At 39.1% G+C, this 144,179-nt stretch overlaps 3 protein-coding genes across 8 annotated transcripts; 1 reads left to right on the top strand and 2 right to left on the bottom strand.

The window, feature by feature from the left end:
* Positions 1 to 43,699: 43,699 nt before the first annotated feature.
* Positions 43,700 to 89,563, top strand: LOC149289320 (lymphoid enhancer-binding factor 1-like). 6 transcript variants are annotated; one of them, XM_089490660.1, is made up of 11 exons: positions 43,700 to 43,923; positions 49,378 to 49,427; positions 50,406 to 50,542; positions 68,671 to 68,800; positions 72,240 to 72,388; positions 72,539 to 72,558; positions 73,998 to 74,117; positions 74,480 to 74,642; positions 76,444 to 76,551; positions 78,328 to 78,376; positions 79,979 to 80,016. In XM_089490660.1, the coding sequence occupies exons 5-11, from the start codon at positions 72,365 to 72,367 to the stop codon at positions 80,014 to 80,016; spliced, it is 522 nt and encodes a 173-aa protein (XP_089346786.1). In that variant the 5' UTR covers positions 43,700 to 43,923; positions 49,378 to 49,427; positions 50,406 to 50,542; positions 68,671 to 68,800; positions 72,240 to 72,364. The 6 variants fall into 6 exon arrangements, with proteins under 6 accessions (XP_089346786.1, XP_089346788.1, XP_089346787.1 ...); XM_089490662.1 differs by lacking the exon at positions 72,539 to 72,558 and adding an exon at positions 47,028 to 47,039 and having other exon boundaries at positions 49,381 to 49,427; positions 72,240 to 72,330; XM_089490661.1 differs by lacking the exons at positions 72,539 to 72,558; positions 79,979 to 80,016 and adding an exon at positions 89,484 to 89,563 and having other exon boundaries at positions 72,240 to 72,330.
* Positions 89,564 to 95,206: 5,643 nt separating this feature from the next.
* On the bottom strand, positions 95,207 to 106,165 carry LOC149289319 (hydroxyacyl-coenzyme A dehydrogenase, mitochondrial-like). Its single transcript, XM_089490786.1, has 8 exons — positions 106,037 to 106,165; positions 99,871 to 99,999; positions 99,091 to 99,248; positions 98,208 to 98,334; positions 97,947 to 98,036; positions 97,126 to 97,198; positions 96,234 to 96,350; positions 95,207 to 95,325 (listed from the first exon to the last, which is right to left on the bottom strand). The coding sequence occupies exons 1-8, from the start codon at positions 106,163 to 106,165 to the stop codon at positions 95,207 to 95,209; spliced, it is 942 nt and encodes a 313-aa protein (XP_089346912.1).
* Positions 106,166 to 112,487: 6,322 nt separating this feature from the next.
* On the bottom strand, positions 112,488 to 124,374 carry LOC149289318 (cytochrome P450 2U1-like). The gene is made up of 5 exons (XM_089490781.1): positions 123,948 to 124,374; positions 116,043 to 116,678; positions 114,451 to 114,612; positions 113,340 to 113,507; positions 112,488 to 112,666 (listed from the first exon to the last, which is right to left on the bottom strand). Exons 1-5 carry the CDS (start codon positions 124,324 to 124,326, stop codon positions 112,488 to 112,490), a joined length of 1,524 nt encoding a protein of 507 aa, XP_089346907.1. The 5' UTR covers positions 124,327 to 124,374.
* Positions 124,375 to 144,179: the final 19,805 nt, after the last annotated feature.

The following is a 144,179-nucleotide window of genomic DNA, read 5'->3' as shown; positions in this document are numbered from 1 at the left end:
CATACATTTCGTTGTTTTTTAATTCTCACTCCTCTTACTCACGCGCTCTCACACTCTCATTCATGTTGTCTCACACTCCAATTGAGTGAAAGGGTGGGCCTGGAGGCTCTGACATTTTGCAGAAGTTCACAAGGAGACCCGAATAATGAGGACATATTCGCTGAGAAAGCGAAGTGTTTCTGCACCTTTTGACCTTACAGAAAAAAGAGGTAAGGGGGCACAGCTCCACCGAGTTTACAATCTAGAAGAGTTCACATGATATCTGGAATGTCTCCTTAAGCAATGATTTCATCCAGACAACGCTTGTGTGCATCAATGAGCTTTGGCCGCCCTGGACCCTGTCTCCGGTTCACCGGGCCCACTTTTGATACTGACCACTGCAGACCGGGAACACCCCACAAGAGCTGCAGTTTTGACGAGGCTCTTACCCAGTCATCTAGCCATCACAATTTGGCCCTTGTCAAAGTCGCTCAGATCCTAACGCTCAGGGACTGGGCCGGGGGGCAGGGGGGCAATTGCCCCCCAGGCCGCCCGAAATCTAATCTAAACGGCCGCTGGGTGCTGATGCCGCCGGCCGGTGCTACTTTAATACTTTTTTTTCAAATTTCATATGGCAAGCCGGATTGGCTATTAAATGAAAAAAAAAAAGGATTAAAGCAGCGCCGGCCGGCGGCATCAGCACCCAGCGGCCGTGTGCGATGGCCGCCTAGTGATGGGAGCAGTGTGAGGGGTGAAAGCTCCGCCCCCTCACACTCACCTTTCACCCCTCACGCTGCTCCCATCACTATGCGGCCATCAGATTGTTGGAAATCGAATCTAAACGGCCGCTGCGTGCTGATGCTGCTGGCCGGCTCTACTTTAATACTTTATTCATTTTTAATATGGCAAGCCGATCCGGCATATTAAATAAATTAAAAAAGGATTAAAGTAGCTCCGGCCGGTGGCATCAGCACCCAGCGGCCGTTTAGATCAGTTTTCCAGCAGTCTGATGGCCGCATAGTGATGGGAGCAGCGTGAGGGGTGAAAGCTCCGCCCCCTCGCACTCAGACTGCTGGAGCACCGGATGTCGTGTCACTGACATCCTGTATACATAGAAAACAGTCTGTTGCTACCAGGGGGTGCAGGTCTAGACGAAACCCCCCAAAAGTGGAAGTAGAAGGTTAGTAAACCAATTTATTTTTGTACAAGCTATATAATATTTTTTTTTGTATTGGTTAAAAACAAAAACATAGGTATGTGTGTGTGCGTGTGTGTGAATGTAAGTGTGTCCCCAGTGTCACTTCTGTCCCCAATCAGCCCCGTGTCATTGCTGTCCCCATTCAGCTCTTCAGTGTCAGCTCTGTCCCCAATCAGCCCACTTTATGGTATGATCCTGGTAGGGTACTCATATTAGCCTTTACAATTTCCCTGCTGCTGTGTACTATACTTCCCATAATCCTCAGCCAGTATCATGGGGGGCATTTAACTGGCTGAGCATCAGGGGGACATTAGGTTTTGCTTTTTTTTACCATTCTTTGTTGCTATTAAATTTACTTATGTTGAATCATATTTGTATTTTTATAATGAATATGCGTTCAGGAAAAGATGGGCATGTATGGTGGGCTGATTCGTGGCACAACGGGCCACTTCACTTGCCCCCCAGGCCTTAGGCTGCCAGCCCTCCCCTGCTAACGCTTGCCCATTTTTCCTGCTTCTAGCATACCAACTTTGAGGATGAAATGTTCACTTGCTGCCCAATACAGCCGGCCGACCGACAGATGCCATGATAACAAGATTATCAGTGTTATTCTCTTCACCTGTCAGTGGTTATAATCTGTGTAAATTTAAATCAGCTGAGGCATGGTGGAAGTGTGATCTGTGAATCACTGATCTCCCCAACTGGCCCGTCAATGCTATGGAGGACTGTGATGAGACCCAACAGCCTCCATAATTTATTTCTGACCAGCACCACATATCTTTAAAGGGCAAAACACGGGGATATGACATCATTTTCCAGCACTCAAGCAGGGATTTCAACCATAACATACTGGAAGAATGATGGTATAGAGCAGAAGATGGCTGATGGCTCAGACCTAGGACAATGCTGACGATTAATACAACACTGTATACAATTACCATATAATTGTATACATTGTATACATTGCATACCAAATACTGTATACATTGACAGGGCCAGCACAGATCTCATGCTCCCTCTGCACTGATCTCAGAGGGTGTCACACAGTGCTCCTTTCCTCAGAGCCTCTGAACATCTGAATAGTTCACATTTGATTTTATAATATATACAAAATTAAGTTTGGAGAGCGGAGTATTGTTTGAGAACCATAAAACAAACACCAGGTTAAATGCTCATACCAGTAATCTATTGTCCATTCCTTGAGGTCTATGTTAAGAACCTAACTGTTCATTATCTATACAAACCACACACCAAGCTGTCTATTAATATAAGTTTCACATGGGTGGCGCAGAAGGGGATCAAGGGGATGTATCTTGAAATTAAGCAGCGTCTCTCCAATCCTTCCTCAAAGGACTCTTATTAAGCATGTCAGGGTTTATGGTACTTTCGGGATGTCTGAGGGCAGCACTTTTCATTGTCTAAACTTTACAGCATTCTCCACAGGAGTGTAACACTTATACCCAGAGAACAATTGTGGGAGGCAGGTGTGTAACATGTTTACATAGCTTGTTTCTCATAACTGTCATAAAGACTTTTATATATGTTTGCCCAGGCCTCTGTCACTCTTTCATGATGCGTATCACAATAATGTTATTTATAATTATCAAGAATGGCACTTCAAAGGGTTTAAAGTTTGTTTCTGTAACAAGCTGGTTACTTAATTGCTTTATCTTGAGCATTTAGTAAACCGTTCATGCTGCTGACATGAAGATGTATTCATGGTATGTTGTCTGTGTCTAAATGTTGATGTAAAACATCAGAATAATTCAGTTTAATGATGTTTAAGGGCATTATAACTAAGAAATCATTTGTGGTTTATTGAGCACTCAGCACTAATGGGGAACTCTACTTAATTTAAAAAATACAGTTTTCTATTTGAAAACACTAAAAAATAAAATTTTCACACAATTTGGCTTAAAGAATTGAATGATGGGATCTTAATCCCAGAGGGACCATTGGACCTTTTCAGTTCCCTCTTGAAATCCTATATTTGCAGGCAGAGGTGAGCGAGCGAGTAGCTCACTTCCAATTTATTGTTTAGAGAATCAAACCCTGTGCCCTACCATCTCCCTACCTTTTCTATGCATTTTCTCTCAAAAGAGTGAGATAACCCAATGTAATTCACATAAGTATCCAGCTGTCAGTCTTAATTAAACCTGTATTAAATAATAATAAAAATAATAATAATAATAATAAAAATAAAGCACGCACAAAAATGTATTTAAACATTTTTTTTTAAATGGCCTGTTTTTGTATAGCTCTGATGACCCTCAGCCAGAATGATGGTGAGATTGATGGGAGTTTGAGCTCTTGTAGCCAGATCTACAAGTGGAAAAAAAGGGTGTTATAGTTGTGTACATTTTGTTTCTTTAGCCTATGGAATTTAATCTCCATCATATTCTCTTATTCTGTAATATGTTGTTTACTGTCATCTATATAGATTCAGTGTGGAATATCTTATGTATGAACAACCCCATATATATTGGATTCTATTTACTAAGGCGGTGGGGTCTTTTCAGAAAACTTTTTTGTTTCTGTAGCTTAACATTTGTTATGGTATATATATATATATATATATATATATATATGGGAAAACAATGGAAAATTGTTTTTTTTGTGTAATTGTACCATTTTTTCTTCTTTCTTCAGTTTGCCTTATACTAGATATCTATAAACAGCTTAAGATATCTTGAAAAAAAATGTATGTTTATAAGTATTTATAATCATAAAAAGTACAAAATGTAGCTTAAAGAAACCAGTTTGAGAGACTCTGGGGATAGACAACTTAATTACATCGACAGAATGTAGCCTGTCATTTCACTATTCTCTTTTTGCTGGGCACATCTGTAATCTACTGATATTAATTAAAGAAGCCAAGAAAATAAAGTTGCTTTTCTACCAAGGCCCACCAGAGTTATTATTTCATAAGATAACTTACTGTCTATCATACATTGTACCGTGTAGTTATTTAACATGGGCGGATATAGAAATGTAACTATGTGCACACAGTCTAGTTGCATACAATGTTACCATAAGACTGATAATCAAATACATTAATTTAATGACTCAACTGATAATAGAGTACATATGAGCTGTTCAAACAAGCAAATATAGGCTAACTATAGCTTAAAGGGTAACTGTCACATTAAAGGGGAATTTCCACCACCCTGCCTAATATTTTTTTTAAATGAAGCATTATGTAAGTAATACGTACTTAATGTTTTGTTTTTTTTAAAAATAACTACAAGAAGGCTTTAGAGAAATACTCATCTCCACATGATACTTTAACACTCTTCAGCATCTTACTCCAAAAATCTGGAAGCCAACTGGAACTTGGAATGCTGCAGTAATGACAACAAATTGCAGCCTTACATGAATATATAGGCAAACACCAGAGTGGCAGGAAAGAAGACCCAATGTTTTCACCCAATAAGTCTTTATCAAGGATGATATGGTGATCTGATAAAGACCTGTTTGGTCAAAACATTGGGGATATCTCATACAGTCTCTGCTTTCCTCTCTCGTGTTTGCCTATATATCCATGTAACAAATTGAAGCCTTATTTTTACACAAGAAGCATCTGATGTCATTGGAGGTCCATGGTCCAGCTGGAAGCAAAGACACCCATGGAAGAATTTACAAACGTCTTACAACATACTGCTTCACCACATACTAGCTGGCTAAGTACACAACACTAAGTACTCTACTGACTATACCACCAAAAACGGTCCACACTTTTTATAGTCAATGGAGGGTTAAAAAATCGATGTGTTGGCCAACATCCAAAGCAGTTTTTACTGGAGTGCAAGTGGCTATTAATTTGACTTACCATGAATTACAACTTTTCATGAGGAGGTTGCTAAAGGATTTTACGGTTATATAGAAAGTTTTCCTAATTCATTTAGTTTGGCTTCAGCATGGAATGTTCTAGAACACAGTGCATCAGACGGCAGTGATATGATTTGATACGACTTCCAAAACTGATTAGATTTATGCAGTGGGATTTGAGATACATCAAAGTTTTTTCGTTTTCTGGGGTAAAGGTGGTCTGCTTAGAGATGGTTTCTCATTTTGTGAGATGCAAACCGAGAATTATTATAGCATTGACCAAGTCGAGAGGCAAGATTAACTAGATTTTGCCAAGGCCTGGGGTTGGGGATATTGTCAGACAAATTAAGAAAATTGTGTTGAAATAATAGTATTCACTGGATTGAAAATCCTTAACATGGTGTGTCGGATAGCACTGTTATTTTTGCTATATGTAGAGGGCAATAAAAATGTAAGGTTCTGGAGGCTTGGTTGGTAGTCTAGATAATATAATTAATACCAGGAGCTATTGTTAAGATATTATGTTGACTGTATACTCAGCACAATAGGAGGGTATGGCAGGGGAATCAGGATAGGCCAGTTTGGGATTTTCTGCACATGATATGGGCTGTATTTGCATTTGGGATGCAAGAGATCATATAGTCGACAATTATTTTACTCAGTAACTTTAAGCTGTGGCTTTTTTATCCCTTCAGTTCTGTGCATTGTGTCTTTATCTGTTATCATAGCTTGGATCCTCAGTTTGTTCATATCATGCAGGAGTGTCTCAGCTGTCTCAGTCACTTTATAATGATAGCATATCTTGGTGCCATAGTCCCACAGCAGACATCAAAAACTGAATGTACAGCAACATGCCTTAACTAATCCACGATACACAAAGAATCTCCCACTCTCATGTTGTTTAAATTAGATATAGAAATGTATGGACTGTATGGACGGTGTTCATCGAAACATGGAAAAACCACATTACAATTGTAGTGGGTACGTTTTATGCCTCCCTCAATCTAACTTTCCCTTTAACCAATCAAAATTTTAGAAAAACAGCCCTATCACCCTTTTACCAATGATTTTTTACCCTTCTACTCTCCTTGAGTATGTTCTACTATGGTGACTATAGGGCTTGCCCAATGAGAAAGTATTTGCGCTTAGAAAATAATTGACGGTAATGTATCTTTAATTTCTTCATTGTATGTGTTATCTCTCTTTGGGTTTTATATGTTGTCTGACAGTATTTGAGCAGCTGTCATCTCATACACACGGCACCTGGACACTTTAATTGTTTTAACTCTAGTGGGTACCACTGGATTAAATTGAGCCATTTATATATTAAGCCAGTGGACTCAAAAGAAGACTTCTAATGCTTTTGCTTAATGCTTGGTATGTGGCCTACTGGAGCAGGCAGCAGTGATACGCTTATAGACATGGAGTCCTCCTCAGGTTTTATTCTATCTATCCTACTGGTGTACGCAATGAGTGCTTTATACATTAGCCTGACACCTTTTATTTCTCATGAACCCTTCATTTCCTTGCCATCTTTGCTGGCACATGGCGTATATCCTGTTCTTACTACATTTCTAGTTCCAAAAATTCTGATAGACAACTCCAACGGTGTATCTGATGTATCTCTAAAGAACAGATATATTAACCCCACTGCAGCTCTGAGTATGTCAAGTTTTTTTTGTTGTTGTTTTGTTTTTTTTTATCAGTAATAACACAATCATATCTCATTCATGGCAAACACCACTACAAAAGGAGGCATCTGTTCATATAAAAAGAAAACACTGTTGTGTTTCATACCAGGGAACTGTTATCTGGTGTAAAGTTTGCTTATCTGCAATACACAATAGTACTGAGTTTACAGACAGAGACAGCAAGACCCACCACTCCATTCTAAGCCCCTGGGATTATCGGAGCTCAGCGAAAAAATATATGTTCTTTTTCAGAAGCCATGTGAAATAGCCTGTACAAATCATCTTTACCCTGAGGACAGAGCCATAAAATACATGGTTATGTCGAATTGATACACAGGCTTCAGTGAATGCATTTTACATAATACACTGTCAGGTAGCACTTGTCAAAGGCAGCCCTTCCACACATAGTATATGCATGTATCTTTTTATATGACCAGTCTGTGTGGTTGTGTTGTGTTGCGTCGTTAAATTGTAATAAATTGTAAGCTGACGGAGCAAGACCCCAAGATTTTTTATGGTGACCCTGCCTCGGGGATGGCAAACAGGCTAGGAATTCTAAGTATCTTGGTTGGAAAACAAGCAGTTTAATGATTTTTTTATTGTCGTACCCATGCTAAATATCTAAAAAATGAGGCCTACTTGCAGTCTTTGAGGACTGGATTGTGCTACTTGCTCGACCTTGCGTGCACATTTAGCATGCCGAACTCTGAATTTTACACACAGCCCAAAAAAATACAGTATATATAATGTATACATTTTTGTATTTAGTAATTTAAATATGTGTATACTTTATATACATTTGTATACAAGTGTATACAATAGTTCAAACCTAATGTGCATATAAAAATAATCATCATCATAAATTATTATAAACTGCATAAAAGCCCACTAAATACATAAAAAGGGGGGCATTAAGACAAAATAAATAAATAAATACGGACATTAAAAGTAGTGTTGCTTAGTACTGGAAATGCAAATTGGAAAGTTGAACCCAAAACCGGTTTGGATTCATATGTAGTAGTTTAAATTAGTTGTGACATGTTTTACTGTGAGGGTTACTGTTAAATATCACTTATAGTTTTGTCTTAATTAATCTCTATGATGTCAGAGACATTTGCCAGCAAATATAGGCTATCTCCAATTGTGAATATTCACTCGTTAGGGCTTCATGACAGAAAGGGGGATGCAGCATGCGTCTGCAAGACTTCGTAGAAATCATTCAAAAACAAAAACAAAAAAACCCAGAATAAATAAAATGTTCAAGAATAAACCTTGCAATGCTGTCACCCCAGCATTACATATATTAAACTAATATGTAAGACATTGCAATGCTTTTGTATATTAAAATTAATTTTATTGGACCTTCCATTGCTATTTGGCAACAGAATGATTAATTTCTATCTATTTCAGTGTTACTGTGTGGCATGTGCTGATTTTAGATATGGCATTTGGGGACTCTCTTGTAGCATTTATAGCTTGGGGCAACTGGTAAATTAATACATTATTTTTACCTTGCACTACTAGTAGTGGGTGAGCCACAATTAAATAGAATGATGTAAGTCAAGTTACAAGTTGAAATTAAATAGAGTGCTCTTTAAAAGAAATCATATTATTAACCCACATATTTGGGGGGGTTCGCATCTCAATCAGGCTTATTGACGGAGCCATGTGTAATGCCCCACAATTCTCTTATTGGCCTCAGTCTAAATACATCCCTGGTTAACCAATTACCCAACATGAAGGGCTGTGACATGTTCAGTTAAATGACAAAAATCACATGAATATTTGATGTGAAAGATTAATATATACCAAACTTTTCTTATTATTAATGTATATTATTTTTGATGTAGAAATACTTCTCATTTAATTTTAATGCAAACAGCGATGCAGCTGAAAAATTGGTCTTTGGCTGTTAACATCACTTTCTGACAAAATTCCTTTTCGTCAGCGTGATCCTAAAATTGAATATGTTGGACTGATCTTTATAAATGCAGAACAGTTTGGAGGTCAATGTTATGCCTAAGCAAGTAGATTTTAGCAGTGTCTTTCTGGAAATGGCAGGACACAGCTAAAGCTCAGAAGGTGTGCTTCCTACAGGACAGCTGGATCCCTTGCTTCTTGTTCCCTTTACAAAAACATTCAAAATATTCTTGCAATGAAAGTTACCATGTTTTTGTTTATTCATCTTTTGTTTACTTCCATTTCCATTGTTTCCCTTTGATTTTTATACCCGTAGATGTAGTCCCATACTATAGGCTTTTTGCCGAATGGTTTCTTTATTCCTCCGGCCAGTATCCTTCTGCTCCCCAATTCCTTCCATGGCTCTTTTGCCCTTTATCATAAACTCAATTACACTAACAAAATTCTTGAGGTAGTATGTGTCTGGTAGCTAACACATCGATCAGGGATATAACACATCCAGGACAGTGTTTCTCATGGCATAGATGTCCCCAAAACTTTTTGATGCACATTTTGACCACTTGAAGATAGGACAAAGGACAAATTCTAATGACTAGTTAAACGCTATTGTTACTATGCACCCTCAGGGTGTTTGTTATCATATCTTTGGCTTATTCTTGGGCGAATTAGCAATTTGCATTGATTTTCCTTCATAACATATAAAAAAGTACTAAATGTAACTAAATCAAGATACATACATAGAGAGGAGAAAACTTCTAAGGTTTTTTGTTGTTTCACTGTTGTAAGAATGGTTATGCCCAAAAATATTCAACGTTATCCTTTATAACAAGTAAAAGGTTTTTTTTAGAATCTGAGGAACATTTAAAGCACATAACTGTTACAGAGCCATGGATCCCTCTGTTTTCCAACTATGCAGCACAAGCTATATATTATTTTGTTTTGCTAGTTCCAATGAGTTGTCATATGAAAAGTCTAGAATTAGGGATTAGTTTCTACCTTCTTTCTGGAATGTTTGCGCTTTGGGGGAATTTCCACAAAAGAAGCATTATGCATTTGTCCAGAGTTGTTAACAAGGGTTTTCACATTCTTATTAGTGGATTTGAAGACATGGGTGAAAGCACTTCCAAAATGATCTGCTTATTCACCAATAAGTAGGGCAGTGGGTGATTTAAGATATAAACACAGTAAACAAGATCTGCGTTCAAGGTAGAAGTTAGGTAGCATTTAATGAAGCTGTTAAAGTGAATCCTTACCACTGGTTGTGATTAGGTTAACAAATGTACAGCTTTCTATGTTGGAAAGCCTCCTCAGTCCATGATGATTATGTGGTATCATTAAATATGCTGTATAAAGGGCCATTCTTACAATCTCTGGTCCGGAAGAACAATGAAAGCAATACAATTATGCACAAAGAGAGTATTCTCATTGTTTACTGGGTACATAAATATCAACATTACTGTTCATGTGTCTAACAGATAAGGGACTAAGATGTCCTAGTGCCACCAATATTCATTAAATGGTACACACAGAGAAAACGTCTTGTGCTGCACAATAGGGACTGTGTGTAAAGTGGACGTATTAAGAAATGGGTCATGCATGTCTTTGTGTGTACCATTCAATAAACATGGGTAGCATTAGTGCCCCTTGAGAGTTACGGAGTGCATGATAGCTTCTTTTTTATTTGCCTAGCTCTCAAGTCGTTTTATCGGACTCCAATAAGTTGCTCACATCTGGGATAATTGCAGCATCAAGCTGAAAAGACCTTTCCTTAGACTGCAATCTGAGGATTCAAGAGACTCAGGCAAGTTTCTCTTCCAAGAAACTATGGGCTGGCCCTTTTTAGTGCATAGCTTATGGAGAAAGAGGATATGTTTCATCTCATCTCAAATTGCACATTAGTACATATAGCCGTGGTTCTTAATGTATGGCATACCCAATACATGAGAAAAGATCATTTTTTTTAGGAAAATCAAGATATAATCAGAGTCCTGCAAGGAAATTAAATATCTATCTGCCTGTAGGTGCATATATTTTTTTTTCTACTGACCAGACAAGCAGTGACAGATATTTAGGCATTTGTATTCCATGCTGCAATTTGTTTCAAAACTAGTAAATACATAAGAAAGTAGTTTTCTTGTAAAGCAATACTAATTGTGCCGAAGAAATGCAATGAATAGCTTGAGGCATGTGTTTAATCCCCAGTGTCTACCCTGCATGCTGGTAATTAAAAGCCTGTACTGTGTTCCCCTTTGTTCATATCTCAGAAGATTATCTGTTAGCGATGCCCAGAGATTCTGTTTTAGATAACTCTCCTAACAGGTACAGATTACATACTCATAGAAGGGATATCATTGTTACCCTCCAGCATTTCCACCAAGGAAAGACATTTGAAATCACATCGTGTTTCACATACATTTCTGCATGAAAAATAAATCACTTGGGCAGAATGTAATGTAATTTTTACTTTTTAAAAAAAAATGTATCCTAAGGGTGTCCTCTTGAACTTCAAACATATGCTTTGCAATTATTATACCTAGCAAAAGAAACATGGTACTTCACCTCTATCCAACCTTTCGCCCATCTATGTAATTTTTTAAGTGGTAATTAATAGGTCCTTTGAATTTTAATCTTAGAATAAATAAAGAATTAGAGGAATAATCATATTTTGTGATTGGGTGCTTTGTTGCTCCTACAGCACTGTTGGCCCAATATTTCACAAATTCCTGGGTAGAAATGCCGTCCTAAATATATACAGCAAAAATAAATATATATATAACAAAAGAGTAGTGCACAACCTAAAAAGCATAAAAGGTATACATATTCAGATTCCTGCTAGAATAATAACGGCCAATAAATACATAATACAAAGCAAGAATTCAGCGTATACATAGAGAAGACCATTCAAAAAACACAGCTCTAGGGCAGAAATATATGGCTATATATTGCTTATCCCGCCACTACGTCAAAGTACCCCAAGTTTGTCAACTTGTTATTAGGCTATATTGCTTAACATGGTGGTGAACCAGTAGAATTGCACTGCATTTTAACCCAAATGAGACTCTCAAGCAATTTAAAGCCTTCTCTGGACACCATTAATGAGACATCTGTGTGGCAGAAGGGGGCTGCTCAACCCTAAGGTTTGGTCAGAACCTGAAAATATGCACAGCATAAAAAACATACAAAAAGTGCATTCACATCCAGATTCCCGGGTTTCTTCTAGCGTAATAATGACTAATGAATACAGTAAACAAAACAAAGTATATTCTATCGCAGTTGTAGATGAACAGATTGTTACAATCTTATTTATGGTTAGACAATATCACAAAGACAGAGGAGCTATATTTGCCATTGAACTCTATCAGACTACTAATTTGCGGTTAGCTTCCAATGTACCTATGAAAGCTTCCAGTTGCTTATCCTTCGAAATCATTCAAAAGACGACATCAAAGAGTATATTTGCATTTTCTGTCACAGATAACCACACTGACATTCTGCATTCTGACTCATACAAACTAGGAAACTGATCATACTTCATCTGCAACAAACCAAAATAGAAGCAGTAAAAAAATACATAACAATTTGCAATATAATTATTATCCAAATATACTAATATATATATATATATATATTCTTTTCAACAAATAATTATATTAATAACATAATGGGAGTTTTTTCTTAAGATACATAAGCTTTTAACAGAAAAAGTTAGCATAATTACTAATTAGTGAGGCCAAGTTTTTCGAGTAATTCGACTCACCAATATGGAAAGCAATTTTTCTATTCAGAAAAGGCCAAGTTCATCATTCAAGTTGGCCATCAAGTCAATGATGTGAGTCTGCGAGCTATGTTTTTTAAAACTCTGTTGAGTGTTAAATGAGTTCTGGTGTAACACTGGAGTCCTGAGTCATTAAGGCTGTCCAGCTGGCATTCAAGACAATTTTAATTGTGGTCAGTTTAAGAGTCTGGTCCACTTTAACAAACGGATGAGCTGCTTAATATCATCCAACTTTGTCAGGTTTGGATGAGGATCTTGTCTACAATGTACACCTCACACAACTCAGACGTGTTAAATAGATCCAACTGTGTATGTTTAATTAGCACACCTGGTGAATGGCGTTTTCCAAGGCAAAACCTACTTTTTACTAAAAGCAAAATGGATGAGGACATGTTCTCTTTCCAATCTACCTGGATCCAATCCTAAAACAGATACTGTATTTGAATTGCTATATTTGCTAAATCAAAAGAAAAGCAACTTCAGAGCAATGTCACCGACCCATGTATGTTCAGTACAAATGAATAGGATATTATCAGTTTATTTGCTCCATATTTAACACAGAGTGCTATAATTGCTCCAGTATCACAAGATGATTGTCCTTCATGGTATCCTAAATATCACATTGAATCAGATAACTCTCTACAATACCATTAATATTAATGGTGACATTAGGAAGTATCCTAGGGCTAGGAGGAAGTAGAACAAATAGTAATCTCAATTCACACCTGGTTTCTGGTTCTTATTCTCACTGAAGAAAATCATATGGATCTGAGCAAAATCAATTTCCTGTTTCGACTGTGATATACAATGCAGCTAATTATTAAGATATACAATACAAACCTGTCCTATAACTGTATATTTATTTTCCCTTATAGTTATTATTAGCTTAATTATTAAGACTGTAAAATGTTCCATATTACTGGTAACAAGACGCCAGATTAAATAAAAAAATCCAGACTAATACTAAAATAAAAGCACAAATGCTGAAATGATACTTGCTCGTAAGCAGAGCACATAGTCAAGCAACAAGCGCTAACTGCTCAATGACGCTTACATGCTTAGCACATGCAATTCTGAAACCCTTCGCAATACACAATTTTTCATTTAAGATCACCACATATCTAACCAATCAACGCGATCCCCTGGGCAGCCAATTAAGATCAAAGCAATTGAACAATTAAGCTAATCTAGCAATAAAAAATGTCCAGATCCCCTTGATACAAACTAAAACTGATACAAGACAAATGTATTTTTTTTACATAATTAAAAATATACAGCATTGTCATATTTATGTTACAACTGTTTCCATACATATAGGAGTAATAATTAAACATGTATAATGAAACTAACTGCAAAAAGTGGTGGTGCCTGGTGTTTGAAATGCAGATAGGAAAGCCAATATTCAGAAATAGTAATATATTATAATATAGCATAAGATATTGTCAGTGGTGCACAAGTAATGATCATACTGCCCCCTGACTCAGAACGCCAATGGCACTCTGGTTGGCCTCACACCGGAGGGTTGTGTGATCAGTGTTCACGCTGCCTCGCGCACCTGGCATCCCAACCTCAGGCTGACAACCAGTGGCGTCGCTACAGGGGGCAAGGGGGGACAATTGCCCCCCCCTACGTTATTCCTTGCCCACCCTGTTGCCCCCCCCGCCAAATTTGTAACCACCTAGGACAGTCCTTGACTGCTAACGACGGCATGGTGCCGTCGCTAGCAGTCCCAGTCAGGTGCTAACGACGGCACCATGCCGTCACTAGCACTATCTTACCTTGATAGAGGTCTGTGGACCTCCATCACCACCTACCCCGGCAATCTGCCCCTCACACTGAAGGGCATCACCGGGGCCACCCGATCTGCCCGGTGACGTCTCGCGCAACTTTATTAACAACTGACAATTGTCAGTTAAAGAGGTATGGGGTCATGCTGCTTAGATGCCTGTACAGCTACATGCCCCCAACATATACCATTGGAAAGGTAATCGCCTAACCTTTCCAACGGTATATAGATTGTAAAAAAAGACTAAAAAATATTAAGTTAAAAAAAATAAAAATGTAAAAAAAATTATTTGGGGGTCTCTAAAGGTAGATAAAAAAAAGATCAAAATTGCCTAGAGACCCCCAAATAAAATTATTTAAACATAAAGTAGTTTAAATTAAAAAAAAAAAAATAAAGTTTAAGTATTCTAGCTAAATGATCACTGTGGTAGCCAATGTTACCACAGTGATCATATAGCTATAAAAAGTCACATTCCCTTTTTAAAAATGGCCGATACTAATTTTTAATCCTATGATCCCTTTGATCATGGGGTTAAATTTAGCCAACGGTAGAGGGAGGAAATTTTTGAAATCCTGATGAACTGCAAATATTATTAAAATCAGCCATTTAGCCTGTGCGGTACGTGAGTAACCATCTCATTCCTGCAGCGCCTTGCATTTTTACTGCAAAACTTATTTTTGCTGTAAAAGTGATTTTTTCTTCTCCCTTTACCACCATTTCTTTGGGATTGTAAGGGGAAAGAATGGTGTGTGCTACTGTGAGTAAATGTATGGAAAGAATGGCGTGTGCTTCTGCGAGTGAATGGAGATATGAAAGGCGTGTGAATGATCAGTAATTAGGGTTGAAGCCTTGACGTGGCATTACTGCTCACGTATGAAGTTAAATTATGGCACAAAAAGTACACATTTGCAAAAACGACATCCCTTGGCGCATCAAATGAGGGGCTGCATGTGTTTCTAGTACAAACCTGGAGTGCGCAAGACACAAATGAACATGTCGTTATGGTTAGAAAAAACATATTTTCAAGCCAAAGCGACATATTCCATCATTATTTGTGCACTCAACTTTTGTCCTAGAAATACATGTAGCACCTCATTTGAAGCTCCAAGGGGTGTAGTTTTTTAAAATGGATGAATTGTCTGAATGATGGAGAGCATGAGTTAATATGTGGATGAGTTGTCTGAATGAGGGAGAGCATGAGTTAATGTGATTGTGTGTATCATAGATGTATAATTGTGGAAGGGCAAAGATGGCACTAGCAGGATGTTTGAGCCTTGGGGAACAGGATGGCTCAGGCAGGGTATATATGGGACAAAGATGGCACATCTTATGTGTGTTATCTGGGTGCTGGCCAGGTTCTATGTGGGCAGCGTGGTTGGGGTGTGCAACCTGTGATCTATCCCTGTAATTTAGGGGGTTTTAAATATACCTTTAATGCCGTGTTTTTATGTGAATTCCAATTGATCTGTACCTGCAAAGCTTGGTTTGTGTGTTCTTCTGTAGATCCATATCTGCTATGCTATGTTTCCATACATTATTTATGTATACTTGCAAATACAGGGTTTGTATGTCTTGTTCAGTTGATTAATACCTGCAATGCTGTTTCCATGTATTGATTTGATCTATACCTGCAATGCTACATTTCATATATTATTATTGTATACCTGCAAATACAGGATTTGTATGTCTGATTCTGTTTATTTGATATATACCTTCAGTGCTGAGATCACAAGTGAATTTCAATTGATCTATACATGCAAAGCTGGGTTTGTGTGTTAATGTGTTGATCTATACCTGCTATCGGCAGCAGGGTCTAATATTTATATATATATTTATATATATATCGGCAGCAGGGACTAATATTAGGCCCTGAAATCATTTAGTGGAAAAGTTAAGGTATTGTGTTTAAAGGATTTCAAGGATTAGTCGTACTAAATTGTGGCTTCAGGTTTCCCATGTTGAATGATCAAGTATTGTATTGTCCAATAACAAAAGTATCATTCCATAGCACATTACTTTTGGCAATATATATATATGTATATGTGTTTGTGTGTGTGTTTTCAGTGGTATGATTTAATGGTGGAAATTATTAATGCCCCCCCAGTTTGACTGTGGTATCTTGTGTGCCCCCCCTATAAATTGTTTCTAGAGTCGCCACTGCTGACAACACCTCGTACACCCTCGTAACAGCTGCTGCCTGGTGGCCAGGTAACATCCACATGGAGGCATCTTCGTATGTGTCCAAACCATGGTGTGCACACTTCGTAAAGGTGGACACCTCCCCATAATCAGCAGGCCACTTTGCTGATCTCTCCTATATAATCTGGCCTGTCTCTTCCTCTTTGCTCAGTTGTTTCAATCAGCATTCCAAAAGCTTTGATTCTGACTGATAGGTTGGAACTTTACCTAGCCTGTTTAACCATTTGTGAGCCTTGCCGCCAGCCCTAAACCTTTGTCTGACTATGACTCCAAGCCCATTTACACAATATATACGTGACTGGTGATGGTGATGGTGAAACAGCCCTGGCATTTTAAGGACACGGTGGAATGATGACGTCAGTGCAGCTGACAGCTGGATATGCAAGGCCACATGCTACATTTTTAAGCTCACATAGCCAGGCATATCCATTGACAGAATATCTACATAATTACTCCATATTTTTTTTAGTCTTGGTAAATCGGTCTTGAATTTCCTGGTAGGAGGCAGCAAGACCTCTCAACACCAAGTTAAGATTAAATCAAATCACCTTAAAACAGCTGGCAGAACCTTTGAGATTCAGAAGGCGAATTCTCTGAGCACACAAAAAGTTAATTCACCCTCAAATCATAGTTTTCCTAAACTCTAAGATTCTTATAATGCTTGGTATAGCATAAAAAGTTATTACATGCTTGTCTTCAATAGAAGGCATTATGCCACATAACACACCACTGTGCCTTTTGATGCAGCAAATATAATAGTGAACTAGAAAAGCTGTAGATTTTATATCTAACTAAGGCTAGTGTTCCATAGAAAATGAAACGTTAATAAAATTCTGGTTCATTCAGTGAGTGCTACTGCTTTCGTAAGGATTAGCTTTGGCCTGCAGCTCCTTCAATGTAATAGATAGGACTGCTTTAATAAAAAATCAATTTTTAATTGAATATCAGTAGTAGGATTCAAAGTAGTATAAAAATTTATCTCACCTTTAGGTGTTATTTAAAATGAAACCATTTATCAATTTTCCTCCTCAATTTCCATTTGTAACTGACAAACTATTAAATACAAGCCAGTGTATGTTTGCTATAGAATGTAAGTCCTTATACTGTTTGTTTCTATACAATATATTCTCTTCATCTAATTAACATTCCTAAAAAGTATGTCATAGGGAAATTGGCTAAATAACTTGAATTATATGTACAAATGATAGGTATATGAACATGTACTATATCAGGGGTGTCCAACCTGCGGCCCTCCAGCGGCTGCAGGACTACATCTCCCATAATAGCTGGAGGGCCGCAGGTTGGACACCCCTGTACTATCAGGTCTTCAGAACTTTTTGAGAACTATTCCTTAAATCTCTTGGTTATTTAATGCACTGGGTAAAGATGTAACAGTTACACCAGTGTATCCTGGTAAGTTAATACACTATGTATGTACCTGAACAATATGTCATGAGGTCCTATTTCCCCATTAATATGATGGATACTTTGGTGGAGATCTATGGCCATACATATTATACTTGAGACTCATCAGTAATGGATATAATGCCAATTTTGGTCAAGAACAAAAAATCCAAAATTCCATAATGGTACATTATGGATTCCTACTGGCCTTTGGTGAGGTCACTAGCTCAGGATTCCAGATCTACTTTGGTTTATTGGTCAAAACACATATTTTTTACTTTGCATGGAAAAAGAAAATACGGTAACAGCATACCAGAAGAACAATAAAGGAGGCAGGGCACATTAATACCCATTAATATGTGTTTGATCTGTAAATGACACTAATCCTCACAAACAGCTATGGTCTTATATTAAAGTCCATGTCATAAACAGTCTGGGTATGTGCTCTAACCTGTTAGAATATTCCCTTCTTAATATTTATGAGGGCTATGTGAGCATAAACGTCCTTGTTCTGAGCAGCATAGCCAAACTGTAGCAGAGGAGGTTAGAATGAAATGCAAACTTTTCACACTTTTCATCAGCTGCACCAGTTTGAAAAAAATGACTGCTCTTTTTAAGTAAATTATGTCTTACAAAATCTGGAAGAAAAGGTTAATATAAAGGATTAAGGTTGATGCTGCTGGGTAAATTTGCGACAAAGTGTGAAAAATCCAGTAGTCAATTTACCTTCCCTTCTTATGTCTTCTAAAGATCACCAAGTATTACACTCTTAGATACTTCTTATTTAATTCATCTTCTGACAGTTGTTCCTATTTAATCAAAATGGTACCCAAATATTGCCTCTAAATTTTGACTTCTATGTATCTTTTCTCTTGTATATAAATAAAACTTTAAATAGAAAACAAAAACCTAAAATCACGTGAAATTGTGAAGTGACAAATAAATGTGTTATTTCCCAAATAAAAATGCAGCCGCCCACATAAATAACACTCTTCCTTAAAGTGTAAAAATACAAATAAACACAAAATTGTGGGGCGCAGATATATATAAGGGAGAAAAAACACCTAAGGTAAATATAATAGTGTCTTTTAATGATAAATATGAATATACATTGGTGTAAAGATATCTTTAATATAAATGAAAAATATAAATAGGGTAAAAAAGTCAATCTGACCAGCAAAAAAAGGAACTTACATTAAGTCCATGCACCCAAAGTGCATCAGTGCGTGAATGTGAATAGATCACTGATTCTGGAATGAAAAATAAAGTTCAAATGAGTCCTTCCAAACGCGTTTCGCCGACTTGGCTTCTTCAGTAGAAGTGTTCTCAATTCGGTAAGTCTTGTGTTTATTAATAAAACTTTAGTAGCTATTCCACAGTTGTTATTTGGCTTTCCTTCCCTATAAGCGACTTTTGCCTTAGATAGGTGTTTTTTGAATGGTATTCGCTGGGTTTGCGCTTAGTCCTTGCTTCGTCTTGTGTATATTTGAATTAACCTTTTAGGCAACCAAAGCATACCAAAGCATCACTGTCTTATTTCCATTTTAACCATGTTCACAGAAAGCATTATTTTTATACCAGGCACTCGGTAGGCGAGCTGGCCATAGAACAAAGGTTCTGTGTAGTGACTTGCAAAGCATGTTAGACCAGTGGCTCCTAAGACCTGTTCTTGGAGCCCCCATCTCCTCAGGTTTTCTCCTTCCATCAGTGTAAGCTGTACAAATCTTTACCCAGTTTTTCTGACTGTTCCACCTGTGGTATTTAAAAGAAAACCTGGAGATTTGTGAGGATATCTAGTAAATCAGTACCAATGAGAGTTGTTGAGGACAAAATGTTGTAACACTGACCCTCATATAAATCATGCTTTCATTTTAACAAATCTTTCTCCAAACGTATATTCACATATATGTTTTTTTATACACATTTACTGCTTAGGAGCGTCAAGTGTGAAAAATCAGTAAAATAGAAAAACATGAACTCAAGGCTTATGGGACTCCTGGGATCTGCTCAATTACCTTCAGTATGATGAATAAACCATGAGACTCATGAGTCGAACACAGATATGGCTCGAACGGATTCAACTTTCACCTAGTCAAGCGCTGGTTTTTATTTTGTAACCTAATATATTTAGATTAAGTTTCAGTAAAGGGTGCATAAGCTGTAGCACGTTGTAATTCTATATTGCCTTTATGTTTAAAAAGTGCAACACTATAGAATATTTACATTTAAATCTTTTTATCCAACTGGATATCTTTCTACAAGCACATGGTTAGATCAAAAGTAAACATTGTGTGGCTAATTTGAGCTAGTAAATATCAGTAAAGTAACATATTACAGCTACCCATCTGTTAGCACATTATAGTAAAACAAGAAACAATAGCCCTATATATGGTGACAATGTGTGTGATCGGGTAATACAATGCTAATTCAGTTATTGATTTTAGCAGCCACCCTGGTGCCACGTTGAACAAAGAAAGGAAATTTTGCCCTCCCACTTGTCAATACAGCAACACACAGAGCTGCTTTCACTGCTCATAAAGAGATATATGAGCCAGAAATGGCTAACTCCATTCTTAAGAGGCAAATGAAATGAGACAACACTCACATTGATGCGTCAGTGGCTAATTAATGCAGATTTCATCCTCACTCTGTAGAACATGGAATGTCTCCTCTGGGAACTTCTAAAGTTTGTCCTGCAATTATTATTGGTAGCTGCTTTAATTGTATAATTATTATTAGTATTATAATATTTTATTTATAGAAAGCCAGCAAATACATAATCTCTCTTGTTCAATTTATACTTTGGAATCATGTGAAGGCCTCCATTGCATGCTCTACCTGTGACCTAATGTCCTAAGTCCTGGTATACAACGCCATAATATTCCCCAGGTACCCGAGGGGTGAGAGATGTTTTTTTGTACTATATCAGTGATAGTATTCCCTCTCATCAGGCAAAGGGGAAAGGATCAAACAATTATAACGGATGTTACTTCTGTATTATTATTACTACCTTCTATTTATTAAGCGCCAGCACATTACACAGCACTGAGCACGATAATAAACTGACATTGATGTGACCCTAAGATGGGAGGGTAGACTAAATTGGATAAAGTGTTTGTTTCTTGCATAACTAATCATGTGTTCATAGCCATGACCATTTAACTTTAATAGCCTTTTGTCACAGTGATAAGAATTACACAAAGCTCACTTGTTATTTGCCATCTTTGAGAAACTAGACAGCAATCTGAGTGCCTGAACCTTGCCGGCCCCTGCGAACCAAAAAAAAAGGGAGGATGTATAGTGGAAATCTGTATTATTCTCAAAAAAAAGTTTCAAAATTCAATATTGTAGAGAAATCGACACATTGAATCACACAATTAAATCATAGTATGATAGCTTTTTTTTACTCTGCACTGCTTTACTTTCTATGCAAGATATCAACATTACAATATAAGCTATTTTTTTTCTTGATGTTATTTTTTATGTGTTGCTGCCATAACCGATACAGTGCTCCATTGCATTATGGGATTGTATAAACGTGATTAAGCAATTTCTTTCTTTTTTTGGATTTATATATCCAACATACCATAGAGTAACAATATTGGCAGTAGAAAAATGATACATGTCCTCAGGGAAACAAATGGCCAATATTACACCTCTATACCAACAGCACCTCAATAAGACTTTTAACTTTATCAAGGACCACTTGAGGACACAAATAATGTTAACAATTTGACAAGGATGGCATATTTAGCAGTAGGATAACTAACATGTAAAGTTAAATTAAAAATAATAATAATCATATATATGTAAATGTCCCCCAAATGCAAATTGTAGGGAGGGTTAAATGATTTTATGATTGTAAATGGGCTTTTAAGACACAATGATATTTAGAGACAAATCTTCTACTTAAGGTTATGTGATAGAGTTATATTTTTGCAAATGGTTCACCACTAAACTGTCACATATGTTGCTTGTATTGTTAAAATGTATGTCACAGGCCTTGGAACAGATATTCATATTTCCCCCAAGTTAACTCACCACTGTAAGGGGGTCTGTTCACCAAACCTCATGTTTTATAGAGTAACTCTGCTTAACATGATCCGATGGGCGTCATCCACAGATTTGGAGAGTACAGGTAAGTATTCATTTTACCTGCATACAGAGGGCTAGTAAACTAGAAAACATTATGTTCACCTGCAATATCATCTAGTGGATGGACTGGCTACCCACAGTCCTCTCTGTTCTGATTGTAGTGCATGAGTGTGTACGCATTATATTGGGGCCTGCTGCAGACCATCAAGGGTGCAGGCAAATGCAGTATACCTTTGCAGCATTTATCTCTATGGTGTCATTGGCATCGACAGCACAGTTATAACAGTTAAAACATTTGACCTATACATTTGCTAGCAAAAAAGCTAGGATTGTTTTGACCCACCAAGTTTTGTCACATTATCAGGAAGGATTCTGCATCAGTGAAGGTTTCACCTACAATGGTGAAGAGAGATGTAGCACTTGTTATATTAACCTAATAGCTGAAAATAAGCCTAGGGCAGCGATGGTCAATTTTGCATGAAACCATGCTGCAGTCCTCAACACACACAAGTTTACGCTCACACTCACTTACATGGATACATACACATACTCACACACATATACATACATGTACACATACATAGATGCATGTACACATGCATACACACACTTACAGACATCACTCAGCTTGGCGGATACAGTTTATTTTGTCAAGACATATGTATATATTCTGTTAGGGGATAAATGCAGCAAATTGAAGAATAATCTGCACTATGTTTAACCCTTCTTTTCTCATAAAAGGGCAGTTCCAGCAGCACACGGGTTCTGTCTGAGAAGCCACTAAACACGTTGCACCCATCCAGTTTAATCTAAATGCATATAAATATACTTCGATTAAACAGGATAGGTGCATGGTGTTTGTTGGCTTCTCAGATGTACGCAATGTGCTGCTGCTGCTGCCACTGCATCTTCCCTTTCTCCCCACCTCTCCTCTTTGTAGTTATATGCTTCTTCTCTCTATCTCTCCTCTCCTCTTTTTCTTACTATCTCTCTCTTTCTTACTATCTATCTCTCTCCCCATCTCTAACCTTTCTTAATTCCTGTGGTGGCAGCTTGAGGTCTGTTCCTATAGACTACTGTTTCATTTCTCCATCGCAGTGAGCACAGCTTCAGTGATGAGCACCGGGACATGATATCATATCCCGGCACTCACCATCAATAGCCATCACACTTTGCGAGGGAGCAGTGAAACAGATGTCTGTATGAACAGACCTTACGCTCCTTTTTTTGGGGCCAACTTGAAAACTTGCATCCTGGCAGCGTGTCACAACAGTGGCCTTAGCATGACCATTGTGGCACCATTGAGGTTCGCCATCACGGGTCTAGGGTATAACAGGACTGATCTTAGTGCTTGGTGACTCAGTTTGATACCTGACAGAGGTGCAACTCAAACCTACACAATGTGTGGGAAATACGCACAAGACACCTATACATAAACTAGCATTCTAAATAATAAAAGACAAAGGGACTTCCTGTCTGGGGTACTATTAGGTCAAGGATCAGTCCGGGGTATAACCTTGTTTGGTGTTTACAAAGCTATGATATGTTCACAGAAAAAAGAATAAAAATACACATTTTTTTTTAAAAATAAAAAAATGTATCTCTTGTCTACACCTGTGCAAGGTTTAGTGTAAGGGGCACCTTAACGAATGTATCTGTGCACAAAATAATATATTCTAAAGTTACAACATTTAACCCACAGGTAGCAGGGTTATGAAATATACCCCACAAGGACCACTGCATGAAACAACCCTGCCACCTTCACCTGAGAAACATCTCTCAAAGCCATTCTTTTCTCACAGAAGAAACAAGCAAAATATTTTAATTGCCTTAATTATTGCAACTCCCTACTCACTGGTCTCCCCATCTTCCACCTTTTCCTACTCCAATTAATCCTGAATACTCCTGCCAGACTCATTTTCATTTCCTACCATTCTGCCCCCTATAACCTCCAGAATTATATTGAAACTCCTGATCTAAACAACTCTCCCCCGCTGTATCTCTCTCATATATCCAAATAGCTGCCCTCTTCATTCCTCCCGTGGACTTGCGTCTCTCTTCTAACATTGTTACACTTTTTCTGCAATTCACTACCCCGTTCTGTCATGATGAGGAGGAAGTGCCAAGACAGGCATACTTTTTGCAAACAAGTAACCACACAGAGGAGTTATTGGAGTTAACAAGGCCAAAGTGTTTATTAAAAACACAATGACAACCATTGGCATTTACAAATTTTCATCTAGAATAACCTCTAAATGACTTCAATAACCTCAAATAGTGATCCTTATTTGGGAGATCTGATCATGGGCAAATTATCTTCACATGTTGGTTATTACGTGCTGGCATACCCAGCGCAGCATTGTAAGAACAGGGCAACCCTAGGGACATCCCCCACGGGCATACCCCCAGCACCAAGCCCCTCATTTGGGCCGGTGCAGCCTTGGGACCTACATCCAGCCAAGACCCGCCAGCCAAGAACACAAAACAACATAGGGAGGGTAGAGCGGCATGTTGGTCCAAAAAGAGTCTCTGAGGATCTGAAAGAAGCCATTCGCAATGCCCACCTGCAAGAACAAAAGTTCTCCATATCACCCTCCCTACAGTCATCTTACCTTCACCTAAGCGGTAATCTCCTATTGTCTCACTTCCCCCTCAACCACCAATAGATTTCAAGATCAGAAGATTACAGCCATCTTCTCCTTCTGTAAAAATATCATTTAACGTGTGCTAATGTTACTGTCATTTTAAATTGTTTTAGGTAAATATTTTCTCTGCTCTCTATTGTTACAGCGCTTCAAAATCTACTGGCACTATATCAATAAATGTAACGTTATAACGAGAAGTTAAACGTTATAATGCAAGTTACCTGTGAAATATACAGTCTGTATTAGATTAAATATTGGAATTAAATGTTTTGGTTTCATAAAAAAAACCCAGTGGCAGAAGTTTCAGTCACTGCAGTTTTTCTTGAATGCTTCCTCTGAAGCTCAAAAAAAAATCCTACAATGTGGAAATTCATGCCACATTTAGCTGACTTTCCTGCTTCCGTTCCTTCGGTTTGCTGTGTCCAGCTGTGTGCGTGTATACAAGCCTGATCAAACATAGATTAATGCACTGCTCAGAAATATTCAGGTGACCTTTCCTGTCATTCCAGACTTCTGACTTCCAGCAACTGCTGCTACTAAACTTTCAAGTAGTCAATATGATCTTTAAAAATAGAATTTTCCACCTGTTTTTGTCCTCTGGATAGGTAACCTCTATCATAGCGGGTACTTTTCAGGGGAGGACTGGCACATTTCCACAGTTACTGTAAGTCTTGCCCCTGGCATCCAATTACATATACACTGACTATAACACATACACATACAAACTCTAACATACACTCTAACACTCACTAACACACATTTACTGTAAAACACACACCAAATTGTATTCATTCTTGACAAGGGGTTAGTGCACAAGTCGGCTGGTCAAAGTTTGACTGGCCCTTTTTGAAGAATTTTGGGCCAGCCAAAGGGGGGTTGGCAGGAATGTTTGCAGGAGAGTTACAGCTTCATTTCATTGCATCTGCTCCAGTAACTTCTTGGATAGCCCTGTATAAGCCATATTTAAATCGTTCTGTCTATTTATTCTGTCTATTCTATCTGAAAAAGATACCCCTAATTTCTGGAAAATGTACATATCTCTTATGCTGACCCAATAAAAGGTATACATTTAAAAGAGTTTGATGACATTTATTAGCCAATATGTAATTTTTATATAAATTTTATTTTTAATTACATGTTTGCAGTTACTGTTAATTTAAAAGAACAATTAATTTAATTTTAAACAGCTTTGTCCCCCATTTTCCAGGGAAAGAGGCAATAAAGTCAATAACTGTTTCTTCATGAACAAATAGGTGCACATCAGTCTGTTTTGATGAATAATGTTGTAGCTATTTACAAAGCCACAAACACTACATACACTTAGGTCCTGCCGCATGTCATAAACTCAGACTTGTTGGGTCTTGTTGAGTCCGGCTGCTTTCAGACAACAAACAATCACCTTGTACCGATACTAGAATCTGGAAATGGGTGTAACACAAAGCTGACAACTAAATGCAAGGTTTCACGATATAGCTCATTTAACTCCAAAAACAAGAAGAAAAATACACACAGAGCAGTTTCTTTGATACTATCAATGTCTCAAGGATGTAATATTTTGGTAAACATCTACAAGCTTTCAGTATCAACCAAGCTTAGTCCATCTTGGTGGTTATTTACAAAGTAACATACTCATTTGATGGTAGTACCCAGGACTGGTCCTAGACACATCAGGACAGAATGCTATCTGCTCCCTCCTGCTTATTTCATTATATTTTAGATAGGTAGCAGCATGTTTCACTTTAAAACAAAAAAACAATATTAGTTACCAAAAAATATATACAATTGTTGTACAGTGCAAGCACAAATAAAACTTGAACTTTGTAATGTTACACCAGTCAAGTGAATAAAAAGGAATAATAGCAGAGCAATGGTGAACAGTATTATTAACATCACTATATCATGCTGCCAACATTTCAGGTGTCCAAATCAGGACACTTGTGTTAGGAGTAAATGGCAAGCGGTGGGGAGCTGTGGGACCAGGCCTGGAAACGGGTAAGGTAGAAAAAGTGGCATCCATACAGGATATGCACATAAATTTATTAAACTTTTTTGCACAAGAGAACTAAGTAAAATAGCTAGGGGCAGCTGATATTTTTGTTTAGGATTTATATGTTCTAAATCAAGATTAGATAGGTTTCAGCTGGTCAATGTAATTTCCTGATGAAGTAATAAGTCTTTAATTATTCCTGTCTCTGGTAATAATACATTCTTGTCTTTATGAGCATAATAAAACTATAACATAAATTAATCGTTGTCTCACTTTAATCGGGCAAACATTTGCTCCGCCAGGTGCCAGCCACCTTGAACCCCCCCCCCATGTGTCTCTCAAGCGGTGACCAGAATGACTCATGAATGAATCAGACCTCATGAATGAATCAGACCTCAAGTTGAGTCAACAGCTCTGGCCAGTCCAGTTGGATCACATTTAACCATCTAATGTAGTTGAAACTAAACATTTTTTGGGCAGCGAGATTCCCCATTTCCATAAAAAATGTTGTATTTTATTTTTTTTCATATATTTAAGTCTGGCAGGTCTGGGTTGAGCCAGGAGTTAGAATACTATTCAGGGCTAGGAGTATTGTGAAGTCTAGTAGTTTAAGAAGATGTTTAGATGTGCCTTTTGGGAAGTGGTATGAGCCTAATATGAAGGCAGGTTAATTGAGGTCCAAGTCAATGTTTAGAGTAGATTTGCAGTTGTTTTTCAATTATAACAGAAATTACTGGATCCCAGGACATTTCTAAAAGTCAAGATCTGCGGCTGGATGACAACATGTATTTATTATACCTTTATGTTTTTTAGAGTTACATAAAGCAATTTATACAATAATTCATGAAGATACTAGAATAAGATGGATTTTAATCGCCTGGTAAAGTTTGCTAACAGAGTTGGTATCAGGATATTGGGGATGCCTTTCCTCCAAAAACCAAGGCTTATGGAATTTATCAGTTGGAAGTTTAGAAGTGACATTGTGATATTCAAATTGGCAGCTGGGTTAAAAATTTGGTATCCATCTAAATATTTTTTATGGATGTAAGAATTTTTTTTTGGCCTGAAGTTAAACCCAAATATGATTGTTTGGGAGATTGATTTTGAAAGAGGCAAAGCGGATTGACTGTTTGACTAAGTGGGCTGATCATATAACCTATCATGTATGAACCGACCAGTCTTAATGCCACATGACTCAGGTAACAGCTTGGAATACATGGGCTAGGAGGGGAAGGTGGCCTCATCCCAGAACAAAAATATTCCTACTACACAGAAGTAAGTCTTGTGCCAACCAGTGGCACAACGGAAGCCTCCGCAAATTGTGGAAGATACAAGGAAGAAATGTATGCCTAGATTTGTAGTCTGAATTGAAAAAAGAACTGTGTGGTGGGGCAACTGATTAAGATGATTCAGATGCCCCATGCATTTTTACTAGTGTGAGATGCCTGTATAGGTTCATTAATAATACATTGATGTTCCCTGTATGAACAACTTGGTACTTGAGTAAAATTTGTCTATCCTGGAGGTTATCTTAATGATAAAAGGGTGCTGTTCCAAAGTAGCCATCCTTTCAGCCTTTCACTCATGTCAGGTATTGGCTAAGAAAAATGTTACTTGGGTGAATGTTCTTAAGAAGCTGAGCCAAATATTGAAATAAACACGAGAGCAACTCGTAATTTTTTTTTACTGTTTTTGTGGCTTCTGATCAATGAGAGATTTGCAGCAATCAAACAGGGATAACAAGACAATAATAGAGACCCAGTACCATGATTCTGTTTTGTTAACTACTTGTATCAGCTGCACCAGGTATTTCTAGCTGACCAAAAAGGGATAAGCTATCAATTCTATTTCATCAGATAAACAAAAGAGAAAGACAGTGCGAATGAAAACCTCTAGCTGATCCTAATTTACTAAACAAACCATCAAAGTCTTCATTCTTTCACCCTATTATGATCAGTGATGGTTTAAGAAAAGTAACATTTTAACTCTGAATGAATAAAAGAGATCACAAAACAGTGTTTACATTATCCATCAATAAGATGTTACTAAGGCCTCTGGGTTAACTTTTTTATAATGTTAAATATTGCCAAGTGTATACATGTTGAACAGGAAGATTGACAGCTTAAGGTGGGGCTAAACTGTAGAAATCCTCTTTATTCTGCATTTGTTAGGAGTGGATATTTGTTCACTTAAATGCAAAAAGATAAAAAAGGGATAAGGCAAATATAAAAAGCATAAGGCAAATGTAATGCTGTGTGCCAAACCACCCGTGGCTCATGGCACAGTAATAACTGTTTTTGATTACTGAAGAGAAACATAGGTACTACATGACAAAGATATGTAGATCTTTGATGGGGACCCTTCATGATCTAAAGCAATGGGCTGACAATATGCAAAGTAAAAAGTGTCTTGCTCTTGGAAGCTTACAATTTTCGCCTAGGCCTATGTTGGTAGGTTTGGAAGGAAGGGAACGGCAGCATCTGTGCTTTGTTCCTGGGGTATATCACCCTGTAGGGGATCAGGTTTTCTGGAGACCAGGAACCCGATGATTAAGAGCTTAAAACACGTAAGGCGTTTTTGTATCTTTCTGCTTCCAACCATCCAAACATCCAAACTTGAAATAGCGATCAAGGATTTCCCTTGTCACATTTACACTTAGTATATCTTCTCCATGTATCCTTTTGAGGAATGGCACCTGGATATAACATTGTGTTCTAATTCATAGTACAGAAGATGGAGAAACCTCAGGTGGGTGCTGGTGGGTGACTTTGGGCTCTACCCATTAATCAAAGCTCTGGATCCCTCCTACTTCTCTTTCCTTATTTTAATAATCTTTTTAAAGGTACTTTTAGCTCTACAAAAGAATACTGGAACCAGGGTGGAATTATGCAGTTGACAAAATTAAAAAGGTGATTATTTAATTTTATTAGCGTAACTTTTATTTTGTGATGACCGATACAAATGTCTTGCTTTTAAGTATTAGTAATTTTCTTAAACAATATTACTACATGTATGTATATTTAATATTTTAATAATTTTACAAAATTATGGATTTTTAACAGTAAACCATAGTAATACTGTGGCAAAGTGATAAAGTGAAACTTTAACAGGAATTTGTACAATACACTGTTTATCATTAAGCTATTGATTTATTAAAACTCTCTATAGCTTGTAGGTGTTGGTGATTTGTATTTTGAAAGAGCTGAGATTATGTGCAAGACTAGAATATCAAATCAATTTCCTGTTCTGAAGTTATCTCTTTCTTCTTCTCTCTTACAAAGGCTGCCTGAACCAATCAACATTAATCAGCAACTTAACAATAGGGGAGCAAATAATAAATGGAGAGAAAAATCATGCAGGTTCTGAGATTGCTGCTGTCATGGTGTAAGGTTTATTTATACATATATATTGCTTATTTTTATATATAGACAAGATTACATTGGTGTATAGAACTATACATTCTATATTGTTAAATCTACATTTAATTAATAAAATGATAATAACCAGCAAATGCAGTGTCAAATTCTTTATTTTTCGATCACTTTCCAGGTTAAATTGCCCAAACCTTGGCACCTCTGTAAAATTATTAGTAGAAGGAGCAGGTTTTTTTTACACAACAGTAGTAGGAGGGATCGCCTAAAGTTAGATTAATTGATGTACCAGATGACCTTCTTGTGATCCCAAAAACAGAATAATTCTGTACTTGGACACTGCAGCATCATTGAGTAAATAACAAATAAAGCATGATGTGACAGATGATCTCCTGAACATCATGGAATAACTATTGAATCAACAGTTCCTTGTGTGAACAGAACATATGGCAACATTCATTCTGTAAAGGGAGACTTGGAATCTTCTGTTAGTTGCTACGACAAAGTAACTCTTGTGTAGATCCGTTCTAAAGGAGACACGATTATTCACTGATTCTATAATAGTGTGTGCTTTACATCACAAAAATAGGTACAGATATGAACTTCTCATTCATATGCTGACAACATCCTGAGCTTAATTCCATGGGATTGTTGTTTTTTTTCTGCTCCTGACTACAATATGCTTGTTGATTTAAAACATCTCCTTTCCCAAATATTATATTTTGCAGTTCATTATATAAAATACGTAATGATATATTTATATGTATACTGTATATACAGTACGTTAGCTATTCTACCTTTGCTACTAATCTCACCTTCCATAAAGTAATTTTTTGTAGGGTTTTTTTGTTTATTATTGGTGAGACCAGCATTTTGGTATAAGAGAGCTTTTATGAAAACAGCTGGCATTGGGAGTCCCTCATTTCCTGATTTCCTGGACCTGCTTAATGCTTCTTCCTGCTGTTCCTACTGCATGTCAGTGTCACTTTTGTTGATGGACTTCACCTCGGTTTTAACATTTCTATAATATGAGAACCTGCAGGCACAGGGCACATTTACAGCATGTTTACTGTTTACATATAGCATGTCAGCTCTTGCTCATTATACACAAATCCACATCATATACAGAACTGCATTGTGTTGAAATTGGTCCTTCACATCATGCAACACCCAGTAGCTGAAATGAACAAGTCAGAAACTAAGTGGCTTACCATTGGCATGTCATTGGAAACATTTCAGCTTGTCAATGTAACTATTATAAAAGGTCAACCTCAGTGACACATCCTTCCAACCTTTCTAGCGGCCAAAGATGGACACTACTACGGGTTGTAGTTAGAGACATGGCTGGAATTGGGGCTTTACCAAGATATTTTATGTAACGACAGGCAGACTTTCCACTACAGTAAAGCGATGTGAACGATTGCTTTCCACAATCACTCCAAGTCTGGCTACGTAGGAGATAAGTAAGCGGCCATCCAAGCCCACTTTGCCTGCTATATTGCTTGCACTCTAGGGTTAAAGCATTGTGAAATGTTTGCGCTCACCTGAAAACTCTAGGTTTACTCAATAAACTAAATTTCACCACGTTGCGCAGTTTTGCTTTGACCTTGGCTGCTGAACCCCTACTGGATTTTAATTAAATTGCATAAACTAATCTATATTAGTCATGCTGTGTCTGGAGACATACTAGAGGTTCCCCCTAAAACAATATTAATTTCTACAACTGAGAGATCAGGGACAGTAGAGCTGTATGAAATAAAGAAGCCAAAAACATACATTTATTGAATTTAGAAGTATTTTATAGCAATATTTTATTCTGCAGTAGCCGAGTCCTAGACCTGCAGCTCCCTATAACCCACCCGTTTCATATGATTCCATATGTTTCCATCGAAATACGCTATTATCCCGGCCCCCCATTGAGCAGTTCTGCAGAATATCATGGTGCTTTATAAATAAATCCCAATTATTGGCCTTTTTGTGTTGGTTATGTGTTCCCTTTACGGCCCATGCGAGAGCTTTCATACACAATACATAAGCGTCGAAGTTAACAATCTAGACTCGGCTTCCCTTGCAGCTTTGCCCCAGTGTCTGCAGTTCTCTCCTACACCCTCCCTTCCTCTCTCTGCTGTGAGCCTGGCTTTGCTTTTTCATTGTTGGAATCTGTCCAGTCTTGTTTTTTTTTTTTTTTTTTCCTTTCAATCCACAGTTCAGATCCAACTTCAACCCCTTTGATCTTCTGCTCGGTCTTCTTTACCCGGAAGAAAACCCCTCTTTTGCCCGCTCAGCTGGGAGCTTTTGAGCACACGTGGAAAAAAACAAACCTCTTGCGCCAGAGCCAGGATTTTTTTTTTCTTCTTCCAATTTTAGTCACACAAAAGGGGCCTTAGAAAAAAAAAAAATAGAGGAGGAGGAGGAGGGGGATGGAGGAAAACACAGAGATGAAAGAGACTGCCGCTTGGAGATGAAAGGATAGAGCCTGGCCAGCCAGATCCCGCCCTGGTGTGTGTGTGAGGCCCGTCCTCCGGCAGACTGCAGCCCTACCGCTTCTCACGCAAGTCTGTGCACAACCATGAGGCGTGCGGCGTGTCCACAGACGCGCAGGCCCTGCAAACTGGATAGGGTGACGGACAATCTCTGGCACTGCAACGGCTGGGGGGCTACAACTCCCCTCATGCCTAGATGTTTAATCGCCTGTTGTGTTATCTATAACCGTATAGATAATATAGCCACACTCCTAGATTGTAAGCTCATTTGAGCAGGGACCCTCACTTTTTGTTTCTGTAAATCCAAACTATTATGTGATTTACTACTTGGTATATCCTGTTCACCCATTGTACAGCACTGCAGAATACGACGGAGCCATATAGATCATTAAATAATACATGTAAAAAAACATATTCCATTAAAGGCGATGTGTTGTCATTGCAGCTCTTATTATAACTCAAAAGCATTCGTTAAAACTGCTTTCTCATTTAGTCTGATTGTTTTGAAAATAAAGTTAACCTTGTGGTAATTGGCAGCATTTAGTTGCAGGGCCAGCATTATCTAATCAACTCCCTGTCCAGACATTATCCCCTACACATCATACATCTCTACACCCTCACTTCCAAAGGCGGTCTGAACCAATTAATAACAATCAGCAACTTTACGACAGGTCAGTGATAACATAAAAGGTAGGAATAATCATGCAGGCCCTGAAAAAGGGAGGCTAAACTACCTTCCTCTGTGGTATATACACTAATATTCAAAGGTTTGGGGTCACCTAGTTGTTTTTGTTAAAAACAAATACATTTCTAGCTGTAACAGTAAACTTGGGTTAGCGAAGACAACGTGCCATTGGAACACAGGAGTGATGAGAGTGATAAAGGGTCTCTGTACGTCTATGAAGATATTCCATTAAAAATCAGCTGTTTCCATCTATAATAGTAATTTACAACATTAACAACGTCTACTGTATTTCTGATCCATTTGATGTTATTTTAATGGACAAAATTTCTTTCAAAAATAAGGAAACAAAGGAAAGTGCCCCCAAACTTTTGCACATTGGGTGGGTTTTTAATACACATATAAAGCTTATTTTAGTATGTAAGCGCACTTATATAGGATTTCATTAGCGTATAGAACGGTATGTAGTATTTGGGTAAAGTGACATCAACATCTAATTATGTTTATTGTTTGGAATGAAGGATAACACAAATTTAACTTTTGTAAGTCTCTTCTGTATATACAATTTACTATGAAAAAATGTTTAATATCACACGATGCATTTAGTCCATATGTGCTGTGTGTTATGTGCATGCTTAGACTACTTTGTCACTTGAGTGTTTTTGGCTCTCTTTGAAGTGATTGGATCACTTGGCATTGAGTCACTGTCAGGTAATAAAACTTTTAGAGATTGTCACCTGATGATGACTCAACCCTACATGCCGATCGCACTAGTGTACACAGAGCAAATCTGTTTTCTGGTGGCTAGAGGCATTCTGTGTAAATGTTGGTCTGGTTACTCCTCTCTACGTCCAGACATTTAAATATATACCGTATTTGCTCGATTATAAGACAAGTTTTTTTCCAGAGCAAATGCTCTGAAAAATACCCCTCGTCTTATAATCGGGGTCGTCTTATAATCAGACCTCAAATAGGTCTGACTATGAGACTAAGATCCAGATCCCCTGCAGCGATGCAGGGGACCTGGATCCTCCTGTGTATGCCACCCCCCCCAACATACCGGTGCTTCTGAGTCCCCGGTGCTTAGTCCGGGCAGCGTGTAGAGCTCTACGCGATTCGCGTAGAGCGGAAGTTGTCTACGCGAATCACGTAGAGCTCTACACGCTGCCCGGACTAAGCACCGGGGGACTCAGAAGCACCGGTAAGTTTGGAGGAGGGAGGGGGAGGGAGTGTTAAATGGGGGGGCATAAGGCATTTCTGGAGGCAGAGTGCTCTGTGAAATGCCTTTTAACCCCCTCAATGCCACTCTGCCGCCAGAAATGCCTTTTAACCCTCTATACGCCACTCTGCCTCCTGAAATGCCCTATACCTCCCTATATGCCACTCTGCCCCATAATATGCCTTTTAACCCACTAAATGTCAGAGTGGCATATAGGGGTATAAGGCATTTCTGGAGGCAGAGTGGCACATAGGGGGTCAAAAGTCATATCATGGGGCACAGTGGCATATAGAGGGTTAAAAGGCATATCATGGGCCACAGTGCCATATTTTTCTCAATCATAGCTTTTATTTAAAAAAATAGTTAATAAATTAACATTTACTGGTAAAACTTTTTTCCTTTAGGGTCGTCTTATATTCAGGCTTTTTCTTTTTTTCATAAATTATTATTCAGATTTTGGGGGGTTGTCTTATAATCAGGGTCGTCTTATAATCGAGCAAATACGGTAATGATATTCTTAAACACAGAAGAAGGCACTTAAGTATAGTCCAAATCCTTTTAAGTATGTTATCTGATTTAATTCAATTAAATTAATTTGGGGGAAAGGCTGGACCCCCACAACTTGCCCAGCTCCTCGCAGATACAAAGTACAGTATCGGTATTCATACCTTACATTCATTATCATCTACGTGATCGTCGCAATGCATCATGTTAACCTAAACATACCAATTTCTACTCTGACTCATGCTGTAAGCTTCAACCACAACATTGACAAGGTATATCCGTTTCGGGTATTACACCTTTACAAGGTGTAAAGGGTTAACACACCATCGCACGGTAGTGAAATGCGAAGCTTGAACTTATTTCAGCTTGTGTTTAACCAAAGGAATCGGCACCTCTAAAGTTATTAATGATGGCGTGATTTAGTGCTGCGCCTACATGTGCTGAGCCAATTCTGCGGGTACAAAGCAACAGGCTTTGTGACCAAAAATCCCATAGTAATGAACTTAATATGTACAGAAATTTTGGCTGCCACTGGTCAGTTCTGTTGGTTGGCTGAGTTTATTTGTTTCAACCATTGATATGAGAAGAGCACTATAAAAACGTTGTATATTGTAAGTGCACATCATATGTTGTGTACATTTTGTTCTACCATTTCTCATCCCTTGTTATTTGTTGCCGTATAGCGAATAGTTCAGGAGCTGGAGCTGTCCTTATAACAGCATCAGATCTGGACAACATAAAGAGCATGCGCATGCTTATCTGAAAAGTTGACCTGCAAAGAAGATCCTAAAGAACATATTGGACCCTTCATTTAGACAGGGTACCCTGCTAGTAGCTTCGGATGCCTGGTAGTTAATACACCCCAGATTGTTATAAAGTAGACCTAGTACACAACACAACACAACACAGATTTTATTTTATTAACTACATCTTATTTTAAGTAAAAATGTTGCTGGAAATGACCTTCCTTCTAGAGCAGCTCAGTAAAATAGTCCAAGTCAAGGCGGGAAGGGGAATGGTCTCCTGGGCTACTTGGATTTGAAGGTGTTGGTCTACTACCAGAAGCCTTTTTTGTGTTTTACTAGTAATTACACAAACAGGCAAAACAAAGTCGCAAGGAGATGTGGCTTGCTTCCCTGTCTGGATCCTTTCTGTGCTCCGTTTACTTGCTTTTAATTAATTCCCATTTGGTGAGTATGTGTTGTCTTTTATTAGTATTTTGTATTGTCGTACAAATAGGCCACTTGACTGGGCGGAATTTTAACAGCCAATTCCTGCCCATCTGACGTTAACTAGGTTACTTCGTATTGGGGTGTGAATTAGTACTTTCCTGGTATTACAAGTGGCGGGGTATAGGCAAAATTGGTGTAGGTGTGTGCCTAAAACTAGGCAAGTGAGAGGTACAACTGCTGGTTGTCATCTTCTACAATAAAAGTACTGATGGCTCCAACCTGAATTCCTTTGTGAATATTTTTCCATTTGCAAGCTAGAATTTAATACAGGGCACTGAATTGCCCTCTAGTAAATAAAACTTGCAGAGTTTTACATACTTTCAGGCTGGTCGTCTTGGGTGTCAATCTGGCCACTATGAATGAATTTTTATTTTTTATAAAACACGCCAATAAAAAGGGCCACAACAATAAAAAATATTATAGCAATCAAAAAGTAGATATTTAGGAATGCTGGTTGTCCTATATGTCTGACATATATGATTTTGAGTCATAAAAAAATCTTCTATCTGGGTCTTTTTGGCCTTAAGAAGTTTATGATGATTGAATACAGATGAGATCAAACCAATACATTTCCCGACTACCACAAACCCTAATGGTATTCTATTGTATACATAACTGTCAATCTGTGGCAGAATGTTAAGTTAATAAATGTTATTAAGTATGTTATCAAATTTATGTTCGCATTGATATAAAATGTCTCATTTAGTGTACCCACACATATTGCATAATGTTTTTTTCAGGACAAGAAGGGCTTTCTTTAGATGCTGTTATTTTGATCATATCATATAATATATAATAAAATATGGTGAAAAATGTTTTACTCCTCTACAAAGTAATGAAAAACCTGCTAAAGATTTGTCCTATGTTTAGAAAACTCAATGTTTTATGGGGATTTTTTTGCAAGTTATAGGGGAATAAGTACAAGTGGCATATTGTTATTTTAAGGGAGTAAAATGCCCCTTTTCATTCTACACTATTTTTTTCTTTTTTTGTACTTTGGGGCAAGAAAGGTTTTTTAAATGTATATTTCTAATGGGAGGGGCACCAGGTGTTTGGGCACCTATCTTTACATATTTTTTAATTTTTATTATTTGTTGTTTTTAATATTTTTTTGACATTTTCTTTGAATTAGATGGTTTCATTTTTTTTTTTTAAATATTTTTAAATTGTTGATCTCTAGATTTACAGGGCCAATTTTCCCTGCATTGCTGATAGGAGGACAGACCCCCTTGGAACTTTTTTTTTCACTGTTATTGGTCCAGGGCAACAGAAGGGCGCTGCCATTTTGAGAAATGCATATTGTCTTCCAATATTGCACTTGTGATCGCTCCAAAAAGCGATCACACGGCACCTTTCGAGGCATTTCAGCAACACTGGCTGAGTGAAGAAAGCGATCATTAAACACTTCCTAAGCTCTTTACAGCAGCAGGGCGCCACCATATATGAAAGACATCGTGTCTTTCAATGCGGCAAATGTGATCGCTCTGGGATGGGAGAGGCATAAACCTATCCTGAAGCTGACAAGATCAAGGGCTAATTAAGGTTTAAATCAGACTAGATGGGCCAATGGTTCTTATCTGCTTTAAATTTCCATGCAACGTGTGGAATTTAACCCTGTACGTACTATTGTTTTGGATTCTTAAAGTATTTGTTAATTTTCATCTTTTTTATTGTGTCATAAAGGTTGACATTATCTAACATGCTTGCTCGCATAGATACACTAACCTTATTGTTGTAATTGGGCAGAAAAATATCAATCCTTGTCCAGCTAAGAATGCTCCAGAACTGAGGAAAGCCATTGAAATCATTGATTTATGTATGCGAATGCCAGTCAATCACTTGACGCTGGATATAGGCAAACATCAGATGAACAATATGTCAGGCGGCTATGCATTTCCTCACACATCAATAGTGTTTAAAGTGGTACTTCTTTTTCCTTCCCACATCCATCCCCTGGGACCCTAAGAAAAAAAGATCAAAAGAAAAGGGGACCGTGAACCCACTCTATTGCCCTGTGGAAAGGGCAGCTCTGAATTTTGGCCCATCAGATGCAGCTGGTAGAAGCAGAAAACAGAATCACCTATCATCCATACTATTATTTGTGGCCTATTCACCTGTTGTTGATTTTCTTAAAATCCTGAACTGAATGCGGATGAATGAAAACGTTTTTTTAGGTAAACATATACAGTATTATTTCAGATTAAAAAAAAAAAAACTAAAATGGAAATGTCCTACTTTAGGGGTCCTTTTGACAACTGCATTGTAAATATCATGGTGCATCCTTCTTCTGTTCCATTATGTTTAACCATTTAAGGCTCACACAGCTATGCAAAGACAGAGAGAGAAAGAGACAGAGGTTCATGACACTCATCAGAACCCTATGCTATGCTGTTATGTGACTATTTTGCCAACTTCCAAAGCAGACTGAACGGTTGCATTCACTAAGCATCTCGCTAAAACTAGAGGATCAGAGGTTTGGATGTAATGTAAGCAAGTTTTACTTTATGGGGAGGGTAGTAGATGAGTGGAGTAGCCGCCCAGCAGAAGTGGTAGAACCTGCACGCAAGAAAATGTAAACAAGAATGAGACTGGGGGAAAAGTTGGGATGATACCAAGGACTGTTTAAGATCCGAGGTTTTTATATCAAGCAGATTAGATGGACTAAATGGTTCTTCTCCGCCATCAAGTTCTATGTTTTCAAGTTTCATTGATTTTTTTTTATAATGCACAGTGAAATTGGGGGGGGGGGGTTAAGATGTTAACCGCTATTATTTCTCCATTCTCTTTTTTTTAGAACTCTAACAATGAAATAAGCACATGCTGAAATAAAACATAAAGTTGGGTATAACTAACCACTATCTCAAAACATAAAGCAGAATGATTTGGGCACATAGCTACATGGATACACATGCCAAACGTTCTTTAATTCCCGTGGCCAGGTACTTCTTCCACTGGAAGTTTATTCCAGGTATCAACTACCCTTTCTGTAGATTAGGATTTTCTTACATTACCACTTAGTCTACCACTAAATCATGCACACTAATTCTGGTACCCCACTTTTTACTTAAAAAGCTTTTTGAAGTCAACAAAAAAGAGCCAGGAACCATTTTTCTGTTCATCCACAATTCCCCTGAATTTGTACTTGTATCATAATCATTTTATTTATATATACTCAACATATTCTTTAGCACTGTACAATGATGTCATACTTAAAAATGAGAGAAAGGTGTGGAGGACCCTGCTTGGAAGAGCTTATAATTGAAAGGGTCTTATCTCTCTTTTTCTCTCTCTATATATAGGAGATGACTGGTCGTTCTGTAATATCTAGAAATTGGGGCTTTCTCCATCTTTGATATCTTTGTGTAAAAATTAAATTCTTATGTAAAATCGCATTGTATAGAGAGGCAAACACTGCCATTATAGATCAAATAATAAGTCAAAAAGAATATAAAAGACAGGTGATGGAGGTGATAAAGCAGAAATTGTAAAACAAGTGTATGATAAAAGATAAATAGATAAAAAAATATATTTTATGGACTACATAGAGATCTATCATCTACATGAATCTAATCGTTGCTTAAATCTGTGATACTTGGAATTTATTCTGTATCAGTGTCTTCTCATCCTGTACCATAAATAATCCCTGTATCATAATACTCAATCCTGCAAAATAGCAACTATTTTGTAATTTTGTGTAAACTTTCTACAAATTAATTGAGATTTATAAAGTTGTAGAGATACTAATTTTACACACCTCTCACGATATTAAGTGACAAAGGAAAAATAATATTGATATTTTGGAAGAGTTTTGCTTAAAAGACAAATTTTGTCTGAAATCCAATAAATTTAAGGCTTTGTTTATTATAATCATGAATCAGGAATGTTTTGGCCATAATAATAATAATAATAATAATAGATAAATAATAAAATAAATAATAGTTATTCCACTGCAAAAAAAATGAATATAATATACACCTGATTATTAGAGGCTTACTATTTGACAGCAAAAAAAAAAGCTGTTCAGTTAAATTTGGAATATAGATGCAGGCAATGATTTGGTCACTTCCTTTTCTAAAAAAAAAATGACATCATAAAACATTTTATTATCATTTAGTAATTGTTACCCACTAAATGAATTCTTGCAAGTCTGGATTAAATGCAGATGTTATTTGAAAGGAAACTGTTAAAAGAAATAGTTTGATGTCTGTTTTCCTCCAGCTTTTTCCTTTCTTGCTCTCATAATAATCAGCATCCTTTCCTAACCCTCTTATCATCCCAATCTAGACCCCCCCCCCCCCAATATTGTGTTAAAGAAACCTGAAGGTTTCTGTTGTCTACAATGAAAGCTGGGCTTGGTGTTGAGGTTTTCCCTAATTTATCCTGAGCTGAGATAAATCATCTTTCCCCTTTCAATTTCTGCAAAAGAAAAAATAAATAAATAGAAAGAAAGATAGAAAAATAAATTCTAACACCAAAATGAGACTGGGATAATCTCCAAACCACATAAAAGGGGGTAAGAGATTGGGAGGCTGCATTATGCATCCTCCTTATTTAATGAAACAGTTTGTAAAGCTGGATCTTAGATGGGAATTTCCCTATATATTATTTTAAATTATTAAGCCACATTTATTTTTTAAAATTAAATATAATATGTAAAAATACCTATATCGTTTTAACTATTTATCCTAACTCAAGAGGAAGAAATATTTGGAGAATAATGCACTGTTAACACTAGATTGACAGATATCTGTAGATATTACTCAGCTTTCAGCTATTTAAAACCAAAACATGTTTTGATTTACACTATTTTCCTTAATTTTGCTTTTAGCTCTAATTGTCCCATTTCGCTGATGCTATTTAATAAAGCAATACACTAGTAAATAGTTAATTCCTCTATTCCATAATAACTATCTAGAAAAAAATATATGTTAATAGATAATGAATTAATAAATGATATGAAGTTGAGTATATAAATATATATATAATGAAAAAAAAAAATATATATATATATATATATATATAAAATGAAAATTTTGTAGAGGCATCATAGAAAAAAATGACAGTGGTTATTTTCTAGGATATATGCATTTTTGGAATATATCCTCTTTAGATTGATTTGACTATATTGTAAACCTACAAGGTTGACAAAACAATCAGTCAGTTGTTCCTAATTATTCAATGCATTTATTGGCCATCTCACAGCTTGCAATGAGGTCTGGGACAGGGATAAGGTGCTCTAAAAAATTAGTATGTAAATCCCACCTATTAGCATGAGGAAGAAAATAGGATTTGCATTGGCAATAGGTGTGATTCTCTTGTATTGTGTACCACTAACTTACAAATGACAGGCTGTATCCCTGTCCAGACAGAGTACAAAAGGTTTTAAATACTTATACTGAAGAGTGTATCACATTTATTCAGCGAGCAAAAAACACAATGAGATCAGACAATCATCCAAGGTAGGAATCGTGCAACAATTTACTGTGTTTTCTTTAGATTTCTCTGTGTATATATTAATACAAATACATATAATGTTCTGATCATAGCATATGTATAATATTTTGATATATAATGCATTACATTGTTTGATCTATGCAAGTGCAGTTTCTTTCCTCCTATGTGATAAATAGAGAGTGCATGTGTGGATTAGATGGCTAGCTCTTGTGTGGTATTGTATAGGTGAGTGGGAGAGTGAGAGGTGCAGTTGGTCCATGTGAAGAGGGTGCAATGAATGGGCTCACCTCGAGATCCCAGATGCCATCCTCAATAATAAGAGCTCATAGATTAGCTCCATGCTTCTCTCTGTCCTCTCTGCTAATAATAAAAGAAGGGCTCTATCCTTCATCATTCAAATGGATCTGTTTGCTGTAACTTCTGTTTGATCTCAGCTTATACTCACCCCACATTAAAAAGCACTTCTGTGTATGCCTCTGGGGTGATGGGACATTATTTCCTTTTTGCTTACTGGTTGACACCAGGTAGGATGTGTAAATAAATCAACAAATCCAGATATATAAATAGATAAATATATACATCTTTCTAATATATATATATTTATATTTATAATTGTTAGGCAGATCTATACTTGCCACACTTTTAAATTGGGACATTTTCCTTACATCTTTCCTTGATATTCTGTGTGTATGGATATGTCCATATATATACTATATCCCACTTGCATATCACGGTTAGTATAGTATATAGTATATAGTACATAAACCCATTTCGCATGATTTACACACTTTCAGCTTCTCTCCCTACAAGCCTTTGGCTCTTCTTGTTATTATTAGTATTATTATTATGACTTTGGCTAATACTCAGTTGAAGTCCTTGTGAAGTCCAGCCACCCCCTTCCCCTATACCCCTGCTTCTTTTATGTACCCCCTCCCTACACCCCAGAACCCCTATTCTGTGCGCGATGCGTACACCTGGCCGGTTTATTAGATCTCTCTCGTCTGTTTTTGTTAATTGCTGTTATTAGGATTATTTCATTTCGGTGTGCTTTGCCTCCCCTTAGATGATTCCCTCCCCTCCCTCTCCACTTCCCCTTCTCATCGTGTCCCCTCCTGCCCCTTCATTTGCTGAGCTGGTGTGTGTGTCTGTTTCCCCCCTCTATCAGCGAGCTGTCAATCACGGCAGCGGCAACTCTTTCATCTCTTTCCACCGCCTCCTCCCCTACAGCAGACTAAAAAGAGAGGGGGGGGAAAGGAGGTAGGAAGGGGTGGAGGGGGTGCACAAGAGGAGGGGGGATGTTAAAGTTACATTACACAAACACACACTGCTTGCCCCTTCACATTTCGCAGGGATAACAGCCTGCCACTTGCAATCCCACCCTATAGCTAGTACAGGAGTTCTACAAACTCACTGGGGAGAGCACAGGCAGAACAGAGGATTCCCGGAGAGAGGACTCAAGGATCAAGGTGATGGAGTAACCTTTCATTTAGGCTTTAGAGAAGACTGGGGTTTTACCTGAAGGTCCAGGGGCTGGAAAGTAAACCCCTCTCTCACCGATCTTCTAAAACCTCATCTCATTGCTTTCTAAACTCCTTGTTTTCGAAAGATCCGGAGAGGGGATTACAGAATAAGAACACAAAAAAGGAGCACGCTTTCTTATTCTTTACTTCGAATGTTAGCGAGGTCTCCTTCCTTTAAGATCAGACATCCTTGTGGTGTTACTCACCTCTGAGTCACTGCCTGGGACAAAAACCTACTTTCTGTTAGTCACAATCACAACAAACCTTTTTTTTGTGTGTGTTTTCTCTGCAGTACTCAACTTAAAGCCTTTACTAAAGAAAGTTTTTGGATGGTTGCACAAGAAGCGTTGGCTCCTGGAGTGTAGACCTTGGTGATCGCACCGTCGACCCCTCTAAAATTCCAAGGATCTGAGTCTACAGGTTCTCCTTGGGAGTGTGTAGGACATCCAGCTGGGGACTGATCTCCAGCCAAACACAAGGATTGACACTCCTAATCAGCCTTAGAAGAACAAGAATATTTTTAGGAGCAACATCTTTTTTTTCCTGAAAGAGAGAAGCATCCATAATCTGGATATAGGTGTCAGTTCGTCATTGCTGATATTAAGGATTTCAGTTGGAGGTAGTGTGGATAAAGTTGTAAACCCCTTTTTTAAGCTTGGGGTCCATTTTTGTTGCAGTTTGCTAAGACCCCTCTGTGCACAGTAGTGGTGCACACAGGTTAAAAGTCATGCCTCAGCTCTCTGGAGCAGGAGGAGGCAATGGGGGTGGAGGAGACCCTGAATTATGTGCTACAGACGAGATGATCCCATTCAAGGATGAAGGTGATCCCCAAAAGGAGAAGATTTATGCCGAAATCAGTCATCCAGAGGAGGAAGGGGACCTTGCTGACATCAAGTCCTCTTTAGTCAATGAGACTGAGATCACTCCAAGCACCAACAGTCACGAGGTAAAGTGGATTTCACTTGGGTGGGTTTGAGGATACCTTAGTGTTTGTGTGCCCACGTGTGTATAATCATTTGTGTGCCACATGTTTCTAAGCTGTGCCTTAAACTTCACAGAGTAGCAGGGACAACTCACTTGGCACTGACTCATTTAACCGTTCATTTGGAATAATCATCTCCTAGTTCCTGATCTAGAATTCATTCTTTAGGAAGTTTCCAGATTGATGTTACTAATGTGGTTGAGGAATTACTTCACTTGGTGAACCCCATGTTGTCTCTTTCAATTCTGATTGATCATACTACTGTAGCAGTCCTTTACAGAACTGTGTGTCACTCAGACTTCTACATACTTGCCATGAGGGCAATCACATATTGAAGAAACTGCCCCTTGTAAATTTGTCCTTGGTGCTCATTGTGTCAATCTTTCAAGTCAAAATGTTCATGGGCCATAGGGTTTGGTGGCATAACTGCAAAGGAGGCTAATTAAAGTAGGACAGTACATTTTATAAACTTGGGTCAATAATCTGTCTAGTCCCACATCCATTACAGAACCATTCAGGCAGAAGGCATTATTTGCCAGGCATGGTTTTAAAACTGGAACCCAGCATGAAAAGTGTCTGAGTGAATGCTGTTGCACATTTTGTTACATGACTGCATCTATATCCTGGGCCAAGATCCAAGAAAGGTGGAGACCTCAGAATTATGCCAACTTTTAGAGAGACAGCCTTTTCCATGGGATTCCCCTTCATTGCTGTTTGTTTTGGTTGCTGTGGTTTCACCGTAGTATTATATGGGGGAGATAACTTTCATGTGACATATATACATGTATGTATATGATAGCTAATGTTTCTACTCTCACCTGGGATATTCATAACCTCTTTACACCTACCGGTGTATAATTTTGTATATGTAACTTTCCTTCCACCTACATATTGAGTTAGCAGTGATTGCATAGCAGAACCTGGAATGCACAATTAAATATTAAATATACTGAGATCATTTTGAGTTGCATAAGAGTGTTTATAAAAGAGATCACTCTGTAGTACCGGTAATTCTGAATTTAAAACTATGTATTGTGTATCATTACTATTAATAATTGGACTTGATATTATGAGGCCAACGAGGCAGCATTCAGTAAGGCAAAAGTAACGCAGAATGCCGGTGTACTCCCTACCTAACGATGAGCTGTAGCTGACCATAGGTAGCAATATTTTTAGCATGAAAGTACAGACAAGCATTATGCTTTGAAGAACAAGGATGATGAACATGCCAATTATGAGCAGCAAAATAATTTATTCTGGAATAAAATAATTTAAGTATCTTTAAATTCACATTAAATATGTTTGGTATTGAGAAACTATTTCTTTTTATTGCCACATATATCACCATGTTTTTTGTGGTTTGTAATCTAATCATCTAATAATATAATATAATGTAACCCACTTATTCACGTGTCAAAAACATCTGACAAGCCACGCAAATGCCTCTTCTGGTGTCTACAGTAGGGTGCTTTAATTTGCTTTTGAAGAATTTCAACTAAATAATGGGATAACATCAATTTAAATCTAACACAAAATTATAGAATGACATGTGTATATAATAAAAATAAATATTAAATAATGAAGTTATTGGAATATCAGCTCAATGACTGTTTAATGACTGGAGTCTCTCTTATCTTCTGAATCTGTATGTCTGCTTTCTTTTGCCTGTATGTAAACTTTATTTTATTGCCTATCTAATCTAAGATTAACCCCTGCAATGATACCCCTCCTCCCCGCTCCTTTTAATTTTTCGGCATTTTTGTTTACTTAGTCTGACCACTCAAGGAAACAGCTCTAGTTTCTGTTGGTTTTAAGTAAATGCCAATTTCTTAATGATAGCATTAAGAAAACGATAGCGCTAGAGGCCTGGATGGTAAAATGTTGAGGAAAGGACATAAACAATATGGTCGTTGTGTAGCGGGGAAAAAAAGTCTAACAACCATGTTGACTCTTCCTTCCTGCAAAGTTTGATCTAAGCCAAACACGTCAAGATTTAGAGAATACCCTTATCATGTGACTTGATTAAATCCGAGCTCCGGATAAAAAAGAGCTCCGGCAAAACTAAGAATTCATGACCGTTTAAGAGGGGGCAGTCAGATATGGTCTTAAACAACGTAAAGAATGGTAATTTAATCTCTGCTAATAATTTTACACGCGTCAATAGCTGAAATATTTCTATATCCTAAATTATAGCTTTTCTGTTAATGTCGTTAAAAAAAGTAGTATTGCCTTATGTTCGCTCTGTAGAAACCATGTGTGTATCCAGCTGTTTTATATCAAAGAAATAATATTAAATCATTATAAATATATAAATAGTTTGTCATTGTTAATTATGTTTGGCAATTGAAGTCTTCAACATAAATACTGTATATATTTATTTTTTTGTATAATGAACATCATAGAATAACATTTATTATAACCAAATATGTTGCATCTGTTAATTCTCATGTGCTGGCACATAATGATTTTTAGTTGCTGGCTTTGGCTAGTTTTATTCACTTCTTGGTCGATTTTATGATTCTAATGAATTGATAGCCCCTGTAAACTGATAGATGACAAATTAAGTTCCTTTGTAAAGTAATACATTAGGGTCACACCGTTGAAAGCCCTTCAGTGTCACAGTAGGGAATGCCTACTGTAGATAAGTACAATAACACTCCCATGATAGTAATTAATGAGATTAAGGGACAAATGCCAAATGCTGAGATGTCATAAAAATACATTTACAAATGGTAACCTAGAAAACCAACCACCAGTAATAAAGCCATCCCGTAGGCCACGAACGAGTGTGATATACTTGCTGACAGAACACTCATGCTCTGAATTGGATTGTCAGCACAGTAGGTTTCTCTTGACCAGCTGTTGCTTTATAAGGCATGTCAGGCTGCAGATGCTTGAGGTGGACACATGTTTCAAGGAATGAAAATTAAAAAAAAAAAAAAAATATATATATATATATATATAACAACAAAAAGAGAAAATTATAAAATATTAATGAGCTATTACATATATATATATAGCTAGATATTTATTATATAGTTTGTCTTGTTACAACCCTGGTCGATAAAAATAGACGGTAGACTCCGTAGTTGAATGTTATTGTAAATTCCATCCATTGGATCTTCGACCATCTGTCTGTTAGTGAACAGGGCGCTGGAAAGGATGTGGAAAGGATTAATCGAGGATTGGTGGGCCGCTCTTTTGTAGGGACATGTAGCATGTGTTACATTTCACACCGATCGGCAAAACCCTGTAATGGAATCTACATAGAAGCATTTTTTTTACATAGGCTTTACTTATTAGTGGAACTTATTAGTCAAAACTAAAAAAATCAAATGCCTTGTCAAAAAAATAACAGCAAATTGATATAACGACATTAATTACATTTATATTGTATTTAAGTCTTATTGAATAGCTAGAAACCCTCATAGCAAATCATAATTTTGTTTCTGTATGGCCAGTTAGCCCTCTGTGGGGACTACCTGTTCTTGTATCCATATCTATAAAAAAAGGGAATTTTATGATACTAGTAATGCTGGATATTTAGCTTGCTTTATCACCACACTGGTGTTTTTTTATTTTATTTATTGTTAATTGGTGGTAAGAGGAAACCATCATGTTGAAACAGATTAAGATGCTATGGCTACTTTGTTTTTCAGGTTTATCTGATGTATCAGAAAGGCTATATGAGGTTCTCGTCAAAGATTTAGGGGGCATGAGGGGTTAAGTTTACATTTATGCATATATAATGTAAATAACATGATTTAAATCCAGGTGACACAACAGGACCTTTTGGAGCACCTATTTCAAGATATAACGTTAACAACCTCATGTTAGGGTGGAAGTAACACACCATACAATCAATCTACTCTTGGGCTCAAGATAAGGGGAAAGTGGCTAAAATCCTACTTTGAATTGCAAATACTAGTTTCACAACTTCAGTGAACTACAACATCCTTAAACCTTCTCACATTATCCATAGCTCCTCTTCAAAGTTGTGTTAAGTTAAATGACGGGTTAAACTTGATGATCACTATCACTACGAGGGATATGTGATATTGCTGTGCATAGGCCCATGATACTTGAAGCTGTCTTAAATCTATCCTTCTTTAGTGATGCCAGATACAATCCCATATATTGCCATGAGTGCAAGAGACAGTGATATATATTTCTATGCATATATATATATATATATATATATATACACATATACAGTGAAGTTGTTAAGGCTGAAGCGCTATGCTAATACAATCTAAAAATATTCCAAAACTGAATGGTTTACACCCATGGGAGAATTAATCACTGCCAAATATCAAATGACCTTATTCATTGTATTTTCACTTTTTTATTTCCTTTTTATGATTCATATAAACTTAAGTAATAGAAACGAACACATCCATAATATTTATATATATATATATGTACCGTGTGTGTGTATATATATATATATATATATATATTACAGAACCTTTTATTTTAACTTGCTTTACTATGGCTAACATCTAGCCCCAAATGCATAGTTTAAGGATAGTCTAGGAAAAAATAACCCCCCCCTACACACACACACACACTTCTGACAATATTTATTTGAATGCATCTGGGACACCCACTTTCAGGATGTGAATAAATGAAGAGATACAAACTGTATAATTACTATCAGATGGCATTGGCCTCGGTTTGGTAAACACATTAGCGGCTACCTGGCTACATCAGAGGAAGGAAGCACAGAGTTAAAAGCCCCCTTTCTTTATTATTTCCGTGAGGTTTCTTCGGCAAAGCTGCGGTAAATTCAGCTGTTCTCTAGTTGCTATGCCCGACTTCACTAGTATATAGGGAAAGCATGGCTGCAATGTATTCTTCTAAAATGTACAAATTATGAAAGTATAACTAATGATGGAAAATCCTGTGGGATAAAAGTGATGCTCGAGAGTACTAATATGTGAGAAAAGTAAAATAACTAGATCTATTTGTGGCGTCCCTACGTTAATTTAAGTAGCATTATTACCTAACTGGGGAAAATCATTGATGAAGCACCCTTGATGGCTTTGTTAGATTTGGTCTAGAATAACTATATGCTTCCATTGTAGGCATTATGGGGTCTTTAAACTATTAAGACCGAAAGTGTCTTATATGCATATCACTATAAAGAGTTGACTAAGAGGAGCATAGGAAGCTGTGAGACTTGTATGGTGGTTGCCAGATGCTGTTGACACCAAGGTTTTTAGTATGTGTGTGTGTGTGTGCTTGTAATATTAAAATGTAAGTTATGTTTGTGTATGTGTTAAGTTCTTACTGAAATGTCTCCAAACTAGACTTGCAACACATTCTCTGCTAATGACACAATTACATGCGAAAAGCAACATCACATATTTATTGTTCTCCTGTTTAACTTTGTTGTCTTCACCTTACTTTTAGCACTCCAGAAGAAGGCAAGACTCATATCATGAAAAATCTACGGATCATCCAGATGATGGTGAGTTATATAGAGAGCTAATTTAGAATTCCATTGATACATGCTGCTTCATTAGACCTTTGAATTTAATTTTATATTTGGAAGGCAATGGAACTGATTAGAGCAGGTCCTTGAAGTGTTTGGATTGTCCCATTCTCTTCCAGGTCCTTAATACCTGGTGCACGAACTACCTAACATTGCCAAATACCATATAGTTGGCGTGTTCATGGTATGAATACTTGTTTTACTAGTGCAGAAGCTTGCACACATGATACCATTTTATAGTATAAATGGAGAATGAAAGGAAATAGGGGCTATGACCAAATGTCATATCAAATACAGTTGCTAGCTTTATTCTCTTAGAGACATCTGTCTGCCTCACTCTAAATAAAGAACCATACAGTGCACTTAAAGTTCTGTTCCTAGCTCTATATAGTGTAATAGCTGTCTCTGTATATATATATATATATATATATATATATATATATGTATATACATACATTACCATGTTACCATTCTCTAATTCATCACAACATCCAATAACGTTAAACTATCGCATAGCTTCTACTACACATAATATGTTTGGACACAATGTATTTTATTGTATTTAGAGTTAATCGTGCATGTTTATATGTCTTGAAACTGAAGATTTATTTATTAGTAGTTCTTGTTCTTAGGTTCCATGTTCACTTCTGCTTTTGTTAGGTTAAGTCAAAATGCATAGCTTTAATTAATCTGCTTTTTTCCCAATTCATGGACGGTTTTTTAAACATAGTAACACTGTAGGTGTTAGACAGTCTTGTCTTATGTCTTGAGTGGCTGTTGGTCAACCTGTGGACTACTGTTGGACTGATACTCTCAGAATTAAGAGAGAGCTGCAGTCCCACATAGGCTGAAGGGCTATAGGTTGCCCGACCCTAGTTTATATAAAACGTTTTTTTTCTTTCAAAAGCTATTTCATAGGTATATGACTTTTTTTTTTTCCGTTTTGGGAAAAAGCTGGAAAACATCCGGATTGTGGTTTATACTGCAAAGGCCCTTCATATCCTGGATACCCAAGTTATATCATGATGCCAAACATGAATAATGACCCATACATGTCAAATGGATCTTTGTCTCCACCCATTCCAAGAACAGTAAGTGCACTGTGTTTTACAAGTATGTTTCTTCTGAGACTTGGGCCAAGTCACATTTTTGCGTAACATTTATAAGCCTTCAAGCTCGGCTTGGCAGCACAAGGTACTTTGCTATGTGAACTGTACTGTTAATGTTCCTACTGGATTTTTCAGAACTGAAATATCCTGCCTTGGTTTTCTTCAAATTCTTGTAAATGTAAATGTTCTGTAACATTGTCCTTTCACGGCTTTTACACAAGATTTCATCTGGCATATTCTAGAATGTAACTCGTTTGTTTTGGAGAAAGACGTCCATAAATTTGCTTGTGTCTTTCAGGAGTAGACTCAAATACCCAGTGAATATTTTTTTTTTAAGTGGTATTTTTTCCGCTTTCACTGAATGTATCTGATATATAAAGTAGACATCGGAAGCATGGTCTATTGTTGTGCCTCTGGCTAAGACTCTTTGTAGATCTTATGTGACATAATAGAAGTTTAGTAAGGAACTATTCATGACTTTTTGTACTGGCTATTTCTGACTGCCTTCTAAAGAGCTTTACATTTGTATGGAAAAATGTCAATGGAACTACTTTCCACAAAGTTTATTAAAGCCTTATTGTTAGAAAGGCAAGATAGCTACCATAATCAGATCAAATGCAGGGATCAGATCATACACAAGAACCTAATACTTACATTCGAGTCTCAATTTATTGGTGGTCTGGGCTGTCAAGACCTTGTTATTTGGAAATATTAACCAATAGTGCTGCAACTTTAAGACACTGTTCTTTGTGATGCCATCAGGCAGGTTCTTCTATTTTCATCCTGGTATGAGCTAAGTGTTTCCACTGTGTATTAGCTATGGACGTGATTTGGTATGGATTAATTCAAATAGCCTTTCGAATGCATCCATATAGTCTTTTTTAAGGACACAGTCTTGTATGCCATACAGCCCAACCAATGAGGAATTCTTATTAAAAGTACTTAGTAAGCAGAGCTGGTCGGCTATCATCTCCTGCAAGCCAAGGAGCTGGGGCAGGTAAAGGGGGCACTTCCGTCGGGGATTCTTCTGTTCATTAGCATGAGGGCAGAAGTGTACATTTAAAGGGGATACTCGGCTATCATATTCATTAAAGTGCGTATGGTGACTGCTGTGTCCCTTTAAAGATAAAACACCAATGCAATGTGTTAAACAGCTGTAAACACAGCGTGATGCATTATATGAACAACATGACGAGGGACCTTATTAACATTCAAAGCTTAACTCCACGCAAGGTGATTATTTTAGCACCTCAGACATTTTGCACGGCTAGCCAATTGTCTGTCATGTAGCAAACGTTTAATGACACCTAAGTGGTAAATTGAAAAGCGTAGGTTCCCGGCCCCCGTGGACATGTAAACACAGACAACTTTTGTTCTCGCGTGCTTTCCATTGTTTAAGTGTCGCAGCAATTGTCCTATTAACGGCAGGCGCAACACATGTGGCTTTATGGAGGAACCGAGAAGTTTCCAGCAGGCCGTGCGTCTCATTGGAGGAAACGTAGGACCAAAGGTGGCATAATGCGGGTTCTACGGAAAATGTGATCACCATGTAAATGTTCAATTCTCCTGTTGATTAGATCATAGCATTAACTTTTACGCCAAGAAGACCACTTTTTATACATAACCTCCAGTGTATGGTTCTGTAATGTGTATATATATATATAGTACAGTATATAGTGTCGGTGCACAAAAGACCTCTTATTTATAATTAAAGAAGTGAACACTGGCACCGTGCTCTTTGCTGTACTACTTTCACATGCGCAGGGAAGTCTGTTTTAAATAAAGAGATCCCATAATTTGCATTCTTTGTTTTCTCCCAGTGGTGCAGCATACATCGATTTAATTTAAAGCATTTGCACTCTGTACCACATAGGGAGTGGGTGAAAAGGCCTGGCTTGTGTTGAAGGATATTTAATACCGCATGGTTTCTTTACCGGATGGCAGTCATGAACTAGCAGACAAAGCACTTTAAGTCTCTTTAATGGTTAAATCTAAATCTGTGTCTTGTTTTAATGTCAGAGAATGTTGCGCAATGTTTCTTTTTTCCATGTAAGACTTGTGTAACTATTTGAGCCCCTCACAACTTTTATATGTGCAACTATATTAATATTAAATCATTACGATTTTTATCACAATTAATTCTTCTGTTGTATGACATTATTAAGCATTATGGCTCTTGGCTAGATTAACCAACCATATAGGAAGCATAGTCTTCTAGATCCTCGAGGAGTAGAACGTACACACTGATATGCAATGTATGTATGACTTAGAAAAAGCTATTAAATGGGGCATTCAATCTGTTGTAATGTATTTAACTCTTCTATATTAAAATACGATATTTAGTCATTTCATTTATTTTAAGGAAATTGAGATCTGTAGCATAAGACTAGCTTATATAACTAGTTATCTTCCTTCTCCTCACCCCACCATTAAAGATGCTACCCAAACAGCCATTAACTGGCAATACAGTAGAAATAATGTGTGATTCTAAATAATATATAGATCTCTTATGTTTAGTCAGTAAACACCATTACATATATTTATTTAGTGTACTGAACTCTAGGATGTAGGATTAGGGAAAATAGGCAAATCCACAATTTCCAAGTCATTTTTAAGACACACTTCCGACACAAAAAAATATGACACAAGATTCTTTCCTTTCCTTAATCACATAGATTTGGAAGCCAGCGCTCAGTTTTTGAGCATAATGGGTAAAATGCCCTGTTTAATAGGGTATTGGTGTAGCTAAGTCTGATTTTTTAAGGTGCCAATGAGGTTCAAACTTGTTGAGATTTGTTTTATACAATTTGTAGGTAACCAAACAGTGAAACTTCAAAGAACCGGTAGGCCTTCTATGCTGTTAAGAAGAGACGTGCAGTCTGAAGGATCACTTTCAGAGGTTATTCCACTGCTACAAAATGGAGGGCTGGTTTTCCTATCCCTTTAATGGAATGTTATGCCTTCCTGTTTATTGGAGTCTTGGCCGTGCTCTCAGGAATGTGCTGGTTTGGAGATTCAAAATGAACGCACATCACTTTTCTAGATTCTAGAACACAAGTATTTCCACCCCCTAAAGATTGAATAACCACACGCACTAACTGGTAAAAAAAAATATGTACCATAAGAGTGTGAAGCATTTAATTGCAGTATAGAGCCTTTTGGCCTCCTGTGCACATTCTTTATATGCAAAGCTCGGGTCAAGAGTGCATTGCTAAGACCTTAAGAGCCACCTTCAGGAAACTGCTTTAGGAATCAATTAACAGTTAATTGATCATTCAGTCAATCACCTTTTCTATATATCACTAAGCAAAGGTGTGTGATGCTATGTAAACCGAACCCTGACAGATGCCTTCAGGGCTCTGTGCTGTGCACCTGTGGTTTTAGGTGGGGGATTAAATTAATGCAGGAACGCATAAAGAACAAGGCAGCTCGGCGAGCTTGCTTTTCGACGATTACTTTCATTAGTTAAACTCATGTTGTTAGTCTTTAAAATGAAGAGGCTACAGATGGTTTGGATTCATGTGCGAGTGGGCCACACCCTATCAAAACAATGATGTCATTTAAAGACAGTAGACTTCCCATGCATGATGGGGGATGCTGGAAAAACCCACAAGGCTTTACCTTTATTTGTGGTCCTTTGGTTAGTAAGCCATTGTATTCCAAAAAGTAAGCTATGTGTGCTGTCCCATGACAGTGAAATGTAGGGGCATGCAAAGTGTCCATAGAGGGAGGCACGCTGGACATATCCAAGTGCCTAGCTTTGGTATAATTGAATCGACTGGTAGAAAAATTAAATTTGACTTCATCAGTCCTTTGTCTCATGAAAGATTCAGGATACGCCTTTTCCACGTGTTTTTACATTTTCTTACTGTTTTACAGTAGAGAAATACTGTTGTGGATGGGACCAAGAAACAATCACAATAGTGAGTGAAGTCAGTGGACAACAACGTACCATAGAGATGCTTCATACCCTATGGAGACCACCAATGTATCTTCAATAATTACTGATAGAAGTCTGACTAAGTATTATCCCAAGTTTTTCTATGCAGAAGAAAGCTTGAAACTGTGAATTAGGATTGGTTTTGTTACATTACACGAAGCGTCTTTTTACAGTGGGTGCAGAAAGTGGGTGAGTGGGGGTTGAGGAAACGTTTGCAGCCATTTTGTTAGTGGATATCATAATTAAGTATTAAACAAGGTTGAACATGTGCAGTCTGTTCATTTATTTACCCAAATAAGTTTTAAAATAAAAATAGAAATGTATTAAATCCCCATGTTGTTTGTATACAATGCCATCTCGTAAAATCTCATACTCATTACATTACAATATCTCTCCTATCGTTAAGTTGCGATTGTTGTTTAGGTAGCCCTTGTAATGGCGTGGGAGGAGAGTTATCTTCAGCATATGAAACTAAAATAGTAATTAACTTAGTAATACTAATTAAATACGGTAAATAAAGTAATTCAATACATTTACTTGTAAAAAGCTAAGATGGTAACAGTTCCCTTTTAACAATTGGTGGTCATAATTGGTGGAAAACAAAATGGCGGCTATTAAATGGTTTTAATAGATGCATTGTGGTTAATGCAGCTTTAAATTTTGATGCATATATTTTAGCTCTAAAAGTGGGGCATGAAATTAGAGATTACTTTGCCTGTCAGAGATTCATAGAAATGAACGTAAAAAAAATGCTATATGCACCAGAAATAGTAAAGCAGTAAAAAAAAATAAAAGATAATGAATTACTAGGTTTAAAGACATTGTATCATATCCCATTGTACAGCGCTGCGGAATATGATGGCGCTATATAAAACAATAAATAATAATAATGTCCTAAACATACATTGTTTTTTTTTTTTTTTAAATTGTTATTATTAATTCAGTTTGGTCAAAATATATCATGTGGCTATATTTCTTTAACAATTTGCTACATTATCCTATTATCACTGTTCCGAGCACGTTTTGCAATGATCTAGGCAAATTCTTTAAATGTTGATTTATAATTTATTTATTTTTTAATGGTTCATTCATACAGTTGCATTTCCAAGGCGTATGATCACTAATCATTAACTATTCCACGTACTTCTTTGGACTGGCATGGTTCCCGTGGCATTATATCTGAGTGGGGTGATAGTAATACGCAGCTCTTTGTACCGGTATTCATTTTTGCTGGATATTTTTTCTCCCTAATACCTTGTTTTCTTTTGCCACCTTCTGTGTTCTTATGACACTCTTGGAAAGTGGTTCATTTCTTTCTTTAAACCAGTTCCTCCCTCCTTTTTTCAGATTCTGTCTCTTGTGTATATTTCATTTTTTTTCGTGCCTGGCATAAAATTCGATTTGACTATATCCACATGTGTATGAAACAGTTCTTTTGGAACAGAAGTTACAATTATACATCCGTGTGTTTACGTTCAACAGGCTTTATTCAATATGCAATGAGATTTATCCTACTGACTTTACCCATACATTGCAAGGCCAATTTAGCCCTTCTTGCAAGATAACCTTGCTAAAGTTGATCCTTCATTCCGAATGTCCCAGTATTAATAAATCATTGACGCTCACTTCACTTATTGCACCTGCAACTCCCAGTTTAATGAATAAATAGGTTTGGCCTTTTGCATTTACATATTTACAGGTATATATCACCTAGGGTCTCATATTTCGTGCATTTTCTGGTCTGTCATTACCATGGAATTGCTGTGCACCAACCTCCTGAATATGCAAATATACACGATTAACCTTAGACAGCGGTAATATTTTAGAGATGCTTGGTTTAAGTAGCTTGTTTTGCCTTATGGAGACTAGATTTCTAGCAGTTCAGTTTATCAGATAATTGCTGGTCCTTAACTCCTCTTCCATTCTAAGCCCCATTTATTCTTTCTTTCTTTCTTTCTTTCTTTCTTTCTCCCTTTCTCCTTTCTTCTCTCTCTTTCCTTCTGTCCTCTCTCTCTCGTTCTCTTTCTCTTTTCTTTCTATCTATAAATATATTCTATTCTATATCTATTTATTTTTTCTATCTACACATATTTAATGGAAACAGCATTGCATATGTTTATTTACTGAACCGTAAAATGTGATCTGCTTTGAATTCTTTCCTAAAAACCCATCCAGCGAGAAATAACTGGTTTAAAACACATTGTGAATCTTTATGTAGCGTCTCTCTCATTGGGAGTTTACAAACTGTGCTTTCATAAACTGCCTCGATCTAAAAGAGATAATTACTTAATAATCATTTTCACGTGGCGTTCTTTAGTGTAGATTCTTGGCTCTGTATAAATGACAATAATCGTTTCAGTGCTGTCTGGTTTGTTCTGTCCCCTACAATCTGGCATTCCAGATTAATAATATAAAACCAAAGAAAAATGAATATTGCAGTGGAAATGCAGTAGTGATTTATAAACCATTACCACGTGGACATGGACTACCTGGTACAATACTACCGTGTCCTGCACTGCCTCTGATGTGCTTCCAGTCACAAAAATACAAGATGAAAATTGACATCATATTGCAACGTCACGTTCTGGATAATGGAAAACAGCACTGGAAATCTGGAATTATTTATAAAAAACGTATTTTGATGTCTTAGGTGTGTCTAGCAGGGACACATGTCTTTCACAGCTCTCATCAAAAAATCAGTAAATAACAAAAAAATTGTAGTAAATAAATTTGATGTCATGGATTTTATATATTTAGTATGGTAATAGTCAAGTTTTTTTTGCAGGGCTCTATCCACCTGATTAACGCCGCTAGGGCGGTCATTCCCCGATTCTGGAAACAGCCTCGTTCCCCCCCTATTTCTGCCTGGCTAGCTACAGTTAATTTCATATGTCAAATGGAGGACTTAGTTCTGACATCTAGAGGTAGAGGCTACAAGAATGGACTTAAATGGCTTCCTTGGAAGACCTTCCTGTCCTCTCCCTCCTTTCACAGGGTCTTGGGGACTTCGGTGGGCAGCCCACCGGCCCTTGACTTCCCCTAACTCTCTAGGTCCTTGGTATCAGGCTTCGTTGCATCGTACGGTTCCTGCATTTCTGTTTTACCTCCACACGTATACATAGATGCCTCTGTAGACACATTCTGCCTTACTGGTACTCCGTCCGTCCACCTCAGTTGGTTTATTTTTTTTTGTGTTTTTATTTGTTTCTGTTCTTTGCTCAATTCCCGTCCTTACTGTGCTGGAGTTCCACCTGAGTGACACGATACGTGGGGCCTAGACGTGGGCTGCTGTTGTACTATTGTACTTTTGGCCCTGACCCCTGGGGCCTTTGATTTGGGCTCCTTGTTTCTCTTTTTCGAGGGGTTTTGTCATCTGCCATGTGTCCACTGTGTTCTATTGCATTCTGTATTATCTTTCTGTTTGTTCATGTATCATCGCCTTTTTGTGCTATGTACCTTGGATATATGGCTGTGTCTGTTTTTTAATAAACGGTGATTTGACGAAAAACAAGTTTTTTTTGCAGGGGGTGCTGGGTGTTCAGTATAAATAACCCCCCCACCCTCCCCAGGAACCCGCATCTAAGGTGTTTTCTGTGGTTTTTTTTCAAGTGAAGATTATAGTCCATTTAATTGATTTCCACCAGAATAAAAACAGGATGTTTAGTTTTTTGTCCCCTTGTATTTATCTTACCTCTTGTTTTCTTACTAAGGTTAGCACCTGAAATACCTTGTTTGTGGCAAAGTTCTCAGATAGGTGTCATATGTATCCTCTTCCTGTGTCGTATTACTTCACTTGTTTAGAAAATAATGAGACTCGATGCTGGTCAAAACAACTCTCCTCCTACAGAATCCTAAATGTGTCCATGCATGATCCTAGCCCGTGGGTATTCTGAATTCTGAATATCCGAAGCACGGTATTAAAAAAGCCATGGATCGCTCGCATGTTAACTGTATTTGAATTAAAAACAAATGTGTTCTTTTTTTTTTCTTTTGCCTATACTTTGTATGTTTCAGTTATAGAGCTGTGAAAGAAGTCATCTTTTTTTTTTTAATAGTTGGGGGGGGGGGGCAAAAAGGCTGATGTCAGAGCCAGTGTTAAGAGCATTGAGAATCCTGGCAGAATGTGATGCAGCTGCAGTAATACATGATTCTGGAAATGAGGTTGTGAGAGCATAAAGGCTTTCCGTATTCCCAGGGCGCACAACTGCTTGCGGCCTTGGCTTTGATCTCTTCAAAGGCTGCTGCCTCCTCCGAGATGGGGGAGACTTGGCTGCTGTTTGCTCGCATTGAAAAAAGGCAGAGGTCTCTATTCAGGCAGAAATCAATCACTGTGCAGGAACAATTAAGTGTAATTCAACCATCATGGAACCAGGATGAGATTATGGGTTTGTTACCTGAGTGACCGTGTGGAGATGGGGAGCAGAGTCCTGCTGACACGCCACATTCTGATGACAATAATAAGCACATGAGTGATATGGCGGGTGGGGGGGGGAAACACAATGACAAATGATGGTCATGCTGTCCAACAGAGCAGAAAATGAGGTTACAATTGGGAGATAATGCTTGCATATGTAACCATATTTTAGCAAGCTGGGTAACTTAAGACAGTGAACACAATAGAAACCTGATGGATAACCAAGTAAAGAAAGTGACTGCTTCGCGAGATAAAACTGCGGAAGTATCTTTGGGATATCGGCATGGCTCTGGGCGTATACAACGCCGTCTCCAGTATTAGCACATTGAGCTTTCTAGAGGAACCTTGACACATTTATTTTGTATATCTGCTGAAAAATGATTTCTAAGTTGTGACCCACAGGACCGACTCTGCGGAACTCCTGCCATTCCACATTCACTGTCACAATATTGAGGTTTACTAACAAAACAGTTAGTTGTGGGAAAACTGTAACGAGATCAAATATTTCAACTCACCATGTTAACTATCCATTATCCATGTCTAGCTCGGTCGTTCTTAGAGAACCCCAGCAAAGTGGGCATTTCTTAATGCATAGTTTATGTGGTAGGATGCAGTGGTTAATCTGTATATACTTTTTAGGTGGAAATATTGAAATCTGGATTGTTGCGTTTTGGCCATTTCGAATTAGAGTTGAGTTTAACTGTTAGGGAAATCAGCAACAGTAAGGTTAGTGGAACAGCTGGTTGCCCAAATAAAATTGATAAGCCCAAAGGTGGGCCAATACTAGTTTAGGGGCTGTAGAAATATGTACAAAAGTGTATTATTGATGTGATATGTTACTGCACAAATTTAGATTAAAACATTTTTATATTTAATTCCAGCCCTCTTATCATTTTCAGTTTATTAGACATCATGAGAACTGCCCACATAGTTAGACGCAATACCAAAAATGTGACATATTACTGTTATGTTAATTTTGATCTTTTTGTTGAAGTTTAGTTTCTTTGCTCCTCGAAGCCAACGACCATTATACCATTGCATATACTTTGTAGACGTTGACCAGGTGATTACATGATTAGCTGGAAAGCAGATAGAAAAGGGGTCTTTGGGTCCCCCCAAAAGCTTCTTATTGCAGAAAAAGGCTTTTTAAAACAAATCAGCTATTAATGACGTCTGTAATAGTTAATCACCTAGCAATTGTTAACGTACCACTGCCACATTATTTCCCCCATAATATACAATTATTCCAAAAAAGGATATAATCATTATGAGGGGCCCCTTAACACCACTAAGAATGCAGTATTACGTAAGTAAAAGAAACAAAACTTTATTTATTTTTTTTCAAAACCACTTTATGCAATAGTAAAAGCCTTTAATGTCACAAGCCCCTGCCACATGCGCCGATTCTTCTTGTGCTGTTGTTATATACACTGTGCTTCCAACCATACAAATTACAAGTAGGAAATCCTTCTGGACAATCATACCAGCTAGTTTTTATAAAGCGTGCCAATTTTCTCTCTTATCCCTCAGGGGAAGGACCAATTAGGAAAACAGGCTTTAGAAGCTTAGACAGTTGGCAGTGTCTAGTGATACACTGTACAGCTTTGTTGCTGCCTGCTTGTCTCGAGCGCCCCGTTCCACGGCATGAGCAAGTTTAACAAAGGTGGTCATGAAGGTCCTCAAATGTTATTACGGGGTGTATTACGCTAGAGCAGATGTCGACTTTTTATATCAATCGGTTGTAAACTCATTGCGCAGGGCCCTCCTTGCCTCTTCTTTCTGTAAGACAAATTGTTATATTTACTATTTGTTATGTCATGTTTAACCATTTTACAGTGCTGCAGAATATGATGGTGTTACATAAAACAATAAATAATTTATATATAATATATATATATATATAAATCTCTCTCTCTCTCTCTCTCTCTATATATATATATATATATATATATATATATATATATATATATATATATATACAATGATAGTGAATATTAACACTGCACAAAAGGCTTTTTTTTCCCCTAAAGAAAAGGTTTTTGTAGAAATTAATTGTAGCAGAATTTTTTTCTATGTAAAAAAAACCCACTGGTTATCATTTGAGATCTAGCAGAATGACAGCCTAGAAGTGCAGAAAAGTAAATGACAAATAGAATTAAAAAAAAAAAAGGAAATTAAAAAATAATAATAATTAGAAGCCAGGCCATGAAGATGTTTCATATACAAGACCACAGTTACCTTTTATGCTGTTGAGGCAGAGACATCAGAGCCGTGAGAGAGATGCTTTGAGTTACAGATCTTCAAACAATATAAGTCAAAACAAAAAATCAATCTCTCCGGTCCCTGGGAGCAGTTATCTAGAGATAAAAGAGAAATATAAAGTTATGCTAAAGCAGAAAGAGGGGGAAAGGAGCAGATATGCCATGGAAGAACAGAGCACGAGCGGTACTGAAGTGGACCTCATATGAGCCAGCGAACATCAATGAATTTTTATCTCATCAAAAAAAAAAAGTTTTCGTTTTGCCAACTCTTTCCAGCACAGCTCCAATCTGCTCCAGGGCTGCTCAAAGCTTGGGCTTAAGTAAACCTTCTATTTTTTTTCACTTGTGAAATAAGATCACACAGGAATTGTGATATGTACTACTGGAGACGTGGAGGTTTACTGAATTCTAAGCTTCATGTAGATTTCCTCCGTCAGGTTCTAACATTCTAGTTGTATATGTCTCTCTAAACATATTTGCCCGACTCTGCATTTCCTTTTATTCCTTGTGCCTCTCATCTCAGTTACCCAACTGGTGATGCATGGACTTTTTGACACTCTAAGTTTAGTGTCTTCACCCTCTGCGCCAGAATACTCTTTGACCATCCTTTTATCCAGCTACAGAAACAAAATACTTGACTTAATGGACAATAGTGGTATTATTATTTATTCTTTTGTATAGCACCATCTTATCCTGCATCGCTATACAATGGATATGTATACTCAGAGGGTAGATACTTCCTTTTTTTTTAATCACAAGGGATTTGTATATAAAGGCGTTACATGGTTAACTTTCCTTGTCATCAACCTAGTGTTAGCTAGTTTAGTCTTCAACCTCGTCTGGAAGTCAGTTAATTTCACAGCATCTAAACAGTACATATGGCCCACAACCCGTAAGGCTTGTGGAGGCCCGTTGTGGAATTGAGAACAGAATCCTACTGGATCCATCTTCATGGAAGAGGAGAGACCCTGGTCTTTAGGCTAGTGGTGGAGACATAGAACCAGACCTCTTATGAAATATTTCCATAGCCAAACTGTTACCCCAGGACATGGTTTACAATCTAGAACTAAAAGCAGGTGTTACCATTCATCAGACAGGCAGAATTGGGCTTGTGGACTTGATTTACAGACTGGTTTTCACAGCCGTTTACACAGAGAAAAAAAAAAAACATGAAAAGCTTTCAAGTCCTTTGCGTGCCCTGGGCCTTGCGGGGCAGTGGAGAGAGTCAAAGGAAGTTGTGGGATGGGGGAGAGATTGTTTTTTTCATGTAACAAAGTATCTGAGCTCCAGAAATGCCTGACCTTTCTCAGGACTTTGATCGTGCTGGCAAACAGTGAGATAATGAACAAGGGGTGAAAAAAGCAACTTCGGGAAAGCCTGATGTTTTCACACTGAGGTACTGAAGTATGTGATGACCTTCCGTCTTTCTGATGTCCTTGTTTAACTATTTCAAGAAACAATTGCTCTCCAATGGACTTTAAGAATTCTTACTCTTTCTGGAGAACAGTTAATTTTTAAAGAATTTTTTAAACCACGTTACATCTCTGTCATTGGGTTCGGTACATAAAAGCCACAGCTAAATAATAACATTTAGAAAACAAACATAAGAAGATAATTTCAATTTTTTATAAATGATCAGATACACATTGGGTGGCACAGTCGGAAATGTTGATCAATTTATTGATTACTGATATGGAACCTTTACCTTTGTATGGGGGTTAATTGTAATACAGACTTTTCATTGCCTGAAATGTAAACCTCACAGTAATAAACTTTTTCATACAATGGGTTATGCATCTTGGTTTGAAGTGGGTCTGTCACTTTTCCAAAACCCTACATTTTATAGTTTATAGTACACTAAATAAGGCCATGTAACTGTGTTTACAAATTTAAACCAACTTATGTGTATTTCATGGTATCACAACTTCCTTTTCGCAAGATCTGCTTCAGATTGATTATTATTGATACACTATGTTATTTATCAAATATTATTAAGCATGCTGATTCATTTTTGTTCCACACAATAGTATTTTAGTCTGTGAACTTTCAGCTTGTCTTAAATGTACGCTCCAGCCATCGTATGAACTTTAATGTATATGACAGATAGGTAGTCCCATTAAACTTTTGTGTGGTCTTCCTTTTAAATGCAGGGAAGATTCTGCAGCCCCCCCCCCCTCGCCACATCTAAAAAATGAAATAACTGCGAATATAACGTTCAGTGCTGGTTTATAACAAAGATGTGTGAATGTCAGAAGGTTGTGTTCAAGTTGGCCCTGAGGAATGCACGGTTAAATATAACATGACATTTAAAAGATTAATAATGTATAGTTAAATCAGTGACATGGAGTTATTCTCACCACATCTCACCTACCACGCTGTTTAATGAGTAAAACCCGCAGCCATTCCCTTGCTCTGAGAACATTTGTGACTCCTAAGTTTCAGATCTTTTGTGTTCCTCCCCTAGGCATGGAGTGACAGAAGACTATTGTCTTCCTGTGGCTCATAGAAGAAGTCTGTGATTAGCTGTTTACTAATGGACACAATGATCTGTCTATTATGGTAATTTAGTGCATGGTATTTACAACCTGGAGAGTCCTCCTTGTTGACTAGTGATCTCTTATAGAAGATCCTGATAATCATTTATGAAATGTGAGTAATGGAATTTGGGTTGGATTAAAAGCCAATTTGATGTGTTGGTAGCCATAAATGGACCAATCTATTGGGATACATATAAATATAACAAATTAATGGGCAAAAGCAGTTCAAATTTCTGAGCCATGGATGCCTGACTATTAGCGTTTGTCTAGCCTGGATGTTTTAAAACTGAAGAAAGTAATGGATGACTCTTGTGCTGTTCAGTTGAGAGTATAGTTAATTAAGTTTGTTATGGGAAACACTGGCTTTGGGGGGTAGACATATTCTGTTACTGTCTCTGAAAATTGAGTTATATTGCAGTTATAAAGAAAGCCAGAGGTTAGAAGTCAAGGGTCCCACCATGGGCAGGGAGACAATGTCCTATTTCATAACCAGTGGATAGATTTCCAAAACCATAAATTGGTTTCTTTTGTCTGCTCATTATGTAGGGAACATCTCTGACCTCACACTCCAGTAAATCACCAGTAGGCACATTACAAGTCAAGCTATTCATTTCTCTTGTTAAATCAAATTCAATAATATACAGCCTGTGAGGTCATTGATTACAAAAATGACCCAGTCTTTTTCCTCCACCACTGCAGTGCCATGGTGGTGAAGAACTATAAACATTCAAAAAGAATAAAAAGTAAGATGGTGGAACTCATTGAGGATTATTTTTAATTCCGCTCTAATATTTTTGAAGGCGTGTATAGAAAGCAGAGTTTGAATAGTTAAATACTCTCATCCTATAAGCGTTCACAAACTGATTTCACCCCCCTCCCCATCTTAGAAGTATTAGCTCAAAAGAGAAATCCAATGAGAAAAAAAGTGGATTAATTATGGAGTATGTGGAAAGAGAACAAACAGTTTGTTTTGAAGACGCTTCTTTTCTTTGTCTTTTCTTTGCCAAAGAGACTTTGTAAATAATCACGTTGTAAGGTTCTGCAATGTGTTATACACCAGGGATTGAATATCATGTGGTATTGCCTTGAAAACTGCAAGACTCATAGGGGAAAACAGATCTGTTAATAAATCATGAACTGCTTCTACTTAGCTTTTGTGCAGCACATCAGAGTCTAGAGGCTGGTGTTCAGAGCTATTTTGCCAAAGGACAAGAAGCTAGTTAGGGTAATTACTTCTGCTTAAACATGAGAAACTTGTGTAGCTGACAGTAGGTCATAGGACAGGTCAGTCTGCATTATGTCAACTGGAGGGCTTTGAGGATTATTTCTACTAGAATAGCTCGATTGTGCATAGATTGTGGTTATCAAGTCTGGCGATTAAAATCGGCCATGGCACTTTAAGACAACTGGCCGGTAAAAAGTCTGTATGTGCGACCGCCTGGCATGTGTCTGGTGGTTATCAGGATTGAGGATGCTGTGCTGGTGATCAGATGCTAGATACGCGTAACTAGGGCATATTATGTTGTCGCTGGTTTTGATGCGTCAACAATGTGGCTCCAGAAAACTTCTGATTATTTCTATTTTTAGATAAAATCTAGAATGCCTCACGGCGATGTACTGATTTTCATGGATTAAAGATAAATCATAAGAGAATAAACTCCCTTTAACAAAACAAATTGCTCTGTGGGAATTTTAAGATAATGCTCAGGTCCTCAGCAGACTTGCGGGTAACCAAGCTGAAATGTTGGTTATTTGTTGCATGAAACCTCTGATACATTTTATCTCATAAGATTTCATGGATCTTTGAATACGGCTTAACATATTCTCACACTCTTAGTGTTAAATGTTAACTACAGACTATTTTGGCATTGTAAACCTTTCATTGAGCAAATACGGACATCTGTCTGTCACAAATGGGCACCACACATGCTAAAAATCCACCATAAATGTATGGGGGCATCCACCTTAACTGCTCTTAAAATCTACATGATTATTCCCTATAAAGTTATCTCACCCCTAAATTACTAATTGCTGATAATAGATATTCTAGTATTATCCATTCCCATGCTCAGCTGATGCCCACTCCTGCCTACTGCCTGCCCATTTGAAGTCTAATCGAATGTTGTGAGCCATGCCGTATTTCATAGTCTCAACCCCTTGAAGCCGAGCAGGGAATGGGTGTGACCAAACACCTTACCCTTTCCCGGAGACTGAAGACATTAACCTGGAGCCCTGGAGAATCAATGTTTTACCCAGAGACTCCAGGTGACACCCAGTAAACTCCCAGCTAAACATTAATTGCTAATATTAGCAATCAGCACTAAAATGTTTTTAGTTGTCCTGCGATGTGATACTATCCGGTTTTCAAGACACCATAGATTGTGTTGCAGAAAGAATAGAATAATGTTAAGTGGAGAATATCCACACTTATTAATTTACTTGTAAAGAATATAATAAAATTACAGAGTGTAGTTTTCTAATTGTAAAACATTCAAATTGTATTAAAATGGTTGCATTGCACCAGGCAAAAAAATTACCTCTGTGGAATTTAACTCATATAAATGCATATTAGTGGGTTTTATAATTCTTTTGTTATTTCGGAACAAAAATAGAGGAATGTAAAGCTGCACATACCTACCAGCGCTGCTTTTCACCCACCGCCCGGCAAAATATAAGACAAGGCCGAAGCTTAAATTAAAATCCTTAGGTTCTTATCTCTTTCCCACAGGAAAGCAAATCTGTATTGAAAACCGTAAAATTAAGAGGAGAGCTAGGATAGCATAATTTAGTGAGAATTCATGGTACCAGATATTTTTTGAGCTCTATGACTGGAGGGATAGGCCAGGCGTTAATAAGATACAGTATTGAAACGTCATAGCGAGACAGTACTGTGTGAAAGAAAGGTTTTTAAAAATAAATTGAAAAAGCGCCTTATTTCTTGTTTATTATTGCTATTTTTTTTCAGTTTCATTTAAAAATGGCATTTATCACATATATAGTAATATCTAATGTATATTTAAAAAAAAAAAAAAAAAAAGATCGTGTTTATTATGGTATTACCGTTTTGATGCATTGGGGTTGATTCACTAAATAGTGATTTAGAAAGGAATGAATACTTTCAGCTCATTTAATTAACTATAGGGTGAGTGTATGTCAAATGGGCTGAATAGGCCCTGTTTAATGTATGGGTAAAATTGACCTATCATCCACAAACATGTGCATGACAGGGTCTCCTGGAGGTAAGTATGACACTTTATATATGGTATTCATTATGCTAGCAAAAATTCTAGAAAATATCTGTGAAAAGCTAAACTTACCTGATGAGTGAGTGTCAAAGTGGTTCCAGATCCTGTCCAATATGTCTGCCATGCGCACATGCACACTCACCTAGACCTCCTTCTGTCTGTCACTGCACATAGCATTTCGTGGCACCGTGCATGTGCACACATCAATGTTTGTGGTGCCAGGTTGCATAGCAATAATAGGGGTGAAATGTGGTTTGTAAAGAGAAAATTATAATATGAAACAGCAAATAACAGATAGATCCTCCTGTTCCTCTGGTATGAGTGTCTTTTATATAACTTTCACCCCAGCTACAACTCTATCAAGGAAGTTTAGCATCTATGGGTTTTAAAGAACATGAGAAACTTGCATGTTAGCCTAAAGAAAATAAATGCGAATATACAGGGAAGAAGTGCAAACCCCATTCATTACGAAATTTCAGATGTTATCAGTTGGTATCTGCAATCTCCATCCCTGTCCTAAGGGCAGAAGCTGTAATTAGTATTTCTGCACTAAACTCTGCCTTTAGTGTTTTATTGTTAATAATCTGCATTTTTGGTCTGTTAGCAACTTTACATTAAAGGGCTGAGTCTAGAATTAAACCGTCGGGCTGTGGAATAGTTCGTGAGAATTGGCTGGATATTATAAACCCACATTTACTCCCTTGGTTAGTAATATCGGTTACGTCCATGGCTCTAAATGCTCTGATGACACACCGTGCAGCTTAAAAGAGGGAGTCCAAAGCCTTACTTTTTGAAATGGTATTAATCATCCAAAGATTATAGCCAACTCGTAATGACTAATAAGGATTAAATTCCCCCCAAAATGACCGTACGTTTATAAAATTTAATTATTTACAGTCATCGTTATACTCTATTAGAATAGTATGTTTTTTCAGTTTGGATAATCACGCATAAGTATGAATTGTTAGACTTATCTCTGGGTGTTTGAATTGATATTAGATTCTGGGAGTTGTTCTCATGTTCTATACAACCTTTTGTGCAAAGGCCATACCTAAGCAGACCATTCCATATTGCTTGTATAATGAGAAAAACGCCTTGCTTCCACTATAGGGAGAGATGACAGGAGACTTTGCAGGAGACGACCAACAACGGCAGGTTCCTCCAGTAAGAATGGCTGGGCTGGCCCTGTATATTGCATAATTCAATGTGTGAGAAGGAAATCTCATTGATTTAACTATAAATTATACCTGACAAGCCAAGCTCTTCCTGCAGCAGAAGTTAATTGTGGAGATTCTTCGTAATGTACAGTGAAGACAAGGAGCTAAAATGCAATTCTCCCGTACAAACTCTTACAGTGCCTAAGGTGTTTGAGTAGAAAAAACATTATGCATTATATTTTGATAAAATCAGTTCAGCTCGGGGCTCGTCAAATTACCTGCACGCGTAGGAGAAGTTGGCAAAACTCAGGAGCCAAGAGCTGCTGCACTACTACTGTGGCGTCTACTAGGTGGCATCAGATGGCGTCTCGTACAAGTTAAAAGCAGGATCTGTATAGAGCCTGTTAGGGTTCAGCAGACGAATCCCCATATGCCAGGTGCCTGGTTTAGCTTTAATACTTTATTTCCATCTGTGATGTTATTGCACAGCTTCTCAGGAATTTCTATCTCTTAAAACGTGTCGGAAATGTAATCTTGATTGTATTTTGTGTTACAGTCAAACAAGGTGCCGGTGGTGCAACCATCACATGCTGTCCATCCTCTCACACCCCTCATCACCTACAGTGACGAGCACTTTGCACCAGGAGCGCACCCATCACATATTCCAGATGTTGGATCAAAACAAGGTAAAAGATAAACTTACTAAATCCAAAGTGACTCGGCAATGTGTCCTTTTGTTTTCAGCACATAAGCTGCTGTTGAGAACATAGTTCCATATGGCACTGCCATGGGGCTGAAACTATCCTCGCTTTTGATCTATGCCAAGAGTAGTCAATAGGTGGCTTTCCACTGTGGTGGAATGGCAAAGCTTGCCATTCTCAGCTTGTCATATGGGGTCCACTTGAGCACCATAAGAGTTCTACCCCCACAATAGTCAGGGAACTACAGGCATATATTATTTTGGCTGAAAAGACAGCTAATACTTAGAGGAGAAGAAGGTTTTTTTTTGTGGTGAAACATGTTAACACCATTTGCAAGAGTACTATTTATTACATTTGAGAATCATTTATTTAGAATAATTTTTTTTGCAATACTTTTTTGATAGAAATTGTCTGTCGTGCTGTTTTTTACCAATACTGTTTAGGTGAGTACCTTTCAATCCCTAATCGAATTAGAAGAGGCTCGGAGAGATACTGCTGTTACTCTAAGCATGGGAAAATGTAATGTTAAAACAGGAATCTTAAAATGGGCTGATTAAATTACCCAACAGGAGAATAGGATTAAAATCCTCTAGAAATAAAGTGACATCTTAAACGGCTACTCTGATGAGGTTGTTTTGTTGTGATTAGAAATCACAGCAGTGGTTCGAGCAGCTGGCCACAGGTAGTAAGCATAGCCCAGCAGAGGCATTAGTTTGACAGGGAAATTACTAATATGATTACTCCTTATCCTAACCCAAAGCTGTGCCCGCACGCCTTTTTTTGTATGAGGTATGCTTGAAGTAATTATGTGACAGTGGGGAAAAACGCAGGCTTTAGTAGACCATCCTTAAATTTATAGTATATTAATTCAACAAGCTGGGCCTCATCTGTACATCACCCCAAAGTATTTCATATCACTGGCGCTGTCACCGGTAATCTATGTTATTCTATACATTGCAGGAGTTGGAAAACTCCATGCCTCCAGGGATTGTAAACAATAGAACATGGTGGCAAGTAAGAACAAGCCTACTTCATCCCTAACGTTATTCTGTCTTTAATAAGTAAAAAACTAAACAAAGATAGAGCCAGTTTTAGCATATCAGCGTGGGGCTCTGCACCCTTGTTCTGAAGCAAATATATCATTTTTCATGAAAAATTTGATAGCGAGATGAGCTGGCTCAAACATGACATGCCAACCTTGGGTTCTGGCCTGGCACGTGGCACGCCACTGGTTAGCGTGTCCATCTGTACAATATCGGTAGCAATGGCAACTTAAACTTTAGGCCAACATCAAGCTGTAGCCCTAAAGTGCCACAAAGCAAACTTGAAACATTGCGCACATTATTCAAAATGTTATCATGGAGAACTTTATTATTTCTAAATTACTGTTTCTGACCAAAATACTAGGGGAGACAGTAATTATGTTTCATAATTTACATTATATGTTTCATAACGTACAATCAACAAATCCAGTTTTGCAATCTAGAAATGGAAAACATGGCTGATGAAGGATTTTAGCATTTAATTTATAACATAGACAAGGGACTACTCTCAAGCTTACACTCCAGTGTAACACAGTATATGAAACATAGATTAGGCTCATTTGGCCCATTTAGTCTGCCCGTTTTCCGGCTGTAAAGACTCAGAACTTATCCTTGTTTTTTCCTTATATTCATGCCTTTACCGTGCAATTATCCACCGCCCTCTGTGTACTAAGAACTCAAACAATCCCTTGCCAACATGTGCCCAGCCAAAGCCCTCAACATAAAAGTTCCACAACATCTGAAGAGCTACCTGTTAGGATACCTCTCCTATACAACAAATGTTGAAATTCCACATTGCGACATGGCTGGCAAAGGACCTTGACATTCCTACCACCCACTCTTCTATGGGATAATATGCAGTTGTTCCCAGTTCATACTAAAGATGTCTAACGGCACACAACTGTACGTGTGTCTGTTTGGCAGCGAATTAATCAAGCTCCGACTTGTAAAACGCAGATTTCTTGAAATTTCTGGAAGTCTCGACCTGGATACTGATCAAGCTTTCCTGCCTCTTGGTTCTGCTGTTTTTCATTACTCACTGACCTTCCGTCCCGCAGGTGGTCATCCTTTTTTTTTGATCGGTTCCCGCTAGGCAACCTTTTTCCTCTAAGGTCATTTCTCAGGTGATAAGAACAAAACACAAAAATAAACTCACGCTAATGGCGTTTCTAGATCTAGGCCATAAAACCGGAGGCTTTACCTACAGGAAACAGACTTCTGGGCAGACTTTAATTAAGTTCCCTTAAAATGCTCCTGTGGTTGATTTTTTTTTTTAGCGGAACCTCAGTTGTATAGTATTCCCAAACTACACAAAACTCAGTTTTATGTTTTGATCTTTTGTATTGAAAAAAAAAGTTTTTGGTGCTAATATTTCATTTAAAAAAAGGTGGTAATAGGATATCTGCTTTCCAAACAAAGCAAATGAAAGCATCCAACAATATAGGGGTTAATTATACTGGTAATGCCATTACCCTTCCTCTTTGTGAAATAACATTGAGGTTTATGGTACAGAAAAGCAAGCGTCCACAGAGGACCGAGATTAGCTTTTTATTGCAAGGTACTTGGTTGAGTTGTAGGGCTTTGCAAATCCCTGGGCTGTTAGTTGATGTGTAAATTCTTAAGGGATCTCTTTTTTTTTTAATTTTATCATTTTTGTTCTATAAAAAGTACTACCAATGGATAGCAACTTGACCTTGCAGCCCAAAGGCGTCAGTTTTATGAAAAGCTTAGTAGAAGCCAGAGTGACAATTGGGAGCCAAGTGAATCATATCATGTGCGTGCATTACGAGCCTAAAAACGATTCATAATTAGCCACTGATCCTCTCTGGTTGCAAATGTGGAGACTTCTTTTCCCTGTACAACCCAAGGGAGTTGGTTTTAAGGGGCAAACCCTAATCTGTCTGTAAAATGTAATTCTTGAATACTTGGTGTAATATTAATTGATTGTCCAAGCTTAAAAGAAGCCAGATCAAACAAACAAACCAAAAATATTTATTTTGGTCTAGAAATAAAATAATCCATTTTTGGCATTGGGCCATTTTAACGGCTGTGTAACACAAGGGTTAACCAGAGATCAGAAGTAGCCTAAGCACCTTATAAATGTAAATCTCATGGTTATTGCATTATGCATGCTGTTCGTGTATATTTTTGCTCATCCATCAAAAAATAGAACAGTACTGGAGGACAGCGACTAATCCATTGATGGCTAAGAAGGAATTAATGTCTTCGGGGGTAAGATAGCAGTACTTACCACTTTATTTTTGCGCTTAAGATTGTTTGTTGTCGGGCACACCACTGGAAAAAAAAGTATTATTTGTCTTTTTTGTGTACTGAGACATCTGGTACTTGATACAAAGTGTAACACCGTGCATCATTGACAGGCATTCACAGACATCCCCAAGCACCAGATCTACCTACCTTCTACCCGCTATCCCCAGGAAGCGTGGGCCAGATGACACCACCTCTTGGTTGGTAAGTTCCTTTGGATCCTCCACTGGTTCCTCACATGGGTTGTCCTCAAACAGTTTCAGTAAAATGGAAGGCATGGCATTATTGGTTTTTTCTACGTTTTTAAAATCAATGTGACATCTATTTTGTCAATATGCCTACGCTGCGTACATTTCTGTTGCCATTAGTGTCCGTTAATGCCACTCGAGCTCAAATACTTTAGTATGTGAAGGGTTTCACATCCGCCTCAAGGCGGAGAGACAGATTTTATGTATTAAGTAGCCTGTATCTTACTCCTTTTTTGCTCTGTACTTATTAGATAGTATTTCAGTGCCTTAGTTGCCCCTTTAATTTCTGGTATGTCATAGATGATATGCCTGTTGTCCTCTACTTTTAAACTTCTGCTTGTTTTGAAAGGGTCGATAGGCTTATACCTATACAGCATATGTTTAATAACGCCCACTTATCACACCTCTGTTATTAGTGTCTGTTTTACAATTAGGGGACATTTTTTTGCTCTTAGGCTGCAAGCTCCCTTGTAGCTTTGTTCTAAAAAGAACATTGTGTTTTTTTTTAGTAATTTACCAAAAAATAAATCTGTTTTAGTCTCAGATAGCTAAATAATCTTAATCCCCCCACTTCTCCCTTCTAGAAGATAATTCATTCAGTGCAGGGATTGTCGTGTCTATGGCTTCGTAGACGCCTTCAACTTCTAAAGCCATTTCTACATGAAATCTGCCAATCAATAAACTTGTTTGAACTGAATTGATTGAGCCAGGTCAGCTAGGAATTAATCAATTATTCTGTCTGAACTATTCCTTTTAAATATGTTAATCCAGTTCAAAGTGGGAAGCAGATCCAATCAAAGGGAACATAATGTAATTTAAGCAGTTCAAAGTGTTCATGTAAACAATAATACTTACCTCTCTTTGTTGGTCTCTTCTTTTCTAGCTGTGCCTTTTTTCAATCAACTATAAGCTCTGATAATTATTGCCCTCAGGAGAAGTTAATGATTTTGTAAAACTATATATCGTTTTACGGGTTTGAAAATAATTACGTTAAAGGAACAGTCACATCATTTATGTTTTACAATAAATAATGTATATGATTACATTCCCCCCTCGTAGCTGTCAGAGGCTTTCTGTAGAAAACACTCTGCTGATCTTCTAAAGCCCTCCTGTTTGTTGCTTCTGGGACCACAACCCGTGTAGCACAAAATTAGATCTGGTGTCTGATTCGATCCTGAACCCAGCCACTAGATGAAGAACCTATTCCACTAACCCGCATGACGGACTTTAGATCTGGATGTCTGAATCGATCCTGAACCCAGCCAGTTAGCAGTTGTGATTTCCCCAGACTGTCACAGTAAACATGGCTTTTGTTAGTGTTCTGCAAAGCAAGCCAGTGCTGTAATAATTACTTAATTTTACTTTTTGATGACACTGTCCACGTAAACCCACATGTATATGCCTGATATTAACTATTCAAAATATAAAGCATTGCTTATTTATTCAAAACTCGTCTGAATAAATACGTGGTTTGTGTAGGACTGGACTGGTCTTAAAATGCAGTTCAAAGGCATCAAAGAGTAATTATTATTATTATCCCCTTTTACCCTGTTTAGTTCACATCTTGTTGAGTATGTTCTTAATAAACGTCAGTCTGTTACCCATTTATTTCTGTTTATATAGGTATTCACATCACATGGTTCCCGGACCTTCAGGGCCTCACGCAACTGGAATCCCTCACCCCGCTATTGTTAATCCTCAGGTTAAACAAGAACATCCTCACAGCGACGACCTAATGCACGTGTAAGTGTTTTGTTTAGTAACAGCACCTTTAATTTGTATTAGGTTGTGTCAGTAGCCATCCCTACTATTCAAGTACTTCATGAAATTGAATAGTATACCCTTCCATCCCATAGGCTCTCTGCAGCTTGAGTCATGACTTAGCATAGTAGTATAAGAATCATATAATATGTAATATATAACCATCTAAAGTTTCAAGGTGTCCAACTCCAAGAGCCAAAAGCAGACAAGGGTTTACTGATTAGACCAAGTGTCCAATAAAGTTTATTTTCAATAAAAATATTATTTTGCTTCTCCTATTGAATGTCCTGTTACTTTAAATGGAATTTGTAGCTTTATTCATTGGATTTTTCATTTTGTTTCAGGAAATCTCATCATGATCAGAGAAAGGAGCAGGAGCCAAAAAGACCTCACATAAAAAAACCTCTGAATGCTTTCATGTTGTATATGAAAGAAATGAGAGCGAATGTAGTAGCAGAGTGTACCCTTAAAGAAAGTGCTGCCATCAACCAGATTCTTGGGAGACGGGTAAGTTGTGGAAAGTTGGATTTCATGGATGCCTCTTCTAAAGTCTTCCATGACTTTAAATAATGTTTAACTTATGGAAACTGGGTGCCAGAGATACTCCAACTTGGCATTCAAAGTTTTGTATACATAGGAGGTTCCAGACTCTCAACCATCCACCATAGAGTTGCCATCTTTTGTTTAGACGTGTCCTGGACACTCTTTAAAAGGCTGTGCCTCGGCCATGGGATTACCACCTTTAGAGAAGCCATTTCCTGGGCACTCTTACAGGCGGTGTGTCTGAGGGTTTAGTTGGGGGTATAGTCAGAGGAGTGGCCATTATTGGGGTTTTTAAATGGGGGCCGCTAAAATGAGTACTACCCGGTCGTATAGGACATGTTTTCAGAATGAGAATGCACAGATTTTTTTTCCTTTAAATGATTGAATCTTCCAATGTTATCAGTGGAAGTGACAGGGCTGTGGGGGGATACATACATAACAATCTTTAAAATAATAGCAGATTGTTATCTCCACATTAATATTAACAAGATCATTCTTTCATGCAATCACATAATCACACAAGTGACTTTTGTATGAAACACAAAAAAAATTAAATTATATATATATATATATATATATATATATATATATATATATATATATATATATATATATATATATATATATATATATATATATATATATATATATATATATATATCACAGTGGCATTGTCAGAAGGGTCCATTATAAATGATAAATAATTGCACACAGAAGCTAAGTAAAAAGTCTGAAGTATTTTTGTGGTTATTGTGATTGTACAGCATGCTTACACCACTAAATAGAATCACCTATTTCTTTATTTTGAATGTTTGAAATGAATCATTGTATCCCGTCTCTGGTTGTCTACCTTAGCATGTGCTATGCATGTTCCTTTAATAAATCTATATTCACTACGCCAAAGCTGTTAGCACAGTTATTATCTGATATATAACTGCGGCTGCTAATTAGGTGCATTTCACAGAGATACCGGGAAAAAGACATTAATGATAAGGAGCTGCTGACTTATGTCTTGGTCATACAGCTGTTGCAAGTGCATCCCAAGTACCGTGGCCACCGATCATTGATCAGTGTTAATTACGCACAAAAAATATAATTTCCTTTATATTGTGTAGATTTTTCCTTGTTTTTCAACCTTTACTTCAAAATTTTCCAGAAGCATGTTCACTGGGATAAGCATTTTTATTTCTCCTTTGCGAAAGTCTAATCTCCATGCCTAAGGCTATCAACCCTTTCTCTCTTAAAACCTGTACAGCCACCATAGCATTTTCCATGGCAACATAGGCCTATTCACTTCACAGGCACATATGTCACACCGGCTGATGGAAAGCTGGCAACAAAAAGGGATTATGGTGACACTTTTTGGAAGGATTTGTGATTGAGCGTGTAGCAAATGGCAGTATGTTAATTTAGACAAACAGGTATCTGACGCATTTAATAGAAGCTCCCTATAATCATATTGTTGTAAAAAAGCTTGTCTTCAGATCATCTCATTTAAATTTGACATATACAACCTAAAACGTTACTAAAAGCCTTAAAGATATATCCTACATCATGTAGTTAAATGGAAAACGCAATAAAGGCAAAACGATCAGCCATTGTAGACTTATGTCTTCTGCAGTCTCAGACTGGCCCAAGGTAAAATGGCAGCAGTAAGCTGATTGGGGGGGGGGGGTCTCTGTAACATGTTAGTGTTTGGTGTCCATTGTTTTTGATTACTTTGTCCTTTTATAGATATTTTAATACATTGTTCACTTCCATCTAGTGGCATGCTTTGTCCCGTGAAGAACAGGCCAAATATTATGAATTAGCCCGCAAGGAAAGGCAGCTACACATGCAGCTCTACCCAGGATGGTCTGCAAGAGACAACTATGTAAGTATTTCCTTTGGACAATTGCCCAACCCCCAATCTACCTATTTCTGTGATTTAAATGACAGTAAACTTTGGCTTATTTTAAGGATGACAACGTTTTCCCCCCAAATATTTTGTGAAACAATAAAAGCCATCCTTGTTGCATGTGAAGGACGAGAAGATTTCTCTGTCAACATCCGATCTCGGCTCATTGACTGAGTCAAGTACTGACGTCAGTAAGCAATAGGGAATGAGGTGTATCTAAGTAGATTTACCTCATCTTCTGAAAATTCCAACAGCCAATGCAAATCAACCAAAGGAGCCAAGATAAAGTAAAAATTTGGCTTAAACCTTCACATTTTTTTAAACCATGGGTTTAGTTGTTAGGCTACTTCTAGCTTTTGTGTTATTAATGTTTGCACAGCCAGAAGGGTAAAGTATGCCAGGAAGAAGGAAAGGATTAAGGTGATTTATTGGTTTTCTTAAAATGTAATGTAGACTCCTTACTTCTGAGTATTTTTTATTTATAAAAATAAATTAATTAAAAAAATATTATACACACAGTGATCGTAATCACGCTAGTTTTAAGTATGATTAAGTGTCTGTGGGCATGTAATATACTTCACTTACATGAATGGTAAAATCCTAATTAATTTTCCGTTAATGTTTTGTATTCAAACCTTTCTTGTGCTTACACGGTTCATTTCCATGATGATCCTGTAACTAACTAATAATCAAATGATTATTCTAACTGAATCCTGGTGTTGTTTGTAAACATTGGGGTGGAATAAAATGTCACTCCTTTTCCGATCAGGATCATAAGTGGGCTTTTTAAAAGTGGACTCTCCACAAAGGTGTTTTCCCCTGACACAGCCGAGGCATTTTCAGTGAAACTCGACGATTTTTTATCGTGATAAATACTAGTGTTCAATTCGCTGTCTGAAGGTTCTTGAACGATACTGTTCCATGATTTCTTCCTAGTTCGTTTATAAATGTGGGATATCCCTTAACCTATTCCCCTAGATGTGTTTTAATAATAATGAATTAAAGATTAAGTTTTATGATCGTATATATTTCCATTTATTCAGTGCTTCTCAAGTTGGTTTTATTTCCATGTACCATTTACTAGGTAGCGTAGCTTTGTTGGAATCATCCTCGTGCCCGTCAGCAAACTTTTCTCTGACATGGTTATGCTGCTTATGTCGTAACTCTGAAGCAGCTCCATATATGCAGAAAAATGTAAACACATGTAATTTCCATATGTGCCTACAAAAACTTGGTAATTTTCTATGTGGCTGTTATGATGGACCGTAGGACTTACACCAATTGGAAGCAATCTGTTTTCTTCACTGGTCCTTTGTGTCATCAACCAGCGGGTCTTTCACGTAGAAAGGTTGTTTCATAGGATTTGGAAGGAAGCTTTCATTGATTACCAATGCATACATTGTAGCTGGGTTCAGGATTGAATATTAGTTCAACTAGACTAGATATATGCAGCAAAGAGCGGCTTAGCACCTCTGTATGGACTTTGCTACAGAAATAGTCTTGTGACAGTGCTTACTCCTTAGACATCCTTCCTCTATTGAACCGAAGGAACGTGATCTGATTAGCAAACATACGAACAGGCAAATGTTAGCAAACAGGACAAAGTGAATAAGTACTGCATTTTTATTGGACTGAGTTTATTCTGGAAGTCTGTTATTTATACTCAGAATTGACCCGTGAACCTTAGAATACAGAAACCTAAAGGTGGGCTGTTCATATATAGACATCTAACTACATCGCTTACTGTTGCAGGGTAAAAAGAAGAAGAGAAAGAGAGAAAAGCTTCAGGAATCCACATCAGGTTAGTTCTCTAATATCTGATGTCGTTTTCCAGCTTTTTGAGGTGGAAATGTCCATAATAGATACTGCTTCATTCAAATGAAATGCAACATGGCATTTGTGCTTGTTTTATACGCCATTATACCTCCATACAAACATTACCAGTAGACGGTATCTATGGATTTCCCTCCGTGCTCTCAATTAAGGCCAAACAGATATTCTGTATTCGAGGCAGTCTTCAGGAGACGCTATCAATATGTTATTTCTCGTTTATTTTGGTCTCTTTTACTTGTGTTGTTGAGCTGAGTGTTCAGATTTGCTGTGAGTTCACTTTGACTTCAATACGAAACTGGAGATGTAGTCTGCTGTGCAGGCCAATTCACGTATTTACGGCCAGACCTCAGCATTCATGTGCCACGGTTTAATGAACAAACCGGCGTGAAAGGTTGAGCCGCATGTTACCCGCTTTAATTCGTAGGCTGCAATACGCCATGAGCTTCTTTGTGTTGCTAGTAGGCGAACGTGTTGATGTGTTCAGTGTCACACGCGACCTCCCTGCCGTTGTGACAATAAACCTTGGACATAATAGGAAATATTCTGAAATGTCAAGTTTTCTTCTTGATCTGACCTCTGTTGCTCTTATTCTGCCAGGCCATTTGGTCTGCCTGTCATATTTATTGACTGTTAATTTTTCCGGGCAGCTGTTAAACGATCCCAAACATTATGTAATGTTATCGGCTAGGTTGAAAGTCACATTTGTTTCCATGGAATGAGAAGCATCGTTCTGGCAACTGCAGCACTTGGTGGAGATCAAAATGCTTAACCCACTCACGGCAGGCAAGGAATAGTCGCCGAGTGATAGAGAGAGTGAAAGGCTGTCAGACTGTCCATTTATCCAAAGGTCAATCCGTGTACATTGCCATTTTCCCTTCCACTGTCGCCGGTATTCTCTTATGAGCCCTTCAAACTGACCGCCTAATTGAATTATGTGTTAAACTCAGTAAATACACCCGAGTGTAGCAGAGCTTCTTATCCTAACATGTGCTAACTTTCTAGGCACCACAACTGCTTTTGTGGTTTCTCAATTTCTTAATCTCCATTGATATATTTAGTCCTCCAAAAATAGTTTTTACTTGATACACCTGTCTCAAGTTGCTTTCTCCTAGTTCTGGTTCTTACAGCTAAAAAGTTAACAAAAAACTGGAAAAGGCTCAAAAGTCAAAGCAGGAGTTTGCCGGAGAGTTGCGGTTTAAGCTCGCTATGCATTAAGAGGGGTCCATTGACCTGCAGATGGTCTTTGAGGATCATGTGAAGCTTCATGCAGTATTATTTGAACACAGCCTGCAAAAACCTCTGGTTATAGAAGCAATTTTAAAATATAGCAGTACAGGGCAGCACGGTGCATTCAACAAATATTTTTGAAATATATTCAGCATTTACTTGAGTATGTATCGTTTAATTATTGCAGTAAATCGTGGTATACAGATCACTCATTGGTATAAAACAACCCAATAGCTGGTATAACAACCATTATATGTAAGATTTCAAAAACTATACATAGAGATAAATATACAGTGTGAACATTTAATTTACAATCTTGTTAAAAGACCAAAATTTTCTACAGGTGCAGGCCCACCAAGAATGACAGCAGCCTACATCTGAAGCATGGTAAGAACATCTCTTTAGCTTTAATGTCTCAATAAGATGGGGTATAAAATGCTTTCTGAAATTCCCATCTGATATAAACCAACCATTTGTCGGCTAAAGAGATAAGCACGTTGCTGCTTATTACTAAAATGAACAAGACTGCAACGCTATTACTTATTATTTAAATTGAAATATCAAAATCTAACTATCTATATATTTGGTGGTTTTTATACCGGCTGTGTGCTGACTTAAATGAATACCTAAAAGGTACAATATACATATTTTTATTCAGTATTAAAGAAAGAAAATCATCTTATTTACCAAGTGTGAAATATTGAAGCCGCGCTAGCCTTCCTGTTGCATGTCCTCACCCCTTATCACTTGATGGCATGTTCACGTGTTTAGTAGGCTAGCATGCCAACGGCACATACAGGAGATTCCTGTACCCTCCAGCCAGAGGAAAGTACATAGGGAGTATGCACCATAGACTGGAAGAGAAGCATCTGTCGGGAAGAGTAAAATCTGTCATTTCACACAAAGAAAGTTATAACTAAAGCCAACATCATTTGCTTTACTGATCCCTAAAAGAAAGAAAAAGGTGTCACTGGACCCTAACACTTTAACCCAGTTGGCTACATGTTCCTTCCAAGTTTAACTTTTTATAGAATCTCCTAACGCCACTGAACTTGGTAGGTGCCTGCGCCAAGCTTACGTTTCAGCGGATGCAAAAACTAATGACCATAGAGTTTAAAATATCAAATTTTGGGTTCTCTGAAGTAAACTTAGGTCTTGGCAATCAGACACGTTTTATCTATATTCGTTTATAGCGCTGTTTTTATTTATACTAAAATGTTGATCAAAGCAGAAAAAGTGTTAAAACGGGTAATGAAGGAACGCATTCAGAAGGGTTGTTTTGGGTGTGAGGAAAGTAGGTCTGGTTTTACTTCAGTTCTGTAGCCAGTCTTTGATAAACAGTCCAATAATAAACTTGACTTTGTCAGCAAACTACATTAAAAGGAGCCTCCATTTTGGCTACAGCGAAATGTTTACAATGTTGAGTAGGATTCCAGACCACTGGCTCCTGAGATCTTAAAGGTGCAGCCAAAATCGTGTTGCTGCCTGTCACAGTCAGCCAGCACGTATCTGTAGATGCAGGCAGGTAATTTGCTCATTTGTGAATCTCATGTACAGTTGTTAAAGCTCGCTGTCTCTTCCCTTGCCCGGTATATAAACGGAATTTTAGAATGGTAGGCATTTCCTTTCATTTGGCTCCGTTCCATTGTTGGCGGTCTGTGTGGTCTTACTGCTTGCAACATGTCATTCTGCAAAAGTGCCCTCTTTTAATAAAGACATCTGTTCAGCCACCAGACAAAAACCTTCTGTTAAAAGCCTGTAACAACGGAGGCCCCGATGTTGACCGACTCTGGAGGATATCCCAGCACCAAAACCGTTCATACGTATTTTAGGGGGTGAGAAGTTGGGCGTAATTGGCCTTTCTCTTTGGTTTTCATGAATATAATACCCTGAAATATGTTTCCATACTGGTAACATTTCACCGAGCCTGTGGTTGACATTTGGGCACCATCTGTGAATGTGAGCGATTCTGATGTGCGGATGTTCTACTGTTTTCTGTATACTTAAAGGGACAGTATCACAACATGTATGAAATAACCGTAAAAAAAAAAAAAAAAGAATTGGTGCCAGACAGAAATTATGAAAGTGATTATTTTTGGGAATGGCAACGTGAGCTGAAATTTGAACATAAATGTGTGGAAGCAATAATAATAATAAAAATGAGTAAGGGGAATGAGACTCCTCGATGGCTCCTTTTTTTGGTGTTTCAAAGTTATGATTGTTGTGAAAGGCAAATATACCTAATATTTTTACCAGTTCTATCACTCATTGCTTCTACTGTTACAACCTACATGGGACCTTCCTAGGTCAGATGGCCAAGTTCTCCCCTTCTCTTGATCCTTATATGAGGCAGGAAGGGAGTACTTCTGCAGCAATGCAGCAGGTCTAACCATCCATAGCAGTGGGGCTATAAACTCTAAGTGAAACTCGGCACGTATCCAGTTCCGTAAAACCCCAGTCCACAAGAGAAACGCTGTATCAATCTTAGATATTTTGCAAACATCTCCAGCTTTCCTGCTGTTACTGTCTTCCTTTGTGCTCACTTCCCGCCCCAGTTCTTTTCTCTTCTCACTTCCATCCTGACCTCTATATATATAATTTTTCTAACGTTTGGGGAGTGTATTCTGTATGTTTGTTAAATCCCAGTGATCCACTCATATCCTACATATTACTGACAGTTTGCCATATATTGGCCACAGTGTGTAATTTAAAATGTTGTCCCAGGGCCAGTTTCATATTGTTTCATTTGTCTTTAATCATGGTGGAGAGTTTCCTCTCTGATTTCTGGTTTTAGTTGAGTAATTTAATGAGTTCCATAAACACAAAGGAATCTTTAGCCGCAATCATTTGGAGAAGGTTCAGCATTCTCACATTCTACTATCCTGTGGCATCGTTTGTGTCTCATCCTGCCTTAGACCACCTCCCCAACAAGAGAGGGAGACTAGACAGCCAGGGACAGAATAAACAGCCGGATAAAAAGGGCCGAGAATGTTATTATGAAGCGTAACACAGAAAACCAGCGATTTGTCGTGATGTTAAAGAGGGCTTGTTACCTATGCAATTTAGATTAAATGTCTAGAGCATTTCTCCAGACTCTGATTCCAAATCAAAGCAGGGCTTTATAATTAATCCATATATAGTCTATATTTTCACAACCTATTTTCATAAGGAATACTTAAAACATATGTTTAAAGTGCCCAGTTTGTATCAATAAAGCCATCTGGAGGCCAGACAGCTTTACTATCGTCTTGTCCTATTAAAAGTTGTTAAACAACAAAGTTCATGGTTTCAAATGTTGTTTGTGTTCTGAATAAGAACTTCACAATGTGCCACGTGTTAATGTTTTGCAGGAAGGACGAATTTAAGGTATATATTTCACATGATAGGGAAAGTAAACAAGTTTGATTTAAATACATGCAGTTCTCCCCTGTGACAAGCTATAAATACTGGCTAAGGAATGATATTGTTTCTAACTGTACTTAAAATTCAGTATGCAATTTATTATTATGTGCATTAAAGCCATCGATTGAAGTCAACAACATTTTAGGAATAATTTACATTACACGTCTTGAAACATACAGGAACTGGTATTGTTTGCTAGCATTGAAGCAAGATTTCAGAGTGGTTCACTGGCTACAACATACAGCAACGTGGATTCACATGTGGTAAAGCCAACAAAATGAAGAATAGGTTAGTTGTAGTTTGAGGGGCAGTTTATATTTGTGGTTTCTTGGTAGCATACTGACACCTATTGGCAATGCACAGGGTTTCAGCTCCAGTCCCATAAAACAACACAGAAATTGGCCATCTATTGTATGTTCTAAAGTGTGTAGACTGGCTGTCTGGAGTCATCTCAGAATAACAGGAGATACCCCATTAGTGAAGTAGGCACCAACATTGCTCATGGTGGACATTTACTGAGCTCTGTGGTGGACAGGTTAATGATGTTCTAGGGGCCTTCACCAACCTTGCCACAGACAGTGGTGTCCTTGTACGGGCACTTTGCCTTACCCTGGTATAAGCTGTCTACCACATTATATTTCCTTTCACTCTGACATACTGCCCAACATTAAGGTGGTCGGAGGTGTGACTAGACGGTGGCTCTTTACCAAGACTACTTATGTGACTTTTGTGACATTTTCATAGATATTTATGTAATTGGCAAATGAATTTAATGGAAGATCAGATATGCTCTGATCCTGCATTGATGGCTGGTATAGACTAATGAATTATGATGGTATAATCTTAATTGGGTCCAGTGGAAGAGAGCATTTGCTCTGTTTACAGGCAAACTTAGTGCATTTACTCTATATAAGAAATACCTTAAAATATTTAAAAGAGCTTTTTTCAACTCAACCTTGTTTAAATGTCTCTGTCTGCACATGATGCAGGCTTCAGGAGGATCTCGGTCTGGTCCATGCAGACATCCATCTGTTGCAAAAACTAGAGTTGGATCATTGGCCTGCCCTGCTCTCCAAATGCTCCACCCTAGGGACCCATCCGTGCACAAAATCTACACAAAAATCTGTGTCACACATATATATGATCTGAATGTTTAGTTACATATCTTCTTTCTAATATTCAATATAGCTAAGTATGTTTTTTGTAGGGCAGACATAATAAAGGAAGTGAAAAGGATTAGCGCAGAAATATTTCAGTTGGGAGGGGAAAATAATTAGCTAACAAGCAGAAAATTGTGTCATTAAAAACACAAACATGGAAATGGCTGAGGAGGATCACAAGCTTATTTAAGCATGGTGCTAGTTGGGGAAGGGCTGATACCTTTTGGCCTGGGAGGCAAGTACAGTCAGGTGCCCCCCACACATTTTATACTAGATTACCACATACACACATCAGTTCACCCATCAGACAGCTAACTCATAACCTCTAGTAATGTGGAATCATGTAACATCACATTATGTGACCTCCCTGAACACCTGCCTCCAAGAAGGAGCCAATCCTTCATAAAGAATTCTCGCTGGCCTGGTAGGGCGATCACTCCATGTCCCTTGGGCTAGCATTGTGTATACCAAAAAAAAAATGCCAGGGTCACGTTACCTTGAAGATGTTATTTAGCTCAAATAATTAAAATAACTGTTATCTGTATCAGAGCTAAATCCATTCATACTTCTGATCAAAGTCATTGTATTAAATGTCGCACTGTGATTGTTTGGTCGAATTCCGCTGATGTGGATTTTCCATAATTTAGAGTAGGCTTTTTTTAGAGTCACACTTAGATGAGACACATTACAAGTTCAAATAGAGCACTATGTTATGTGGATAAGAGCTTACTTTTAATGTGTGTCTACCAAACATGTTAGAGACAATAAACATTCTCATTTAACATAAAAATGCTGATCGTCTTCGAAGAAGGAAGACGGCACCTCTAGGCATTTAGTAACACACTAATATAGAGGGGACAAGGTAATGTTATTGCACCCAAGACAATGGGTCACATGTTCCAAACACGACTGCACCATGCGCATAGGTCATATTAAATTGAGTCCTACTCTGTTTGGGCAGAAGGAGACTTTGTGAGGATTTGTAAAGCAGAGGAGGGCATGGAAAATGGTGCCAACCAAAACACAGTGGTACTGCACCCCATGCAGCTACATACACATACGCACATCTGTCTCACTGGAGAAAGATGAACCTTGTTAGTTCTATAGTCCTATGTAATTACACAGCTTGTGGTTTGTTCCTTAAGTAATTGTTTGATTTGCTATTATTCCATTTATGGATGATGGAGGATGTTTTAGATTATCTCCCAATGTAATATCTCTTTTTAAAAGATAGGACAGAGTATTCTGAAATTAATAGGTTCAGTGCTTTGGATCCCTGTGTTCTCAAAGATTATAACAGAATGCCATTTTTGTAAGAACCCTATGATTTGTTCCATACTTACGCATCATTCTATGAAATAATTAGTCACTAGGATCCCCGGTGATGTCTGTGCTGGATGCGCATCTTGTTATTTTCAAACCTTTGCATATACTCCCATCACAATGTGGTGTCCTGGTCTACAGAATAGCTTGGAGCATATCCCTGTATTAAATTGTGCGGTTTTGGTTTTAAAATCGCACAGTTTGGAGCTTAAACAGCTGCCGCATAGTGCTTTATGGTTTATTACACTTAATTTGTGCGGCATGCAAAGCTTTATAGTGGCCATGGTTAGAAGGATGTTGGCAGGGAATAACCATTTATTCTTGTTATTTGTGCTGTAGGAAATTGGAATTAGACATTTTAGCTGTCAAGGAAGAGAATAAAAATGAGTTTGAAATGTTTTACTTAAAACTATCATTTGGTGGCCTCTTTGAGGGCGATTGCTAACCCCGATTTGGAAAGAAAGAGAGTAGAGCGTGCCTTAGTTTTGGAGCGAGGCATTTCCCTGTTATTCAAGGCCCCTCATTTAATTCTGGCTGTGTTGTCTTTGTCAGATGCCTTTTCCCATTTTTCTTGTAATACTTTTTGTTCAACCCGAAAAAGTCCAATATTTCTTTGCAAACTGGAACAAAAAAACCCCAAATAGCTTAGAGACTTGTTTCTCCAATTTCAGCGCAGCTTTGGAGTGTTTTAAACAAAAGAGTCGAAGCTTGAAAAGGCATCGAAGCTTGCCCTGGGTATCTATTGTGGTTTTAGCAGTAAACTCACAAAAGTAACATTAAATACGGAGTAAAAATAATAAGTACACAGTTGCTTTTATTGAGCATGGAGCCTAGGACTTCACATATGTAAAATGTGACTTGCAGCACTTTCTTTGAAGCTCAGCCACAGCTAGGGTGCTGTAATTGCAGCCTTTGATTGTGCCGACTTTGCTTGTGGATGGGGCTGTGCAGCGGCATGCCTGGCTTGGCAAGACGTCTGCGAAAAGCCCCCAGTGAAGTCTCAGATGTGGGCTGTGCTCATTCTGCTTGGTGCATGCCTGTGGTTTCATGAAAAGGATCCTGATTTAACCTTTTTTTTGTCTGCAAAAATGGTGCCACAGTGATTTCTCCCAGTGGTGCTCCTCGTTCAGCCTTCCCGCGGGTTGTAATGCACTGTGCATCTTAGTCGGCAACACTGTTGGGTCCGTTTGCATCAAAGCATTATGTGGAATTTTTCTATAATTAAAATCAGTAAGTAACCCTCAAAATAGATGCAAATTCATTTCAGATGATAACCCCATCCTGCCAAAATGTCAAAAAAAGAATGGAGAGAACAAAACTATTTGTGCTTTGCCGCACAAACTGGTGTTTGTTTCTGGTGTTGACAGCTTAATAAACCTGGAGAAGAAACCTACCCCAGTCATGCGAGGTCGTTTCTACCCACTCCATTGACCTTTGCACTGACCACATTTATTCGAGTCTGACTACAGATGTTTATTTAATATTATATAGGACCACACAATTCATAAATGAATAGAATGTGCCAACTCTTAATGCGGTGTTTTACACAGTCTATAGGGTAATTCCTATTTGCACGTAGATAAAATGAATGCAGGGTTGTGATGTCCATGTTGACCGGTTTATAATCCAGAAGATTATTTACTAGAAATGAGTATATATATTTCTTTATTTAATTATGTAGCTGTTTTAACCCTCTGAGTGCTAACACAGATGAGACATGTGGTTGGCCTAGCCTGTCTCACCTTATTACTAAAAATAATTTTCACTTTTGGACATGTAAACAATATCCCCCTCAGAAGTAGAGAGTGTTGATCAGTGAAGCCAAATTGCAATGGAGACAGCGACTCATTAGCAGCTGAAACTATCTTTGTTGATGGATACTTTTAAAGGGCATTTTATCTGAACTATTAATCACACGTTTAGTAAGCACTCCGCACTTATTCTCACATCTTCTCAGATCCAGTCAGGAGAAGTCAGCGTTTAGTACGGTATAAACTGACAAAAATAGGTGTCTTGTCTCCTTCACCAGGCACTTCCCATTTCTCTCATCCCATGTTTCATTCCTGATCAGACTGTCATCTATACTGCTTCTCTATTTCTCTAACACAGCCCATATGCAAGTGCCAGTCGCCTCAGCCCTGGGCTGTAACATCCATGGGGCAATATGGGCAGCTGCCCCAGGCACCACAAGCTGAGGGGTGCACTTGAGCAGCCTGGACCTGTGAGTTCAGTGCAGAGTAGGACCTCCAATCTTGCCCCAGGTGCTACAGTCAGTCACACTAGTAGTAACATTAGGTAAATTAACGGTGGACATGGTCTTTCACCATTGCTTATCAAATGATATTGCAACATTTTGCCGGTGCAACAGTATCTGATGAAATTGTGCGTTCCTGCATAGTGTTCACTTCACATCTATAACATGAAGAAACACAAACTATTACTTCCCTGTCAATAGTTAACTTTACATGCATTTTCCTAAAGCAAAAGGCTGGTTGGCTTGAAGTCGTATCACTGCAATGCTTAGACTGTTTAGCTTTTTCCATGTGAAACCTTATCTGTAGCTATGAAAACCCAGCACTTTAGCCATTTTAATGCCGCTGTCAATTTTCCGGACTTCTACATTCATCAAATCTGTGTGCTTATGTATTAGGCATCTCTGCCACGGGGTCATTTAATTCCATCCAACTCCACACCCCCTTATACAGAGCAGAGGGCCGGCACAGGTCTGTGATAATTATTACAACCTCCAGACTTCAAAGGCAGCTCAGGGAAGAAATGGTCTGAACTGAGTAGCGTTTTAGTTCTCTCTGTGCTGCAGACATTCCTGGCTCCTAATCGAGAGTATCTCTGAATCGCTGCTCTTGTATCAGGCTGTTGTGAACCTAATGGCCTGGCGCCTCCGGGCCTTTCCTCAACAGGAAGCCCAGTGTTTTCTTGTAAGGCTGAAAGGAAAACCTTCCCAGGAAGAGCAACCTGGACTAAACCCTTTGAACGTTGGGGATGAAAGGCCAAAAGTAAACACAAGCTGTAGGGTGCTGCTGCTAGTATTCCTCAAAAGTTTGCTTGGCTTCTGTTTAACGCAAATGAAAAAGCATGCTCTGTGGGACCATTAGTCCTGTAACATGTGCTTGGAGACACGGTAGCAGGAAAATGCTGCGATACCTACAGTTCCGTCTGCGTAGCTAGAATATTCCTGTAATGTAAGGAACATAAACATATCCAGTAACTTTTCTTTTCAAAAAATGGTGCAAAATCAACACCAGTCGGGGGTTTTACTCCCTTTTATAGGTATCATGATCTTTTTAAGATAGTTCTTTAATAAATTATTCTTTTATGGGGTTTTTTTCTGTTTTAGGTATTTGGCCAAAATGTGGCTATTATGAAAAATAGTTTCCAATGATAATGAGGGTTATTTGCCGGCTCTTTGATGTAGCTAGGAAGAGTTAAAATGGTAGAACATGTCTTAGCCCGTCATTGTTTTGTTTGTCGCTAGTCTTATACTCTTTGTTGAACAGGACAGTTTGATGCAGAAGAATTAAACCATCCGAGTATGTGGTTAACCACAGGAATACATCAAGAACACAGTCTTCTGTGCTTAGATATATTAAATCCCCTAGTCGTGTATGAAATTCTGCAATGTGGTTGTTGAGTTTGTTTGATTAGGAATAAAGGAGGAAAAGTAGTGCCACCTCATCCAGTTGGCAAAAAGTCACACTGCCCAACATGTTCCCATAAGGAAGAACCAGGCAGTGGTAGGCTCCATGGCAGTGTTATCTCACTGTGATATTTTTATTCTGTTGATCCATGGGAGCCTCATCTGAGGATGTAGGGAAAAAAACCGAAAAAACATTGAATGCAATAATACACCATTACAAAATAGCTTGTGAATAATACCCACTGTTTGCTAGATAATTCCAGAATTGTGGAACACAAACTAATGTCTTGTTTCTTTGTATTGTTAAGGAGGAAAGAAGAATTCATTCTCAACGTGTAAAGCAAAGACAGCAACAGCAGGTGGCCTCCTGGAGATGGAAGCTTGTTAAACTCCACAACATCTTCATCACCAACCAGCAATGCTATTCCACACGGAGCCTTGCCAGTGACCTTGACCTGTCATTGCTAGAGACACTGTACCGTATAGACAATCACTGCCTGGAGTCTGGCATCCCTGGTACTTGCCAGGTCTTCACATAATGCTACTATACCCAAATCCCGAAGGATAGGAAGACATTGGGATGTCGTCAGAGATGAAACATTTATTATTTCTCACCTTTCTTGCCTTCCTACCTGCAGGAATCAGTGCGTATGTGAAGGTCCTTATTTAATCCAGCCACAGACCAAACATAGTGCTGACCTTGGACAATAAAGAAAGAGGAGACAATCTGTCTCTTGCTGACCTCTTTTATTTAAGAATGCAGCAAAAGGATCAACTGTTTTTTTTGTTTCTTTTTTTTTGTTTTGTTTTGTATTTCATCATTGTATTGTTTATTCTCCATAAGACTTGAATGCTTTTATATATCAGATTTTAGCGTTGATGTATATTTTATTAGTAAGGGGTATAAAGTGGAATCCATTTTCTTGCAAAAAAAAAAAAGAGCTTTTCTTATTGCACGAAAACATGAATATTTTAACATTAATCTTCCGTCTTGACTGGCACATGTGTAAAAGATGGTATATTATCATGGTATACTCTTTATTTTGTTTGAATGGCTATGTGTTCAAAATGGCTGTTCATATGTCTGAGGCTTTTCGTACAACAGGTGATCATTAGATAGTTTGGTTTAACATCACATGTCATAAATTCTAAACATTGTATTCAGGCTGTGTCAGACTTTCACCCTTTTGCTGGCAAAGGGGCTCCATCATACAACAGTGCCTCTTACAGCAAAAGTGTTTTAGAAGGACCATTTATTTTTAATAACTAATTCCAGTACTCAGACTCTTGTGTTATGTCAAATAATTATTTAATATAAGACTTATTGCCCATTGGAAATACTCAACATATTTCTTAAGAACAGAGCAATGTACTCCCCTCCTTACATTGTGAAAAAAAAGCCCAGCACTTCGATGTAAATTGTACTGTATTGTACTTGTTTTTGTATTTTCTTCTGTTAGCCGATAGTCGAATTTGATGCCAGTTTGGAAGAAAAAAAAAACACATTTTGATGTATCCCACTTTTTAATAGCAAGGCACAGACTTTGCCACCCAAAAAATGTCAATTTTTTTTGTCATTCCAATATAAGTTAATGTGCTGAGCATATGTTTTTAAAAAAAAGCTTTGTAATAAAAAAAAATGTCATGTTATTTGTCCGAATTGATTTTTTTTTTTGGTCACCTTGCAACATGTAAAGTTGGCGGCTTTCGTCCCGGTATTCAAAGTATTCTATGCACACAAACATACAGGGCTAGTATTGTCTAGCAGGCCACTTGCTTCGGATGAATGCGAAGGTTGGGATATTAGCAAAAAAAAAAAGTTACAATAATAATAATAGTGGTCTGTGAAAGCATCTCTGCAACAGTTGACCGGACCAGACACCGAGTAATTGGTAATTGAGATCTATAATCTAATTTCCCATCTGGTGTTGTATCATCTGGCACAGTTTTCTTGCACAACAAAGTTAGGACCACAGCCTGAAACATCATTAAGTCTTGTGTTTGACAATTAGCATTTCCTATTTTGTTAATTGTATGGTTCCTCTAAGTGTCACTAACCCCAATCATCATTTAATTCAGTTGCCTTCACAGAACCAACATTAACATAGTAAATGAACGTTTTGGTCTATATGGGTCTGTAGGCTACGCATTTAATATCTATGGGTTATGTTCTTCAACATAAGCAGTTCTTTTCATTCTTTGTGGTTGATTGAAACCTTTTTTAGGAACAGTGATACACAAAATAAGTGTTTCCTTGGTAAGAGAATATAATAATGTTGACCGCTTTTCCAAAACGCTTCAGTTACATCCTGAGCAGACAGAAATAACACCTTTTCAAAGAAGCTCAGCTGACTGCGCAAAGCGAAGACTAAACATCATCTTTACCGGACGTTCTAAAAAAAAAATGTACAAATGGACATAAACCCAAATATAACTGCAAAGTCAGGAGATGAAGTGCATTGTGGTCGTAAAACCTGGCAGTAGCCCCTGCCAACTCATTGACTGTCAAATGATACCCACAAGTGTGATGAATAAAGCTTGGGAAATGGCGAACCGAGGCCAAGCACTGCAAGTTACCAATGATCCAAAAAAAACAAAAACAGTAACTGGAAATAAGAAAAAAAGAGTTATTGCTTAGATCCATTTGGCAAGAAAATGGCTGAATAAGTTAAAATGGAAACTATCCCCCCCCTAGCTACAGGCAATAGCTATTTTAAAGCTAAATGTAGAAGACTAAGACAACAAAAAATATTTAAAAGTTTAAAAGGGCTATTTGTTGAGTGTCCAATATAGACAGATTTGACAACAAATTTAACCATTTAACCATTTATTTGCCAAAAAGATTTACAAATAATGCTGCTCACCTTTCTGCTTTGTGCAATTTGACATGATAGCATTTGCTGCATTTTTTTTATTTTATTTTAGAGATTACAGAATATTTTTTAATTCATTAAAAATATGGCAAGGCTGAGTGACGAGAGTGTAGTCATTGGATTGTGGTTTCTATCTATCTCTGGAGCATCTGTTGTTTGAAAACAAGTCACATCTCCCTGCTAGAAATAGAAGGCCAAAAAATGAGAGCCACAGTGTTTTGAGGTTATTCTGCGCCCGAGGCGAGTGCCTCTCTCGCCTCACCCTCCCTACGGCCCTGCCAAAGGGGAGCGCACAACCTAAAAAGCATTGAAGGCACACGTATTCATTTTCCCGGGTGGCTGCTAGAATAATAATGACCAAAAAGTACAAAAGACAGAACAAGAATTCAGCGCATACCCAGCGAATGCCATTCAAAAAACACCTAAGGCATAAATATTGGGGATTCTGTCACACAATATAGCCATATATTGCTTAGCTCGTCACTATGTCAAAGTTTGCCAAGTTTGGCGAGTCTTATCTAATGTTACATGGCTCTATTGCTTACCAAGGAGCAGAATCACAGGAACTGCACTGCTTTTTAACCATGAGACTGTCATGCAATTTAAAGTCTTCTCTTGACACTAATATCGAGGCACCATATTGGTCATTATTTTTCTAGCAGCAACCCAGGAATCTGAATGCATATACCAAATGGTTCTTATCTGCAATCAAATTCTATGTTTTCTAGTTCCACCTATAGGAGGGAAGCTATAGCAGTGCCCTTACTTATTGTTCTCCCTTCTGCTCGTGGTCTTTCCAGGTCTTAGTGAAACAGTCAAATCTCATCACTTTGTAAGGCTGTGTTTGACTTTTTTATTTTAATTTTTAATTTTTAACTGAGCCTGGTTATGAAAAGATCCACAATAACATCTGATTTACCTAGTATTGTATTCATTCCCTCTAGTGGCAGCTAATAGTACTACTATTGGCCTGTAGTAATGAATAACTCACAAAACTAGTTTTGTTTATGAAGTGGAAGAACATCCCACTTGTGTAGCCCTACATTCCATCAGCATCTTGTTTGTCTTATGACTGGCAAGCTGCGCTCCTTTTACCCTACAACGGGCAGTCTGTGCCATTTTAAAACTGCTATAGTTTCCCTAGACGTAGATCTGCACAGGTTGAGTTTACTCCCTTGATTTCAGGAGGTGAGAAGGCATGACTATGATCTCTACGGTCATCTAAGAACATTTTCCTTTGAGAGGGCAAATGCAATCCTGTGCTCAGCAACAGTGGGTGCACGCAGGGCCGGCCCGACAATGGAGCCAAGTGGAGCAACCGCTCCAGGCGGCACTTTTGAAGGGGTGGCACTTTGCCGCCCGAAGCCCTTTTTTTTTTTTTTAAAAGCGAAAGAGAGAGAAAGGGGCGCCGAGTGGTTTTCGCTTACCAAGCTGTCAGTACCCACTCGGCGCCCCTCTCTCCTCTGCGGCGAGTCTTCCTGTTCGGTCTCGGTGCCGGCTTGTAATGCTGATTTCCGACGCTCAGCATTACAAGCCGGCACCGAGACCGAACAGGGAGACTCGCCGCAAGACTGCTGAAAGGTAAGTACAAGGGGGGGGCGGAGGGAGAGGAAGGGTAGATAATGGGGGGGGCGGCATTTTAAAATTCGCCCCAGGCGGCATGTTGCCTTGGGCCGGCCCTCAGTGCACGGCTTAAAAACGCTCCAACAATGCCAATGCAGAGCAGGTTTCCTCGTCAGGCGTGCTATTTAAAAGGTGCTGCTTTGACATCATTCATGGTTCCTAAAAATCCCAAGATCTGAGTGTTTAATCACATCATTTATGAAGAGAACATTTGTCGTGACGCAAACAGAAAACGCTCTTTCCCTTTCAACGGAATGTGCATTCGGTTATTGATTCTTTTCCGTGTGACACTGATCATGGGACATAACTGCATATAATTCCCTTGCATCGGGAACACAGACTTAAAGATCAAGCAGAATGCCAAATATGACTTGAGTTTTAGGAGTAGCCACAAATGCTGCTGAGTTGCCAATGAGCAACAAAGTGCACAGGGGCCCAGCATCCTCATCGCTACCACTTTATGCAATGATGGTCTTTGGGCAATGAAGGGACTGACCCCTGTGTGCCTTGGTGCGATTAGAGACAGAGAAGCCACAGGGAACACAGAATTCCAAGTTACCTTTGCCTTAAGTCATTTGGTTCGTAGGCATTTCTTTTCTGTGATTCATGTGCCAGGTTGCATGTCTGCCTCACAGGCATTAGTGAGACCATCTACTTTGTAGGATTTTGTATGTTGACACACATTTATAAGATGTTCTTTACACATTCCCAAGTTGGTATCAGAGATTCCTGGTCGGGGTGACCACACTATGCAGTCCCCATACATAAATGTTACATCCAGGTATTGATCGTACAAAAAAAAGGAGGGAAAATGTTTTTTGTTTTTTTTTAAACCTTATTACAACTTACTCCACTGGCAATGTGGTGAGTCCATCACAGAATGGGTCTAGTATGTAAAGACATTACATGTAACGTAAAAGTATACAAAAAGACGCACATACAAATGGAGCACACTTCCCTAGTCCAAGCAGACCACCTCATCATCCAAACAGTTTTGATAGAACAACACTCAAGAAAAGACCATAAACTTGCATTCAAAGTTATGCAAGGAAAACTTTACCGAGAGAGTGGTAGATAAGTGGAAACAACCTACTAACAGAAGTTCTAGAAGTTAAACATGTTTGGTAGTAGTCTTCACTCTAAAATGAAAGGTCTGGATTCCATACATGGAATGAATGAAGCGCATGACACTGGAAGACAAGCCACTAACAAGTTTGGCAATGTTTTATTACCTCCAAAAAAGCAGCTCAGTTATAACATTTTTAGGTAGCTGTACAAAAAAGCATTTTGACCGTGGATGGAGAATTATTAGACTAAGGCACTAGTGTGTGTACAGACTTGAGTATGCAAAAGTAATCAATATGGATTTCCTGTTAAACAGAAAGCAAGCTAGTACAACAGTAATGATTATATTTTCATTGAAAAACATAACGGTCATTATACAGTTGTTACATGGCAAGCATGGCGTATGCCGCAAAATATACAGAACCTAAAAAAAAAAGTCAAATATGAAGGTGGGTGGCTTCAGCGGAAATTTATCTGTATTTATAAAAACCTTCTCCAGTCTTCTTCCCAAGCTTCTTCTCAGCGACCAACTGATTCAGCAATTCACTAGGAGCAAACAGAGGATTGTCTGGTTCCATCTCGTACCATCCTAGAGAGTTTATATATACAAAAAGGATGTAAATCGAGGCGACACAGAAAAATCGACATATAATCAGTTTAGGCAGTCATCGTATAGATAAAGTACATAAAGTTTACCTGAAGCAGACATACCCAGTCTACCCTGAATACAATGCTTGAAAGAATTGTGCGTGGATGCATATAGGTGGGTATATACGGGCTGAAGACCCAGTTACCTCTTTGGTTCTTTGAGCTGTCCACCATCAATAGCAGACACGATTGATAGCATGACTACATAAGACTCATTTGTAATTACAGTATCTTTACATAAATCATAAATGCTACATTTTCACCGATATGTGTGCTTATAACAGAAGCATCCTTGAAGCATGCTATGCCAACCTACATTAGCTGTTATCAGACTCGTTCAAGGTGTCCCATGCTTTACATGTTTTAAAAACGCAAGGCTTACATAGGACTGGGGGATGTATGTTTCTTTTTATGTGTTTGCAGGGGACACAAACTACATACAAGCTTATTCACCATCTTTGCCGCAGACACCAATGTCCTTGTATGAATACCCTGTCTTCTATTTCCCATAATCCCCCAAAGAAGATTACATTAATTTAGCCCACATAACCAGTAAACACATTTCTTGTGCTCTATGTCCCCACAGGTCTATGACCAGGGATTGTTCCTGGACAAATTGTATGCCCAAAGCTTAAATATTCTCTAAAAACACCCTACAAACAGCAATATAAAACGTGGCGGCTTTAAACACACATCTCAACTAAGATCATTTGTTTATGAGAAAAGGAAACGAGAAATAATTTGTTTTACTATTTGCTTTGTGAAAAATATATGGAGTGTGTTCTCTGCTAAACAGGAGCAAATTTATTTGTAAGAGTACAAAAACAGGAGTATTAGCTATGTACATACCGTCAATGATGTATTTACTTGTGTCAAGGCCAACATAGTCCAAGAGTTCAAAAGGGCCCATCGGGTAACCAGCTCCTAACTTCATCGCAACATCAATGTCTTCTTTTGATGCGTGTCCTGCAGGTTTAACAAAGGAGAAGAAAACCTCTAAGACTTGCAGTTTGCATACCAACAGTGGCAGAGTTTTCATTATGTGTCTTTAAAACATAGTGCTGTATACATTTACTTAATAAATCTCATAAGCGTTCTTAAGTCAGATCCCTTTTATATAATATTAGGTTTTGGTTGAAGATCAGAGATCTAATTACCCTCACTGACAACATTTACAGAAAATCAGATAGGGGCAAAAAGGTGTAAATAAGTGAAGTCTCTGGTAGGTGATAGTATCACTAAGCCAGGGTCTGAAACTGATGTCATAAATGCTAAAATCTCACTATTACAGCACTAATCCTTGTTAACGAAGAAAAACACCGCAATAGGGCCAGATGCTTCTGTAACTCCTGGCAGAGATATGCAGTTCTGCACTACTAGCGCTGCCAAGCAGAGGTAAGCTGATCGTGGGCAGCGTGTGGTTGGATGAGAGTGATGTGCGTGGATGAGAGTGATGTGCATGTATGGGTGACTAGTATGTGTGTTTCAGTGCGCATATGAGTGGACCTGTTCTCAACTGTGTATAAAAATATCATACCCAAGAAGCTGATTTTAGTATGAAGGCCACCCAAAGCTCTCTCTTTAGGAATGCCCGATGATGTATTATGCTACTCATCAGTTCTTAGAAGGGGTGGGTACCATGCTATAATAGAGCCTATTGCATGAAGTATAACATATGTTTAACGATATATAGGATTTAGAGCAAGCAGTTGCAATCACAAAAATATTAGCATCCACGTACCACGCTCATGAAGCCTGACAGATTCCATCAAATAGGGCACAAGAAGACGGTTGACAATAAAGCCAGGAGTGTCCTAACAAATAAACATAACAGTTATGGAAAGTTGGATAGTTTTTGCCCCAAACTCAAGTATATATATGAAAAATACAAAATGAGTGGAGACAAGCAATAAATAACTTTGGTTAAACGGCTCAGAAACGGCTGTGTACATTACAGCTTAAACACTATGGCTCAAGCGACTTGAAATGATTCAAGATTGCTTTATGCCTATCCCATGATGAGAGGTTGTTCCATCCATCTACCACCCTTTCAGTAAAGTAAAACCTCCTTAAAGTACATCTATACCTCTGAGCCTCCAGTTTTGCACTACTACCTCTTGTTCTAACATTTCTCCTCCTTTGAAATAATCTTCCCTCTTGTACTTGTGTTACATAAAAACATAAAAGTCACATAAAAACATATAAATCATTTAAGCTCCCCTACAAGCTGTGTTGAGGGGATCCATTTATATGCTTTTTTTTGTTTTAGATTCTAATCACTGTGTCTGGGTACATGTCATTACACATGTTTATACACGTGCAAAATATTACCGAATGAATAAACGCTGGCTGCCAATTATGCAATAAACACGTTTTGCCTGGCTGACAGAAACAAAATACAGAAATCAGCAGCAGCAAAACGTGAACCAAGAAGCTTTGGGGGCAGGAGCCAAGATTACATCCTTGACTTAGAATGAGAAGCTTGAATATAAATAAGGCTTATGCTGAAGTACAGAACTTGTGTTCTGGCAGGGGCTGTATCAACACTTTTCATTTGCTTACCTTACAGGACACCGGAGTCTTTCCAAGAGCTTTACTGAAATCTATCAGAGATTCAAACGTTGTTTGGCTGGTCATTGGAGCTTTAATGACCTGATTAGAGAGGACATAAAAGAAAAAGCCAATACGTCTTAAGAGACTTGTAAAAAATAAAAAATAAAAAAAAAAAAAAGATCATAAAAAGCCAACAACTATATTGTTATTATTATTTATTAATATAGTTATAATACACACAGCACATACACATATCAACCAACAACCTACCTCTACGAGCTTCATCATTGGCACTGGGTTAAAGAAGTGCAGCCCTCCAAACCGGTCCTGCCTGGTTGTGGAATTGGCAATATCTGTGATTGGCAATGACGACGTGTTGCTAGCAAATATGGTGTGTCTGCAAGAATTACAACAAGGTCTTGTAGCAGCGTGAAACAGATTCATTAACAGCTAGAGAAAGAGGTAATTTGTTGTAAACTTACATGCATTAATAGTAGAGACAAACTGTAGAGAATCTGTGACCTAACAATTTTTTAACTGCATTTTGAGGTTGACAAGAGACTATAATCTTTGCGGAAGGCGCTTTGGGCCAAGATCTGACTTGCGTGCAGCAATGCATTCAAGTCTAGGCTTACGGCAGCAGGTCCTGGGGCAGTAGTCCACCTGCTCAGATTAGATTGCCCTCTCGGTCGATCAGGCCTCCCAGGTGTGCTGCTGCTCAACCAGCTCATTCACACCATTCATAGACTACGTTAAAAGGCACTACGTCATTAAGACAATAAGCGGAGACATCTTGGTGTCCTCCGAGGAGGTGCTACACTGGGTCGGGTCTATGGTAGCGTCTGAGGTTAATTCACCTCTGCTTGCATGTCACAAGAACCTTCACCTGCTAAGGTGCTGTTAGCATACTGTCGAGAAATAGTTGGATACTTATCCAACACCAAATAATGGGTTAATGCAGTGGCCTTGATACCTACACCTAAATGTTGCAAACCATAAATTAAATTGCTTAAGAAAAAAACCAAACTCTGTCTAAACATGAAACCCAAGAACACCACGTGGGCTCAGAAGAACTTTCTATCTCAGATGCGAAATACAAAACATGCAATGATCAGCATCATTTAAAAATGATTATATCACAAAATGTACACACTCTGGGGCAAATTTATCCAGCCTCTTGAAGAGCTCGTGCTTTATGTCCAAATTCTCAATAATGGCTTCCACCACAAGATCGGTGCTGTGTACTACGGCGGCTGGGTCCGTGCTAGTTGTTAAGTTTGACAAGGTTTTCTCAATGAACTGGGATGCAGCCTGCAGAGTTAGGAAGACAAAAAAGCAGTAAGATATATAATATATACATATATACACACACACACACACTTACGATCATTTCAATAGCAAAGACTGGGAGGCTCCACTAGTTTTTTTTTTTAATTTAGACAAAACATTGTCCCCCCTAGCATGACAAAAACTTTAGATCTGTGGTTTTAGTATTTCCTCTGAGCTGTTAATGCCCAAACCTTACCCCTTTATGTGATTCAGTAGCTTAAAGAAATGGGAGGAACAGCACCTTTAAAATGTAGATATTATATAGGGCCTTAAAAGTGACTCGCATGGTTGACCAGGGCATAGTGGAATTATCTGCGCCAGGGAGCTATATAAAACTTTTAAGATGACATCTTCTATTGTAACTCTCGTAACAAGCAGCAGCTATTTAGCGTTCAGCAATCACACATTCTGACTATTTTTGCATGTTTTGCCATTTTATATCAGACTTCAAATTGTACTGTATGCCAGTTTGTTAACATTTAGATAAACCAGGCAAATCTTACTAGATTATCTTGCCATAAACAAGAAAGTTAGATGAAAACCATGGGGCAGAAGAAAAAGACATTAGAATTTTAGACACGTAAGTAAAATACCAGCATGTCACCTCAGGCTTCTCAGCAAACATCTTCTTGGAGAACCTTTTCAAGCTGTCCTCAATACCTTTTCTAGACTTTTTCAGGATGTCATCTGTCTGGTCCACTAATACGACTGTGTGACCAGTAGCTGCAGCCACCTAAAAAAACAGATTAGACATATAATGTGTACAGAAGATTAGAAACTATTACACAAACCAGGTATCTTGTCACACGCAACTCATAAAACCAGCCACTGTATGACCGTCTATCCTAAAATGGGGGGAAAGCTCGAGATTAGACCAGTTTTACAAATTTTTCTGAATTTTTGGTGGTGTTTTCAAGGCTCAGCTGCACCTGACACGAGCTACATAGCAAGTTAGCAATTATGCGATCCAGGTGTTGGGCTAATGGTCCTAACTGCAATTATCTTATAAGGTGTTAGCAGATTTCATAGGGCTAGTACAAAAGGGGAGAACACAAAATGAACAATAACATTCACTGACAAAATGAATAAACACAAATAAAACATAATGATGGAAGAAGAAGAGGGTCCGACGCTTGCAAGTTTACAGTTTAAGAGGTGGAAGGGGAATAAGACAAAAGGAGATGAACTGGAAGCCCTCTCTGGTTCACCATGTAACAGGGTAGGAGGTTAATATGCGAGTCTCTCTCTATCAACAAATGCATTGAATTCGTATGTATAAGAAAACAATACATAAATGAATATGAGCACAATGGACGGGTCACTTGTACAGGTCTCTCCTGGATATCCTGCTATGGAATGAGGTTTTGCTCAGAGATGCAACCAAGGTAGGGCAACCACAGGGGTCCTTTGATCTGGCATAGAGATAACAAATGCCCCACGCACAGAGCCACTCAGACCTAAGGTAGCTGGAATCTGGTCTGGCTGCACATCGTGCTGCTGTATATACACTACTAGACTGTTGCTTGTATGGTCCAGGGTATTCTGCATACATCTGTCACATACATTGGGGTGGGGGGTTACAGTTAGGGAATATGCTTTCATTTAGGGCTGAAACAACGAATCGATAAAATCGATAATCGATAACGGAAATCGTTGTCGACGATTTCCGTTATCGATTAATCGAGTGATCGATTCGTTGTTGGAGCACTCGGCTCCTTTTACTTACCTCCGAGAGCGTTCCCCGCTTCCGCTACACGCGCCTTCTTTTAGTTGCGGTTCGCTCTGTGCGAGTGGCTCCGTTCGCACAGAGCGATTCGCGGGGGTGGGGGTGGGGTTTCAGGGGATGCAGGGCAGAGTGGGGGTGGGGGGGGCAGGCCAGGGTAGGAGACTGAGTGCAGGGCAGGGTGGGGGTGGGGATGCAGGGCAGGGTGTGAGTGTGGGGGCAGGGCAGGAGACTGGGTGCAGGGCAGAGTGTGAGTGTGGGTGCAGAGCAGAGTGGGTGCAGGGTGTGAGTGTGGGGGCAGGGCAGAATGTGGGGGCAGGGCTGGGTGCAGGGCAGAGTTGGAGACTGGGTGCAGGGGCACAGTGCAAAGTGCCAGGGCTGGGTGCAAAGTGCCAGGGCTGGGTGCAAAGTTCTGGGTGCAAAGTGCCAGGGCTGGGTGCAAAGTGCTGGGTGCAAAGTTCTGGGTGCAAAGTGCCAGGGCTGGGGCAAAGTGCCAGGTGCAAAGTGCCAGGGGTGGGGCAAAGTGCCGGGTGCAAAGTGCCAGGGTTGGGTGCAAAGTGCCGGGTGCAAAGTGCCGGGTGCAAAGTTTCTTGAACAGTAATAGTCCACCTCTTTTCAGAATGTTTGGGGTTATTTTGTTTCATAAATATTGTGTTTGGGTTTTTGTACTTTGAAAATATTGTTTTTTTATTACATCATAACAAAATAAGAATGTTAATGTAAATTTTAAGTTGTTTTTTAACATCCAGTTCATTAAATTATTTTAAACAAAAAATTTGCATATTGTTTTTTTTATCCGATTAATCGATTAATCGAAAAAATAATCGGCCAACTAATCGATTATTAAAATAATCGTTAGTTGCAGCCCTACTTTCATTGACGAAATGTTAAATATTTTATAGCTCAATAACTGATGTTGAATATCGCCCCTTTAGATTTAGTGCATTGGGTGCCAACCAAAAAACACAAGTCAAACGTGAGTAAAGTTTGTTGGTTGGCACAGCTCTTTAAACATACACTGGCATGCAGTCACGAACCGCGAGTCTGGCTGGACTTTAATATTTTGTTGCAAAAAAAAAAAAATAGCTTACGATAAGGAAATAGCAAAAGCATTTCATAGGTATAGTGAAGATAGCTCTCTGTGAAACGTATGGCTGTCACTATTCAAGGTCGTCTATTAAACTGGGCCAAAGGGCAACCCTACCGACTTTACACACGGGAGCAAAGTCAAACAAGTTAAATCTTAACTTATCTTACAAAGGGGGTGCAAGAAGAAAAGGAAAATACGTATCTATAAGCAACTTTATTCAGGTATGTTAAGCCAAACCTCCAAACCAATGACTTGCCACACATAACCGTGCCATCATATGCCACAGAGCTGAACAATAAATCCTACTTAGAGGACTTCTAATATAAGCTTAATTATAAGAAAAGGAGATAGAATAATAAACCAAGAAAGTGTTGTGGGGGATAAGAAGAGATTTGATGGAATTTCTATTTAACAAGTAAAAATTAAATTACATTTTTTGTTTTTAAATGTTAGGAATCAGAACTAATGAGTTTTTGGGTTTTTTAAAAAAAAAAAAAAAAGCCAGGCCTGTAACATACTGGTAGACAAGCAATTTTAGGTACAGGTCATGAGATTTTACTAGCATGCCAAATGCAATTTGAATTAAAGCACACACCCATTGGCTCCAACTATCCTTGTTCCACAGATTCAAGCTTATTCCTCCCCAGACCACTCACCTGGCTGGTAAAGCGGTTTGTTTCTGCAAAGCGTACAGGTCCACTGCAAATCTACACACTTTAGAGGAATGCGATACGGAGACATATATATCTATAATCACAATTTTTTCTTTGCAGACCACTTAAAAAAAAATAAACTTCTCCAACCAAACCACCTATATATTAGTATTTAGAGTACTAACAGCATTTACTGCAGTGAGTACATCTTGTCTATTGTGAGGACCTTCATTGGGATTATTCACTACGCAGTTATTTGCGGAGAGATATTATATCATTGTACTATGGAAAATACAGCACCGATACTGGCGAGTCCCTCTTGCACAACTTGCCAAGTTGTCTCTTCTTTATACGCAGTTTATGCAGTACTGTGACATTCTTCATCTCATGGCAATGAGAAAATAAACCCCCAACATCGCCCAAATATATTTGTACAGTCATAAAAATCACTGCAGGTCATAGAAGAGTATTAAAGAAAAGAATCATAAAAGGATAAAATCCAAAAACATGGAGTGTCCTAAAAAATAAAAAGGGAAATAGGAAAGTATGGTATAACATACCATTTACAATATATTGGCCATTGATCCATAAAAACCCCATTCACCTCTACAAGAGTTCAGATTGTGAGACAAACGTAATTATGTTAAATACTCCCCAACTAGAATAAGCACACTGTACTAAGTGTGATACTTAATAAACAAGGTTCTTAGAAAAGAGAAAGATAAATTACTACTCTTGGGCCAGTTCCTGAAAAATTGTACCAAACATGATACAGCAACAGCTGACAACGTTGTAGAGGTCAGATCAGGTAAGTCCATCTTAACGCCCAGTGACAAGCCTACATGACCTTGAGTCTCAATTGCTATGTCTACTTGGCTGCAAAAATAACATTAGGACCGGTATATGCAATGCTTGCAAAATACAGCACATAGCGGCGAAAACAAATCTATACTAATTAACAGATGAAGACTTAATAGAGAGGAACACAACCAACCATTCTGCTGAGACATTCCACTAATTCCACAAGACTTAGCAGTCCTATTATGGACAACTTGGTAAACTGGTGGTTATAGTCAAGTTGACCACTTGGATTAGCCAACACAACATGCCCTTGGAACACAGGAGTGATGACTGCTGATGAAGAGCCTCTGTACATTAATGTCTGCGCCGTATTACTGATCTATTTCATGTTATTATGATGGACAAAATGTGCTTTTCTTCAAAAACAAGGAAATTGCTAAGTGCCCCCCAAGGTTTTGAACGGTAGGGTATGTAGATTGGAAACGAATGTTCACCAGGCAAAAAGGAAAGCCTCGCTCAACAGATATGAGCTTCTAGCCACTCCATGAAGTTGAAGACCGCACACAATGATTGAGTGGATACACTTCATTGTTCGGTGGAAAGGGTATCTGCCGTAAAAGCCTGGGTACAGCACTCACAATCTATCCATTTTTCAAAAGTCCTGAAAAGGCTGGTGCGCATTATACCCGAGTATATAAAAGCATGGAAAGTCCCCTCCATCACAGTCCCTCAGTTCCAGCATGTTGAGTCTGATAGGATGCCATTTCCGATTATTTAAACTCAAAGGTGTTATTTAATTGATATACAATTAACTAAGATTTTATTGAGAAATCATGGTATTCAACAGATATTTTTGCCATCATATTTTATTTGATTATGCAGGAAATTCATTTATCGTGTAATATCGGACTCAGCGTGACCATCCGCACTGGAGAGAGGTCTACACTAGTAGAAGAAATGGGTGCTGGTAGTAGAAAATCGGATTGATATTTAGGATCATTGCTTTTGTTAGGGATGTATGGAAAGTTTAGAATGTATGGAGGAGTCAGAGAAGACCCAGGGGGACTAAGGGCATGTATGTGGAGTGGGTTACAATAACCTTTGAAATAGCAACAATACATTCACCATATAATAGATACTATTTGTATAAAATGACGAAGGAAGAAACAATCTGAATGATTTCATGAGGATGGAAGGTTTATTATAGTAGCGTCTAAGATAAATGAAAATATGTACACTTTTGTTCATTTATATGCACCAAATGATAAACCCAAGAGAATGTTTGAATAGTTTTTAGAACCATATAGAAAAGTATAGGAAGGGACTGCTTTTAATAGGGGGGACGATGCATCCCAACGATGGAGAAAATACTTTTTTGATCGGACCATGCTCGATTTAAAAACAGACTCACAATATGTTAATAGGAATGATCGGAGAGTGGATGAATGGTTACTTGAATCAAATGTTAATATGGAGAAAACAGTGGAATTTGTTCAGAATCATATAGAATATAACGATAAGACGAAGTTTAGCGTGCTTTACAACATGTATTAAGAGACCGGAAAAAAAAAAAATGAACATTTTTATCAGAATTATATATTCAGCTATATAATCTGGACAAGGCTAAGAAAAGTAATCGTTATCAAAGAATTGTTCAAAGAACTGAAAGTGAATTAAGTAAAAGCAACATGGAACAGATACAAGTCTGACTAAGATCAAAGTAAAATAGACAAAAAACAAACAAAAAAAAAAGTAAAATAGTAGAAAAGGACAAGTGTTTTAACACACATGATAGCGTGTGGTGCATTTAACTTTTGGCGGTGTCCCCCTTGGCCCTTTCCACACCTATCTGCCCCACACACGATATACTTACCTCGGGGGTTGGGAATGCTGGGGCAGAAACTGCTCCCACCGATTTCAATGAGAATGCTTTCTTGCCACTCATTGGTTGCTTCAAGCAGCCAATCAGCGGCATGTCTGGGCAGACCGTGAAGGAAGCCGCAGCCTCTTCCTCAGGTAAGTTCTTTTTCTTTCCGTTTCAGAGAATACCCATGAAATTGTTTGAATACACATTCTTCACTAGCGGGGGTGTCAGGGGCATTAGGCTGTGCCATTAAATCATGTGACAAATATAACACTGCGTGTATAGTGGTCCGCAGCCAGGGTTGCCATACCAGCCTTTTTTTTTTTTTGCATGGACGCCAATAATTTTTCCATGCTGCTGACCACCCCAAAGAGCTTCCCGTCATTCAAGTACTTAAGTAACTAGAGTTTTTAAGGCGCCCCCCCCCCCATTATGCAGGGAAGCACTTTATAGGTGGTGCTGAGCAGCATGGAAAAATTAGACGTGTCCAAGAGCAAACAAGATCAACATGGCAGCCCTATTTCACGTATGGCATTGAAACTCACGACATTGGCGTCTGGTACACCTGATTTCAAGCACACCACCGTACACAGCGACAGATACATCCCCTCCTCATTTACCCTGGGGGCGGTCACCCACCTGCGCTATGCCGGATCCCATCAGGCCCCCTCCGATCACCGTCACGTGCTTAATGACCAGCTTTTTGATGGGGGCTGCAGCGGCGGTAGACATGCAGCGGAGTAGGAGCCGCTGGCTGGCGGAGGCCATGATTGCTGTTAGCTGGACGGACGGCAGGCTGAAGGGCACGACGCACTGACAGCCACTGACGTCAGACCACGGAGGAGCGAGGAGACCCTAGTGCTTAATTGGGCAGAACTTACACGTGACTATGAAAGGGGGTGGTGCCAAAGTTCGGGCAGAATTCTGAGGCTTGTCGAGGCGGTTGTCAAAATTAGCGCTTAAGGTTTTATATGAATTGCGTTTATTTGATATTTGTCCGCGCTGCACGTTTCATAACGTAAAGTTATGACGGAATTTTTAAGGGGATGGGACGACAGTCCTAAACCCAACGCGTGGCCATAACCGACCCACTCAAGCAAAATAATAAAACACACATATTTCTTATAAAACGTGACCGTTATATACCCAGAATGCGTAAAACTCTATAGAGAAATGTCGAGTGTGACAATTTCCCCGCGCCCAGATTATTTTGTACAGCGCTACAGGTGAACGGCTCTTCATACGTTTGGTTGTGCGGTAGTGTTTTATCGGTTGTTAAGCTGCAGTTTCGTGCTGCCACCTAGTGTTTATTAGGCGACATGTGTGTTATTTTCCTGAGGTCTTTGGCAGATGTTATGTTAGTAGGAATTACTGTGTGCAGTGCGCTGCGGCCATGATAGTAGCTTTAATGCATAAGGTAGCTGAGAGGTCTTCCAAGAGACACTCCCGCCATCATACCACTTGAATGCATATGATAGTTGCATGGTCCCTTTACGTGTTTGTGTGTTCCATTTTGCAAATGCATGAAGGGTTACTGCATCATCATGTCCCATGTGTTTCCACACCCCTCAGCTACAGGGCTGGTGCAAGGATTTATGCCACCTTTGGCTCCGCCCTTTGTATAAAACTCTTGGGGCAGATTCATATGAGCACATTATAAACATGCATTGACAGCAGCTACATTGCAGGCATAGATCCTGCCCCCAGCACCGAGACTGCATCCACAGAACTGCGTTGAAATGTTTTGGGATCTAGTGTGAAAAGTGCAGACATTGATCTCAGTTGGAGCACTTTCCTGCCACTGACTGCCTGCTTCAAACTAGATTGTAAACTCACGAGCAGGGTCCTCAAAAGCCTAACATTCCTGACAGGCAGGGCTGGATTAAGAGCATAATGGGTCTGGTGCTAAGGATTTTGGTGGCCTTTTTATGTAAATAAATAATAAGCAGAATCTTCACTCCTTGGCATCCATGTGTACTGGATAAGGACCAGAACAGGCTCTGCCACACAGACACCCCCACACACACACCAGGACAGGCTCTGCCACCCAAACACACACACCAGGACAGGCTCTGCTACACAGACACCCAGGCACACACACCCCAGCACAGGCTCTGACACACCAACACCCAGGCGTGCGCGCGCACACACACACACACACACACACACACACCCCAGCACAGGCTCTGACACACCAACACCAGGACAGGCTCTGCCACATTGACACCCAAACACACACAGGGTATTTCAAATGCTTGTATTTTGACCTTTTCTACCACCAGCTTTTGTCAAAATTTGTTGTCATTTTTTGTGTGTTTTACAACACGTAGCTAAGGTATGAATTTACAGCACTTGGTATATGTCACTGACAATAAACAACTCAATATATGTTCAACATCTCCTGTGTACAGTGATACCATCCATGCATGGGTTTGTTGGGTTGTTGAGGGGCTAAAATACCACATTTGGGAGGTGCATAATTTTTTTCTTTTTGACATCTGGTCAGTCTGCACCCATGTCCTATTTGGACATCTTTGAACCCAGCCAATTCAATAAATACCATACATTTAAAAAACAAACACAAAAAAAACTGCTAGTATTTTAACTCTTTCCATGCCAATATACTTGGGAAGATATAGTGCTAATTTTTAACTTCTTTTTGGAACTAGATGGTTCCCCTGATGGTGACATCACTAGATAATTATTTTTATACGTTACTGCGTTTTTTGTTTTTTTTAAATAGATTTTACTAATTGCATTCTAATTTGAAAGCTGGGCTCCATTGACTTGGTTAAATGCAGTACTAAAGTTCTAAGGAGCTCTTGAAAACTTTAATTTTTTTTAATGGTTGCCGCCATGCAACAGGCGTCCACCTCCATATGGCGGAGGTTGACAGCCCGGAGAGGGGCCCTTGCTGCAGTTCTCTGTGTTGCTTAATGCCTCGACACAGAGGCATTACAGCAACACCTTTTAAGCGAAGAACTCACATTCCCACATCTCAGGTACTTTAATTTGCATTCTTCTATAATAAAGATGGCAGGGACATTAAACTGTTCGTTTAATTTGTGATGACACAACCTACCACCACTTTCCTTTTCCCTTGAGAAACCCTTCAAGGGTTTTAGTAAATCGACTATAGTTGCAAGTGTTGTAACATTTGATTGGTGTGCAAATAGTGTGACGCCTAGAATTTGTCAGATCCACAACTGCTAATGAAAGAGCCAGTGCTCTGCATACAGATTTCAGTGAAAGTGAAGAGCTAAATTTACAGGGTAATTGTTTTCGTTTTGGTTATTTTTCTTTATTTTTGTTTTAGTCATTACAAAGAACTGGCAAATATAAATTTACATAAAAGTAACAGAGTCAACCCCCTGAACGATCTAGAAGAATAAGGCAAATCAGTGATATATAAGCAGCAGTACTTTGGTCAATAATTTGCATTGTGTTTTGCATTAGTCTTTTCTCAATGCCAACATTGAGCCCTGGAAGATATATTAACCCCTTCGTGACAAAGGCTGATTTTACTTTTTGTACCCTTCGTGACAATGGCCGTTTTAACATTTCTGCGCTGCTCGTGTTTAGCTGTAATTTTCTTCTTTCCCGTTTACTGAACCCACACACATTAGATATTGTTTTTTTCAGGACAAGAAGGGCTTTCTTTAGATTGACATTGTTTTGATTGTATCATATTATTTACTACTAAAAAAAGTATAAAATATGGTGAAAAATTTAGAAAAAAATGACTGTTTCTAACTTTTAGTTGAAAAATCTTTTACTCATCTATAAAAGGTAATGAAAAAACCTGCTAAATGGATTCTACTATTTGTCCTGAGTTTAGAAATACCCAATGTTTTTATGTTTTTTTGCTTTTTTCTACCCATTATGGGGCAATAAGTACAGGTAGCGTTTTGCTATTTCAAAGCCATTTTTTCCAAATCTGGTAATTCTTCCCCCCATGTGCCATTTCGGGTATCTTTGAACCTGGCCAATGCAATTTACCCCATCAAATCATATATTTTTGAAAACTAGACAGCCCAGGGTATTCCAAATGCTAGTATTTTAACTATTTCCATGCACCATATCTACCACCAGTTTTTGTCAAACTTTGTGGTAGTCATTTTTTTGCATTTGTTTTGTCACACACATTTTACTTCAGGTATGAATTAAAAGGTTCTCGTTTATGTCACTATCACAAAACACCCCAATATGTGTTCAGCAACATCTCCTGAGTACAGCGATACCTCACATGAATGATTTTGCCTGGCTGTTTGGGGGCAAAAGGGCCACATTTGGGGCATGCGCATTTTTCAATGTTGAACTTTGGCATTTGGGGATCCACTGCCTATGCCCTATTTGGTACATCTTTGAGCCGGGCCATTTCAGTGTGCCCAATAAAGCTATATATTTTTGAAAACTAGACACCACAGGGTATTTTAAATGCTGGTATTTTAACTCTTTGCATGCACACATTTTACCACCAGCATGTTTTCAAAGTTTGCAGTAGTATTTTTGTGTGTGTATTTTTCCCACACACACCTACTTTATGTATGAATTTACAGCTCCTGGTATATGCCGCTGTCACACGACACCCCATAATGTGTTCAGCAACATCTCCTGAGTGCAGTGATATCCCACATGCATGGGTGTGTCATTTTTGTGGGAACTAAAAGGCCACATTTGGTACGTGTGCATTTTTCTAATTGGAAATTAGGTGTGTGGCCATCCTTCCCCCGGTGTTAATTGGGACGTTGTTGAACCCGGCCAATTCAATTTACCCCATCAAATCATACCTTTTTTAAAAGTAGACACCCCACGGGCATTTAATATGCCAGTATTTTAACTCTTTCCATGCGAGAATTGTTTTAAGCTAATATGCTAATTTTAGGACTTGCTCACAAAAATATAATTTTTTATATATATATATATTTTTTTTGTCTTTAAAAAAAAAAAAAATTTAACATTTTTTTTCAACTTGGAGGTTCCCCTGATAGTGACATCAGTGGGAAATGATTTTTACATTTTACTAGTTTTTTACTATTTTTTTTCTAATTATTATTAATTTTATTTTATTTTTTAATTTATTTTTACTAATCACACTGTGATTAGAAAGCTGGGTTCCATTGACTTGCATGGTGAATGCAGTACCTGTATTCAACCTGCAAGTGGAGCCAAAGTTCTCTAGATGGTCTGGACCATCTAGCGAACTTTTAAAATTTGTTGGTTCCTGTTACAGGGCAGCGGCCATCTTGCTTGATGGCGAAGATCATCGGCAGCTGCGGCTGTGACTGCTCTCCGGAGCGGTCACAGCCCATCGAAAGGTAAGTGTTTGGTGTCGCTGGATGCCTCCTGATCGAGGCATTCCAGCGACACCATTTAAGTTTAGGAGGCGATCGTCGATCGCCTCCTAAACGCTTTTAAAACGGGCGTCCGCCGCCATACAAAGTATGGCGGATGTTGACGCCCCGTGGAGGGGCCAGAGATGGCCCCTTCGTTCCGATTGCGGCGTTGCTGAATGCCTCGAGGTCGAGGCATTCAGCAACGTTTTTTGGGTGCAGAAAGTGAAAACAAATCGCTTTCTGCACCCGATTAAAGACGTGCCGGTCCTGGCACGTCAATTGTCGTAAAGCACATGCTTTTCCGTGTCGTGCCAGGACCGGCAATTGTCGTTAAGGGGTTAAACAAAAATTATATCTATAAGCTTTTTTTTTAAATTAGCTTCAGTGTATTTTCGTGTTTCTGTATTAGAAAATATATGCATTGATTATAAGCAAGGCCGAATAAAGGAATAAAGTTTGGGCCCTGGAGCAATTATACAGGATGTATTCTCCTGCCTCCAGCAACCCGATTTCCCATTTTTTTCTGCCTGTTGCAGTCGTTTTTCCACCCCTCAATTTCTTTTGCCCTGTCCCCTTTTGCACATGTTGACACCTTCTTTTCTGCCTTTACATTTTTCATCATCATTCTGACTTCTATTTTGTAACCCCCCATACACACATCATACATATAGACAAAAATACATTACTCACACATACATATGGATACATGTACAGTATCTCACAAAAGTGAGTACATCCCTCACATTTTTGTAAATATTTTATTATTTATCTTTTCATGTGACAACATTGAAGAAATGACACTCTGCTACAATGTAAAGTAGTGAGTGTACAGCCTGTATACAGTATATCACTGTCCCCTCAAAATAACTCAACACACAGCCATTGTGTAAACCTTGGCAACTAAAGTGAGTGTTGTCACATGAAAAGATATAAAATATTTACACAAATGTGAGGGATGTACTCACTTTTGTGAGATATGGTATGTGATATATATCACTCACACACAGTACTTTCCACATCCTCCATATCCCTCCTGTATGCTCCTTGTGGCCTGCAGCTCCTTCACTGAGTGGCGATCCAACGTTGGGTGGCAATCATCCTCCCTCTTAGATGATGTGCACCAGGAAGTGAGGTCATTTCAGGGCACGCAGTACCAGTGAGGGAGGATAATTGCCCAGTGTTTTGGGACCCAATAGCAGTCTTGCGGGGCAGATGAGTGGCATGAACGCGTCAGAATGCCAGGGTCGTTTGCTCCGTTGGTGTAATTGCTCGGCCCTAATTACAAGAATACATATTACCATGCAAAGGACTCCGTGATAAGTATCACTTTGCGTGGAACTATATTGTCATTGTCGCAACTAAAGTCAGTCTCCATGGATGAAAATATCAGCCATGCTAAAAAGGCACGGTCCCTTTTTGGAGAAAAAAGTCAAAGTTACGGTTTACTGTAAAAATCCTATGACTTTTTCTCTGCATTTGTACATTTCAATGTATTTCCAGTTAAAGACGGAGGACACACTGTTGTTTAACAGCAAACCCTCTGTTCTTATTTACACAGAATGCACAAGCTATGTGCAATATATGTGTATCTCTAAATATGTCCATCAGTTCAGCAAAAGCTCTCAACATTATATATTTAATAGTGTTATAGTCAAGGTTTGATTTGGTTTAATTAATCCGCACAATTTAGTGCCCACAACTCTAAAGTTGTATTTCAGCACTCTGGTCGCAGAGTAATGCCACATCGCAGTACGTTATCTCTTGGTAATCTTAATGTCATATGGGTAAGGAGCGAGTGTGAGACCAAAGCGTCCCTCCAAAATCGGTTTGAATGTATCATCGGCAAAATTAAAAGTAAAAGACTGAAGTAAGTTGACGAACATTAGGAACAATTCCATCTTGGCCAGCTGCTCCCCCATGCAAACACGACGGCCTGTTGGCAAGGAGAAGAGAATATTAATTATAAGTGTGAGAACTTCATTTCTCACTACAATTTATACACAATTTGTCACTGGAGACAGCCAGAGAGATACACCTGCGAAAGCATTTCAGAACCACGTCAGAACAATTTACTATAGAGGGAATATGCTAGCTGTGGTGTGTAGCAAGAATACACAGAATTTCACAAATAAAAACCACTTGGCCCATCTAGTCTGTCCATTTAAACCCTTATAGCGTGATCAAAAACAGGTCACGTGAAGCTCTCCAAATCTAGCCCATCAGGAATGATATTGCTCCTATATTGAGCAGCACTTCCCCAGGAGTCTCTGGTGCCAGGTAGGTCAATCTGCCTGAACAATGCAGCTGCCACCAGAATGTCAATAATTTATCAAAGGCTGGGGAATAATAAAGATTACATTTTAGAAATTACAGTTTTAAACACAAATGTAAACAGCGTTACATGAACATGTTGGTTTGTTTAATTGAAAAAAGTAATCTTTGTGGAAAGTGCAAGACCTTCAATTTAAGTTTGTTAATTCTGTTAGTGTTAGCAATGTGTTTAGTATTCAATACTCTGGAATGAGACAGATCCTCTGCCCAGTTCTCTAGGCAAGCGGGTTAAAAACACTCAGTGAAGAATTCAAATAGAGAGTCAATAAACTTACCAATTCCAAAAGGAATAAATGCTTCTTTTTTAAGGATTTGGCCGTGTTCGTCTATAAACCGACTAGGGTTAAAATCATTTGGATTCTCCCACACCTTCGGATCTCTATGTACAGCCCACAGGTTGGCCAACACCACGCTACCCTTAGGGATCGTATATCCCTGGAACACTAGGCACATATAAAATCAGTCAGCAAGGTTTCCATGTGATAAGCACAAGATAAGAGTGTTATTGAGAATTACGACATGGTCACAGATAAGAAATCTGAGTATTCTTGGATATCAGAAAAATATCAAAATGCATTACTAAAACTCAGTAGATCAGAGAAGCATAATTACGAAAAATAGAATCTTAATTTTACCCTTTCAGCATTACTTAAATCAACAATACGTTATTAAACTAGTGAAATGCTCAGAGGCAGAACAGTAACAGAGCTTTGAAATCCGGTGACTCTCAATCCTTTTTGGTGGGCCTGAGGACCACCGCAAATATTTCTTTTTGAAGGTCCTAGGGACCATAGATATGATAACAGCAGTCTGAAAACCATTATTGTAATACATAGCCATAACTCAAACCCGGAGACAGATCTTGACACGCCCCGCTCTCCGCCCATTTTCTCTTTAAATGAGGGTGTTTCCTGTCGACATCAGCGGGACCGCCCGCAGTGTGCAGTCCTGGCCGCGTCCCGCAAGGGAAGGCTCCAGGTAACCAGAGCTCATTAGTTTCCAAGTATGTATATAACGTGTTCTATTTGCTTATTTATGGGGCATGTCTGCTTCAGCTGAAGTAGTGAGACAGTGGATGTCGATGGCCAAGGACTATGTATTACTATTTATGCTAATGCAAATAGATAAGAAAACCATTCATATTCCATGAAAACCATGCATGTTCCGTGACATAGGAAATGGCGGAGTTGTCCCTGTATGTATATTTCATTGGGTAAGCAGAAGGAATCTGATTGCCCACCCTGGGTAAAATGCTGAGCGCTGGTGACGTTTAAGTTGATTTTGAAATATGTGCAATATTCTTGAAAATATCGACATCCTTGACAAATACAGGATCTGCCTTGGGTGCCAAATACCCTTTGTCATGAAGGGGTTACTACTACATACCTGCAGTTTCAGATGCCATGTGGGGAACTGAAAGAGGGACAACCACAGTCATTCTCTGAACCTCCATGATAGTAGCTTCTGTGAATGGCATTTGGGACTTGTCAGTCAGCGATGGAGGTCTGCCACGTCCGATTACAGTGTCAATTTCAGATTGGACTTTTTCTATTGAAAGGAAATAAAAAATATGAAATGTGTAGCAGGTACATTTGTCGCCATCAGGCCTCAAACACTGCATGTGTAATCTGTTCAGGCAGATTGAGGCTCCTGCATCATTGATCGCCTCCTAAACTTTTAGGACATGGTCCCTGATGCTCGACATTGAGGCATTGCAACAAGACCATTTAAGTGACGTGATCATAGGTCACTTTCTAAGCTTGTTTAATGCCATGCCCTGCTAGGTACGTCATCGGTCGTTAATTGACCATTTTTGCGTGATTTGCCAGGCCTGTCCATAGGTCGTTAAGGGGTTAATTAGGTTTCCATGACTGAACAGCTGCACACAAACCAAAGATCACTATGCACAATGCCAAGTGTCAGCTGAGTGGTGTAAAGTACACAAACACTGAACTGCATGTAATGTTAATGATGTAGCACACAATGACAATGTGATGGTCAGGTGGCCGTGTACTTTTGTTCATGTAGGAGGTGCATAATTATATATATATAATTACTAGTAATATTGGTACTGCAGTGTGATTATATTATATATATATATATATATATATATATATATATATATATATATATATATAAATGTACACACACACAAAAATGTCCACCTTAATAACAGACAGCTTAGCGTGTAACTCCACACATACCCAACATGGTACTGATTGACAATGCACCTTTGTCATGGATATGTGAAAATATTGATTGCTACATTCCATGTGGCATGTTTCCTCTCTAAACTTTGCCCAAGTAGAGCTTCCAAGTAAACACAATCATATCTACCTGACCTCCTCAGGTCAGACAGAAAGCACCAACATAGCTGGGAATTAGCCCATTTTTAAGAGTTCATAGTGAACATCTGGGAAATTATACTTTAAAGGGACCCTGTCATGTGAAATCACCAATTTCTAATATCTCCCAAGACAATGCCTATTCTTCCAGGCTTACTACAAAAAAAAAAGCGTGCACCCCCCCCCCCCCCACACACACACATTACTGTTTACTTTATAAACATTTTGTCAGGTTCTATGTCTCTGCCTAAACTTACTGGATTACACTAAAACTGCAGTGAATTGCCTTAAAAAAAAAAAAAAAAAAAAAAAAAAAGGGGCTGCTTTTATGGTTTTTATTGATATTGGAAATGCAAATAACCTTTTCGCAGTGTAAGAACCTCAAACAGTGGGTTATAAAGAGCTATAAGTTAAAAATTGGAACAAATCCATATACGTCAACGCTGTCTTCTGTTATGAGGTTTCTCTGTCCCTTTAACATGCCACCTTCTCAGACAAATGGAAACCTGCTCATCAGAACATAACCATGTCAAGACACAGGACTCCCCAGGAACAAATAAGTGTTTGAACCCCTTGTATTTTGGTGTCTGAAAAGTGTTTCTTGTTCACTTAAAAAAAATATATATATATTACCTTGTATATCAGTATGGAGACACATATACAACAGAGACCAAAGGAGAGTGTTTGTCGTCGTGTCCGTTCCTGCGATGAAGAGGTCACCAATGATGTAGAACAAATAATCAGTATTGAAGCTGCTCCCTGCCTGCACTTTCAGCTCTTCTTCGATGTGAAGCAGGTACATATCAATAAAATCTCTGGGGTTTTCAGGATCTAAGCTGGACTTGTGTTCTGCAATGATTCTCTTCAGAAAGGCTGTGATGTCTATCACGATTTGCCTGAGCTCTCTAAACGGCCCAAAGGGTAGATAATACAAAAGAGAGCATGCATTGGTCAATATGGCTTCGCTGTTCAAACTGATTTCCAACCCACGGGACATGAACCTCAGCATCGTCTTGAACTCCTCATCTTCATAGTTAAAGCGTTTCCCAAAACTTATGGAACATATGACATTGGAAACTGCATTATTGATGATCTGAAATGGACTGAAGGGCTTTTCTCCAAACTTCAGCATTTCTTCTTTCACATATTTAAACTCTTCGTTGATTTTGGGCTCCAGGCTAAGCTTTCCTAGCCCAAAGTGCCTGAGTGTTGAATGAGAGAATCTTCTCTGTTGTCTCCATACCGGTCCATAGCTTGCAAACACTATACCTGAGAGCAGAAGATGCAATATTTTAGTATTTTGCAGTTTATTATGTGCAATGTCTACATGATCCATGGTCTTATAGTGACATATTTGTACATCACTTGAGTAATGACTTATAGGCTGAGTTAAGTGCCTGGATCCTAATTAACACACCTTAACAGGGAAGTCCCATGGAAAAGAAAAAAAAAACACATATCTCCTGTAGCATAAAACACAGTGCTGTATACAGTAATGTAGGATAGCACTGATCATTTCAACAAACTTCCTTTATCTGCAGACCTGGGGGCTGTCAGTCATGATATTTTGGGTGACGTTCCCCACTCAAACAACACACTGAGTTGATTCTTTACTGTGATGCTTCTACTCCATAGACTTTTATTAGTAACAGTGTCCCGCTGTATGATTAACAAAAAGTCATTCTATTGTTTACCACAGGCAGTGTAATAAGGAGTCTGTTTGTCTAGTAGATTGGGCAAAGATAACAGAGGCAAAACACATCGAAATATCTCTCTAATTTGTTAACTTCTGTAACCCGTTAAGGACCAGGCTGTTTTATTTTTTGTACCGTTTGTGACCAAGACTGTTTTAACACTGTTGCGGTGCTTGTGTTTAGCTGTCATTTTATCCTCTCCTGTTTAGTGAACCCACACAATTTATATATTGGTCTTTTTCAGGAGAAGAAGGGCTTCCTTCAGATACTATTGATCATATCGTCTAATTTCCTAAACCAAAAAAAAAAAATATGATTTTTACCAATAATAAATAAAAATAAATGCTGGGAGTCTCTTTCCATTGCATTAATGTGGATGTTCTGAACTGAATTGTCAGCACTGTGTGTCCAGTGCATGAAAATAAGAATCAGAATAAGAAAATGCTGATTCGAGTACAAGATTGTTAGCTAGTCATATGAAACAAATCATGTATAAATTAGGTTACAGAACACACAAGTCTTTGCTTTTACAGTCTCAGAGTGAGATGACTAAAGTATTGTTTTAGTTGATAAGGGATATTATTTCTTACACCAAAGTCTGTCCTGGGGAAGATGTACCACACCAGATTCAATAAAATCAGTTACTTTATACGGAGCTTTAAAGGGACACTACAGAGATCACATGTACTTTAATGCATATGGTATTCTGCAGATCCTCTCCATAAGCGTTTGCCCCGTTGCCTGCTCTCCAGCTATTTTCCTGCCAATCACACCTTCTTGCACGTGAGATACCCTACTGCCAGTTACCCTAGCAGTGGCTTCACAAATGCCACAGGCTGAGGTTCATTGAGACCACTGTGTCCATGAGGAGAGTGCTCCTACTGATTTCAAAGGGAGCACTTTCCTGCCAGGGGAATCATTGGACAACAGAGGAGTATTTTTTTTCATGTACTCATAAAACACTTTAATATGCATTATTCTTTATTGGGGCTGCCAAGGACACTAAATTGTAAGGCACCCCCATGTAACAACAATCAAGCACTGGAGCTAGTCATTAGGTCCTGGATCTGACTGCGGTAGTAGCCTCCCATAATAGTCTGTAGACCTAATTTTGTTTATGACATTCCATTCTGATTTTGAATTTAGATTTTTTCCCCACAGTTCATCCATAAATAATAATCTAGGTCTTTTTAGAGATGGTGTCGGATTCAATAATATACCATGTAAAAAAAAACTAGCAAGTGCTACTATGTTTGCTTGATATACCCAATGTATATTGGGAAAGTTCATTCTTGGTCTCTTTCCTCTCCAGCTGTATGTGTCAAAAGATGTATGAACCATCTCTAACCAGGGTCTTGGGATTTTGAATGGTAACATTTTGAAAAGATATGACATTTTTTGCCTCCCGTAATAGTCATTGTGCCTGGTGAAGTCATTGACTGGGAGTGTAAGGGCTAATTTACTAAATGGTGAAAAGTTGGAGATTGAAAAATGCAGGGCCAGCTCAGTCATTCTGGTGTGAAAGAAAGTTGTCCGGGTCAGTCCTGGATAATGAATTAAATTATTTGAAATTGAACTAATGTTTAAGCCCCCAAATTAGTGAATAAACATCAACAGGCTTGTTTAGTAAAACGCTCAAGGTATCTGAATGAGAGTCAGTGATGATGTGAATACGGAATGGTAAAGACTCATGTACTCGCCCGGAGTAGCGGCCAAAATTGACTTGATAGTTGGAAGGTAGGGCTCTCAAGGTCTTCAGCTTAATTGTATAGATCACCATGGATAAAGTATTTGCAGTACAGAGCAGCAGATGCATTCCTAATCTTGCCCTGATACCTGTGAAAAACCATATTGCTTTTATCGTAAAAGCATAATTAGAGATTAAGTAAATGCGAGCCATGCAGGATCAGTGACCATGGCATTGCACAACTGCTATGTCTATGAGCTCACTCCTGCCAGCGGAAAGTTCAACCCTGAAGGACACTGTGCATGACAAACAAGTATATTATTGTACCTAGAATCGGAATTATCTAATCTAGTCAATAAACAATGCTTTTTAGTTCAGCACTAAAACACAGGCATTATCAGAACATATTGTGAATTTACCAAAGGTTTAATTCCAGGGCACAATAAATGAACTGCCCCTTTCTACCCAGAAGAAGATAATCACTTGAGGAGGTTCCCAAAACTATTACGAAGTAACAGTAACAGATAAAGGGAATAGGTTAGGTAAGATTTCACATGAATCAAGAATTCCATGGATGGGTTTGTGCAGTACCAGAAGCTATGTCCCTAAGGCTATATTTAGCTACAAAAGTGCTAAATTCAGCCAGTAAGTGGAACAGGACCTTTAACCCCTTAAGGACCGGGCTCGGTTTTTCTTTTTGTACCCTGTGGGACCGAGGCTGTTTTAATACTTTTGTGGTGCTTGTGTTTAGCTGTAATTTTCTCCTAACCCATTTAGTGTACCCACATTCTACTACTTGTCCTGAGTTTAGAAATACCCAATGTTTTTATGTTTTTTTGCTGTTTTTGTAAGTTATAGGGCAATAAGTACAAGCAGCGTTTTATGATTTCCAAACCTTTTTTAACAAATCTGGTCAGTGTGCCTCCATCTCCTCTTTGGAACATCTTTGAAGCCGGTTAACTCAATTTAACCCCATCGAACCATATATTTTTGAAAACTAGACACCCCAGGGTATTCCAAATGCTGTTATTTTAACCCTTTCCATGCACCAATTATACAACTACACTTTGTCAAACTTTGTAATAGTAATTTTTTTTATATATTTTTTTTCACACAAATTGTATTTATTTATAGATATACAGGTTCTGGTATATGTCACTGTCAAACAACCCCCCAATATGTGTTCAGGAACATCTCCTGAGTACAGCGATACCCCACATGCATGGGTTTGTCAGATTGTTTGGCTGGTAAAAGGCTATTTTTGGGGCATGCGTAATCCAGGTGGTCATTTGGTCATTCGGCCTCCATCTCCTCTTTGGAATATCTTTGAAGCGGGTTAACTCAATTTAACCCATTCAAACCATATATTTTTGAAAACTAGACACCCCAGGGTATTCCAAATGCTGTTATTTTAACCCTTTCCATGCACCAATTATAGAACTACACTTTGTCAAACTTTGTAATAGTAATTTTTTTTTATTTTTTTTTTTCACACAAATTGTACTTTAGTTATAGATATACAGGTTCTGGTATATGTCACTGTCAAACAACACCCCAATGTGTGTTCAGGAACATCTCCTGAGTGCAGTGATACCCGACATGCATGGGTTTGTCGTGTTGTTTGAGATTTAAAATGCCACATTTGGGATGTGCGCTTTTTTTCTCCATTTTGGTCAGTCTGTACCTATGCCCTATCTTTGAGCTCGGCTACTCCAATTTACCCCATCAGCCATTTTTTTTTATATTAGACACCCCTTGGGTATTTGAAGTGCTTTTATTTTAACTCTTTGTTGAGATTTTTGAGAAATTTTAGCACTCAAATAATAAACTTTATTTTTTTAATACTTTTTTTATATTTTTTTTACACATTTTGCTGGTACTGGATGGTTCATCTAGTGACATCACTGCATAATTATTTTTAAATGTTAGCATTTTTTCTTTCCATTTTTTTTTTTTATTATTATTTTTTGAATATTTTACTAATCACATTGTGATTAGAAAGCTGGGCTCCATTGACTTGCATGGTTGAATGCAGTACCTGTATTCAACCTGCAAGTGGAGCCAGAGTTCTCTAGAGGGTCTGGAGACCATCTAGCGAATTCTTTCATCTTTATTGGTTTTTTTCCCGGGCCGCCGCCATCCTGCTGATGGCGAAGATCACCGGCAGCTGCGGCTGTGACCGCTCTCCGGAGCGGTCACAGCCCATCCAGAGGTAAGTGTTTGGTGTCATTGGATGCCTCCTGATCGAGGCATTCCAGCGACACCATTTAAGTTTAGGTTTTAGTTTTAAACGCTTTTAAAACGGGCGTGGTATACAATGTATGGCGGCTGTTGGCGCCCCGGGGAGGGGCCAGACATGGCCCCTGATGCCGATCTCGGCCTTGCTGAAGGCCTCGATATCGAGGCATTACAGTAACGCTGTTTAAGCGAAGAAAGTGATCGTTGATCACTTTCTAAGCTTATTTAATTTTTTGAACCGGCAAAAGCCGTTAAGGGGTTAAACCAAATATCTTTACCACAAACACAACATATAGGTGGTTTGCACAGAGGTGTTGTGAATGTCTAGGTTCTAATTTAAGGAATTTTGCTAAAACAGAAGATGATTAATGTTTGTGATAGGTTAAAGGCAAATGGATTCTTAAATGCTTACAAGTTCTTTGTGTATATATTATATATATGTAGCAGAAGCATTATTAAACGCTCATCCACATCTACCAGACATGCCAAGAAATCCAATGGTGCCGCCACAACTATAGGAATTCTGGGTAGGCGAATGCAAATAAAGTCATTATATATATATATATATATATATATATATATATATATATATATATATGATGATCAGGAATATTTTTACATATTAACTATGATTTGTAAAAATGGTACCTGAATATAGCGCGACTATAGTAGCACGACCTCTACTGAGGAATATATTCAAACTATTTGTTTGGAGATAAGTGGTCTCAACATACCAACTTCACCAGTCATTACGAGGAGTGAACCCCAATAAGATTCTCATGTAAGAAAAGATTTGACGGCCTAATTATATATATATATATATATATATTTAATAAAAGCCGTCGCACTGCTTTTGGATGAAAAACATTCATGATGCATACTGACCCTCAACTTACCTGCAAACTCAGGAGATCTCAAGCTTGATGGCGAACATTTTTTTGGGCCTGCGTTGCCAAATTTTCTGTATGAAACCAGGCTGCAGACCTCACACTGCATGTTGGTGCCAACACGTGGTGCAGTGTTATCACCTTCCATAACAAAAACCCGTAACACACACACACACGCATTTACTTAAATGCATACATACATACATATATATATATGACGTGACGTGCATTACAATGCCCTCACAGGAAACCATAGGGTGCCAGGTTTACAGTGGCAGCCCTGGCAGCTTTCACCCCTTTGCCCTGGAAAAAACCTGGGAGCCAGGAAGTGGTTTCTAGTTACCATGGTAATCTGGTTTGTAGAGTCTGCAACAGCACATGGGTTCCAATCCGAGAAGCCCCAACTTGCACCCAACTTTGGCCTTTGTGGCACGCTTGCCACAGTGTCGCAATTGTTGAGGTAGAGTAAACCAGCATGTACTAATGGGATCTGCTGTAGTTATTATGATAGCTCTGCAAATTTGACTTTACATTTCCCCCCTAAGTCTAGGCATGACAGCATTCCATTCATTCAAAAGCAAAATACAACCCCCCCCCCCCCCCAAAAAAAAGTAAAACAAATTTGTTGCTGAAAATGGATGGCTTTTGTGACCTTAATAAGTATACACATTTAAGTTCCAGCTCTTGTCTGTGAGTTATAGAGCGGGACACAATGTGCCAGAACAATGAGAGAGTGGGAAATATTGCCGGTAGGGTCAGTCGCTCTTTTAGGGAAAAGCACAAAGCTATAAAATACGGGATACAGGACAGAAAACCCGTCAGAAAGCTAGAAGAGCCGACTGATCCTTCTGCAGCAGCGGGTTCTATTAAAGTCTACTGGCTCTCAGTTACTGTTTGTGAACACGGTTATTGGGCGACGGGGAATTCAGAGCTCGTGTTTTGGAGTTATTGAGAATACTGTGTGTTGACGAGAAGCACACTAAAGTAACCATGACCCTTGATTTACAAAGATTATGTTGCTGTCTGTAACAACACTTCCACAAATAGTTCCAACAAATGTTTTAGACAGCCTCAAGGATTTACTACCTAAAATAATTTTGTTTGCTGGGATTTATAATACATGCAAATTTTGATTCAGATCTAAAATAAATACATACATACAAGAAGGCAAGAAAAAAAAGGAACTCTTAACCTGATCTTCATCTAAATAACAATAATGAACAAACACAATTTGTTTTAACACAAATTATTGTATTGTTCTTGTCCATATTGAAAACATCATCCAAACATACAGTGTGGGTTGGAAAAAGTATGTGAACCCCTAATAATAAGACTAATTGGAGTATAATGAACAAAACAGGATGAGAAGTATACCTTAAAAACATCCTCTTCTTCGCCCCAAATGTTAAAAAAATAATGTAGTATGTAAAAGAGCGCTTTGATCATTATTATGCTATGATTTTATATATATATATATATATATATATATATATGTTTTCCAGCTATCCCTGTGCATTTATGATCAGCCGTTACAAGGTTGCAGACCGAGTGCAACACAAGTACCCAGGATCACCATCATCATTTCCCCTACAGACCACAAGCTTGGCTTTCGGAGTATATCATGCAACGCGTAGACCAATACTAACAAAAAGCGGATTCATATTTGTGCTTTCTAAACACATACAGAAATTCGTGACGCAATCATCAGAATACTAGATTTCCGCACATGATCTAATTCTACAACTAAATAATTAAGATACTGGACTCAGAAAGGATACCTTTATCCAGAAGCTTTTTGAACCATTTAAGTGTTTTATTCACTAAAGGGAGAGTTTGAAGGAGAGTTGTGGTTACAACTCCTTGACTTGACTACTGGCAGGGTTCTCGAATGGCTGACCTGGTCTTGTATAATTCGGGTTAGCCAGGGGTTGACCCTTTAATCAAGAGGTCAAGGAGCTGAAGTGCTCCTGGCAAGTCTCAATGTAGATCTCCACCATATGTCTCACCCGACCAGTCTTATATCTAACCCTACCTTTCCTCTTTGTTATGATGGTCACCATGGGGACGCTCGGTCGGTCCGAGAACACTTCAGAGTGGTTAACCATGGCATCCTTCACGGTGTCAAAGTCGTTGAGGATGACTATGAGCTGCGTGCCGATGTAAAGACTGTACATCTTCCCGTACGTTTTAGCCATGTTGGTGAGAACAATATGAGGGTATAAGAAGGCGCCCCTTCGGGATGTCCCGGCCGGTACCCTACTCAGCCTCCCGCTGTCTTTCCCGAAACTTAGCAACTGCAGCAGCCGCCCGGGCACAAGCATAAAACCGAAGTTACCCAGGAAGGGCAGAGGCGTAGGGCCAGGAGGGGTATTCCTAGACATGATCAGGTAATAGGCCCACAAGGAGCCCATCAGCCAGTACAGCCCCACGAACGACAACGTGTATAGGAGCACAGCTGACATAGTGAGATGTTCAGCCGGAGGGAGCCAGTAATGTATGAGCTCCCGCCATGACAAGCTGTCCTGCGCTAGTCCCGCCATCCCACCGCTAACCGTCTCACTGACAGCCCGCTTCCCTGTCGCGGTCACTGCTTGCTTTTATAGGGTCGCTCGATCGCCTAATGTTGCCAAACATTACGCCAGCGCGGCACGAACTACTAGCGCGTCTTCTAATTTGCTGAAGAGACGGGATTCCCGCCGCGGGCTCCGCCCCCTTAAAGGCGCGCATCGCGTATTAACCCGAAGACCGATTTTAGCTTTAGCGAACCATATTTCCGTAACGCGTCGTCTGCCTAGACAGTAACGTACCTAAAGGGGGCGATCCGCCCTGAGTGTCACTCATTAGCGGGCTACCCGGATAGCCGCCTGACACGGACCCGCAGCTCACTGCCCGAGCATTGAATGAGGAAACTCAGCAGCGAGCTGCGAGCCCGCGTTAGGCGGGCGTCGAGCCGCATAGACGTCTGCACGGCTGGCCCCCAGACGAGTGAAATCAGCCAAGGAGGTAAGGGGGTGCGAGAGAGTGAATGTGTGAGTGGGTGAATGAATGAAGGCAGTAAGTTAGTGTTTAGGGACAGAAATGGCACAGGCAGGCTGATTGGGGGTGGGGTAGAGGTGGCACAGGCAGGCTGATTGGGGGTGGGGTAGAGGTGGCACAGGCGAGCTGATTGGGGGGTGGGGCAGAGGTGGCACAGGCAGGCGGATTAGGGGGTGGGGCAGAGGTGGCACAGGCAGGCGGATTAGGGGGTGGGGCAGAGGTGGCACAGGCAGGCTGATGGGGGGGGGCAGCAGTGGCAAAGGCAGGCTTCAGAGTCAGAGCCCTAACATGTCAATTTCTGGCTTAGTGTATAGCAATACGTTTATACTGATGTTTAACCCCTTCGCGACCTTTGCCGGTTCAGGACCGTCATAACAAGAAGGTCACTAAATGACCTTTGACGGTCCTGAACCGTCAAAAAATTAAATAAGCTTAGAAAGTGATCAAGGATCACTTTCTTCGCTTAAGCGGCCTTGCTGCAATGCCTCGATGTCGAGGCATTCAGCAAGGCCGAGATCGGCATCGGGGGCCATGTCTGGCCCCTCCCCGGGGCGTCAACAGCCGCCATACATTGTATGGCGGCGGACGCCCGTTTTAAAAGCGTTTAGGAGGCGATCAACGATCGCCTCCTAAACTTAAATGGTGTCGCTGGAATGCCTCGATCAGGAGGCATCCAGCGACACCAAACACTTACCTCTGGGTGGGCTGTGACCGCTCCGGAGAGCGGTCACAGCCGCCGCTGCCGGTGATCTTCGCCATCAGGCAAGATGGCGGCGGCCCGGGAAATAAAACAATAAAGACGAAAAAGTTCGCTAGAGGGTCTCCAGACCCTCTAGAGAACTGGCTCCACTTGCTGGTTGAATACAGGTACTGCATTCAACCATGCAAGTCAATGGAGCCCAGCTTTCTAATCACTATGTGATTAGTAAAATATTCAAAAAAAATAAAAATAAATAAAAAATGGAAAAAAAAAATAAAAAAAAATGTGCTAACATTTAAAAATAATTATGCAGTGATGTCACTAGATGAACCATCCAGTACCAGCAAAATGTGTAAAAAAAAATATAAAAAAAGTATTAAAAAAATAAAATAAAATTAAAAAATAAAGTTTATTATTTTGAGCAAGTGCTAAAAATTCTCAAAAATCTCAACAAAGAGTTAAAATAAAAGCACTTCAAATACCCAAGGGGTGTCTAATATATAAAAAAAAATGGCTGATGGGGTAAATTGGAGTGGCCTAGCTCAAATATAGGGCATAGGTACAGACTGACCAAAATGGAGAAAAAAAGCGCACTTCCCAAATGTGGCATTTTAAATCTGAAACAACCCGACAAACCCATGCATGTCGGGTATCACTGCACTCAGGAGATGTTCCTGAACACACATTGGCGTGTTGTTTGACAGTGGCATATACCAGGACCTGTATATCTATAACTAAAGTACAATTTGTGTGAAAAAAAAAAAAAAAAATTACTATTACAAAGTTTGACAAAGTGTAGTTCTATAATTGGTGCATGGAAAGGGTTAAAATAACAGCATTTGGAATACCCTGGGGTGTCTAGTTTTCAAAAATATATGGTTTGAATGGGTTAAATTGAGTTAACCGGCTTCAAAGATATTCCAAAGAGGAGAGGGAGGCACAATGACCAAATGACCACCTGAATTACGCATGCCCCAAAAGTAGCCTTTTACCAGCCAAACAATCTGACAAACCCATGCATGTCGGGTATCACTGCACTCAGGAGATGTTGCTGAACACATATTGGGGTGTTGTTTGACAGTGACATATACCAGCACCTGTATATCTATAACTAAAGTACAATTTGTGTGGAAAAAAAAATAAAAAAAATTACTATTACAAAGTTTGACAAAGTGTAGTTGTATAATTGGTGCATGGAAAGGGTTAAAATAACAGCATTTGGAATACCCTGGGGTGTCTAGTTTTCAAAAATATATGGTTTGAATGGGTTAAATTGAGTTAACCGGCTTCAAAGATGTTCCAAAGAGGAGATGGAGGCAGACTGACCAGATTTGTTAAAAAAGATTTGGAAATCATAAAACGCTGCTTGTACTTATTGCCCTATAACTTACAAAAAACAGCAAAAAAACATAAAAACATTGGGTATTTCTAAACTCAGGACAAGTAGTAGAATCTATTTAGCTAGTTTTTTTACTTGCTTTTTTAGGTGAGTAAAAGATTTTTCAAATAAAAGTCATAAAATGTTTTTTTTTCAATTTTTCACCATGTTTTTTTTATTTTTTTATAGTAAATAAGATGATACGATCAAAATAATGGTATCTGAAGAAAGCCCATCTTGTCCTGAAAAAAACAATATATAACTTATGTGGGTACACTAAATGGGTGAGGAGAAAATTACAGCTGAACACAAGCACCACAAAAGTGTCAAAACAGCCTCGGTCCCACAGGGTACAAAACGAAAAATGAGCCCGGTCCTTAAGGGGTTAAACTGAGGAATGTGTATGTGAAAACAAATACTGCAGAACCAGGAGCGATGGTATTTTTAAATTTTAGTGAAAATAAACATGGAGTTCAGACAGAAGTAATCAAACTCACTTAAAAAAAGTAAAAAAATATGTAATAACCTTCCATGTGAATTTTTTCACAGATATAGCGAGGAAAACGAGAAAACCAAATTCAAAAAACTAGTGCTAGCAATCAAACAGTGCTATAGCATACAGAAAACGGTTGCGACTAGTTCCTATCCGGTAGAAGGACCAAGTCCTTTGCAGGGATAGGAAATAGCTTGCTCAGTGTGTGTGAGCTATTTTCTGTCAGATATTTTATGATGGAAAACATGTATTCTATATATTCTGTATTTTAGATGAGCACAAAATGGAGTCAGAGCCATTTTATTTTACTTAATCATATAATGATTATTTCTTTTTGTCCTTGTTCCCTCTATAATTGAGAACAAAGAAGTATTCATGTATATAAATGCTTCAGTATATATGATCCAATTAACGTTATCTTCCATGAGAAAGTTAAGGAGTAGACACTACATATCCTTAGGAATGTAAATTGGAATGGGGGATACATCGTAAGACCACCAAAACCTAATTTACTACCTAAGAGGCAACGTCTGGAGACATGGGTGACTACAAAGACCTGATTTACTATCTAGGAGGTAACATCTAAAGATAAGGGTGACCATGGATAAATTCCAAACGCATATGTAATGGTCTTAAGTTATTTCTTAGACCAGAGCGTCTCTCGGAGGTAAATTAAGAAATTACAACGGTGTAAATATGAGTAGAAGTCCCGGTGCGGGGAACTCTGATCTCTGACAGCCGGGGAAGGTATCCGCGACGGACGCAGACAAACCCCCGCTGCCAACTCCACCTCCTTCCGGCTGCAGCGGAAGGAGACGTCAACCCGCTGCCTTGGCAATACAGCAGGAAATTGGAAGCACCGGTAAGTGTGTGTGTGTGTTAAATGGGGGCATAGGGCATTTCTGGAATGCCTTATAACCCTATATGCCACTCTGGCACTTAGGGGGTTAAAAGGCATATTATGGGGCAGAGTGGCAAATAGGGAGGTATAAGGCATTTCAGGAGGCAGAGTGGCGTTAAGGGGGCATTTAATAGAGCACTCTGCCTCCTGAAATGCCTTATACCTCCCTATATGCCACTCTGCCCCATAATATGCCTTTTAACCCCCTAAATGCCAGAGTGGCATATAGGGGTATAAGGCATTTCTGGAGGCAGAGTGCTCTATACAATGCCTTTTAACTCCCTTAATGCCACTCTGCCTCCTGGAATGCCTTATACCTCCCTATATACCACTCTGCCCCATAATATACATTTTAACCCCCTAAATGCCAGAATGGCATATAGGGGTATAAGGCATTTCTGGAGGCAGAGTGGCACATAGGGGGTCAAAAGGCATACCATGGGGCACAGTGGCATATAGAGGGTTAAAAGGCATATCATGGGCCACAGTGCCATATTGGTGTGGCAAGCCTGGGGGCAGATGTGTGTAACTGGGGGACAGGTTGGAAAATACAAGGAAATAAAAACAAAAAAAATATTTTTCTCAATCATAGCTCTTATTTAAAAAAAATAGTTTACATGAATTAACATTTACTGGTAAAACTTTTTTCCTTTAGGGTCGTCTTATATTCAGGCTTTTTCTTTTTTCCTAAGTTAATATTCAGGTTTTGGGGGGTCGTCTTATAATCAGGGTCGTCTTATAATCGAGCAAATACGGTATTAGGAACTTCACTAATACTCTTATTTTTTCATATTAGTAGAACTAATATATAGAGAAAGTAAGTGATATTTTTATTACTGCCCTGATTATTATCATTTTTGGTTGCTGAGTGGACTGGAAAGTAATTGTGTGTGTTAGACTCATAAAGTAGTAATTCATATTGATAACTTTCGATTATATACTGTATTTGGATATACTGTAATTTGACATGTTTTAAGAATTTTCTGTTTTATATCATGCACTGTGTGACTCATATAGATATTTTATAAATTGTGTTAACAATAAATAATATTTTTTTTGATTGACTATCGTGATGATATATATCTAATTTGAATTATAATTTTCGGCGATCTGAAATAATTTAGGATCGGAGATAAAATATAGAGTATCTCTTTAAATTAACATTGTGGATGTGGTTCTACAATATTTGGTAGCGTCGTTATTTTGCGTGTGTGATAAAATATTGGTTTTGCCTATTTTGTCTCATTAATATCCCTAACATTTCTATCCAGCAAAATTACCTTTTGCTCCCTAGCGGTCAGGTCCTGTACAGGGATATGAAGTATCCAACTAGTTTCTATCCCTGTAAAGGACCTTTTGCTCCATCGTTGCCAGGTCCTGTTAAGGGATAGGAACTAGATGGTTCATGGTGAGAAATCTAGTTACCATCCAGCTTAAGGACCCTTATCTCTCCAGCTCACACAGGTCCCTTACAGGGATAGGAACTAGACGGTTCATAGTAAGAAATCTAGTTTCCATCCAGCTAAAGGACTCTTATACCTTCAGGGAACAATGGTCCTTTACAAGGATAACAATCCCTAGTTCTTAAACTGCAAAGGGACTCATATCTCCAGCTCACGCAGGTCTTTTACAGGGATAGGAGCTAGACCAGGGGTGTCCAAGTTTTTTCTGCAGTGGGCCACTTCATCAGAATTGTATACGTGCGAGGGCTGCACTCATTTTTCACTGTGAGAAAATATGGCCTTTAATAAAATATGCAGATTAAAATAAAAGTAAATGACACAAAACCTTTACTTTTCTTCTCACTGATTTCTGGGCCTAGAAAGGTTTGTGACTACAAATTCAGGATAATTAAAAATGAAATACTTCTATTTATTCTAGGGATGCACCAAAATGAAAATTCTGGATCAAAGCCAAAACCAAAAATGACCCCCCACCTTTATAAATAATAATAAAAACTCACATTTTTAATAAAAGTAGGAAACACACCACAATTGGACAAAAAAATATCAATATGACTTGGCATGAAAGGAGTGTGATTGCTATCATACCCAGGCAACCAGGAAATGCTGGTACCTAAGCATGATGGGACTGTGCTTGCTGTGATTGCTGTTGGCAATCACACTCCTATCATGCCAAGTCAGCCAGTACATGCAGGTACAGGGTGGCTGTAAGTGATATGTAGACCCCATACTGCTGGCAGCATCAATACACAGGGGGGGGCAGCTATCTAGGTTCCAGCATGTACTGGCTGACTTGGCATGATAGGAGTGTGATTGCTAACAGCAATCACAGTCCCATCATGCCTAGGTTCCAGCACTTACACATCCATGCTATCACACACACACTCATTCATTCCCTCAATCACGCATACTCATTCAAACACCCTCCCCACTCCCCTTACCTCTGCATTCTCTGGTACTGCACAGAGGAAGCAGGACTGGAGCAGAGTCGTGTGATGTCACGTGAACTCTGCTAGGTTCCGCTTCCTCTATGCAGTACAGAAGACCCTCCCACAGGTAAGTAGCAGGGCTCAAGGTGCGGCCCACGTAAGATCGGTTGCCCTGGCTGACGATCTTACGCGGGCCGCACCTCGAGGTCTCGCAGGCCGCATGTTGGACGCCCATGAACTAGACGGTTCATAGTAAGAAATCTAGTTTCCATCCAGTTAAAGGACTTTTATACATTCAGCTAACAATGGTCCTTTACAAGGATAACAATCCCTAGTTCCTATACTGCAAAGGAACTCATATCTCCAGCTTATGCAGGTCCCTTACAGGGATAGGAACTATACGGTTCATAGCGTGAGAAATTTAGTTTCCATCCAGCTAAAGGACTTTCATACCAAGGATAACAATCCCTAGTTCTTATACTGCAAAGGGACTCATAGCTCTTGCTCACACAGGTCCCTTACAGGGATAGAAACTAGACAGTTCATAGTGAGAAATCTTGTTGCCATGGTCATAAAGGCAAGAAAAATTCCAGAAACATTGTCTATTAGATTTTATTTACTCTAACGCGGTTTCATAACATACCCATAGATATTCCTAATAATATTTGTTGTGTTAATGGGTACAGGAGAAAGGCTCCATTGGCTGTGTCTTTCTTGGATATTCTCCCTTTTGTATGGCGGTCCGACAAACACAGCTGAGCTGTTAACCCACTACCTTTGCACTTGTCCGCTGCACAATACCGTATTTGCTCGATTATAAGACGACCCTGATTATAAGACGACCCCCCCAAATCTAAATATTAATTTAGGAAAAAAACAAAAAGCCTGAATATAAGACTACCCTATATGGAAAAAAAGTTTTACTAGTAAATATTAATGCATGTAAACAATTTTTTCATATCTAATAAAAGCTATGATTGAGAAAAATATATATATTTTTTTTATTTGCCAACCTGCCCCCCCAGTTATGCACATCTGCCCCCAGGGTTGCCACTTAAAAGGCATTTCTGGAGGTATATATATATATATATATATATATATATATATATATATATAAACTGCTAACAACAATCACACTCCTATCAAGTCAAGGCAGCCAGTACATGCTGGAACCTGGGGATGATAGGAGTGTGAGTACAGCCTCCCTATGCCATGCTACCACCACCACCCACCTTACACATCCATGCTATCATACACACACTCATTCACAAACATTTAAATACTCATTCATTCCATTAATCACACATACTTGCTCAAAAACCCTCCCCCACCCCCTTACCTGAACTGCAGATCTCTCACTTGAAGACTTCTGCAGGGGCCCGGCTGTGCGAGCAACTTCTCTGGCCCCACCCCCAGAGGAAGGAGGGGGGGTAGAGTTATGTGACACTCTACTAGCTTCCTGTTCTCCTGCTGCTAGAAGAAGAGACGCTGCTCGCGACCAAAGCACCGGTAAGCAGCCTGGCAACCTAATCGAGGTCTGATTAGAAGACGACCTCGATTATAAGACGAGGGGTATTTTTCAGAGCATTTGCTCTGAAAAAAACCTTGTCTTATAATCGAGCAAATACGGTACTTTGTGGGCAACAGTTTATGCCTGGCTCCTATTCCAAAAATGCCGCCTCCCTGAGGACGTAATCTATTAATCTACCCATGTCACTAAAAAGTTAATGTTTTGTGAGTGGTTGAGATAGACTGTATAAGAAGAAAACAGTATAAACATCTAGTTAAAGAAAAAAAAAACAGATTTTTAATTGCAATTCCAGATATATTACATGCGTTATGTTCATTTAATTATTCGTGAACATTTATTATTATTATTACTATTATTTTTGAAACATATACAGCTGTTGAGAGAGAGAGACGCACTCACTGGCAGAGAGAGAGCACAGAGAGAGAGAGAGACACTCACTGGCACAGAGAGCAAGAGAGAGACGCTCACTGGCACAGAGAGAGATCTAGAGACACATTCACTGGCACAGAGAGAGACACACACTCACTGGCACAGAGAAGGAGACACACTCACTGGCACAGAGAGAGAGACACACACACTCACTGGCACAGAGAGAGAGAGAGAGACGCACTGGCACAAAGAGAGAGACACACTCACTGGCACAAAGAGAGAGAGCCACTCACTGGCACAGAGAGAGCCACTCACTGGCACAGAGAGAGACACACTCACTGGTACAGAGAGAGACACACTCACTGGTACAGAGAGAGAGACACACACTCACTGGCACAGAGACACACACACTGGCACAGAGCGAGAGAGACACTCACTGGCACACAGCGAGAGAGAGACACACACACTGGCACAGAGAGAGAGAGAGACACACTCACTGGCACAGAGAGAGAGACACACTGGCACAGAGAGAGACACTGGCACAGAGAGAGACACTGGCACAGAGAGAGACACTGGCACAGAGAGAGAGAGACACACTCGCACAGAGCGAGAGACACTCACTGGCATAGAGGGAGAGACACTCACTGGCACAGAGAGAGACAGTGGCACAGAGAGAGAGAGACACTCACTGTCACACAGAGAGAGACACTCACTGTCACACAGAGAGAGACACTCACTGGCACAGAGAGAGAGACACTCACTGGCACAGAGAGAGAGAGACACGCACTAACTGGCACAGAGAGAGAGAGAGACACGCACTCACTGGCACAGAGAGAGAGAGAGACACTGGCACAGAGAGAGAGAGAGAGAGACACTCACTGGCACAGAGAGAGAGAGACACTCACTGGCACAGAGAGACACAATCACTAGCACACACAGAGAGAGAATCACTGGCACACAGAGAGAGAAAGACTAACTGGCACAGAGACAGACAGAAAGAGAGACAGACTCACTGGCACAGAGAGAGAGAGAGACTCACTGAATTATTTCACAGATTCAAATTTTCTTCTACCTCCATAATATTCTGTATTTTCAGTAGTTCTGTTAAAACTTCATCCTCACATCCCACGTTATTACAAAAAAGAAACAGCAGCCCAGCACAGCCCATTTGTAGTCATTTGCACGTCCTGCGCTGCTGCCCCTTCTTCTTCCTGTAGTTCTTTGTACCATCCATGTGACCAAACAGTCACTTGGTCTGCTGACATCACCAGAGTCCTTCTACTGGGTAGGAACTAGCTGCTACCTATAGGAAAACTGATATGAAAACTGAGGAATGTGTATTTGGAGAAAAGTGCTGCACGACTAGGAACAATTATCAAAAAAAGAAATTTTTTTGTGAAAATAAAAAAATGGAGTTCAGACAAAAGTAATCAAACTCGCTTAAAAAAAGTGACAAAATAATAACCTACGTGAATTATTGCATAGATATAGTAAAAAAAACAAATTCAAATTACAGACATTGTCAGCAGGCAGAAGCAATCAAACAGTGTCCAGCGTGTAAGGAATTAATATAGTCAAATCTAAACAGCCATGGATATAAATGTTTATGCAAGTAACATCAGGTGTTACAGAGCTGTTTCTGGGTACAATAAACATTGTTCACAAATGTGCAGCAATATAGTTTGTGTATACAAATGCTATACAATATTGCCTGTTGATATAGAACTGACTCTTGGTAAAACTAAGAGAAAGTCCAAGAAATTCAGACCAGAGGTGTCACTAGAAAAAACCCTAGATTAATACTGATTAATGTCATGGATCTGGCTAGCCCTACCGACTACCTCCGCTGACTTGTGCTCCCTTAGCCGGGGACAACATACTTTCCCCGGTTCCCCAGTCACTAGCCGAGACTCAGTGTAGGGTAAAACCAAACGAAGACTGATTTATTTTGGACACACAGGACTGGATATATCCAGCAAAACAAACATTTACATAAAACAAGACATTGGGACACAAACCGCCCCCTTAATCTGCCTCCCAGAGACAACAGGGACAGTAACGAGATTAACAATACAATAGGGGGGAGACTGATTTATACAACATTAAACTGAAACAATGGTGGTCACTCCCTGGTGGCAGATCCTGGCTGTCTGCTGGAGATAACTCCTCAGCCAGTGATGAGGTGATATACTGCTGGGGGTAGCCACAGAAGCCTTTACAAACCCAGGGGCCATAGTCAATAGGAAGGAGGCTGGCAGTCAGGCCTCTCCAGTGGTCCCAGTGATGGAGGGTTCCGTCACAATTACTATCTAGGAGCAGGAGGTAACCTGAAATATAAAACAAAAGTGCATAGTGCTCTCCGTGAAAAAAAAAAATATTACTTAAAACTAGATTAAAAACACTCACAAATTAGCAGAGAAACAGGGCGCCTTATCAAGGAACAAGTCCCCACACAGTAATCTCTGAATCCGCTTAAACTCACGCAGAGTGCCGGCTCATCCGGGAGTTAAGGCAGGATCCCAAGTGTTGATTCAGAGCGTGACCAGACAGAGCAGAACCAACCAGATGAAATCTAGAAGACTGCTTTGGTTTGGCAATCTATCCCTGGTTCTCCGTGTGGTCTGCTTTGTTCATGTTGTACAGAAGCTTCTATATTGCTTGGCATATGTAATTATGTAGCAGCACAATTTTACCTCTTCCTTTTTTGCTTTGTGTTAAGGAAAACGCAGAAGAGGTCAGGAAGAGACCAGGTCCTTTACGAAGAACCTCTGAGGTTGTTGGATCGTGGAGGTAATCAGTTGAACGTGATACCTAGGTTTGCTGCTTCTTAACTAGCATATTAAAAAAATTCCATTCAATTTATCATAGTACTCCGAGCTCGTGTGTGTATCTTCATGTTATGACTCTAACATTAAACTTCTCACAGGTGTCGCTGGCTACATAATAACGGCTTTCAAGTATAGCCTTGTCTGTGAAATCCGCATGCATTTCTTGCTTTTCTTGCCAGACAGAACAACAATGCTGAACGGATCATTAACCCAATGCTGGAAACGAATGTCCATTCTTTCTGCACATGATAAAAGGAATGGTGAAGGTGAGTGTGAGTGTCTCCTTGTGTATTTGATTACTGTTTTTGTTTGAAGTGGCAGGTTTTTTAATCTTCTGTGTTTAATGGAGAATATTGATGTCATCTTGAAGTGCTATAAAGAGTTCATCCCTTGGTAGGTCCACACACAAAAAGATTAACTCGCAGGCTGTTGTGATTATGATTTACCTTTTATATGTGTATTCTCCTTTTGTCTCCTTAGCATTACTATCCAAACATCAAAGGCATGACTGAACTACTGCAAGCTCTGGAAATGGAAAACCGTTTAGACGTGATACCTCAGATCTGGAAAGGTGATTATCCACTGAATGCTAATGTTAGTTTCCCCTTTAGCACTTCTGCTCTCTGCCTGTCCACCACTCTCCTATCCACCCTGTGTCCTTTCCCCAGTCCCAGAATTATCCAGGTCCTAGCACATCTTCTACACCTGGTGTGGTGGTGGTCGTCACTTGACACGAAGAATCCAGTAAAGTATCGTGCTTCCCACTCCTTGACTTCACTATACATTATGAAGGCCCAACCCCAGTGAGCTTCTGCAGCAGGAAGAGCTTGGCTGACCCTGTATAATATATAGGTAGATTGCCAAGGTTTCTTCAATCATCTCATCTATTCCTACAGTAATTCCTACATAAACTATTGTTTCCCTTCATAATGAATAGTGAATTGGCATAAACCCCAAAAGGGCACTCCATAACTTGTTGCAATTGACTAAAGCTTTTTAAGTTTATTTAAACTGTCAGAGCATAGAATAAGAGGACGGATCTGTCGAGGTTTATGTGCGTACTCGCGTGCAATTCATATTTTCTGGAACGGCACCTCTTACTAAGCTTCATGCCCCCCCATACATCATCTCTAAAGTAGTGTTTGACAGCTTCCTTTAGTCACACATTCAGTTTCCAGTGTGTCTGGTTCACGAGCCGACTAATATGTGATGGCTCAGGGAGCGTTAAGCATACTCAGGTGAAGGTGAAGTATTGAATATGATGGCCAGAAATAATCTCCTGAGGTAGGTCTTCAAGCACGCTATGTTCTCTGGCTGGTTTATCAGTAATACGGGACATCCTCTTCACGACTGTGGCTAAAAAGTGTTCCTACCTGCTGTATGAAGATGCCCACCCCCTGTTTGAAATCTATTAAGGGGCCCTTGAGCGCACCAAAGCCCCTAAGTGCTAGATGAGTAACCCACAAGGAGTTAATACCTGGGTCATGGTTAGATATTAGAGGTTGTGTATGATGACGTCAGTGGGTGACATGGATTAACCCGACCCGCTGTGTCCGGGAATGACCAGCAGTACCTGGCAGTTGGTCTGCCGATGGTACGCCATGTTGCAATGTTTAGATGGGACCCTGCAGCTGGCTTAAGTGGTTAGGTGATTTATTGACGATTAACTTTATTCTGCTTGTTTTCAATAAAGTACGTTGCAGCATTAAGGTAAATGAATGCTGCGGCCATTTCTAAATCTAAGTTGGGCAGCTGTCATTTATTGTGTGTGTTTGTTTAAGGTCATATATTTAAGGTCATATGTGTTATTTAAGGTCATATCAAACGACTGTCACCACATTGCATAGGCAGTGCAAGGGGCAAGATTGGTGGTAGAATTAGTGCATAGAAAGTGTTAAAGTCCCACCATTTGAAATTGGGGGGGGGTAGATGACAATACACCATGCAGGGCCAGCCATTCTCACCGGAGACATTTGCTAGGGATGGTCCTTCACAACAATTACTGTGTTGAACAGTGGCGTAACAAAATAGCCAGAGCCCCCCTGCCACACTTGCAGCTGGTGCCCCAAGCTTCTACCCCACACACAAACAGAGTTGTGGTCCCCACTGGAAAGTGCAAGATACACCGATCATCTGTAACATTATAGACAGTGACAGGTGAAGTGAATAACACGGATCATCTTGTTATCCCAGGAAGTGGGATATATTATGCAGCAAGTGAACATTTTGCCCTTAAAATTGTGTGTTAGAAGCATAAGGATCTGAGTGACTCGTTATGAGGGCTAGACAACTGGGTCAGAGCAAACTGCAGTTATTGTGGGGTGTTTCTAGTCTGCAATGATCAGTAAAAGTGATCCAAAGAAGGAAAAGCAGTAAACCGGCGACAGGGTCATGGGCAGCCAAGGCTCATCGATGCACGTAGGGGTTGAAGGCTGTCCCGTGTAGTCAAATCCTGCAGGCGAGCTACTGTAGCTAAAACTGCTCAAAAAGTTAATGCTGGTTCTGATAGAAAGGTGTCAGAACACACCGTTGCAGTTTGTTGCGTATGGGGTTGCATAGCCGCAGAGGAGTGTGCGTAAGAGCAGGACCACAGAGCAATGGAAGAAGGTGGATGCATCTATGGAGGCCACACCACACAGCTCACAGGACTTAAATGATCTGCTGCTAATGTCTTGGTGCCAGATACCATAGCACAGGTGACAAAAAAAGCCACAATATTAGGCAGGTGCTCCTGCTACAAAAACTACTGGAAAAATACACTTGTCTGCTGAACTATCTTTTTTGATTTACGGGACTAAACCATATGTTGTATACTACATTACATTAAGTCTAAAAGTGTCGGCAGATTCCGTAGCACTTTCTCGCTCTATACCTTTCCATGTTGTGTCCATCTTAAAAAATAAACACTGGTATACCAGAGCCCCAGCATTAGGGGCTGCCAAGTGGGTCTTCCCCAATACCAGATGCTTCAGTTGCCTGAATCCTAGAACACCAATCCTTTTCACGGGATTTTATTTTATTTCCTGAACTCATACCAATTAGCATGTGAGCACTGCCAGGGAGCTGAAAAACTTTCACCGGTCTACAAAAGAAGGGATCCAGGTGACTTATGTAATAGCAGTGATGTGTGATTGGTAGATGTGATAAGACTGAGTTGTGATTGATAGGTGTGATGGACCTTAGCTGTGATGTGTAATATATGATACGTTTACCTTCCTGTGTCCAGGGCTGTGTCATGGATCTTCCCGCACCTGCATCCTCCGACAGGAGTTGCTCGTCTCCTGCATACTACTAGCCTATGTCAAAGTTTGTTGTAGAAATTTTTTGTGTGTTTTTGTTTTCACACATATTGTATTTTAGGTATGAATTTACAGCTTCCAAACAATGCCAAACAAGACCCCAATATGTGTTTAGCAACATCTTCCAAGACGTTGTAGCGTCTGATACAGTCACAGGCTCTTTCAATGATGGAACCGTTGTAGCGTCTGATACAGTCTCGGGCTCTTTCACTGATGGAATCTTTCTGGCTTCTGATACAGTCTTGGGCTCTTTCACTGATGGAATTGTTTTAGCCTCTGATACAGCTTCGGGCTCTTTCACTGATGGAATCGTTGTAGCATCGGATACAGTCTAGAGCTCTTTCGCTGATGGAATCATTGTAGCCTCTGATACAGTCTCAGGCTCTTTCACTGATGGAATCATTGTAGCTTCCGATAGTCTCGGGCTCTTTCACTGATGGAATCATTGTAGCCTCTGATACAGTCTCACGCTCTTTCATTGATCGAACTGTTGTAGCCTCTGATACAGTATCGGGCTCTTTCACTGATGGAATCGTTTTGCACGGGGGGAAAAAATGAGGAAAGCATCCCCCATTTTCACCATTTCATTGGTTTCTGATTGGACAATACAAGTTGTGTTACATTTGGGTCAACAAGTAATACAGCATAACATCCATTTAATCAAAAATGCAAATAAATTGTCTTCAATCATCATTTTAATATTAATAAATTAGTATTTCTAATAAATAACGCACCGCCTGATATAATTTAACCGAAGCAGCTGGATACAAACCAACATGTGTGGCTGCAAATGTCCTCCAACTAACTACCTGAACTGCCTGATTACAACGTGTGAATACACCAGAGGTCTGCTGACATAAAATGCCTAATATACCATATTTTCCTCTGAAGGGACAATTAGCATACTTATCCTGAAAACTCCACCAATCACCATATTAAAGGACAGTAGACATATTTCCACTTTCTTCATCCCACCAAATACAGTGCACACTTTCTGCTGCTTTGGTCCACTTAATAAAAGTTAAGTGTTTCGGGCAGGGTGGTTTTTGAGGTAATGTTCCACAGCTAGTGCTGCATTTGAAGAGAGCTGATAAGTATAATGCAAGTTAAATCATACACTTGAGTACAGTACAGTGATTAGTGTTGTATTGGGTGTTTTTTTAGTGCCCTGTAAATGTTGATTGGTTTATTGGATCATTACAAGTGCTTTTCCATTCACCATGTAAGTGCTGCATTAGGTCACTAGGGGGAGCTGCTCACATAGGGAAGAGGCTCTGCATTTATTAATGCCATTCCAAAATATAAAGGTGCAACAAGGGAATATGGACCAGGTCTTTTGCAAAAGAAAAAATCATTTGCAGTATTTTGGCTTTTGTGAAAAAGTGATTTTTTTTTAATTGGTCTTAGGTTTTTCCACCCAAGCAAATATTTGAATTTAAAGAATGATTCTCATTTGACATCTACTAAACCTCTCTAGTCTGTCCATTGTCCCTGATATAATGACCTTGATCAAGGTCTTAGATTCAGGATAGCTGTATGCCTGGCCCGTGCATATCTTTTAAAATACCCTAACTATATTAGTCCCTACCACTTCTGATGGGTGGTTGTTCCATTTAACTAACTTTTTTGTTCAAGGGCCTTCTCCCTTTTCTTCCACTCACCCTTACAAACTCTAAATAACATAATTAGGATAAAGCCACCACTAAAAAGGCAAGATAAAGTAGTCATTAAAGGGCAAACTAATTTAATGGAAAGAAATAATCACTCAAATCTTTAAAGTAAGTATACAGTCGTGGCCAAAAGTTTTGAGAATTACAATACTTTTGAGAAGTATTGGTCTTCACAAAGTTTGATGCTTCAGTGTTCTTAGATATTTTTGTCAGATGTTACTATGGTATAATGAAGTATAATTACAAGCATTTCATAAGTGTCAAAGGGTTTTATCAACAATTACATTGTTTATTCAAAAAGTCAATATTTGCAAGGTTGACCCCTCTTTTTCAAGACCTCTGCAATCCTCCCTGGCATGCTGTCAATTAACTTCTGTCAGGGTTTCGGCCTACCTGCACTGGCTTTCCTCCTCATGGCTCTCTGTTTGTTAGGCCGCGCCCCCTTCCTTTTCCAACTTTATGTCCTAGTTAACCCCTCCTCTTCCTGCAGGCTGTGACTATATTAACCAGCTAGTTCAGTTGCTGGTTGCCCTTTTGTGGTTCTGGACCTGTGAGTGCGTGCTTCCTTCCAGTGTTTGATTCTTGTGTATGACCCGGCCTGTCTGACTCCCATTCTGGTGCTGACTCCTGCCTGCTTTTGAACTACGTGGATTTCTGACCTTGGCTTGTATGACTACCCGTTCTGGCTCCTGACCTTGGCTTGTTCTACGACCACCCGCTTGTCTTATGTTTTGGATTCTTGTTATTTTTTATTTTAATAAACATTTTGACCAGTACCTTTTTGCCTCCGTCCTGATTCACTGGTACCCTGACATTACGAAAGGGCCATGAATCCTGATGGTACTGGTACTTTTCCTGTTCCTACAGTCTTCACCCGGTTAGACCAACAGGATCACAGGTTGGACCAGTTGGCTGCTGCAGTACAGACACTCCTTAACCGTACAGCGCATTTGGAACCACCACCTGCACGACCTATAGCTCCAGCTCCTTATGTTGTTCCTGCACCAGCTGTTGCAGCTGAACCACTGGCTCCCAGAGGCATGAGTGGTACTGCTCCTCTGCCCCAACGCTATGGAGGGGACCCCACCCAGTGCCGTGGCTTTTTGAACCAGGTTGGCATATATCTCGAATTGGTGCCTCAGGCTTTTCCGACCGAGCGGGCCAGGGTTGGTTTCCTGATCTCACTACTAACCGACAAAGCTCTAGCATGGGCTAATCCACTTTGGGAGGCGAATCGGCCTGTTGTGCAAAATTATGCAGAGTTTGTGGTTTCTTTCCGTAGAGTCTTCGACATTCCGGCCCGCGCTACCTCTGCTGCCAAACACCTTATGTCCATACGCCAGGGGACTAGAACTGTGTCTGATTATGCGATTGAGTTCCGTACCTGGGCAGCAGAGGTCGGGTGGAACAATGAGGCTCTAGTGGCTGCTTTCTTCCATGGTCTGAGCGATTCCATTAAGGATGAAGTAGCAGCTAGGGATCTCCCTACTGACCTCGAAGCCTTAATCACCTTCCTGACCCTTATTGATACGAGGCTTAGGGAGAGACCCTCTTTCAAGGAACGCCTGAGGAGGCATCCTTTTAGGTTGGCGCCAACCTTTTTGAACCCACCCGTTCCTCCCTCTCCTCCCGCGCCTCCTGTGGATGTCCTGCCGGAGGGCGTTGAGCCCATGCAGTTGGGGGCTACCCGGCTCTCTGAGGCCGAGAGAGCATACCGTAGGAGGGAGGGCCTATGTCTTTACTGTGGCCAAAGTGGGCATTTGCTACGTTCCTGCCCAACTCGCCCGGGAAACGCTCGCACCTAGGGTCTGGTCGGGGACACACTCTAGGTGGGCTTACCCGGTCCCCTAACATTTTCAAAAACAAGCCTCTAGTTACGGTTGTTTTGTCATGGCCAGTGGCTTCGATTGTTACTAAAGCGCTCATAGACTAGGTGCTGCCGATGCCTTTATTGACACCTCCTTTGTGGCTAACCATTGTATACCTGTTATTAACAGGGAGAAGCCCTTGGCCGTCCAGGCTATTGATGGTAGGCCTCTACAGCCTTCGCTCATTACCAAGGAGACTATTCCTCTCTCCATGTCCATCGGGGCTCTCCATCAGGAGAAGATCCAGTTCCAGATGATCTCCTCTCCTTACTTTCCTGTGGTGTTGGGCTATCCGTGGTTACAAAAACATAATCCTACCCTCGACTGGCGGCAGTCTGAGGTGTTAGCCTGGTCGCCTTCTTGCCAAAAGGAGTGTCTTTGCGAAGTACTGATGCTACCCGGGTGTTGCCACAAGGATACAAGGACTATGCTGATGTCTTTGACAAAGTTCGGGCTGGTTCCCTACCTCCCCATAGGTCCTATGATTGCGCCATAGAACTCCAGCCAGGCGCTGCTCCTCCTCGTGGTCGAGTCTACCCATTGTCAGTTGCTGAGAATAAGGCAATGGAGGATTATGTCTCCGATGCCCTGGCTAGGGGATTTATACGTAAATCCACTTCCCCCGCTGGTGCCGGCTTTTTCTTTGTAAAAAAGAAGGGGGGTGAACTTAGGCCCTGTTTTGATTACAGAGGTCTGAATAAAATTACGATCAAAAATGCATATCCAATACCGTTGATCACTGAGCTTTTTGATCGGTTAAAAGGGGCCAAGCTGTTCACCAAGTTGGATTTACGTGGGGCCTACAATTTGGTACGCATTAAGCAAGGACACGAATGGAAGACAGCATTTAATACCAGAAGTGGGCACTATGAATATCTGGTTATGCCTTTTGGCTTATGCAATGCCCCTGCTGTCTTCCAGGAGTTTATCAATGACGTACTCAGAGATATGCTACAGGAGTGTGTTGTTGTATACCTTGACGATATACTCATACACTCGCCTTCTCTCGAGACCCATGTCAGTGACGTCAAACGTGTCCTCCAACGCCTCAGAGAGAATGGTTTATACTGTAAGTTGGAGAAATGCGAGTTCCATAAAAACCAGGTTGCATTTTTGGGCTATATTATTTCCGATAAGGGCTTTTCTATGGACCCTCAAAAGGTTTCTGCGGTACTTAATTGGCCTCGTCCTGTTGGTCTTCGGTCTGTCCTACGCTTCCTCGGTTTTGCTAATTATTACCGCAAATTCATACGCAACTTCTCTGATTTAGTCAAACCCATTACTGACCTCACCCGAAAAGATGGTGATCCTTTACGATGGCCTCTGGTTGCGATTCAGGCGTTTGAGGATTTGAAAAAAGCATTCGCGTCCGCTCCCGTCTTGGTCCACCCAGACCCGACACTACCATTCATCCTGGAGGTAGATGCGTCTGAGACAGGAGTAGGCGCCCTTCTGTCTCAACGTCCTAAACCTGAAGGCCCACTACACCCGTGTGGCTTCTTCTCAAAAAAACTCTCTCCAGCCGAATGCAACTACGAGATTGGTGATAGGGAACTTCTGGCTATAATTCTAGCACTCAAGGAATGGCGTCATCTCCTTGAGGGGACCACGACACCTGTTTTGATTTTAACAGATCACAAGAATTTGACCTACCTCTCCGAGGCCAAAAGATTGACTCCTCGGCAAGCTCGGTGGGCCTTATTCCTTTCCAGGTTTAATTTTCTGGTATCTTACCTCCCGGGCTCGAAAAACGTACGTGCGGATGCTTTATCTCGACAATTCACTTCCTCTTCCAGAGA

Source organism: Sceloporus occidentalis, unplaced genomic scaffold (assembly GCF_023333645.1).
Source record: "Sceloporus occidentalis isolate IW3139 unplaced genomic scaffold, rSceOcc1.0.p SCAF_46, whole genome shotgun sequence".
Lineage (NCBI taxonomy): Eukaryota > Metazoa > Chordata > Lepidosauria > Squamata > Phrynosomatidae > Sceloporus > Sceloporus occidentalis.
This window is presented reverse-complemented; position numbering and strand designations above follow the sequence as displayed.

Bases quoted from the DNA above. Each gene is read 5' to 3' on its own strand.
- LOC149289320 (XM_089490661.1), top strand. From the start codon at position 43,700: ATGCCTCAGCTCTCTGGAGCAGGAGGAGGCAATGGGGGTGGAGGAGAC. The intron at 74,118-74,479 runs GTAAGTGTTTTG...ATTTTGTTTCAG, and splicing joins AGCGACGACCTAATGCACGT to GAAATCTCATCATGATCAGA. The intron at 78,377-89,483 runs GTTAGTTCTCTA...TGTATTGTTAAG, and splicing joins GCTTCAGGAATCCACATCAG to GAGGAAAGAAGAATTCATTC.
- LOC149289318 (XM_089490781.1), bottom strand. From the start codon at position 124,326: ATGGGCTCCTTGTGGGCCTATTACCTGATCATGTCTAGGAATACCCCT. The intron at 116,679-123,947 runs GTAGGGTTAGAT...TTCTGCTCTCAG, and splicing joins CATCATAACAAAGAGGAAAG to GTATAGTGTTTGCAAGCTAT. The intron at 114,613-116,042 runs GTAATATATATA...TCCTTTCAATAG, and splicing joins TCTCCATACTGATATACAAG to AAAAAGTCCAATCTGAAATT.
- LOC149289319 (XM_089490786.1), bottom strand. From the start codon at position 106,165: ATGGCCTCCGCCAGCCAGCGGCTCCTACTCCGCTGCATGTCTACCGCC. The intron at 99,249-99,870 runs GTGACATGCTGG...CTAACTCTGCAG, and splicing joins TGTTTGCTGAGAAGCCTGAG to GCTGCATCCCAGTTCATTGA. The intron at 97,199-97,946 runs GTAAGCAAATGA...TTTATTTGTTAG, and splicing joins AGACTCCGGTGTCCTGTAAG to GACACTCCTGGCTTTATTGT.